The 144,179-nt window shown below is 41.7% G+C and overlaps 2 protein-coding genes and 1 long non-coding RNA gene across 5 annotated transcripts; 2 read left to right on the plus strand and 1 right to left on the minus strand.

Annotated features, from left to right (window-relative positions):
• Positions 1-2,499: 2,499 nt before the first annotated feature.
• NXT2 (nuclear transport factor 2 like export factor 2) lies at positions 2,500-8,233 on the minus strand. Its single transcript, XM_072123881.1, has 4 exons — positions 8,035-8,233; positions 7,433-7,519; positions 5,418-5,562; positions 2,500-2,946 (listed from the first exon to the last, which is right to left on the minus strand). Exons 1-4 carry the CDS (start codon positions 8,044-8,046, stop codon positions 2,765-2,767), a joined length of 426 nt encoding a protein of 141 aa, XP_071979982.1. The 5' UTR covers positions 8,047-8,233; the 3' UTR covers positions 2,500-2,764.
• Positions 8,234-11,626: 3,393 nt separating this feature from the next.
• GUCY2F (guanylate cyclase 2F, retinal) lies at positions 11,627-76,269 on the plus strand. 3 transcript variants are annotated; one of them, XM_072125450.1, is made up of 20 exons: positions 11,628-11,880; positions 19,472-20,312; positions 22,902-23,203; positions 24,333-24,687; positions 31,252-31,336; positions 33,713-33,809; positions 35,219-35,362; positions 37,352-37,432; positions 37,520-37,696; positions 45,787-45,943; positions 47,630-47,779; positions 53,159-53,307; positions 55,637-55,800; positions 60,276-60,468; positions 61,885-62,059; positions 64,573-64,671; positions 64,911-65,005; positions 67,219-67,304; positions 67,410-67,498; positions 75,695-76,269. In XM_072125450.1, exons 2-19 carry the CDS (start codon positions 19,571-19,573, stop codon positions 67,495-67,497), a joined length of 3,339 nt encoding a protein of 1,112 aa, XP_071981551.1. In that variant the 5' UTR covers positions 11,628-11,880; positions 19,472-19,570; the 3' UTR covers position 67,498; positions 75,695-76,269. The 3 variants fall into 3 exon arrangements, with proteins under 3 accessions (XP_071981550.1, XP_071981552.1, XP_071981551.1); XM_072125449.1 differs by lacking the exon at positions 67,410-67,498 and having other exon boundaries at positions 11,627-11,880; XM_072125451.1 differs by lacking the exons at positions 67,219-67,304; positions 67,410-67,498 and having other exon boundaries at positions 11,627-11,880.
• LOC140077872 (uncharacterized) lies at positions 67,505-68,957 on the plus strand. Its single transcript, XR_011849844.1, has 2 exons — positions 67,505-68,269; positions 68,366-68,957. It is a non-coding gene; the product is annotated as an uncharacterized lncRNA (long non-coding RNA).
• Positions 76,270-144,179: the final 67,910 nt, after the last annotated feature.

Genomic DNA, 144,179 nt, shown 5'->3' on the forward strand with positions numbered 1-144,179 from the left:
GAAAGGAGTGGCATCAAATAGTAAAACATTGCATAAATTACATTAAGACGGCTTCTATTCCATAGAGAATATATAAACATTATCATAATAGAAACTTACAAGAACAAGCAGAATCCAAACTTAGGAATAAGTGCTTTCAGTACCTGGCCCAAAGTACACATTGTTCTTGAAGCCCGGATCCTCAGGGTCTGCTCTTTGGAGTGAGAAACGTTAAGCACACTGTGTGCTTATATTAAGTCCATTAAAACCTGGAGAAATGCTTTAAAACTAATACAGAAGAGACGTATACACATCTAAAGAACTCCGAGAGCCTTTAGAAGATTTATAGAGGATAATTTACTTAAAAACTGTAGAACAGGGTAAATATAAAGAGTAAACACAATTACAAACATTTTCTTAAAGGGGAAAGTTCCCATTTGTCTTGGCCATTTGCAGCAGCAGGATACTGTGTTACATGATGCATTGTGGTCCATCATAGCTGAAGCCGATAGAGCAGTGATGGCGAACCTTTTCGAGACCAAGTGCCCAACTGACAACAAAAATCCACTTATTTACTGTGAAGTGCCAGCATGGAATTCAACTTGGAAGTAACTTATTGCTACCTGTTCTTCTACATCTTTCAATCGTATCGGCCCCCTGAGGCCACCAATACAGTTGAAAGAAGGAGGCAAAATACAGATTATCATAGTAGCTTCTCTCCAGGGTCTCTCTGTACAGCAAGAATGGTGGGTCCAGCAGGAAGACCTCCAAAGATAATGCACTTATGTCAAAACCTTCTCACTTTTCCCACAGTTCCAAACAGTTGATAATTTGTCGCATTAAAATAGCGCTGAAAGCAGCATCTCTTAAGTTGCCTGGGACTGCCGGAAGATTTAGTGTTTGGTGAACTCTGTCCTGGGGTGATGGCCTGAGTGCCAGCAGAACAGGTTCCGAGTGCCACCTCTGGCACCAGTGCCATAGGTTCGCCACCACTGCGATAGAGGGATTTTTGCCAGAGTTGTAATTGTATTCAACAAACAATATCAGTTTGTGTAAAATTGTTTGATATAGGGGTGTGTGCACCTTCATCAGGCCCGGCTACAGAACCTCAGCGGGCCCCTGTGCTCCTTACCTCACAAAATTTGCGGCAGAGAAATACCTTCCTACATAGTATAATATCCCCATTAGTGCCCCCCACATTGTGATACCAGCTCTATGTCTAGGCTCGCTGTAGGATGTGAATTACACTTGCTGTACTGTGCAGGCTGCAGAGCCATGTCCTGCTTTCGGAGGCTGCTTTTAATCCACAAATAGTAGCATAACTGAGGTTGGGGTCTCCCACAATATAAAGCTTACACCTGCAGCTAAGTTTGTCAGCTTCTATCATGCCAGCAGTCCGAGTTGTTTTTTCCATGATAAAATACGGAAGTTGCCCTGCATACAGCATATACCTATTACACACGCATATAATATATACTCACATACCTACAGCACATACCTATAACACATGTATACACTCACATGGATGCAGCATATACCTATTACACATGTACATAGTACAGGTTACAGACATTATTACACATAATTAACATCACTCACACACTTATCCCCTGCAAATAATGTATATATCACAGACATTACTCAGATAATAGGCTGTAAACACACAAAGATATAATGTACAGTCACACAAGTATATTTACTCACATCACACACATACAAGTACAGTCACATACTTACCTCTCCTGTAGATAAGCTGTAGGTGGACCTGTGTCTTCCCAGGAGGACATAAGAGCAGATACACAGCTACTAGTGCAGATGTCACAGGGGGCACAGCTCCAGCACCTGGGTCATTGCACTGTTGCCTCCTCACCTCCAGACAGCCAGGTCCTGGTGTCACATTGCAGGCACAGGGGCTGTAACACCTCCTCCAGGCTTATGGGGGCCTTATGCTACCAGGAGGAGCAGAGTACAGGGCACTTCCTGGCAGCTATACAGAAGGCTCGGGCTGGTGGTCGGGGCCTCCATAGTGAAAGGAGGAAGCAGCTAAAGGGAGGTAGCACCATCAGATGGAACATTCCAACACTGCAGCACAGGCACTGCTCTCTGCTGAATGATTACATTCAACTCCCCCGCCTTGAGTGGGCCCTCCCAGCAGGTGTGGGCCCCCGACATTTGCCCGTGTATGCCAGCTGCTGGCGCCGGCCCTGACATTCATACAAGGTATGATGCCCCATGTATTATACAGGAGTGAAAATGACCAACGTGCAAAGTATTTGGGTTACAAGAGATGAGTACACAGTGCATCATTAGTACTTACCTGTAAGTAGTCCTGCACTTTACACCACTCCTTATTCTATACATCTTCCAGACACAGACAAGCAGATGCCTGTGCCTGGATCGTGAAGAGGATGAATGTGACCCGGGATGTGCACCCAAATCTATACATTTGATATTCATTATGTTTCATTTGTTTAACATTATTTACATCTACATAAAATAAGACATCAAGGCCACAGTGGGTTGAAATTGACTCCTCTTGTCAGTTATCTTCATTTATGGAACATAAGTAAATAAATGCACTTACAAAATGTCACACATTAGACAATCCCTGATTTACCTAGAGAAGACCTGAACTATTCACACAATGTACAAATGTTAGGGAGAAAATACAAGCATATAATCAAGTTATTTGATGTAAAAAGAAAAAAAAGAAGAAAACTTCAAGTGTTTGAATCTAGTGTCCATGAAAAATTTCCCCTTCTATATTTCAGTCTCTGTTGGAAGTTTACGAGCTGGCCCAATCCTGAAAACGAAAGCAGTCGCTTGCGATCTTCCATACGCTGTTGGATGGCGTGGTGTGCAGCGTCAGGAGGAAAATTTGATTGAAGTAGTGATGTTTATTGCCTTCAAACTTCACAGATCCATGTGCTACCACCAGCACAGTCTTCTGTCCCTGAGTGGCCATTTCTTCAAAAAATAAAGCAAAAAAAAAAAAAAAAGAAAAATTTTATTTAATGCCTCAAACATCTTAAAAGGGAACCAGTCATTAGGAAGGTCATTTTTGCATGTTACATAGGTTTCAATTGCCTCTGGAATGTTAAATTCAAAAATTCTGTTTGTCGTGAATCTGAATAATTTCATTACTTTTTAATTGTTTCTTTTATATTATCCGGCTACCTGCCAGCGCTGCCTTCTCACCTTCCCTCCCCCAGAAGAGCAATGAGTGAGCAGGAGAGGACAAGGCACGGTCTCATGCCGTTTGAACCGCCTCACCCCCCTGGAATCACCACACGTTGCTGGCAGGGAGCCGGTTGATGTAAAAGAAACAATTAAAAAGTAGTGGATTTATTCAGATTAAAGACAATGGCTTTTTTTTAAATCAACATGTCAGAGGCTATTGCAACCTGTCATTGTGTAAAAATGACCTTCCTGATGACAGGCTCCAGAATATTAACATATTAAGAAAAACCAAAACATTTCCACGGATCTCTTTCTAGGGGGAAATTAAAGTCAAAAGTTAGAATCAGATGTAGGTAGATCTCTGTTTATATCCCAAGGGGGCCAAACTGTAAGGAACTGGTCCGTATTTTTCATGTATTGAAGCTGTCATATGTTCCAATGTGTCTGACGCGAAAGCACACAAAATATGAAGGAACAGCTTTGTTTTTAATTTTCCCAACTTGGGGGGGGGGGGGGGGGGGGGAGAGGGAGTAGTGGGAGTCCCAACAGGAAGGCAATCGGGTCCTTGGCCAATCCTACCCCAGTATATAGCTGCCGCCCCCCCGCGCCCAGTATATAGCCAGCCTGCCGCCCCCCCGCGCCCAGTATATAGCCAGCCTGCCGCCCCCCCGCGCCCAGTATATAGCCAGCCTGCCGCCCCGCCGCGCCCAGTATATAGCCAGCCTGCCGCCCCCAGTATATAGCCAGCCTGCCGCCCCCAGTATATAGCCAGCCTGCCGCCCCCAGTATATAGCCAGCCTGCCGCCCCCAGTATATAGCCAGCCTGCCGCCCCCAGTATATAGCCAGCCTGCCGCCCCCAGTATATAGCCAGCCTGCCGCCCCCAGTATATAGCCAGCCTGCCGCCCCCAGTATATAGCCAGCCTGCCGCCCCCAGTATATAGCCAGCCTGCCGCCCCCAGTATATAGCCAGCCTGCCGCCCCCAGTATATAGCCAGCCTGCCGCCCCCAGTATATAGCCAGCCTGCCGCCCCCAGTATATAGCCAGCCTGCCGCCCCCCAGTATATAGCCAGCCTGCCGCCCCCCAGTATATAGCCAGCCTGCCGCCCCCCAGTATATAGCCAGCCTGCCGCCCCCCAGTATATAGCCAGCCTGCCGCCCCCCAGTATATAGCCAGCCTGCCGCCCCCCAGTATATAGCCAGCCTGCCGCCCCCCAGTATATAGCCAGCCTGCCGCCCCCCAGTATATAGCCAGCCTGCCGCCCCCCAGTATATAGCCAGCCTGCCGCCCCCCAGTATATAGCCAGCCTGCCGCCCCCCAGTATATAGCCAGCCTGCCGCCCCCCAGTATATAGCCAGCCTGCCGCCCCCCAGTATATAGCCAGCCTGCCGCCCCCCAGTATATAGCCAGCCTGCCGCCCCCCAGTATATAGCCAGCCTGCCGCCCCCCAGTATATAGCCAGCCTGCCGCCCCCCAGTATATAGCCAGCCTGCCGCCCCCCAGTATATAGCCAGCCTGCCGCCCCCCAGTATATAGCCAGCCTGCCGCCCCCCAGTATATAGCCAGCCTGCCGCCCCCCAGTATATAGCCAGCCTGCCGCCCCCCAGTATATAGCCAGCCTGCCGCCCCCCAGTATATAGCCAGCCTGCCGCCCCCCGCGCCCAGTATATAGCCAGCCTGCCGCCCCCCCGCGCCCAGTATATAGCCAGCCTGCCGCCCCCCCAAGCCCAGTATATAGCCAGCTTGCCGCCCCCCCCAAGCCCAGTATATAGCCAGCTTGCTGCCCCCCCAAGCCCAGTATATAGCCAGCTTGCTGCCCCCCCCAAGCCCAGTATATAGCCAGCTTGCTGCCCCCCAAGCCCAGTAAATGGCCAGCTTGCTGCCCCCCCCCCAAGCCCAGTAAATGGCCAGCTTGCTGCCCCCCCCCTCCCCAAGCCCAGTAAATGGCCAGCTTGCTGCCCCCCCCCCCCAAGCCCAGTAAATGGCCAGCTTGCTGCCCCCCCAAGCCCAGTAAATGGCCAGCTTGCTGCTGCACTCCCCCCACTTCCCAGTATATAGCCACCTAGGAAAGGTGAGTACTGATTTTATTTTATTTTTGACTTGAGAATATGCGAAGATAGATATATATGCAATTGGAGGTAGACTGCCTTCAATTACGTGACATTACTGGTCATTAGGGTGTCCTCTACTAGGCAAACTACTGAACTGCACAATGGTACTTTGTTGAAGCCCGTTTCTGTGAGGTAACACTACTTACCGTGTACGGGCTGACAATCGAACATGTTCACCGAGAATTCACTTGATGGTAACATTTCAAAAAATTCGATCAGAGCATTCTGTCCAGAAATGGGATTGCCATTCCACACCAGGGTTGCAGTATCCATATACAGTTTTGTGAGTTGCTACAAAGAAAAAGAAAAAATTTACAAAATTTTTTTGCTCCAGTTAAAGCATAGCAAAAGATTCATGAACATAAGGAGATGTTACAACACTTGTAGGGCACATGATTTTTCTGACTTAGAAAGATGAATTAATCCAATACTAAACAACACAGGACCTCATCTTTAACCTGTTAACGGCATCTGCGACTGATATAGGAGACGCTGAGCGTTGTAACTTAGCCTTCAGCATCTGATATATCAGGCACAGAGCTGATATCAGAACAGCGGATATCCAAGTGCAACACCCGTGGTCAGAGTGAGCTTAAACATATTAAACACAATTTATAAGCGGATTTAATATTTACTTTAAAGGAAACCTACCACCACTGATCTACCTATTAAGGTAGATCCGGTGGCAGGTTCCTCTCATGTAGAATTGTATAGCCCTTTTTTTTTTTACAAAGTTTGTAAATTTTAATTCATACAATATTCAAATTTTCTTAAGAGGCTACTGGGGCGTGGAGTAGCCAGAGCTTAGGCTACACGGCGCAGCTACTCAACGCCCTAGTAGCCTCTTGTGTTCTGCCTACCCTGACATCTTCAGCGAGCAGCTGCGCCTACTCGTCTGCGCAGAACCCAGCTTCTCAGACGAGTGCACACAGCTACCAGGATCTGCGCTCTGGGTAGGCAAGAGGCTACTGGGGGGGATGGAGTAGCCACGCCTTATAGCCTCAGCTCCGGCTACTCCACGCCCCAGTAGCCTCTTTAGAAAATTTGAATATTGTGTGAATTACAATTTACAAAAGTTATGGGCCACTAAAGAATTAGCCCTAAAAAGGGCTATGCAAGTCTACATGAGAGGAACCTGCCAACGGATCTACCTTAATAGGTAGATCCGTGGTGGTAGGTTTCCTTTAAGCTGCCAAAATAACAATAATTAGATGTTGGCTCCTCTACTTTTTTATATGAAGAACCCATAGTAGATCCAATATTTTAGCACCTTACTATGTTATTCAAGTTATTGTATCTTATAAATGTTTTTTGTTATGTTATAAATATCTAGTAAATGATAATAAACAAGGGCATCCATGCACCCCAGTCCTTCCAGTCTTTAATGGACTGGCCGTCCATATGGTGCATAAGCATGGTAATAGGTTGTTAAATAGTAGCCCTATACTCAAAATATGCTCTAAAGTTTCCAAATTAAAACCTGAATGTTTTTTTTTTTTTTCATATACTGGTGATTTGACAAGTGTTACTATGAACCATTGTTTCCCAACACTGGATTTTCTAAATGGTCCCTGATCCCAGTTTATAAAGGCATAGGATCAACCAATGGCTGGAGCACATTTCCCCTTGTCCAAAGTACACTGGGAATGTTCTCCAGACAAAAGGTGGGGTATAATCTACACCAATAACTTAATGTATTCACCCAGCATTAAGAAATCAAATAACAGGATATCTGTCCTTTAATGAGACCTTATAGTTGGTGCATAAGTTGAGGCCTGATCACATCTGCTCCAGAACCTGACAGCTATGACCCATTAGGCTTGGTTCACAGTATGTCACAGTATGTTTTTTGTATACGCCAGGAAAGGTCCCCATGTATACACTGAGCATATACATAGAAATATACTGGCAGATAGAGGCATCCTATCTGCACAGTATACATTGTTAACTGTGGAAAGTACATGGCTGAAAGAGGCAGCAAGCTACCCATTTCCATCCTGTTCCCTCCTGCTGAATGACAGAAACGAGGAGGCAACAGGGAACAAGTACAAAATATTACATACATCCCTGGCCTCCGCTAACCATACACTATGGAAGGACAACAATGAGATGTGAATGATGTTCAGTTTCCATAGAGAATATTCTGAAAAATCCAGCTTACCCTTCTCCTCTTGTCAATGGTTTCATAATACAGACTCACAAACTCTTCAGCAGCTCGAGATGCAAGATCCACATCTGTCCGGAAATCCTACAGAACAGTGACAGTAATATTAATAGAGGGACTGGACTAGACATGTGCCCAGTCATGGATTCAGTGCAGCATCGGCATCACTCCGGGGTCCAGGGGCACTATAAGTGATCCTTAGAGGGATAGTTTATCTGAAACACATACCTGCACATAACAGAGATCAAAAATCTTAACTTTATTTGTCTGACAATCCCAACCACAGGCACGACTCATCAGATGAGGTAAGTATGGCTAATCACTAGGGGGTCAAACATGGGCACTGCTGTTCCCATCACTTCTGCAGGACTACCAGAGATACACACGTGCAGTACTGAGCACCTATACAGACCCATGTGTTGCCGTGGTTACAGACTACAAACCCCGCCTAGTCACCCTGTAATCATAGTCCCCAAAACATTATATGAGAGCACCAAAACCCCATAGAAAGTCGGTGTGCCGCCAGCATCCACCGGCTATAACAGTGAGCAATAGCACCGATAGAAGTGAGCACGTGACACGGACCGCCCCATACTCACATTAGAAGCCATGGCTGCAGCTCTCAGAACATTAGTTACTTGTCTAAAACCGGGAAGACACCCTCGCCGCCTTCTTCTTGTTCCGGTGCACCGTAATCTACGTCCCCCGGAAGCCGAGTCTTAGACATATTGGTTCTGCCTTCGTGTTAATTTGTCCTTGTCCTCTAGGTGGGGCTAGCGAGCTATGAGACCAGAGGCTACAGCTGAGCGCCCGGGATTATTATTTCTGTAGGTGTATTTATAGTATGGGGGGCAGGTAAAATAGGTGAACAAAACACCCAATTCCTCCGCCCTATTCACAGGGTGGAGGAAATAGTAAGTTTATGTTTATGACAAGTATGTGTAGGGTATTTTTGTTGGCACAATAGCAGCACCTAAGAACTTTTTGTGTCAGTGTTACTTTGAATGTTGTTGGTATTTTTTTGCATTTTTACAGAAATAGTCTCAATGCACCTAGATCTAACGGCTGTTTCAGACAACAATAGTTGGTTCATGAACATCATAGTGATTTGTGATGCAAGGAGCCCCTTCTTTCCTGCTGCTATCATTATTACAGTGTCGGCGCTGCTATTCTGCAGGGTAGCAGGGACTATTGGATCATATATCACTATCATGCATCTATCAATGTAGCCATATGAGAGCTTGTTAAAAAGACCTCTTTTTAAAAAAAATCCACTGTTGACACGAGTGAATAATTGTTTTTTTTTACAATGCAGTCCGTAGCGGGCAGCGGCAGTGCACGGGGAGAGGAGGAGGAGGTGAGCGCAGCTCACCCCCGCCCTTCTCCATAGGAAGTAATGGCACACGGCGCCGTACTACGGGTAAAAATAGGACAGGTCCTATCTTTTTCCCGGGTACGGAGCGGTACGGTGCCGCACGTGTGCTGATAACGCCGTGCGCCCATTGCCGTCTATGGAGGACGTATATCGGCCGTATATACGTCGGCCGTATATACGTCCTCCATAAGTTAGTGTGAATGTAGCTACATTCTCCTCTCCCCGTGCATTGCCAGACAGAAAAGTGGCGCAAAAGCCTTTAACCCCTTAAGGACAGAGGGTTTTTTCGCTCATTTCTCGCTCTCCACCTTCAAAAATCTATAGCTTTTTCATTTTTACGTGTACAGACCTGTGTGAGGGCTTATTTTGTGCGTAACAAATTTTACTTTCCCGTAATGTTATTTATTTTAACATGCCGTGTACTGCGAAGCTGAAAAAAAATTCCAAATGTGGAAAAATTGAAACGTTCCCACGTTCCACGTTCTTGTGGGCTCAGTTTTTACGACTTTGACTGTGCACTCAAAATAACACCTCAGCTTTATTCTTTGGTTCGGTGCGATCGCGGTGATATCAAATTTATATAGGTTTTATTGTGTTTAAATAGATTTTCAAAAATTAAACAAATGTGTACAAAAAAGAAAAAAATTTTTTTGCCATCTTCTGAAGCTAATAACTTTTTCATACTTTGGTGCACAGAGCTGTGTGAGGTGTCATTTTTTGCAAAATGAGCCGACCTCAACATTGCTACCATTTTTAGGTCTGTGCGCCATTTTGATCATTTTTTATTCTATTTTTTATGTGATGTAAAAAGGTGTAAAAGTCGCATTTCGGACATTTGGGCGCCATTTCCCGCCTTGGAGGTCACCGCCGGCCGTAACCGTTTTTATATTTTGATAGATCGGGCATTTTGGGACACGGCAATACCTAATGGGTCTGTGATTTTTACTGTTTATTATGTTTTATATCAGTTCTAGCGAAAGGGGGGTGATTTGAATTTTTAATATTTTATTATTTTTTTTTATTTTGTAAACTTTTTTTTTTCTTTTTTTTCCCACTATTTCTTAGACCATCTACGGTACATTAACCCTAGATGGTCAGATCGCTCCTACCATATACTGCAATACTTCTGAGCCACTGGCTCATTGTAACGAACCTGCAGATGCCAGATAGCCTCGGGTCAAACGAAGACCTGAGGCTACCATGGCAACCGATTGCCGCCCCCCGATGACGTTGGGGGGCGCGGCGATCGGAATAAAGATTGCAATATGCAACAACCCCCACCTCTGTATGAAGAGGACTCAGCCCGTGAGCCCTCTTCATACATTCCCTATACCTCTGCGCCGTAGAGCTACAGCGTAGAGCGTTAAGGGGTTAATAAATCTGGGCCTGAGGGTCGAAACGTTGCATATATTTGTGATGAATAAAGATTCACTGGACTACTATGGAGGGCTGCTGCTTTTTCCTTTACTGTCTCCTACTAGTGGAGTACAGAAGCAATGACATTGGCTTGCGGAGCGCATTTCTGTTGGACTGTTGGACTGTTCGCCGTTTTGGGAGATTACACAGGTGTTTAATAAGTGTCCACGCTAGGATTTTTGCTCACGCGATCCATTTTTTGTTGCAGCTGCGCTGGCTTCCATGCGTCGCAATTTAGGGGGCGTGCCATCAGACAATCCGACTGTTTCGGACTAAGCGCGCGATTTAACTTTTAAATTATGTCGCAAGCCCAAGCCCTAACATGAACCACTAATAAGATGGTGAACTCTGTTGGACCTGAGCGGTGAAGTGACATATGCAGGATATCGGGTGCACCATCTTAGTGAATTGCGGCACAGTACATTATCGTCGGACAATGCACTTTCTGTGAACTACATGGGGGATATAAGTAAATGTGCCCCATTGTGTGGACAGTGAGCTCCCATTACATCTGCCGGCTGGGACCTGTAATAGGATGTAGCAGGTGTGTGCTGTCAATTTGACATCACTGCTGAACCTTTGTAACGAAAGAGGTAAGTATGAGTGCTATTATTATTATTTTTACATCCTGGAGAGTGTTGGGGGGAGGGGGAATTAAATACTGTACCCCATGCACATATATAACCACAAAAAAAAATCATTGCATGGACAGGCATGTAGATATACGGAGATATATAGGAGATATATGTTTGGTGTACAGTTAGCTAATGTTAGGAGGCTAAAGAACCTGTGATGTCACCCTGGTTATATTACTGCTGCATTCAGCCCTTGGAGGCCACCCGTACCGTACCGTGGGGAACAATTTTTAGCTAAAAGAAGGGTGTCATTTAGTTACTTGGGCTCTATGGGAACCTGCCACTAGCTGTGTTTGTGAAAAATATGGTAAAAGGTTCCCCTTATGAGGCTTATGAGTCCAGAGGACAGTCACACACAATGACTGACAGACTGCTTTACATGAGTGTCTATGTAAGGAGCAGTTTCATCTGAGTGCCATTCCCTTCCTCTCTGAATTTATTAATCAAAAATGAACAGATTACAAATCGTCAACTCTTGTCCTACCAAACTATGAATGTAACAGCATTAGTGATATATTGACCTTATAACACAATGAACCACATAAAAAATTTTTTTTACCTATTTATAATTAATATATGTTTTTAAAACTTTCCAGGTTTTGACCACTGTAGGAAAAAGATGTTCCTAGTTCTAAAGTTTATCCCATTGCAGGTCATATATAGGTCGTTAGTTAACACTGATGGGAGTAGATCAGTTTAAAGGATTTAAGGCGTCATTGCAGTGTAAATCTTAATCCGTGCCTTTGGTCAACATGCTGAACAGTGATTTCAAAGGTTTATGACACATCTCAATTATGTTAACCAAATGCCACTACATTGCTCTGGATGCCTGAGAGCCCTGGGACGACATGCAGAAAATGTAATGGCCTTTGTATTACCATCTCCCTGCATACAGTAATGCTGAGGGAAATCATGGGGACCAGGCCTCTAATCATTTTCAAGATATATTCACATAAACTGTAATGGTGGCTTTACAAATTCTCAGGCTGGCAAATATTAAGCAACCAGGACACACAAAGGTAAGTGCATTTCTTTTTTTATCTAATTACATTCTGCTTTATGAATTTGTGCAATAATAAAGGTTAGTCTCTATGTTTGTTGCTAGAACTAGCTTTAATCGATGGGACATACATTTCAGGATGTTTTTTAGATTAACTTGTGCTTTAATTTTATTTTAAAAGGTAGGTCTGATTTCCTAGAAACTCGAGTAAACCCATAACTTACATGATCAATCAACTAAAATGAAACTATATAAATCATAACAACGTATGAGATGCCATTTTGGATACTCAGAGTACAGCTTCTGTTCATCCTTACACTAGGTATCCAAAGGTTAAAGTGCTAATCAACTAACACCTTAACATTTAGGGGTAAATGCAGATGACCCCAAAATTCCCCTCACTAGAGGTACTTAACCTTTTGGACACTCTGGGACATTCTACAGGTTGCTTAAGGGCAGGGTACATCCCTTGTGGATGTCATATTCTTACCATAACTAAGGGCTTCTATGGAAAGCCACACAAATGAGGATGGTAAACCACAGATGGGGACCACTGCATTCTGGAGTCAGAGAAACCGATATTTTGGATATTTCTTTCCCTATGTAATTAGCTCCCAATATCAAAATTACCTCTCTGGATTTGCCGTAACTGGGACTTGACCAGAATTAACAGTGTTAAAGAAAAGTTTAACCACTAGTGTCTTTGTTATTTGGAGAAGTCTGTATAGTATAGGCATGTATATTTTACTTTATGCAAATAGTGAAACTTTCATGGCAAAATAATGCCAATTAGAAAGTGATATTAGTAGTAGATTGTCTCCATATGCTGTGACATACAATGGAGAACATACAAAGGTTTCACAATAATGTAGAACCTGATGACTATGCTGCACAACATTTAAATAAAGTGCATCAATACAGGACAGGGTATCATTTAGGCTGAATAAATGTAAACAATAAGTTTTGTCATACAGACAGAAAGGAATATGTGTTACATACAGGTGATAGATTAACACCATCAGACAGACTGTTCTGTTTCTAATACTCTAGTATTTAGCAGTATTACATTGCAGATCTAGAGCATGAAGCGTGGGAGGGGATAATAGGTCCTGTAATCTGGTTTAAAAGAATACTTCTTTAGATAAGTCCCTTTATGTATCATGTAATGTTAATATATCCTGATTGCTGCAGATGGAAAACAGATAGAAATTTGTCAAATATACAGTATTCTCAAGGACAAAACCATTAAGGCTGTTTTAAGTATGCATATTCTTAAAAGTTGTAAATTTTAGGTAAATTTACTTTGATGCAGAGTATTTAAGCAGAATGTAATGTACAGTATAGGGTTTGAGATAGGAATCATTTTACTTAAAGGAGAGCAGTAAAAATCGATCCTGTACTACAATCCGGAAATATGGAGCCATATGCATGTTTTTTTCTGCTGTATGGTGCCTTATATGGCTTTTTATTAAACGCTCTGGGACTCTATAACCTCTATAAGTTTCTATATAATAGAGGTTGAGGTATAGAGGTTTTGTTCATTGTTTTGTAGATTTTTACTATTCAATACCTACTTCTGTACAAGTTAGAACTTACCATTTAATTGTTATAACAATTTAATTAATGAGGTCCCATTTGCTGGGACCCCCACCAATCACGAGAGCAAGGGCCCAACTCTTAGTGATTAATATTGTATATAATATTGAAAATAGTAATTTTCGACACTCCTATTCACATTCTATAAGAAAATTGAACGTTTCCATAGTATTGAATAAAGCAGCAGGATGCTGCCACTTCATCAAACAATGACAATGGGACCCCCATTTTCGTGATTGGTTGGGGTCCCTGCAGTCAGACCCCTACCAATCAGATTGAGGATATGTATAACAATCAAACTTGGCATAACTCCTTTAAAAGCAACAGTACAAAGGTTCTGGTGATAACTGGTTATCCCATTAGTTGGACCACCACGAGTCAGATGGGTCTAGACTGTAATAAAATGCTAAGAAGGATCCTTGATTCACAGATTTGGTCCTGTAAATAGTGAAAACAAATACCTATTATGAAAACAATAATGATAAATGTATATATATATATTTAGTTTATGAATGCTTCCATGTGCTAAAATATATGATATTGCAAACAAAACATTAGATCTTGATGTACCTGGGTGCCTAATTACAGTATTTATTTCTCAGTAATCCAGAATGACAATTTTCTGCAACACATTTTAAGGACTTTATTAACATATATCAGTACAAAGTTCAGATATATCAAATTTATAAAAATGTAAACTGTTACCTAAAATTCTATACAGTAATCTACACAGACTGCAAATACATATATATAAACATATATGTTTGTCACATATTGTGTGGCAGGATTTTCCCTTTAAATTGTTACATTGGCAGCCAAGTGATGAGCGTTATAAAATCTCTTGTATATGGAATGTCTGTAGATGCAGCTCTGTGTTGTGCCATGGGCGCTGAGAGCATTCCTCTGGCACAACATCATTGTGCTGAGTCTGGAAAACGTGACCAGGATCTGCCTTTGAAAATGCACCACAGGGTCCCAGTAGTGTCTCTGCATTAACAACGTGAGAGACAGGAATCTTCTACATTGCCCATGAGTTGATAAGGAACATAAATGTTACATAAATAAAATCAAATCATTATGTATAAGACTTTTACTGTGGGCAGGTTGGTTCAGATTAATAATAATAAGAATTCCTTTATTTAAATAGCACGCACAGATTACGCAGCACAGCACAGAGTTGGGGGGCTCACAATCTAATTAATCTACCAGTATGTTTTGGAGTGTGGGAGGAAACCGGACGACACGGAGGAAGCCAACACAAACACTGAGAGAACATACAAACTCTGTGCAGATGTTGACCCTATGACTTGAACCCAGGTCCCCAGCACTGCAAGACTGTAATGCTAACCACTAAGCCACTGTGCTGCCCTTGAAGCACAGAATTAAGAAACTTCCACAATCAACCCCATTTGTGTGTTTTTATCTCTAATGAGTAATTGCCTGAATTAGAATGTTTTAAAAATTACACCTTATTTACTAAATTCATAAAATTGGTTTGAATGTTGGTCAAAGAATACTGGGTTTTCAGACTACCAATGTTTTTTCGCTGATACAATGTTTCCAAGTTTTATGTGTGTCATACATACGGCTAGATCAGTGGTCTCTACTCGTATGCTACTGCGTCACAGTACATGTGACTGAAGCTCCAGACTTCTAGACCACCAAGTACATTCACTAGCTTACTAGCTACATTGGCTAGCTGCTAACTAAACTGCCTATTATCCCTGATACGCTTCGGAATCAGCCCTTGTGGTGTCACCAGGGGCAAGATATTATTAATTATGAGCCGAGACTGTCTCACAACATTGTTATTACACTTTTGTGCAATCTACTGGCATGTTCCAGTGCTGGGATGGCTGTGCCTTATATGTCTGATGCCAGCACTGGCTGTGCCACACCTGGGATTGGCATACTCTTACCTAACTGATTCATATTTATATGTAGAGGTCAGTGAATTGTTTTTGATCATTTTTCTCCTCAATTGTGGAACGCCTCCTCCCTTAGTTGTTCAGTCTCCTTTTATACAGTAAATAATGTTCTCCTAGACGCTGCTTCCTTATTATTTTTTGTCACTATTATCCAAAGTGACAGAGCACAACTAAGAAGAGAACACACAATGGGATTAGGCATGATTAGATCTGACGGTTCATGATAGCCTCAGCTTTAACAACAAGGGGAACTAAAATAGACAGTGCAAAGCAACCTGGGTAATATCTCCCTGTCCTCCCTCCTGCATGGAAATAATTGCAAAACTTTGTCCTTGCTTTTACTGTTTTCCTCTGCTTACATCAATGTCCAATTGAATATTATTAATAGACAGCAGTCACAGCCTTGAAGTGCACTCACTTCTTCTTGTGTTTTGATGGCCTCTGACTCATATGACATCAGTGAAACAATATGTGTCACATGAGATGAAGAGAAAAACATTGCAGCCCAGAAACAGAAAAAAAACTGGTGGTTTTCTATCTGAATACAAGACTGTAAAGATTGGATTCTAGAATTAGTCATTTTAAACCAAATGTGCCCCACTCTCTTTTTTAGGTCCTTATGTCCTAGTTTTTACAAAAAAAAGGCATATGGGCCTGAGGGGCTCTTGGCGTAGCCATAGCTCCTGGGCTCTGTTGAGTGTTAATTATACACACCTCCATGTATAATTACAGTCTGCCTCCTCCCTCCAACAACATCCGGCTCTCGGCAATTCCTGTGCATGCACAGTTCTCTCAGTATTGCTCAGGTGGCTGCTTCTTAGTGAAGCTGTGCAAGTAAATACAGAAGTGGGTTCTCACTCTTGGTGTCATCACCATTTATCTGGCTGAGGAGGGGTCAGGCAAGAAGTCTGCAAGGAAGTCTACATAATTAACAGACAACAGAGCTCAGAGCAGATATTGTGATACCACTTTCCGTATATACTCGAGTATAGGCCAACCCAAGTATATGTTTAAGCACCTAATTTTACCATCAAAAACTGGAAAAACCTATTGACTCGAGTATAAGCCAAGGGTGGGAAATGTATTGGTCACAGCCTCCCAGTATATAGCCAGCCAGCCCCCAGTAGTATATAGCCAGCCTGCCCCCAGTAGTATATAGCCAACCAGCCCCAATGGTATATATCCAGCCAGCTCCCTGTAGTATATAGCCAGCCCCCTGTAGTATATAGCCAGCCCCCCTGTAGTATACAGCCAGCCCCAGTAGTATACAGCCAACCAGCTTTAGGTAGTATATAGACAGCCCCCTTTAGTATATAGCCAGATCTCAGTAGTATAGAGCCAGACAGACCTGTGTAGTATATATCCAACCCCCTTTAGTTTATAGCCTGCCCCATGTAGTATATAGCCAGCCAACCCTGTGTAGTACCCTGTTTCCCCTAAAATTAGACATCCCTCGAAAGTAAAAAGTACAATTTTGTTCAGGCTAAGAAATATAAGGCCTCCCCTGAAAATAAGACCTAGCAGCAGTCATTGAAGCAGCTCCCCCAGAAGATTGTGGGGAAGAATTCATGGAATTAAATCACTCGCTGTGATATCAGCAGCTACCAGGATAAGAAGGGTCATTTATGGGAAGTGCTTTTACTGAACATGAGAGTTTGGGGCCAATGATTCTAATAGAAATGGAGTCACAAGAAATACAGCATAAAATTCAGAGTTGGGAGAGTTATAAAGATGTTAGAGAAGTAGATTTTTTTGTTCAACGATTAATGTAAATTCTTGTTCATGAAAAAATAAGACATCCCCTGAAAATAAGACCTAGTGCCTCTTTGGGAGCAAAAATTAATATAAGGCACTGTTTTATTTTCGGGGAAACAGGATATATAGCCAGCCAGCCCCCTGTAGTATATAGCCAGACCCCTTTAGTATATAGATAGCCCGTGTACTATATAGCCAGTGAACTCACTGTAATATATAGCCAGCCCTGTGTAGTATATAGCCATCCAGCCTCCTGTAGTATATAGCCAGCCCCCTGTAGTATATAGCCAGCCCCAGTAGTATATAGCCAGCCACCCCCCTGTAGTATAGAGCCAGCCTCCCTCCCTGGACAGTGACATCTATTCAGATAATATCACTGACCTTGCATTACATCATTACTGCTAATAGACAATGTCACAGCTTATTTACATCTCTTATCTACACAGACAATGTATAGAAGCATAGAACTCCATAGACTGCATTGACTCTATAGCTGCCAATGGCCACGAGGCCATAATTCACTATACAATGCTACCACTATGTGCAGCTGCCATCTTCCTGCTTACCATGGAAGCCCCATAATCATAGATAGAAAATGATCTACAATTTTGAAAAAATATCACCTGATCTGCTTCCTAGTATTGTCATCTTATACAGAACAAAAAAAGTGAAGCCACAATAGAATTTGTGTTGCTTTTTACTTTCAGCAGTTCACCCAATCAATTTATTAGCTCCTGTCATTTAATTAATTAATATGTAAGATTTTTCAACAAATTTTACTGTTTACTGTTGTAATTGTGTATTGTAAGCCAATCAGGTTTAATAGACTGAAAGCTTTGATTCTTGTGCCGTGTATCCAATATCATAAACCCATAATGCATTAGAGCTTCAGTGACCCGCAGGCCTGAGGTTTCATGTTTGTGTACTACACACATTTACATTTTAATGGAATAATTCTGACTTTAATAAATAGAATTCCACTGTAGACCAAGGAGTCATTGATAGAGAGTGACAGAAATAGGTGAGACATGAAACAAGGGCCTACAGGCCGTCGAGAACTACAGCAGGTTACAGGCATTGAGGCATAATAGGTAATATTTAATCTAGTTGCCCATATTAGGAGGGCAGCAAAACCATATTGAGAGTTTGTAAATTGTATAAAAATGGAGATGTAAAAACTACTGTTCAGGCAATCATATTAGTGAATCATTCAGGAGGGCAAATTTATGCAGGTCTGCCGGTGCTTGACGTACATTTATTTCACAGCAGACTCAGTAAATGGGATAATGTTTCCAATTTCTCTTTTTACAAAGCTGTACAACATATCCCTTATTTTATTTTGACTCCCTGTGTTCTAGTTACTACCATGCCATTAAATGTGACTACATTGAAGACTTATTTTGTTGTATCTACTGGGATCTCAGATGGATAGATGAATGGTATAATATTTAACCCTTTAGATCCATTGGCATCACTTGAAACAGTCGGGCCATAGTGCAAAATAGGTGCCAGGCCCCCAATTGTAATGCATTGTTTATAGTACCAGTCTTATCATATAGGAAAGGCCCCCCCGAAGCTTCTTGGGCCCAGTTGGGACCCCGCTCTCTGCACCCAGTCAAGTTGGGCAGTTCCGACTTCATGATTCTTATGCACTCTGACATGCACTGTGAGGTCAGATGTGTGCCTTTCCTAATTACAAGTTCCAATCAGTATAATTAAACACAGTTGGACACCATTGAAGAAGTAGAACCATGACAGGGAGTATCAGAAGGTACATCCGTCAGACCCCTTGTCTCTACTCCTTATTGACTGAAGCAGATGGCTGCGCATGTCCGTTCTGCTCCAGTCATCTCTATAATAATAATTCTTTATTTATATAGTGCACACAGATTACACAGCACTGCACAAAGCATGACAAACAGGTCCCCATGGGGCTCACAATCTAAACAGCCTACCAGTATGTTTTGTAGTGTGGGAGGAAACTGGAGTACCCAGAGGAAACCCACACAAACACGGAGAGAACATACAAACTCTCTATGGAGCTGACAGAGATTGCAGAGTGCTGCATGTCTCCATCGCTGCCTTCTGTTCCACTCATCTCGGCGACAAGGGGTCTGATGGAGGTGGATAGGGCCTAACTTGTTTTTTGGGAAAACACTCATATCTTACACAACTCCTTCAGAAACTTCATACATGCTTAGTGTAAATGAGGGATTGGATGAATAACTAGAAGTTAAATAATATTTAATGGAAAATGTTTAAACATCTTTTCTGTTTTCTCTGATGGGTTTGCTTTTAATGTGCCTCTAATACTTGCTGTTTTTTTGGCAGGTACACACTGGAGATGCAGTCATAGCCACTTTGTGACCTTTGTGAAGTAAATTTGGAGGTCTCTCTTTATTGGCGAGTACAGATACATGCAGCAGTGCAATGCTACAAGAGCCCTGTTTCTTTCAGAGCTCTGTAATTAAATGTACCAGGTACCCAAAATGGACAGAGAGTGAATACCTTACATTTTCAACTTTTCCATCCAAGGTTCTACTCTGTTGGACAATTTTAGTTATTGTCTGTTTCCCACAGCTGGTAAACTCTCTTCCCTACAAAGTGGGTGTTGTTGGACCGTGGACCTGTGACCCATTGTTTTCCAAAGCCCTTCCACATGTTGCTGCCAAGTTAGCCATTGAACGCATCAACAAAGATGCCACTTTAGATTTGGGACTATCTTTCAACTATGTGATCCTTGATGAAGATTGCCAAACTTCAAAGGCTCTTTCAACGTTCCTTACATACTCTGTGGTTGCATCAGGGTTTGTCGGCCCTTCCAATCCAGGATACTGTGACGCTGCTACTCTTTTAGGAAAAAACTGGAACAAGGCTGTATTTTCTTGGGCTTGCATCAACTTTGAACTGGACAATCTGAAAAGTTACCCCACCTTTGCCAGGACACTACCTTCTCCCACCAGGGTTCTTTTTAATGTAATGAAGTATTTCCAGTGGGCGCATGTGGGGATCATTTCATCCAGTGAAGACATTTGGAAGGACACAGGCAGGAAAGTGGCAAATGCCCTTCGCAGCAATGGATTGCCAGTCGGAATAGTTGTGTCTATGGGAGAGGATGGTAAGAGTACGTGGCAAATTTTGGAGAAAGTCAAGAAGATTGACAACTTACGATGTAAGTTTCCTGATTGATGTGGAACTGACACTTAGACTCCAAACAGACCTCTGGGGTAATGTAAGTGATATAGTGGACAGAAGCAGAATCAGAAAGCTTTGACTACTATACAGAAATATAATGGACAGAGCTTCCTGCTTCAAATTCCATCCACTATAAAGGCAAACTGTATGGGGATGTCTATAAGATTTCCACAGGTAAATGTAAATTAGCACACATTATAGGCTGAAAATCTGCCTATGCAAATTGAACTAAAGTGATGACCTCAGAGTCCTATCAGTTCTATGTTTTAGATTATCTAGTAAAAAGCAGATGACCTTGTTTTGCATAATAGATCTGACGCTTGCTAATCATCATTTATAAAAAACATACTGATATGCTAATTGACAGACTCAAATGAACTGACTTTTCTGGTGGACCCTTCTCCATTCACAATGTCATTATCTTAATACAGTGAAAAAAAATAAAATATTACGGTCAGCATTTCATCCTGGTTCAAAGTAATGCATACATAAAGAGGAACGGAGCAGAAGTGCAGTCAGGAATGCACACAGTGACATCCGTCCTCATTGTGCATGCAGCTTGTGTGCATTTTCTGGTCAGAACAACTTGTTTAAATGGAAATGGGGTTGTTATCTGCATAAACAGAATAGGACAAGGGTGATAACATTATCCAGCATAAATAAGGATTAATTATTTAAATGTCTCCCCAGTGAAATCCTATTTGGATGCGTTTCTTCTGAAGAGTAGGACACGCGTATGTGGGTTATACACATTATGTAATATAAAACTCAAAAATAACAGTATGTGCATTAATCCATTAATCATATGAGTATAAATATGTGGCGGTAATGATATACTTGTACCTGAACACTATGTTATGTACATATTTACTGGAAGTGGTTGTAACAGCTAATATACTGGTCCGTTTATAGAAAACTGGATATTTGCTAAAATAAAGCCTAAAAAATTGTCTAAAGGAGCAGCCATTATTCACCTGTGAAATCCCGTATGCTGCAGCAAATTCTTAGCAGTCTATGTTTACTGTGCAGAATTACTGATAATGTTCTTCTCTACAGGCACAAAGTACTGGTATACAGAGATATATTTTTACATAAAGATACATCAGAAGTATAAAAGACAAAAGGAAAACAACATATACATATTACTATCCTTTTTTTCTTTCATTTACAATTTTTTTAGGTGTTGGCATATAGATAAATCTCTACATACTAGTACAGTGGTGGCGAACCTATGGCACGGGTGCCAGAGGTGGCACTCAGAGCCCTTTTTCTGTGGGCACCCAGATCATCAACCCAACACAGACTTTGCCAGTCAGGACTCAGGGCTTCCTCCTGCGGTCCAATACAGCTCAGGACATGCCATGCTCAGCGCCATTTTAAAGCAACATCCCTTACTGCCAGGGCTACGGGAGCTACAAGAAAATGTGGACAGAGAGATTATTTTTGGAGCTCCTGGTCTGGGAACTTGGATTCTTCCTTTTCCGGGGACTCTGCAAGGAAGCTACAATCCAAATTTCTCCATCATATTTCTATTATATTGGTGAACTCAGGACACCAATACGATTGAAACCTATGATATAGCAGGGGTCAATAGGTTACAGCTTAAACTGTCATGTTGGCACTTTGCAACATATAAGTGGGTTTTGGTTGAAGTTTGGGTACTCTATCTCCAAAAGGTTCGCCATCACTGTACTAGTAGATTGTACCTGTAGAGGAGCACACTACCATTGAGGCTTTCCAATTCACAGAATAGGGGATAACATCCTAATTGGTCAGGATGATCCTACAGCTGGGACCCCCAAGCTGCAACAAGGATTCCGTTCTCACTAATGGGTGGAGTGTCCTGCCTATGGGATGGGATGGAGGTAGCCGAGCACTGTGCTCGATAATCTTGTGTGCTCTCACAGAACTGCCTAAAAAAGAAGAAAAGCTAAAAAAAAATCTTACCTCTAATGTCACTGCCTTAGTCCTAAGTTCATATCACACCAAAGACATGCTTGTCCACCTAATCACTTCTGATTTAACATTTTGACATTATTACAATGTAAAGTAATGGTTAATGTTAAAGGGGTATTCCCATCTGGGCATTTAAATTTCATTAAATTCATTTGCCATCTGTAAACATTTCTTCAATTGGATGTTATTAAAAAAAATGTTCCTGTGTGAAGATAATTTCTTATAAATGTGGCCATGTTCTCCCTTAGAAACGAGATGGCTTCCTCGGATATGACAACCCCACACTCTGGCAGCGGTGACCAGACATGCACTATAGAGTCCTGACAGACCACCAGGATTCAGCAATCATTACCACAGGATGGCTGTAAGACATGCAGTAACTCCTTGTGCAATCACTGCAGCAGAGGTGGCCGTATCCAGGGACACAGTCTGGTTTCTAAGGGACCATAAGACTACATTTATGTTAAATTATCTTCACAGAGGAACATTTTTTTAATGACATCTAATTGAAGAAATGTTTATATATGGCAGATTAATGAATATGGATGTTAATGCCCAGACGAGAATACCCCTTTAAGGTAATTTGTCAATATGTGTCTATCTATTGCAGTGATCATTATGTGCATGCATTCTGTACTTATTGGAGGACAACCACAACGGCAACTTTTGGAGATTGCACATGACATGAAAATGACAGATGGCACCTATGTTTTTATCCCTTATGATACTCTATACTACAGTTTACCATATCATAAGACACCATATGAGATACTGAAGCTAAGCTCCAAGCTCAGGGCTGCCTACGATGCTGTACTCACAATTACGGTGGAGTCTGAGCATAGAAGCTTCAATCAAGCCTTCCAAGAAGCTGTTGACAGCGGGGAGGTTATTTCCAAAGCAAATCCCATGGAGGTAAGTGGAAATGTAGTACGAATTTGGTATATTTCAGGCCCATTTGTTTCAGGCAAATCTTTCAAAATGGCGGCTAACTATGGCTGTCATTCCTTCTACAGTCCATGGAGGGAGGGGGGTGGGTGAGGTAAATAAAAAAAATAAATAACGGGACAAGACAGGAGCTTTTTATAAAAAAAAATTTTTATAAAATATTTTTTTTTAAAAATCTGTGTTTTAGAGGATTACAATGGGTTGTATATCAATTTCCAGGGACTGTCCCCCCAGTAGCCAGCTTATATAAATACATGTAAACCCTTTGTGTAAAAAAAACATTAAAAACTCAAACCATAATCAGTGTGAGTGACCAGCAATGGACAACCTGGCCCTTACACAATTTCATTGTGATCTGCGTAGGAAAGCGTCTGACTTCTGAGACTCCTTCCAATCCTATGAATGATAGGCTAGGGTATTGTGTGTGTGATCTGCTTCCTTCTAAATGGGTTGCGATATAGCAGCACCCCATGATGTTTCAACAGCAGTAGACTTGGTCATTGCCCACCAAAGCTAAGGAGACCAACCTCTGCTTTACTTACATTTGTTAAAGGGTTTGGTCTCTTTACCTCAAGTTTTTGCATTCTGTGGAAGGGGGGGGGGGGGGCAGGATATTATGGGGGATAATTTACCAACATACATCTATTAAAAGTTCTGTTCCACTTTTTTGATCTGTAAAGTGAAGTTGTCTGTCTTTTACCTCATCGGTCTGACATTCCTGTCCATAAAATGGCCGTAGATGGAGGGTCATGTGATCTGTCTATAAACAATCTCCATGCAAGGACCCTAGTCTTGTATTCATGAATACTATCATCAGTTCCTGGCAGGGTGATTGCTTATGGACAGTTAGAGATCACATGTCCCTCCATATGCAGCCATTTTTGGTCTAACTGATGAAGTAAAAGACAGGAGGCTTCACGTTACATGTCAAGAAAGCAGAGCAGAACTATTAATAGATGTATATTGATGAATTACTTAATATCCTGCCTTCCAGACTTACAAACACGCAAAAATATGAGGTAAAGTGGCCAACCCGTTTAACTGTGTTACTTTCATCTATGAAATGATGTTTGATCATATTTCTTTTCTTATTCAGGTGTCTCCCCTATTTGGCACCATATACAATGCAATTTACTTTACTGCACATGCCATGAACAATAGCAGGAGGTACGACAATTGGGTTTCTGGCTCTACTTTAGTCAAGCATTCAAAGAACATACAGTTTTATGGATTTAACCAGTGGATTAGGACAGATCTGAATGGTAATGGATTTACAGACTACGTCATTTTGGACACAGACGTAAAGACCTGTGAACTGTATCGTACATATGTTGTTGATATGGAAACCGATATGGTCAGATACATGGGAAGGCCTATCCATTTTCCAAATGGGGTCTCTCCTAAATCAGACTCTTATTGCTGGTTTGCAAGTGGGAAAATTTGCACTGGCGGTGAGTAAAAAGTTTAAATCTAAATCTAAATATTGCTATGAAACATCTGTATAAAAAGTTTTCTGGCTATTTCTATGGCAAGTAAAAAAAATTGTTTACAAATCTAATGCAGACTTTAATGGTTAAGTATGGTCTTGTTGAATTACTCGTTGCAGGGGTGTAATTTCTGTTTCTATAGTTTTTATTGGTTTTAAAAAAATGAAAGCATACATTCCAGTACAATAGGCTAAGTACATAGTATAGAAAATATGAAGAAACCACTACTATATACAGTAGTTAGGGGACCTGCAACAGGATTTTGTATTGAGACCCAACTCATTTTAATTAGCCCTCTGGGCAAAGTTAGTCACCAATTATATTAATATGATGTGGTGAAATCTAATCCAGCTATTTCAACCTTTTTTTTTATTACTGTTACTTTATGATATGATTTTTATGATAAGATATTCGCCACTCTGCCATTTTTCACACCACTGGTGAGAACATGTAGTAATATTGTAGATTATCAAGCTGATTCATCTGATATACACAATTATCATCAATGTGCGAGAGAAAGTGTAAACTGAAACTGTGTATGCCAGGATTTATGCCAGCATGTCATTATATTGTCCAGAATTGAGAGAACATGTACACAGTCTATGGAAAATATACCCCAAGGGGATATGCACCTCCATTCTAGAGGATACATCCATACACAAAGACTATTGGGCAGATTTACTTACCTGGTCCATTCACGATCCAGCGGCGCATTCTCTGCGGTGGATTTGGGTCCGGCCGGGATTTATTAAGGCAGTTCCTCCGACGTCCACCAGGTGGCGCTGCTGCACTGAAGAGCATCGGAACACGCTCAAGTTCACCGGCCTATTCCTAGTGAAGGTAAATGCAAGACACTTTTTTTGTTTTAAATGCGGCGTTTTTTCCAAATATCTGTGGTTTTTCGCTCGGCCTCATCCCCCCCCCCCCGATTTCCGTTGCGTGCATGCCAGCGCCGATGCCCCACAATACGATCGCGTGCGCCAAAATCCCGGGCAATTCAGGTGAAATCGGCGCAAATCGGAAATATTCGGGTAACACGTCGGGAAAACGCGAATCGGGCCCTTAGTAAATGACCCCCTATGTTCCTGTTCATTCCTCTTGTTATTTTGCTGGGGAGCTCTTTTTTTGAGAACCTTGTTGCAGGTTAGTTTGCCTATAAGGATGCTGTTTTAGGATATGTTTGTTTTTACACTTAAATGGGTATTCCCATTTCAGCAAATAAATGTCATCCTTTCTATAATGAAAAGTTATACATTTTTCCAATATACTTTCTGAATCAACTCCTCATGGTTTTCTAGATCTCTGCTTGGTGTCATTCTATAGAAAGCTTCTATGTTTACTTCCAGTGGATAGAAATCTGACCATGGTCACACAGGTGCACGGCTCGTTATAACACACACCTCTGATTACTCCCTATCATGCTAACGAGCTGTGCACCTGTGTGACCATGGTCAGATTTCTATCCACTGGAAGTAAACATAGAAGCTTTTGTATAGAATTACAGTAAGCAGAGATCTAGAGGAATTGATACAGAAAGTATATTGGAAAAATGTATAATTTTTCATCATGCAAACAATAACATTAATTTGCCGAATTGAGAATAACCCTTTAAAATGTGGGCACAATAAAAAGAAAACACTTTTATACTCACCTTCAACCCGGAGCTCCCTGCATCGGCACTCTTTTTTTTTACATTGGACCCACGTAAAGATCTGATACTGGCTGATTTGGGACCCTGTAGTTGGTTTAGGGTCCCAAATCCATTACAAATCCAGGTTCTCTTAAAATACTAATATGTTTAAACCTTATTTCTCCCAAAATTACATGACAGCATGGAACCTCCCATACATCAAAATCACTATGCAATTATCATTCTGGATCACCTTTCTTGTAATGTGCTGCAGCTTTCTTCTTTTATTCCCCTTTGAACTAAATAAATAAATTGACAACTGTGTCTTACTATTTATTCTAGTCAAGAGGGTATGTTCTAATACAGTTTGATACTGGCAATATTAATTGGACTGTATGGCTAAATTAAAGGGATTGTCCACTTTCAGCAAATAATTGATAATGTTTGTGTCATAAAAAGTTATAGTTTTTTCCAAAATTGGTATCAATATCAGTTTTCTAGATATCTGCTTGCTGGCATTCTATAGAAAGCTTCATTGTATAAATCCCCTGGATAAAATCCTGTACCCGGTCATGTGATGTCTCAGAGGGGCACAGCTCGTTATATATCACACAATTCTAATTATACTCTGTGATTCTAACAAGCTGTGCACCTGTGTGACATCACATGATCAGAGACCATTTTTGACCACAAGAAGTAAATAATGAATCTTTCTACAGAAAGCAAAGCAAGCAGAGATCTAGCAAACAGGAAGGAATTGATACAACAGCATATTAGAAAATTGTAGAACTTCCTTACACAAACAATATCAGTTATCTGCAGAAAGTGGACAACCCCTTTAACACAGCCAATGTCTGACAATTAGCCTGTGTGTTTATTATTTGTGATGCTATATACTGCTACTTATTGCCTGGTATCTGCAATAAACACTTAAAAATTGACATACAGATGATTATTAAATAAAAAAAATAAGTGTAATGATTTTTTTAGTAGTTCCTAAATAATGAAGAGGAATTTTCAGATTTATATAGCTTTTATATTCTCTTGTAAATCTAATTATGTGTGAATATAACAATATTAAAAATGTGTTATTTCCTAAAACCTATTATTTTCATGTATTACCCTGTTCTCACCTGAATCATGTAATCATTCTAGTATACACGAGTGATGGATCAAGCTGAAGAATACTATCATTCAACTGATTTCTTAAGAAGTGGATTGATTGAATGTGTATTCACTTACTAAGGAGCATTGTGTGCTTGTAACTGGATGAGGTTATCATGTAATGCTCACTCATTTTCTTGTCAGTCTTCATAGAAAATTCTCACTTTATCAGCCGAGGAGTGCATCATGTTGTATAAAACCAATGGGATCATTGTAAAAGATCTACCGTCTCATATGAATATACCAAGCTGTATCCATATACTATAATGCAATGTTTCTGGATTAGGTTTTGGTAAATCTGCAGCTATAAAAATATTTTTATTTAGCTCTCTATGCCAAATGAGACTTCAGTGGGCTCTATTTATTGACCCATGTCTTAAATATGTTGAGCAATCCATAGGTTCATAGTACTATTAGGGAACCACTTGGTACTTTAGTCAGAACAGCCTTTGGAAAATCCAATTGTTTTTAGAAAAGTATAAGACTGGGTTCACATATAGTTGTGTCTTATATGGTTCAAGCACTTGTGACATATGTGGTTATGTGGTCTGCATGACTCAAGATGCTATTAATACATGGTTCCTGCATTGTCGTTGTGCCCACATTCTGTACTTCACCTCTGCACCTCCTCCTGCAGTACCAGGTACCCAGTACATACTGTAGTGTTGTAAAGCAACACATCCTTGAAGCCTTCAGCCAGTCAGTATTAGTAGCAATTACAATCCCTGTACTCATCATGTGGCACTGCCTGATGCAAATTACTAAGGTCCCATCATGACTGAGATGAATAAATCTGATGACATTTTTTGCACTTTGGAAACACCCACCAAAGCCCCTCAGGCCTATTAGAATAATCTTAAATGTTTATTTTAGAAGGAAGGAGACCATGCATAACAAATATAAGAAGATTCACACAGTCACAGTGCCTGGATCTATGGGTGTCCCTTTTTTATCATGATGGATTTTGATGGTAGATTTTTGTTATGCAGGGTTAAGGAATCGACAGGCCAGGACAGTGAACCCTTAGACTTAACTCCTTAACACCTATCCCTCTCTAATTGCCTGGCCTATTCAATAGGTAGGCAACTGGTTGACATTTCCTTCATACGACAATGGCAAACAAGCAGACAAGACAATACGAACAGAGAGCTATCAATGTTAAATATGGGTCAAAACAAAGAGAGCAGTGTGGTACAAAATCGGCAGGAAAATGGATAATCAAAGAATCAAGCAAAGAGTCAAAGATACAAGAAGACAGAACAAACACAACAGCTTACTAAGTACAGTAATATAGCAGGCATAAAGCCCCGGCCTGCAAAAACTTATATGAGATACCAAAGCCCCAGTCCAGAAGGTTACAGGATCAGATCTCTGACATCAGACATTGTTGGCAATCAATCAACGCTAGTAGCAAGTTATAGACCAGTATTTAGACTATAAAGGACAGAGTTAAACAAAATGACATTATCAACACATCCTCAGGCAAAGTTGATGTTGGCACATATGTTACAATTTTTCTCTCTTTTATGCTCCTTTATTCTCTTGTAGAGAGCAGTGTATCTGAAGTCAGTCTACAGCATAGAGATAAGAAAAGGAGTTTTACTTTGCCATTTATTTTGTTGCAGCTATGAGGCAGACACAATGGAATCTGGAAAATCTGGAAATATAGCAGCATCACAAAGTATTTTATGTCTTTTTAGCCACAAAAATTATGAGTGGTAGGGGGAATCTTATGAGGAAACATTCTGTTTTTCTTAACTTTAATATTCCATGAAATATAGAAGCAGGAAAAAAAAATTGAAATGCAGTAAAATTGACAAGGCAGTTGCAACATTTTCTTACGGCTTTGTTTTTCCTGCTTTTACTGTGCACTCAAAATGATGCATCCCCATTTATTCTTTGGCTTCAGTATGATAACAGAGATAGTACAGTTGTTATGTCTTAATATCATTAAAATTGTATTCTTTTGAACAAAAAAATTTCTCTATATTGCCATCTGCTAACACTTTTTTAAATACTTTTTAATATTTTTTAATAATGTTTTTGTACTTCGCTGTATAGAGCATGGACATTTCCATTTACACTATTTTGAGAACTGTACAACTTTTTTTGTACCACTTTTATTCAAATTTGTATAAGTGGTGTAATGGTGAAAAAGCACTGATTAGGACTCTTTTTTTTAGTACTACCTTCACCGTTTCGTATCATTATTTTTATATTTTGATAGATCTGGTATTTTGGGGTATTAGGAATACTAACACGTATATATATATATATATATATATATATATATATATATATATATATATATATATTTATAGCTTGAAAAGGCTCTTCCAGGGCCGAAACGTCACTACTGTGATTTGTGATAGAATAAAAGGTCCACATTTGGTTTACACTACAAACGGAGTGCTGCTCATTCTCTTGCATTTATGGTTGGAGGACTTGAGGCCTAGACCTTGAGGCCTGCACCTACATGGTCAACGTGTTGAATGTGCTGCTTGTATTTTCTCATTGTATATATACCACAGTAGTCAATATAGTCATAGTGCCCCTACAGTAGCTAATAAAGTAACAGTAACCCCACAATAGCCAGAACAGTCCCACAGTAGTGAATAAAGCAATAGCCACAGTAGCAAATACATTACCAGTGCCCTACAGTAGTTAATATAGTCATAGTGCCCCCACAGTAGCCAATAGAGTAGCAATGCTTCCGTTTTAGAAAATATAGGAACAGTGTCCCCCGTAATTTCCAATAGTCTAGGGAAAGTGGAGGATTGTTTTTTTTTAAAACAGTCGCAGCTTTCACATCTAGATTCAGGTGATAACCGAGGGAATACTGCAGAAAACTAGACAGTGGCAAACTTTGAAGAGAGACTGTTTTAGGCACAAAAAAGTCACAAATGAGCACTTGCATCATGAAAATTCTCAAAAAAGGCAAGCAAAAAGTTTTATACATGTACTGTGTTCATTACCCCATGTCTTTGGTAATGTATTATTGTTTTGTACAATTGTCTCCTTTTTTTGAAAGGTTTAGTGATATTATGAGATCCTGCCTCAGCAGCTAGCCATAGCAGGGACAGCAGAGAGCTTTATAAAGGGCCTTAATATAACCAATATACCCATATGGCCCCCACAGTAGTCAATATAGTCATAGTGTCCCTACAGTAGCTAATTAAGTAACAGTAACCCCACAATAGCCAGAACAGTCCCACAGTAGTGAATAAAGCAATAGCCACAGTAGCAAATACATTACCAGTGCCCTATAGTAGCTAATATAGTCATAGTGCCCCCACAGTAGCCAATATAGTAGCAATGCTTCCGTTTTAGCAAATATAGGAACAGTGTCCCCCATCTTTTCCAATAGTCACATGGCACCTCTATGGCCAATACTCACAGATTCCATCTTTACCCAATATTCAAAGGACTTCCACTGAAGCCAATAGTTATACCCCCCCCCCCCCCCATGTAGCCATGTAGACAATAAGGGGCGACCCCCCTTCTGTAGCCAGTAACGCCTAACCTCCAACCAATATTTACTTACCTATTCTGGCTCCTGTCTTCTCTATGCTGCTGCAGGATATCGGGATGGACAGGGAGGGAAGTGCGGCAGTACAGTTTTTTTTTTCATTTATAGAGTGTTTTTTTTTTACTTATATTTGAGCTGTTGATATGAATATTAAGTTCAATTAAATAATTCTAATTGTAATATTTTCTGTTTCCTTCTTTCTTAGGTATTGATCCTGCCTTTGCTTTAATGGTGTTCCTTTGCATACTTGTTGCCATCATCACCATAAATGGGCTTGCTTATGTTATAAGGTATTTCAATAGTTTCAGTTCTCCAGTTTGTAGAGAACCTAGATTTGAAGCCAATAACCACTATCTCAGTTCTATACATGCTGAGGATGAGGCAACATGTTATAGAGCAAGAGGAGCTATGCAGACTATTCATAGCACCATATCTGCCAGCTGCATGTTACATGGTAGGAAAGGCGGAGAAGATTGTACATAGTATGCTATGATCAGGCAGCATGGTACTAGGAGCTAGGTGGATCGTATATAGTGCCCTGCTGCAGGTAACATGTTATAGCGCAAACAGATTGTACATGGAGCCTTATCTGAAGGTAGGATGTTACAGAGCAGGAGTTGCTGAATAGATTAACACATAGTGTCATAGATGCAGGCAGCATGTTACAGAAGAGGGTGAGATGACAGATTGTACAGGCAGCATGTTATAGAGCAGGAGGAGCAGAGAGGATTGTACATAGTGTCCTGTCTGAAGGCAGCATATTTTAGAGAAGGAGGAGCTGAGTATATTTTACATAATTTCCTATCTGCATGCAGCATGTTATGAAGCGGAGAAGATTATACATTATGTATGCAGGCAGCATATTATAGCATAGGACAGTGATGGCTAACCTACGGCACTGGTGCCACAGTTGGCACTCAGAGCCCTTTCTATGGGCACTCAGGCCATCACCAGAGAGGACTCTAGGTATCTTCCTGCAGTCCCAGACAGCCCAGGACTTGCTGTGCACAGAGCAATTTTAAAGTGACAGCTGTACCTGGGACTATTTTCTGCTTTATTGGTGTCCTCGGGGTGCTGGTATCAATGAAAACTGTGACAGAGAAGGGAGTATAAATCACAAATTAAATTTCTGTGTTGGCACTCTGCGATAAATAAGCGGGTCTTTGTTGTAGTTTGGGCACTCGGTCTCTAAAAGGTTTGCCATCACTGGCATAGGATGATATGAGAAGAAAATGGGCCAGTATAAACAAAGACACAAGACTAGACGCAAAAAATTACTATACATAAACAATTGTAAAATGTGCCCCATTCAAGACATCACTATCAATAACTTAAACAGTAGATCCTACCAGTACATTAGTTTTGGGGGTGGGTCAACTTTGACATAGGGCTCAGAGACTCCACAACCTATGATAATTTTCGTACCATCTTTGGGGTTCTGATGCTTCACTGGTGCTCACCCTTGTCTCCATTGATCCCCTGGCAATGTCAGTAGCCAAGCTACCCCTCATCAATAAACATTCCTCAAAGTGACCGTCTACAAATTCCTTGTGATAAATGATCACAACTGGTCAGTTTATACTTATAAAGGTGGAAAGGTTAACAATATTCACAAGTCTGTGAACTATGACAAGAAAAAAGGGCAGATATAGTTGTCACGGGTGCCCCAGTGACCCATGTCTCTGGTCGAAGACGCACCCATGCTCCTCTGTGCGCTCCTCCACGCCAGCAGTCTCACTCACCTCTACATGATCCTTTGTTGTAGTTTGGGCACTCGGCCTCTAAAAGGTTCGCCATCACTGCTTTATAGTATATATAGCAATCCCCATATGAAACGTAATTATTGAATGACCGCATTTAGTCATTGATGCATTCTGATAAAAGCATGTAAGGCTGAAAGGATTTTACCAGCACAATACAGTTTTTCTAGGACATTCTCTGTCTAAAATCTACATTCTTGGAAAGCTGATTATGACATTACGTTAGGAAATTGCAATTTATACAATTATGTTAATTCAGCATATTATTTAAAGTGGTTCCAATGGTACATGGTTGCTATAAAAATGGCTAATTTTTATTTATGTGAACTGATTTGTTCCTGTCCTCAGATGAGGTGAAGGGAAGCTTATATGTATTAAAGTACAGTAAAGTTCTGAATATGCAGAATTCTTCTCCTGGCCCACGTGCCATCTTTTTATATAGTCAAAACCATTCAATTAGTGGGTTGGCCACTTATTCTAAACTTTAACAGGTCAATCATATTTATTTCATAAAAAGAGTTTCCACAATCCAGCACGAAATTAAAAAAATCAGCCTTTATTTTTTCATATTATGAAAGATACATTGCAGCACGTTTTGAGTGTGGCCAGTCTTCAAGCATATTAGACTTACCATGTTAAAGATTACCCTTGCGCCGTGAATGGAGGGCGCCATGCAGATATGTGCATGCCCCCACCACTTCAGTGACTGGAGTCAGTGATCCTCTATCCTCCAAAACTTTAATTATATGCAAATGAGTCACTTTTTGCCTGAGATGAGTCAATCATTGACCCTTGTGGTGGTGGGGGGGTTGGCATCTCTTCATATATAAACATCTCACCCTTATATAACCATTACAATCAAACATAGAATGTAATTCAGTATCCTCTATGTTTGTGTTTTTTTAGACGTCGAATAAATAAAATTAAACTCGTTAGAGGCCCAAACAAAATTCTGTTGACGCTGGAAGATGTCACATTCATTAATCCACAAATCAGCATGAAGGTATGTAAAATGTAAGATCTTCACAAATTTATTCATACATTTATCACTGTGTCGAGCCATTCCTGTGTTCTCATACAGATAGGAGCAGTTGCTAAAGTTTCTGGTGACTTAACTCCTTGTTATAGCAAAGTTAACAAGTAAAATATTCTATCTGCTGCTATACTATAACAATTATCCTCTGGACTATTGTTTTCTGAAATAAAAAAAATTGTCTTCTAAAGATAAAGAACATCTACCACCAGGATGGAGGGTTGTAAACCAAACACACTTATATGTTGGTATGTGCCCCCCCCCCTGGTGTGCGTCATATGACGTCCCATGTCCCGCTGACTTGCAGCAAGTGGAGGGGGCCAAGCAGATATTACTTCAAGGGCATAAGAAGCTAAAAGCAGATCCTGCCAGAAGGGGCACACACCAGTATATCAGTGTACTTAGTTTACAATCCTTCATCCTGGTGGTAGATTTAAGTTAAAATTAACTATTTATTTTAATTAAAGTTTAAGTGGTGGCTTATAGGACACTATAGGCTAATAAAACTATTTTCTGGTCCATGAATAAGATGTAACACACTGGTGATTTGTGCTGCATGTTTTTACTGTACAATTTTATGTGGACCTAATAAAGAGGATTTGCTTTATCACTGATTTGTGTTGTGCTGGAAATTATTGCACAAGAAGACAAGTCCTACCCTTGGTGCGCAGAAAAGTTAATCTGAATTACAGTAAGATTTTGCTATAATGACAGACAGTGGGGAATCAATAAAAAGTGGTCTTTATAATGCTGCTTTTTCATGAGGGTGATTCATGAGTTGGTAGATTCCCATTCAGCAGTCCCATAGGATAAAGCAGCAGTGCACCCAGTGACAGCTGCTCCATTCAGATGGGGATATATATTACCCCTGTTTTTGGTACTTGTAAGGGGTTTGATTACTTGATCTTATGTACACTGTATTCCTTATACTTTGGATAGCAGGCTGTTTGAAACTTGGCACAATCCCTTTAGACAGCTCCTCATAAGCAGTCTGTCTCCATCTCATGCTCAGAGCTGCTGTCCGCAGCATCATTTTGACATTATACATATTACAAGGTGAGAGAACTCTATGTACTGGCACCGTCTAGGGCAATTTATTATTAGCGTTCAGCCATTTTAACTTTTGGCCAAGAACATTTTTCAAAATGTCAGTCTGTCTCACATTGTATTGGCTCAGGTGCTTCTATAGCCTTTACTAACAAGATTCTTGTTTTCATAGTTTATTAGATCTTCTTTTCACACTGTTTGTTTTTAGTGTAACAAAGTACACAGATCATTTTGTTCTATGGATTGTTATTATTTTATATGATTTTGATTGTTCTTGTTTTATCGTAATTATTGTTGGTGTCATCTAAGTGTAATATGTGATTCTTTTGCAGAAAATAAGCAATGACGGAAGCCGCACCAGTGACAGTGGACATGCAATGTCAGATAACAGAAGCATGAAGTCCCCGATGAGATCTAGTTCTACTAAGAGTCTCACACCAGCTACCTATGAGAATTCCAACGTTGCAATTTACGAGGTAAGTTTTATTACATAATAGCTCTCTGGATGATGAACATCAAATAGGTTTTTCCTGAATCCACATATCTTGCAGTACACAATATTTAGAATCATCTTACTGCAAAGTTACAGAAATTTCTGCTTCCTATGAGGGTGAATCTTGGGAATGCATCTTGGATACCATCATGGTAGGTGGTAAGAGATGCTGAATTGCATGATAGTTGTCTTCTCTATAGGTAAAAATAATTTAATGAGTAGAAACTATTGAATTACTTGTTTACAATGACAGTGAGAGAAAAGTCATTTTATGTAGTAAAAATTCCAAAGGTGATTTCACACAATAAATCGTTCAGAATTCCACCATCCTCATAGACTGTAAGCTCTTGCGAGCAGGGCCCTCACTTATGTTGTTTCATCAGCATGTAGAACCCGAAGGAGATAATGGAACGTCATTTTATAACCCACTCAGAGGTCAAACATAGGAACTGAATTATTTGTTAACAGTCACGGGTGCTCCCGCGGGTACACCCGTGCTCCGCTCTGTGGCCTGTCCCCGTCCCTCAGCCCAGACTTACTTCTCCGGCTCCTGATGCTGCCTCTGTTCCATCAAGGCCGCACGCTCTAGCTGCTAGGGAGCGTGAGCAATGGCTCGTCCAGACTTAAAGGGCGTCTTCTGGATTGGTTCTGCTAATCCGCCCTCGCCTTTATAATCCGGCACCGCCCTTCACTCCTGGCCGGATCTTCAGCTTTGTTTCAGCATGCTACAAGGAACTTCCAATGTTTCCACACCTCGCTTCCCACAGAGGTTCCTGCTGAAGTAGAAAGCCCATCAGTGTTTCCAGACGCTCCTGTTCTTCCAGCGTTTCCAGACGCCTCCGTGTTTCCCTGTGTTCCTCCAGCGTTTCCAGACTCCTCCGTGTTACATTCCTCCAGCGTTTCAAGACGCCTCTGTGTTTCCTGTCTCCAGTGTTCCCAGACGCTCCTGGTGGCTCCCGTCTTCCAGCGTTCCCAGACGCCTCGAAGCCACCAACTCTCCTCCAAGGACCTCTCCGCTGGGTCCTGTGCCAGCTACTGCCTGCTTGCCTGCCGTGAATTCCAGCTCATCCTTACAAGCGGCTTTCCTGCTGTCATACCAGGCTCAGACTGTGCCCCACATCCTTGTCATCCCTGGCTGCCACCGCGGGCCTAGTCGCACCCGTGGAACGACCTGGTGGCACCCCGCCGCAGCAAGACCATCCCACTGTGCGGTGGGCTCTGGTGAAGACCAGGGTGCCACTTAGACTCCGGTCCCGGGTTGCGGCTAGTACTCTCTGCATCTCCCTAGGTCGTCCAAATGGTCCACTGGTCCACAGATTCCTCTCTGTGGACTCTTCCCATAGAGACTTTCCTCCCGGTTACTCCCAAGTACCTTCTGTTGTCTGTGTGACCGCCACATTTACATTTAAAGTTGCAACACATTTTCAGGCCTGATGAAAGCTCTGGTCTGGATCTGAAACACGTTGCAATTTTTAATGTTAATAAATAATTCAGTTTCTACATTGGACCTCCGAGTGAGTTACAAAGCGCCGTTCTGTTATCTCCTTTGGGTTCTACATGGTTTTTCAACACTGTTGCGGGATTCTGGTCCCTAGTTGAACGTGGTTACCGAGGATCGCCAACTGTATTTCTCCCTCATGCCATTTTAATTCAGGTGAGAGTCCAGAATTATTCACTTATTTTATCTCCTGCATGACTGTATTACACAAGGTTTGCGCTTTGTTCTTGTCTTTCTTGCATTTTCGCTATACTGCTTTTTGGGATACTTTGGCTCTGCCCCAAGCCCCCTATCCCAGGTTTTTTTGGCCTCCTATTGTTCCATATAAGTGTTTATACTCTGTAATGTAGTATGTATGTGGTATTATTTGCATATGTCCCCTATGATTTGTAAAACGCTACAGAATATGATGGTGCTATATAAATTATTATTTACATATATTTTATGCATATTTATGTTTTTATGTCTTTTAAGGGTGATTGGGTATGGATGAAAAAGTTCCCCTCTGGAGATTTTGGAGATATTAAGCCTGGAACAAGTGATGTTTTTGAAATGGTATGATAAATCCTTATAGCAGCATCATTATTTGTGTGTCACTATACTGCATGCTTATTTTACTATTTGGTTTATTGTTATGGACAGATGAAGGATATGCGTCATGAAAATGTCAACCCCTTCCTTGGTTTCTTCCATGACTGTGGGGTTTTCGCTATTGTCACAGAGTTTTGTTCTAGGGGTAGTTTGGAAGATCTCCTCCGAAATGAAGATGTGAAGCTTGACTGGATGTTTAAATCCTCTCTCCTGCTGGATCTGATTAAGGTGAGCAAAGCACCAAAATCAATGCGTAAAAGACTGTAGAGATGTTTACAAGATTCATGAAATCTAACACCTTTAGGTTTATTTGTGATATCAATTACTTGTTTTGCAAATAACCTGTTAAGGCCTCATGCATATGACCAAGTTCTTTTTGCAGGCCGCAAACAGGGAAACGGGTGGGCCGGTGAGCACCACTTACCCCCTAGTTGTCCAGTACCTGACCGTTCAGCAAATCTGGGCAGGAATAGGATCTGCTCTATACTGTGCCTCCCCCATCATAGCGGTGCACAATATACTGTAAGTCAATGGGGCCTGTGAATTATCGGAATTATTTTCCTAATTCCGGAATGCAGCTGATACAGAAATAAACTTTAATTGAAGATTATGCTAATTAATTTCAGAGGCTACTAGGGGTATGTAGTACCCACAGAGCGCTCCAGGGCCGAAGGCTACTTCACGCCCCCATATCCATTTCAGATCTGCCTACCCCTTCATCATTTAGTTATTCTTACCCTCCTCCAGCATAAATCAAGCTCTGCACAAGTACAGTAGCTCCTGTCTCATTGCTGGAGACACACCTGCTGCTCGTGAGCAATGCGCAGTAGCTCGTATACAACTGCCGGCGCATGCACAGTAGCTGATGAGAAGCAGGCGCGTCTTCGGCAGCGGGACAGGAGGCTCTGCACTTGCGATTGAGGAAGGTCGATTGATGTGCGCAAGAATAACTAAATGACAAGAGAGGCAGGTGTACAATGGCTATTGGGTGTGAAGTGGCCCCAGAGCGCTCTGAAATTAATTAGCATAATCGTTAATTTAATTTTATTAAATCAGCAGCTGCATTCTGGAATAAGGAAAAAATAGGATGAAGCTGCTGCATGCATGAGGAATCTTTGCAACGGAAACTACTGTAGAAAGTAGCGTATAAACTCGCGTCAAGAAAAAAACGTACTCACCTTCCGATGCCCCCAGCAGGTCCTCTTCAATCCATCGCGGCTCTTCAAGCATCAGCTCCGCGTTCCTGCGTGGTCCGTCGCAGGCGTTGGCACATACTATGATGTCAGCAGGCAGCTAACGCCACGATGTCTGCGACAGACTGTGGGGGCAGGGCTGCAGGCTATATACTGGGGGGGGGGGCTGGCAGGCTATATACTGGGGTGGCTGGCAGGCTGTGTGCTAGGGGGGGATGGTAGACTATATGCTACAGGGGGCTGGCAGGCTATATGCTATAGGGGGCTGGCAGGCTATATTCTCCTAGGGCTGGCAGGTTACATACTACTGGGCGCTGGCAGGCTATATACTACTGGGGACTGGCAGGCTATATACTAGAGGGGCTGTCAGGCTATATACTACTGGGGGCTGGTAGGCTATATACTAATGGGGGCTGGCAGGCTATATACTACTGGGGATTAACAGGCTATATACTAGAGGAGCTGGCAGGCTATATACTTGAGGGGATGGCAGGCTATATACTGGGGGCAGGGGCTGTCAGGCTATATACTACAGGGGCTGGCAGGCTATACACCGGGAGGCTTTGACCAATGCATTTCCCACCCTTGGCTTATACTCGAGTCAATATGTTTTTCCCGTTTTTTTGTGTTAAAATTAGGCGTCTTGGCTTATACTCAGGTCAGCCTATACTCGAGTATAACGGTAGTTTCCTGATGGTAGATTTCCTTTAAGGACAAGTCATCAATATTTTAAACATATTAATTAACCCAAAGACCACATAACTTTTTCCCCAAAATTATTAGGGTAGTCGGTCTTCCCCAACCTATGATTTTATAAGATGTCTGTTGTGGCCAATTAGTAAAATAAATGTATGTTTTTGAGGTGTTTCAAAAGCTAATGAGATTGCACCTCAAATCAGCAAATTTTCTCAACTAAATTACTTACATGTACAATAAATGCATTGTTTAAGACTAGAGATGAGCGAGCACTAAAATGCTCGGGTGCTCGTTATTCGAGACAAACTTTTCCCGATGCTCGAGTGCTCATCTCGAATAACGAGCCCCACTGAAGTCAATGGGAGACTCGAGCATTTTTCGAGGGGACCAAGGCTCTGCACAGGGAAGCTTGGCCAAGCACCTGGGAACCTCAGAAAAGGATGGAAACACCACGGAAATGGACAGGAAACAGCAGGGGCAGCATGCATGGATGCCTCTAAGGCTGCTTAATCGCACCATTATGCCAAAATTATGGGCAACAGCATGGCCATGACAGAGTGACCGAATGAGGCTAGATAGCATCTAAAACATCCAATAATTGACCCTGACACTATAGGGGACGGCATGCAGAGGCAGCGGCAGCAGCGGCAGGCTAGAGAGTGTCATGGCGACATACCCTAAATGGACTCAGGCTTCAAACCAATGGGTGGCAGAGAGGAACCAAAGGAGGTGAGCAAGAAGCGCTGAAATGATTTCCTATGTGAACAAAAGGTTGACGGTATATTTAGTCGATAACACAGCATGGTGGCGACATAGTGACCAAGTTCCATAACGTATCTGGTGAAACACCCGAAAAATGAGCCTGACACAGCTCGTTTGATAAGGGGACGACATGTGGAGGCAGCCATGGAGACGACTTCCATGATTAAGAGCGACAGTATGGGGCATCCATATTGCGCTGCTATGATTGCAACTTCAGGTCTCCAGCATGGCGGCGACAGATGGGCCGAGTTCCACTATGTATCTGGTGAAACACCTGAAAATTCTGCCTGACACAGCTCGTTTGATAAGGAAACTATGTATGGAGGCAGTGAAGTAGTAGTAGATTAAAGGTGCTGCAGTTAAAACTATGTTAGTTGGATGTTGGGATGGAGCTGGCGCTCCGCTGAAAGGCGAGCGTTCACCTGTCCAAGCCCCTGTCTCTCGGCTCCTCCCCAAACAGCACTTCTAAGAACCTTTTGTATAAGATCAAGTATAGTAGTGTTCTTATAAGTTTGGGTTATGGCGGGTGAGGGGAATGTAAACAGATGCGCAAGAAGCGCTGAAATAATATCGGTAAATGATAAAAGTTTGCCAGTATATTTTGTGGATTACACAGCAGGGTGGCGACAAAGTTAACAAGTTTGATGTGGAAGCCATGAAAACAACCCAAAATTCTGCCTGACGCAGCTCGTTTGATAAGGGGACGATGTATGGAGGCAGTGAACTAGTAGTAGATTAAAGGTGCTGCAGTTAAAACTATGTTAGTTGGATCTTGGGATGGAGCTGGCAGTCCGCTGCCAGGCGAGCTTTCGCCTATCCAAGCCCCTGTCTCTCGGCTACTCCCCAAACAGCACTTCTAAGAACCTTTTGTATAAGATCAAGTGTAGTAGTGTTCTTATAAGTTTGGGTTATGGCGGGTGAGGGGAATGTAAACAGATGCACAAGAAGCGCTGAAATAATAAAATAAATAAAATAAAGTTTGATGTCTAAGCCATGAAAACAACCCAAAATTCTGCCTGACACAGCTCGTTTGCTAAGGGGACGATGTATGGAGGCAGCTATATGGACGACTTTTGGAGGCAGCTATGGAGATGACGTGTAGAGGTAGCAATGGAGACAACGTGTGGAGGCACCTAAAAAGACGACGTGTGGAGGCTGCTATGGAGACAATTTAATTTGGATAGTGCCTGTATGTGGCAGTCCAAAAAAGTTTTCAAACCAGAGGAGCAGGTAGGTGGTCCTCCAGAAAAATTAAATAGATTGAGTGCCTGTATGTGGCACTCCTAAAAATTGTTTAAAACAGAGGACCGGGTAGGTGGCCCTCCAGAAAAATTAAATACATAGAGTACTATAGCTAGAGCCAGTTGGCCCTGGCAAAAAATAGCCAGTTTCCTCTGCTTTAGTGTACAAAGAGGAGGAGAATGAGGAAAATGAGGAGGAGGAGGAGTGCATAAATTTTTCAGGTTAAGCTTCCTTCACCTGGTGGAGAATGGAAATCCTGAGAAATCTAGGCTTTATTCATCTTAATAAGCGGCAGCCTGTCAGCGCTGTCAGTCGACAGGCGTATACGCTTATCGGTGATGATGCCACCAGCTGCGGACAACACGCTAGCGGCAGGGCAGGCAAGAACCTCCAAGGCGTACAGCGCCAGTTCATGCCACATGTCCAGCTTTGAAACCCAGTAGTTGTAGGGAGCCTGCTCGCCTACTCTCCCTCGCTACTTGTCCCGCAGAAGTACGCCCTCTGCCGCTAGCCCTGTCAGAAGGGAAATACTGTTTCAGCTTGTGCATCAGGGCCTGCTGGTATTCATGCATTCTCACACTCCTTTCCTCTCCAGGGATGAGAGTGGAAAGATTTTGCTTGTACCGTGGGTCCAGGAGAGTGAATACCCAGTAATCGGTGCTGGAATAAATTCTTTGAACGCGAGGGTCACGGGATATGCAGCCTAGCATGAAATCTGCCATATGTGCCAGAGTACCAACGCGCAAGAATTCACTCCCCTCACTGGCCTGACTCTCCATTTCCTCCTCCTCCAACTCCTCTTCTTCTGCCCATACACGCTGAACAGTGAAGGACAGAACAATGGTCCCCTCTTCTGTCTCGACAACATTCTCCTCCTCTTCCTCCTCATCCTCCTCCACTTCCTCCGATATGCGCTGAGAAACAGACCTGAGGGTGCTTTGGCTATCAACAAGGGAATCTTCTTCCCCTGTCACTTGTGATGAGGCAAAGCTTCCGACTTCATGCTGACCAGAGAGTTTTTCAACAGGCCAAGCAGCGGGATGGTGAGGCTGATGATGGCGGCATCGCCACTGACCATCTGTGTTGACGCCTCAAAGTTACTCAGCACCTGACATATATCAGATATCCACGTCCACGTCCACCACTGACTACCAGTTCTGGTGGAAGTTGACATCTAGCAGTCTACAATCGCTCTGCGCTGCTGGTAAATTCTGGATAACATGGTTAATGTTGAATTCCACCTCGTGGGCAAATCGCACAACAGTCGGTGAGCGGGCAGTTGGAGGTGGCGCTGCGCTGCCCTGAGAGTGGCAGCATCTCTGCTGGACTTTCTGAAATGCGCACAGATGCGGCACACCTTCGTGAGCAAATCAGACAGATTGGGGATATGTCTTGAGGAACCGCTGAACTATGAGATTAAACACATGGGCCAGGCATGGCACGTGTGTCAGTCTGCCAAGTTGCAGAGCCGCCACCAGGTTACGGCCGTTGTCACACACAACCATGCCTGGCTTTAGGTTCAGCGGCGCCAGACACAGATCAGTCTGCGCCTTGATGCCCTGTAATAGCTCTTGGGCGGTGTGCCTTTTATCACCTAGGCTCAGCAGTTTGAGCACCGCCTGCTGTCGCTTAGCGACGGCACTGCTGCTGTCGCTTAGCGACGGCGCTGCTGCTGTGCCTAGAGCTACCGACTGATGGCGCCATGCCCACGGATGGTAATTCGGAGGTGGAGGAGGGGTGGGAGGAGGAGGAGGCATAGTAGGCCTGAGAGACCTGGACTGAGGTAGGCCCCGCAATCCTCGGCGTCGGCAGTATATGACCAGCCGCAGGGTCAGACTCGGTCCCAGCCTCCACCAAGTTAACCCAACGTGCCGCCAGCGATACACAATGGCCCTGCCCGGCAGCACTCGTCCACGTGTCCGTGGTCAGGCGGACCTTGTCAGAAACGACGTTGTTCAGGGCACGGATGATGTTGTCTGACACGTGCTGGTGAAGGGCTGGGACGGCACATCGGGAAAAGTAGTGGCGGCTGGGGATCAAATACCGAGGGGCGGCCGCCGCCATGAGGTTGCGAAAGGCCTCGGTCTCTACCAGCCTATAGGGCAGCATCTCCAGGCTAAGTAATCTGGAGATGTGGACGTTGAGGGCTTGGGCGTGTGGGTGGGTTGCACTATACTTCCTTTTGCGCTCCAGCGTCTGGGGTATGGAGAGCTGAACGCTGGTGGATGCTGTGGAGGATCGTGGAGGCGAAGATGGGGTTTTCCCACAGGAGGTGTTTGGGCCGGGGTCCTGGGCAGGGGGCTGACTAGCAGATGACACAGGGGAAGGAGCAGTGGTGTGCCCGGCCGGAGGTGAACGGGCTTGGTGCCATTGAGTGAGGTGTTTAGCATTCATATGCCTGCGCATACTGGTGGTAGTTAAGCTAGTAGTGGTGGAACCCCTGCTGATCCTGGTTTGGCACAGGTTGCACACCACATCCGCTGTTTCTTTAAAGAACCTCCAGACTTCTGAAAATCTAGCCCTCGCAACGGGAGCTTGACTACGTGAAACATTTGGCGCTGATGCACCAGCTCTGGCCCTGCCTCTCCGTCTGGCCCCACCACTGCCTCTTCCAACCTGTTCTGGTATAGGACTCGCCTCCGTCTCAGAAGCACTGTGTTCACCCCGCCTATCAACCCAGCTTGGGTCTGTCACCTCATCATCCTCCGATCCCTCAGTCTGCTCCCCCCTCGGACTTCCTGCCCTGACAACAACTTCACCACTGTCTGACAACCGTGTCTCCTCATCGTCCGACACCTCTTTACACACTTCTTCCACTACGTCAATAATGTCATCATCACCCACAGACTGGGAACGGTGGAAAACCTGGGCATCGGAAAATAGCTCAGCAGCAACCGGACAAGTGGTTTGTGACTCTGGGAAGGGTCCAGAAAACAGTTCCTCAGAGTATGCCGGTTCAAATGCCAAATTTTCCTGGGAGGGGGCAGACTGGGGGGAAGGAGGCTGAGGTGGAGGAGCTGGAGGAGTGCTGATTTCGGTGACATGTGTGGACTGCGTGGAAGACTGACTGGTGGACAAATGGCTAGAAGCATTGTCCGCAATCCACGACATCACCTCTTCGCACTGTTCTGGCCTCAACAGTGCTCTACCACGAGTCCCAGTAACTTGAGACATGAACCTAGAGAGTGTAGCTCTGCGGCGTTCCCCTGCTCCCTCATCAGCAGGTGGTGTCTCACCCTGCCCAGGACCACGGCCTCTGACCCCTGCAGTAGTTGGACGCCCACGTCCACGCCCTCGTCCAATACCCCTAGCCCTCGGGTTAAACATTTTCAAAATTAAAGTGTAAACTGTAATTTTTTTTTGTTTTTTGTGTTTTTTTTTTTTAAACAAAACGATGCTATCCTATTGCTATGGCTAGTTTCTAACCTACACTGACAGCACACAACTGGATTTTGTGCTGTGCCTGATGACTTTGAGTTATAAAAAAAAATAAACGTAAAAAAAAATAAATGAGCACACTCTGCCTAATTCAAATCAAACCCCTAATAAATTGTCCCACTTTGGTGTTTGAGATGGATATGTGTGTCACTAAGAGCTAAACACAACGGTCGCAAGTCTCCCTGCAAATTCCTCACAATATGGTCCTAGCTGCACTACTAGTGCCAGCAAGCCCAGCCACAAGCAAACAAAAATAAAATAAAATATAACGCTATTGTAGCCCTAACAAGGGCTGTTGGGTTCTTGTAGACTCACTCCTGCCTAACAGTAAGCTAATATAACACCCTAACGCTATCCCTGCAGCAGCAGCAACTCTCTCCCTAACGGCATCCAGACAGAGAATGATGCGGGCAGCTTGGGCAGGGGCTAGTCTATTACAGGGTCACCTGATCAGGCCAGCCAACCACTGCTATCGACGTGTAAGGATACCACGTCATGCTGGGTGGAGTGCAGAGTCTCCTGGCTTGTGATTGGCTCTGTTTCTGGCCGCCAAAAATCAAAACGGCAGGAGATGCCATTTTCTCGAGCTAGCGAAATACTCGTCCGAGCAACGAGCTGTTTCGAGTACGCTAATGCTCGAATGAGCATCAAGCTCGGACGAGTGTGTTCGCTCATCTCTATTTAAGACACTTCTCAATCCTTTTCTAGCATGCCTGGGCCTTGATTAAGTTACAATTTTAAAATATGAGCCTCATATGTGGCATCTTAACAACCAAAACTACACTGAAACTGCTTAATATTAATGGATTTCAGTGAGGAAACTAGGTTATAACAATTAGTAAGAATTTAATTTATTATTATATTTGACCAACTACTATCCATTTGTTTTTAGTGTTGTGTTGTATTAATAGTAGTGAGGTTTTGAATCATGCCATGTGTATCTATTACAGTAAACCAATGATACATTTGCTTACATGTTTTATGCAGGGCATGAAATATTTGCATCATAGAAAATTTGTTCATGGTCGACTCAAGTCTCGAAACTGTGTTGTAGATGGACGTTTTGTTTTAAAAGTGACCGACTATGGTTACAATGAGGTTTTACAAACTCAAAGGATTGCTCATGAAGAACCTACTGCACTTGGTAAATATACTATAACTAATATACTATATCTATATTCTGTAAAGAAACAGGTTCTTAAAGAGGATGTTTCACCACCTCACACATGGTGTGATTAACATGCCATAATGTAGGGGCTGCTACACAGATTTTTATTTTTTTCCACAGTTACCAAGATATAATTCCTGTTATCTGACCATTATAATCTTCTTCACTGTCAGAGAGAAGTGGAGGAGGGTGGCGTGTGGTATAATAATCTTCTCTGACACTGTCTAATAGAGGCAAGCAGTGTCAGTGAAGCTGCTGTGTACATTCACAATGTGATCTCTCTATGCTCATCTAGAGGCTGTGTCAACTTGTTTCATTTGCATTCCATTAAGATTGCATTTACACCACATTTATGTAAATGCAATGTAATCAGCTTCTCTGCCATTGTCTGCCACTGACAGTGTCAGAAAAGATTATCAGAACACATGCTCCGTCCTCCGCTCCACCACTTCCTTTTTACTGCAGAATGGGGGAATACAGTAATGAAAATTAGCATAAACAACCTGTGCAAGTGTCTGAAAGTGTTATACATGATAAGGTGGTGCAAATTACTAAAATAAGAGCAACATAGTACAGTGACTGTATATTGCAGTGTGGAACAAATAAACATTTCAGGTAGGTATAATATAAGAGGGTTCTCAATATGCAGAGCAAACATTATGCAATCAGCTAGGATATAAATACAGCTAATAGAGTGGGTACACCCAAAGCAAGGAGTGTAAAGCGAGTCCCGGTATGCATTCTAATACCATGTGCATCTCTCTATATCTAGCAGATGGTGGAGCATGTACACAACTTCATTCCTCTTCTTTAGGCCAACCAGTTATAATGCTCAGCTATCTCCAGAAGTCCTATAAGAAATAAATGGATTAGCAGTGTGTATGATCAGCAAGGGGATGGATCAATGCTGCATAGGGGTGTGTTAAGGGTTAACAATCGCAATTGGTACCAGCACCGATTACAGATATTATCAAAATTGCTAGGGAATATTTAGTGATTGTACTGACCACTCGTGTCTCTAAAGAATAATGCTGCTCATCTCAAAAATCCTGCCTGACTAGCACAACTTAAAGGGGTATTCTCATCTGGGAATTAACAATAAATTTTATTCACTTGCCATATACATACATTTCTTAAATTGGATATTATTATAAAAAAAGTTTTCTTGTGTGAAGATAATTTCCTATAAATCTAGTCATATGGTCGCTTAGAAACGGAGGACAGCTGCCCTTGGATGCGACCACTGCTGCTGTTTTGCATATGAGACAAATAATTTTTGCATATGAAATGTCTGAGAGTTAGTGCATGTCCCACAGCCATCGTGTAGTAATGACCGCTGTATCCAGGTGGTCGGGCACATCAAAAGCACGTCCCTGGCGACTGCTGGAGTCTGCTGGTGGTCGTATCCAAGGATGACTGTCTCGTTTCGAAGGGACAACATGGCTACATTTAAGGAAAATTACTGTCACAAAGGCACAATTTTTGTAATAACATGCAATTGAAGAAATGTATATTTATGGAAGATGAATAAAAATGAATGTGAATGTCCAGATGAGAATACCTGTTTAATATACTTTTTTCTTTTCCATTTTATGTAATTCTTTTTTTCATATCAGACATGCTAGTAAATCTTTCATTAGATTTCCAACTCTTATCTTACAGAGTTACTATGGACAGCGCCAGAGCTACTGAGGGATCCACATGAAGCACTCCATGGCACTTTCAATGGAGATGTTTATAGCTTTTCTATCATTATGCAAGAGGTAGTGGTGCGTGGGCCCCCATTTTGTACTTTGGAACAAACTCCTGAAGGTAAACACTTTTTGAATAACATGTTGATGGGGACTAAAGTTTATCATTTCACGTTTGAAGGTTTTATATTGTTAGTCCTTGGTTAACTTTTTATACCGTGCATCCAAAGTTCACTTTAATCTCTTACACACTCGGTTTCTAAGGAATATTAAGCTGCTAACAATACACATGATATAAAATGCAGTGCATTACAATTATGCCTTAAAATGCAGTTTTTTAGTGTATGGTTAATATTTATTGAAAAATATATAAATTCTCTACATAAATACAGTATACAAAATAAAAAAAAATAAAACCTTAAACAACAAAATCTACAATACAAAATGTATATATGATATATAAAAATTAATTTAAAATATCAGTAATATTGCAGTATCAGATCCTATAAAATCAAAGCTTGATTAAAGGCTAAGGAAAGTTCTCAAATTTTAATCCCCTATTTATCTTTACACAATAAAGATCATTTTTAACCCTCTTACTTTACAATTTTACTCTGTTTGATTGCTGTTTAAGTTCCTATAACCGGTCATTGTAAAATTCCAGAGCAGGGACTCTCTAAGCAGACACTTTATGATCCATCTAGTGCTATGAGATACTCTGTGCTGACAATGTGCTTAGATTATGAGGGTACAGGGTTTATCTACACTTTTATTTAGTTTTATAAATCAGCTACTTACGGTTACGTTCCCACCCAGTCGCATAGCACATTTATACAGATTTGTAAAATCACACTCATTTATATACTTACACTCACCGGCCACTTTATTAGGTACACCTGTCCAACTGCTCGTTAACACTTAATTTCTAATCAGCCAATCACATGGCGGCAACTCCGTGCATTTAGGCATGTAGACATGGTCAAGACAATCTCCTGCAGTTCAAAACGAGCATCAGTATGGGGAAGAAAGGGGATTTGAGTGCCTTTGAACATGGCATGGTTGTTGGTGCCAGAAGGGCTGGTCTGAGTATTTCAGAAACTGCTGATCTACTGGGATTTTCACGCACAACCATCTCTAGGGTTTACAGAGAATGGTCCGAAAAAGAAAAAACATCCAGTGAGCGGCAGTTCTGTGGGCGGAAATGCCTTGTTGATGCCAGAGGTCAGAGGAGAATGGGCAGACTGGTTCGAGCTGATAGAAAGGCAATAGTGACTCAAATCGCCACCCGTTACAACCAACGTAGGCAGAAGAGCATCTCTGAATGCACAGTACGTTGAACTTTGAGGCAGATGGGCTACAGCAGCAGAAGACGCTGGGGCACTGGGTGCCACTCCTTTCAGCTAAGAACAGGAAACTGAGGCTACAATTTGCACAAGCTCATGGAAATTGGACAGTAGAAGATTGGAAAAACGTTGCCTGGTCTGATGAGTCTCGATTTCTGCTGCAACATTCAGATAGTAGGGTCAGAATTTGGCGTCAACAACATGAAAGCATGGATCCATCCTGCCTGGTGGTACCTAAGGTAGCATGGTGTACCTAATAAAGTGGCCGGTGAGTGTATATACCTTTACATAAAGTTCTACACTCATACACACATTAATACACTCTCACACAAATCTATAAACTCATACGCACACATTTATGTAGTCATATATATATTTATACACTCATACTATATACTCATACTATACATACATTATATACAAACTCAAAGTATATACACACACAAAATATGTACACATACATTTATACATACGTACAATATATACATATCATTTACACACATTCTGTATAGTACATATACATCATAAACACACATATATGAACATAATATACTTGGAATATATAAACATACACTCACCGGCCACTTTATTAGGTACACCATGATAGTAATGGGTTGGACCCCCTTTTGCCTTCAGAACTGCCTCAATTCTTTGTGGCATAGATTCAACAAGGTGCTGGAAGCATTCCTCAGAGATTTTGGTCCATATTGACATGATGGCATCACACAGTTGCCGCAGATTTGTCGGCTGCACATCCATGATGCGAATCTCCCGTTCCACCACATCCCAAAGATGCTCTATTGGATTGAGATCTGGTGACTGTGGAGGCCATTTGAGTACAGTGAACTCATTGTCATGTTCAAGAAACCAGTCTGAGATGATTCCAGCTTTATGACATGGCGCATTATCCTGCTGAAAGTAGCCATCAGATTTTGGGTACATTGTGGTCATAAAGGGATGGACATGGTCAGCAACAATACTCAGGTAGGCTGTGGCGTTGCAACGATGCTCAATTGGTACCAAGGGGCCCAAAGAGTGCCAAGAAAATATTCCCCACACCATGACACCACCACCACCAGCCTGAACCGTTGATACAAGGCAGGATGGATCCATGCTTTCATGTTGTTGACGCCAAATTTTGACCCTTCCATCCGAACGTTGCAGCAGAAATCGAGACTCGTCAGACCAGGCAACGTTTTTCCAATCTTCTACTGTCCAATTTCGATGAGCTTCTGCAAATTGTTGCCTCAGTTTCCTGTTCTTAGCTGAAAGGAGTGGCACCCGGTGTGGTCTTCTGCTGCTGTAGCCCATCTGCCTCAAAGTTCGACGTACTGTGCGTTCAGAGATGCTCTTCTGCCTACCTTGGTTGTAACGGGTGGCGATTTGAGTCACTGTTGCCTTTCTATTAGCTCGAACCAGTCTGCCCATTCTCCTCTGACCTCAGGCATCAACAAGGCATTTCCGCCCACAGAACTGCCGCTCACTAGATGTTTTTTCTTTTTCGGACCATGCTCTGTAAACCCTAGAGATGGTTGTGCGTGAAAATCCCAGTAGATCAGCAGTTTCTGAAATACTCAGACCAGCCCTTCTGGCACCAACAACCATGCCACGTTCAAAGGCACTCAAATCCCCTTTCTTCCCCATACTGATGCTCGGTTTGAACTGCAGGAGATTGTCTTGACCATGTCTACATGCCTAAATGCACTGAGTTGCCGCCATGTGATTGGCTGATTAGAAATTAAGTGTTAACGAGCAGTTGGACAGGTGTACCTAATAAAGTGGCCGGTGAGTGTATATTTATATATAGATAGATAGATAGATAGATAGATAGATAGACATAAACACTTTACAGTATATATACACTCATACAGCATATACACGCATATAGCATATACACACAGATAGACATACACACTATAAACACACATACACATATATATATATATAGACACATTATATACATACATCAGTGCCTCCTATTGTGTCCCCACAATGGCTGTGCGGCTGTGCGGCTAGGGCTGCTGCTGTTCCAGATGGTGTGGAAGGACACGGTGCGGACTGCTGCTGTGTGTGCATCGTAAGGCAACTCCTGTGCTATCCGGTGCATGATCCGAGCCTCTTCTGCCGCTTCCTGCGAGTCTAGAAGGGACCATTATCTGCCGCTGCCGGGGGCAGCGCGGAGACCAGAGACTGCACGCAGTCACTGACATTTCCTCTACTTCCCCCGAACGATCTGTGCCGGAATGCAGGTGGTGTGACATCATCACACGCTGCCTGGGTCCTCCAGAGCAACAGAACGGTACAGCCAAACAGGGCTGCGCCATTTTGTATATTAACCCCTTAAGGACGGAGGGTTTTCCGGCTCATTTCTCGCTCTCCAACTTCAAAAATCCATAACTTTTTCATTTTTCCGTGTACAGACCTGTGTGAGGGCTTATTTTGTGCGTAACAAATTTTACTTTCCCGTAATGTTATTTATTTTAACATGCCGTGTACTGCGAAGCTGAAAAAAAATTCCAAATGTGGAAAAATTGAAAAAAAAACGCACGTGCGTCACGTTCTTGTGGGCTCAGTTTTTACGACTTTCACTCTTCGCTCCAAATAACACGCCTACTTTATTCTTTGGTTCGGTGCGATCGCGGTGATACCAAATTTATATAGGTTTTATTGTGTTTTAATACATTTTCAAAAATTAAACGAATGTGTACAAAAAAGAAAAAAATTTTTTTGCCATCTTCTGACGCTAATAACTTTTTCATACTTTGGCGCACGGAAATGTGTGAGGGGTCATTTTTTGCGAAATGAGGCGACGTTTTCATTGCTACCATTTTGAGGTCTGTGCGACATTTTGATCATTTTTTATTTCATTTTTTATGTTATGTAAAAAGGTGTAAAAGTCGCATTTCGGACATTTGGGCGCCATTTCCCGCCTCGGAGGTCACCGCCGGCCGTAACCGTTTTTATATTTTGATAGATCGGGCATTTTGGGACGCGGCGATACCTAATATGTCTGTGATTTTTACTGTTTGTTATGTTTTATATCCGTTCTAGGGAAAGGGGGGTGATTTGAACTTTTAATATTTTATTAATTTTTTTTATTTTTTAAACTTTTTTTTTTCTTTTTTTTTTCACTATTTTTTAGACCATCTAGGGTACAATAACCCTAGATGATCAGATCGCTCCTACCATATACTGCAATACTACAGTATTGCAATATATGGCGTTTTTGCAGGTCTTACATTACAATGAGCCACTGGCTCATTGTAACGAACCTGCATAAACCATGTAGCCTCGTGTCAAGAGAAGACCCGAGGCTACCATGGTAACCGATCGCCGCCCCCCGATGACGTTCGGGGGCGTGGCGATCGAAAAAAAGATGGCGGCGCCCGCGCGCCGCCGTCTTTTAAACGCCGCCCGCGACTTTGCGGGCGGCGTTTAGAGGGTTAATAGCCGCGATCGGTGCAAGCACCGACCGCGGTTATTAGCGGTGGGGGTTTTGTGCAAAATGCAAAAACCCCCACCTCTGTATGAAGAGGACTCAGCCCGTGAGCCCTCTTCATACTTCCCTTATACCTCTGCGCCGTAGAGCTACGGCGCAGAGCGTTAAGGGGTTAATCGCGTCTGTGTTCTTAAAGAAACAGATGCAATTAATTTAATGATGGATGATTTGGGCGGCAATGGGCGAATCACCCTCATTTTATTCACCCAAGATGGCGCTCCCATCAGGACTCGGACATCTGCTGCCTGAGGCGAGATTTTCATCTCGCCTAATGGCAGGTCCAGCACATATCAATATACAGTAAATGTTTTGTTGTATAAGAAGACCAATGTGAACACATATTAGATGCTTTATATGGGATAACGTTTTTGTATATTGTACTACATATCTATGAAATATTCTACTATTCATATTTTATATTTTTTAATCCAATTTTTAAAAATTACATAAACCTATATAGCACATAAGGTACAAGATAGCTTCCCTTTAAATGTCACACATAGTACTGTACTTTATCAAGTGGATTAATAAATACCACTACTATCGGAGGTTTGGGGGGTTGGGGATCGTTATGTTTTTGTATTGTTTATAAAAAGCTTTTAAATAATATAGAAATATCTGATTTAATAAAAAATTACCACTACTATGTGCATTTCAGAAATCATCCCAAAGATTAAAAAGCCCCCTCCTTTGTGCCGCCCTGTGGTGTCTCCTGACCATGCTCCTATGGAGTGCATTGTGCTCATGAAACAGTGCTGGAGTGAAGTGCCGGACCGACGTCCTACTTTTGATGAAATATTTGATCAAGTGAGAAATTTATTTCTTTAAAAAATGTACTAGTGACATATTTTTTTGCACAGGACAGGAAATACATTTCTGAGTATTCCGGGAATCAGCATAATTCATATACAAATGGGTCCTTAAAATATAAGCTAATATGCAATTAGTTGTTATTTAAAATTTTGCTCCCCTCAGCATACAGTGTAATGAAGAATTAAAATGCTACTGGCCCTTTGATCAGTCCGTTAATTTCCTTCCTTCCACGCGAAGAAGACACAGGACAGAAGATGGCCGTTGGTCACATGTCCCCATCACATGTCCTAAACCTGCCTGGGCAGGTCATGTGATCACCGCTAAGTTTGGCTGTAGGCGGTTAATTGCGGTACATCCAGTATGGCCACTGTTTTGGTGACGGCAGTTATACATCATTACTATAGTAACACAGCAGGACTGTCTGTTACATCATCACTCGGAGCAGAGCGTAAGAGGGAGGAGGAGTTACTAAGAACTAAAGGATCATGGGACTTGTAGTTTTGAGTGGTGGCCATCTTGGTGATAATTCCACATACTTTAGAGAGGCTATAAAATTTTGTGAATCATAAAATCGAACTATTTAAGCTCCATTTTGTGACTAATGACATTGAGTTTTGTTACATTCATTTATTTATAACATGATGGGTTTTTCTATCAGACGTTCATATTCCCGGAATACCCCTTTCAGGACCCCCTCTAGTAGTATTCCAGACATCACCATCCCATAGTCCCATAAAAGTCCCATAGAAGTGAATGGACCAGGGGCCAAGCATGTGCACCACAGTTCTATCCACATGAAGCACCAATACATGTCCATTCTTATGATAACTGGGGTCAGATCTACAACGATTAGATTTTTTCCTTTAAAAAAATATAATTTTCAAGATCATCGGTGATCATTTCAGTATTGTGTGATAGTAATAATCTGCTATTTGAAATTTGTGCTTGTATTTATTATCAACAGGTAATAAATTCTATATTGTGCTAATATTGAGGTTGCTACCATAAAATCTAATATTGGAGTTCCTAAAACTTTTAATGGGAGAGGAGTTATTATTGTTTATTTTACAGATAGTTTCCCTTTAAATGTCACACATAGTACTGCACTGAATGAGGCACATTTAATAAGGTCCTTGTGCCAGTTTTCTGTCACACTTTTCACGTTCTTTCATGTGCGAACTGCTTGCACAGGTATTTAGGAAATGTCTGAGTCACATGTGTCGCACGTGACCAGGCTGCACTATTCTTCACATGGCACCAATTTTCGTCACTGAAATGGACATTCCTGTGCTCAGTCGGACCATGCGCCACATTTAACATGTCGGAGCAGTGCAGGGAGCACCAGATTCATGAAGAACGTGCACCAGAAATCCTGAATCTGGCGCCCCCTGCACACTACACAGGCAAACTACACCTAGTACAGACTGTGCTGTTTTTAGTAAATGTGCTCCAATATATGTAAATATATTCATTAATTTTTCTATATACCAAGTTTCAACTGAAGGTTAGAGGATTGTGCAGATTTTCACTTTCAGAGTGAACATAAAGGCCCCTTCCACACTTGCGTTGCAGATCACGTCAGAGTTTGATCAGGGTGCGATCAGGGTTTGGTCAGTGAAGAACTGACATTTTGCATCAGAGTTCAATCAGTTTTCAGTCAGAGTTTGTTCAGTGTCTCAGTTTTTCTTGCGCACTTTCAATGCAATTTCAATGCGTTTTTCACGCACAGATAATGGACTGAGCTCCATCTTTTCTATGGCAATTGATGCATGAAAAACGCATTGCACTTGCAAGTGTCTCAGAGTGCAATGCATTTATGATGCGTCTCCATAGACTTGTGTGGTGCGTTTTTCACGTGCGTGACTTGCAAAAGTAGAGCATGTCGAGATTTAAACGCGGGTTAAAAAAACGTGCGTGTGTGCGTGCGTGAAAAAAAATGCAAGTGTGAAAAAGCCCATTGATTACAATGGGCCAGAGTGCAATGCAAGCTCTGCGTGTCAAAAGCATGTGCAGAAAACACGCGTGAAAAACGCAAGTGTGGAAGGGGCCTAAGACATCCACCAACTTTGTAAACTATTATAAAGGTAATATAGCATATTGGAGGTAACTGCAGTCACACCTGGATCTTTCCTTGTTGAGTAACATAAGTCTTATGTAAATGTTAAAAAAGTTTTGAGCTCACTCTTTATAATAAACCCATCCTTCAATCTAATAGTAATACATGCATGACCATACTTTCCCTGTAAAACATATGTGAATAGACCAGATGGAAAGAATTTGTAAAGCCTAATATATTGGTTTTTTTAATCTCTTTAATGTTCAGTTTAAAAATATCAATAAAGGGAAGAAAACAAACATAATTGATTCCATGCTGCGCATGTTGGAACAATACTCAAGCAACCTTGAGGACTTAATACGGGAAAGAACAGAGGAACTAGAGATAGAAAAACAGAAAACAGAAAAGCTCTTAACGCAAATGTTACCTCCGTAAGTAATTGTACAGTGTCTATCACTATGCAGACTTTCTGAATAATGGCCTTACCACATGAAAGGTAATTAATGAATGCGGAAAACAGTCTTTCACTATAAATGCCATTCCCTTCTACTGCGTTACATAATGTATGTGTGTTAATGAAGATATACTTATCTGTGCGTCCAGATAGTTGAATTGTATTCTAAGACGTCAGCCACCATTTGCTTGACATGTAGGTAGGGTATATCCATGTGTTGCAGGACACAGGTTTTGCTGTTATTTGCGCAAAACTGTAGCGTCACAAGCACAACAATAATCATATAACGAAAGTACCTTCATTGTTTTTTTTTTTTGCATGGTATAATTCAGACTTTTGATAGGTCATTTATCTGCCTTATTTTCATGTCTTTTTTTTTCGCTTGTTACATGTTTAGTTTTCTTGGCCTGGCAGGTGCTACTTTTGGTGGTTATTTGAGAGTTTTTGTTGCAAATGTTTCAAATCCACATGGACACAAGCCGCGTGAGGGGTGGACAGGAGAGGAAAACTTTTTGAACATGCATTTTGGGAAATTTTGGACATATGCATTTGATGTTGTGGCCAGCATTTTTTTGCATTCTAGCAACACCCCAGGGAGATGCCGACATATGAGGGAACAATCACATGTGGCGTTTGCAATGTGTGTTTAAATGCATCGCAGAAACGCAAGCGTTTTGCTTCAGTGCTGGTAGTTTAAGCAGCTGTGTTCACAGCCACTTAGTGTCCAGTCACACGTCGTGTTTAACGCATGCGTTTAAAAACGCATTGCAACAGCTGAAGACAGATTTGTCTAATTAAACAGCTGTTAACTATTGCGTTTACAAAACGCAACCATTAACACATTGTTAACACACAAGTTAACATTCTGTTAAAACATGCATTTTTTATGCAATGTTAACGCATGCGTTAAATTAGGCAAATCTCTCTTCAGCTGTTGCAATGCGTTTTTAAACGTGACGTGTGACTGCACCCTAACACTTCTAGCAATGAGGAAAAACGCTTTCAAATCAGCCAAGCGCATGGTAACATGTAAGATGTATACATTTCACAAACATCACAAATGCCACATGTGACCGCATCCTGAACATTTCTAGACCTGGAATGCAAAAAAAATACAAAATTATTAAAAAAAGGTGTGGCCCAAACTTTCACTGTCCAGCAGGTTTATGTGCAAAAATTGTGAACTAATTGTAATTTACATAATAAAACATGGAATACCCTGCCATATACAGTATATTGACCTTGTGTGGCAAGTAGCTGTGGGGCTCTACTTCAATAGTGTACACAATCCTTCCCTGCACCTGCCCTGGACCAGGTACAGATCTGTGCATGAAAAGTCGCAAAAACAGAGAAAAAATGTATACATGAGGCAAATGTCACACAGAACATCTGGAAAATAAAGATACATAAGGCACAGCACAAGGTGCAGACAAAGGAGTGCTTGACGAACGACAGCAAAAGTCTCAGTGAAAAGTCACAAAACAACGGAAAGTCACAAAAATTTAAGAAATAAATAGCAGAAATAAAGATACATGTCCCCAGTGTGTTTCTGTATAAGAAAGCCTAGCTGGTTTCTCAGTATAATGTAAATTTTTATATGCAAACTCATTTAAGATTCCAAATGATCTAATGGGTCATAAAAGGACAGTTGTCTATACTTGTCTACACCTTTGACAAAAATTCTTAAAGGAATACAGTATATTTTCCTGGGCTTTCTGCGCTGTATCCACTGACAGCTAACAGATAAATGAACATGATAATGGGGCTCATTTACTTACCCGGTCCTGTAGCGATCCAGCGGCGCGTTCTCCGACGAGGATTCTGGTCTTCCGGCGATTCACTAAGGTCGTGCGCCTGATGTCCACTAGGTGTCGCTGCTGCTTCGAAGTCCGCCGGAGTTCACCAACCTATTCCTAGTGCATGTGAGTGATTGATTTTGTGACACAATTTGTTGTTTAAATTCCGCAGTTTTTCCGAATCCGTCAGTTCTTCCGACAGCCACATCCCCGATTTCTGTCGTATTAAAGCCGGCGAGATTGCACCGAAATCCGATCACATGCGCCAAAATCCCTGCAGAATTCGGCGCAAAAGTGGAAAAAGTCGGGAAACCCGACGAAAGTGTGGCCCCAATGCAGGGGCAGATTAAGACTGCCACGGGTCCTGGAATGTATTAATATTATAGACCAGTGGTGGCAAACCTATGGCACAGGTGCCAGAGGTGGCACTCAGAGCTCTCTCTATGGGCACCCATGCCATCACCCCAGCGCAGAGTTCGCCGGACAGGACTCAAGGCCACTTGCAGTCCCAGGCAGCCCAGGACCCTAGAAGGAAGCTACAATGATAATCCAAACTTCTTTGCCTTCTTTCTACTGTATTGGTGTCCTCAGGTGCCTGTACAATTTAAACCTCTAACACAGCAGGGAGTCATAAGTTACTGCTTTAATTGTCGCATCCACACTTTGCAAAAAATACCTGGGTTTAGGTTGTAGTTTTGGCACTCAGTGTCTAAAAGGTTTGCCATCACTGTTATAGACCCTAAAAGTCTGCAATATACTTCCTACATATGGTACTAGAATTAAGCTTCTTGGGGAAAGGAGGATGTGTTTGTTCTTCTGCTTTCAATCTGCGGTTTCAGGACCTTTGGAGGACCTTCAATGGGCCTGAAATGGCTCTTGTGTACATGTGTATTGAGAGTAGAAACAGATGTATGAGGATTTCATGGGTGATGGTCCTTTTTGGTATAAAATTTGGTAGTTGGTTTGAGTGTACATGGGCCCCCTAGAAGGCTTGGGCCCGGGGCTTCCGCCCAAACTGCCTGTATTATGGTCCACTGCTGAGGGTCAGTGTGTAGTTCTTGAAGATATCTGCCTGCAAAGTGACATAGTGCTTGTCTCACACCCCAAATAGACTGTTCATGAGTCCATAACATGTTACTACCTTAGAAAAATCGAAATTTGCTATAGTTTCTAAATGTATATTAAGGATTTTGAATCAAGTATTGCATTAGTAAACTATGCCACACAAAATGAATGTACTCATTTTTAATCTATTGTCTGGCTCCACAGGCATTTCCAAAGAGGTAATCAGTATTTGGGTGGTGGGGGTCTGAGACCCTGCACCAATAAACTGTTCTGGCTGCCTTATGGTGGACCTATGCAGTGGATGGAGCCTGAAGCAAAAGGCTCTGTCAATTGTGTAGCATCAGTGCTAGGGCTCTGTTCATATGTATGTGGGTAGGAGCAGAACTGCAGTTTTTACTAAATCAGTGGCTGAAGCATTCTGCTTCTGGCTCCATCCACTACATAGGTTTAGACACTGAAAGGATTTAGGATTTCAGGCTTCCCACTGGTCACATACTGATAAGCTTTTCTGAGGATCGGTCAGTGTTAACAGTACATCTGTGGCCACACAACCCCATTATTATTTTAATAAAGTAAGATTTGTATGCAATTCTGCCCATGTTTGCGGTAGTAAAAACAATGAAAGTGGTATTCCCATTTCGGCAAATGAATGTATTGTGTGCATAAAGAAAAGTTATACAATTTTACAATATGCTTTCTGTATCAATTCCTCATGGTTTTCTAGATCTCTGCTTGCTAGATCTCTGCTTGCTGTTATTCTATAGAAAGCTTCTATGTTTACTTCCAGTGGATAGAAATCTGACTGTGGTCACACAGGTGCGCGGCTCGTTATATCACGCACCTCTGATTACTCCCTATCATGTTAACGAGCTGTGCACCTGTGTGACCATGGTCAGATTTCTGTCCACTGGAAGTAAACATAGAAGCTTTTGTATAGAATTACAGTCACACAAGTGCACACTGGTCACACAGGTGCACAGCTCATTAGTGTCAGTAATCATAGGTGTGTGTTATAATGAGCAGTGCACCTGTGTGACCATGGTCAGATTTCTACACACTGGAGGAAAACATAGAAGCTTTCTATAGAATGACAGAAGAGATCTAGCAAACCATGAGGAATTGACACAGAAACTATATTGGAAAATTGTATTGGAAACTTTTTATTATACAAACAATAACATTCATTTGCTGAAAAGAGAATACCCCTTTAGGCTTTTGCTAGTATGTTTTGTACTATTCATGCTGTTTTTTTTCCAGAGGGTAGATGGATGGTGGACCCCCAGAATAATTTCTGGTGTCCCCAATGAACCTTAGAGCAATACTAACACTGTCCGATGTAATAACTGACCAGTGAAAAAGGATTTTATTTAGATTTTTTTTCTTTGCAAAACTACATACCCTTTATAGTGATATTCATTTACAATTCTGCTTATTTTATAATATATACTGGTATTTCTTTTAGAATTTTGCTTATAAAATTATACATTTTTTATTCATATTATTGCTATTTATGTCACATTCTTCACACTAATAGTATATGAACGTGTTTTTGTATGGTTGTCATATTCTCAACTATCTGCTTCATTTTTAGATCTGTTGCAGAAGCACTAAAGACAGGCTGCACAGTGGAGCCAGAGGGGTTTGATGAAGTTACCTTATACTTCAGTGATATAGTGGGTTTTACAACTATATCAGCAATGAGTGAGCCTATAGAAGTGGTTGACCTCCTTAACGACCTCTATACATTATTTGATGCTGTAATAGGAAACCATGATGTGTATAAGGTGAGTCACTGCTTAATTATAAAATTATATATACTTGTTTCAGAAATGGCAAATGGCAGTGTTGCAGAATTTGTTCCTTAACCGGTTAAGGACCGGGCCCTTTCCTGTTTTATCATTTCCATTTTTCACTCCTCACCTTCAAAAATCTATAACTTTTTTTTATTTTTACACGTAAAGAGCTGTGTGACGGCTTGTTTTCTGCCTAAAAAATTGCACTTCATAGTGATAGTATTGAATATTCCATGCCATGTACTGGGAAGCGGGTAAAAAAATCCAAATGCAGTGAAAATGGTGAAAAAACGCATTTGCGCCATTTTCTTGTGCGCTTGGATATTACGGCTTTCACTGAGCGTCCCAAATGACATGTCTACTTTATTCTTTGGGTTGGTACGATTACGGGGATACCAAATTTGTATAGATTTTATAATGTTTTCATTCATTTACAAAAATTGAAAACCTCCTGTACAAATTTATTTTTTTGATTTTGCCATCTTCTGGAGCTAATTACTTTTTTCTACTTTTATATACTTTTATTTTCAATGATATCATTTTTAGGACTGCACGACCTTTTGCTCACTTTTTATAGATTTTTTTTTATATTTTTCAAAATGGCAGAAAAGTGCCATTTTTGACTTTGGGCACTATATTCCGTTACGGGGTTAAATGCATTGAAAAAACGTTAATATAGTTTGATAGATCGGGAATTTTCGGACGCGGCGATACCTAATGTGTTTATGATTCTTACTGTTTATTTATATTTATGTCAGTTCTAGGGAAAGGGGGGTGATTTGAATTTTTAGGTTTTTTTATCCTAATTTTTTTTAAAAACTTTTTTTATTTTTCTTTTTACTATTTTTCAGACTCCCTAGGGTACTTTAACCCTAGGTTGTCTGATTGATCCTATCATATACTGTCATACTACAGTATGGAAGTATATGGGGATTTTCCTCCTCATTCATTACAATGTGCTATCAGCACATTGTAATGAAGGGGTTAAAATGAAATAGCCTTGGGTCTTCGCAAGACCCGAGGCTACCATGGAGATGGATCGCCGCTCCCCGATGCCGGCAGCAATCGCTGTGATAACCGATCGCAGGTGTTATGGGTAAGTCTTTGCTTTGCCGTGAGCCCTCTCCATGCAGCAGGACCGGACCGCCGCCGCGAATACACGGTGGGTGGTCGTGAACCAGTTAAACTGAGCTTTGATAATATGTAAGGACTACAAGAACCACCATGTACAGTTCATCTCACCTCCTTGGTGTATGAGTCCTGTAGTGGAGGGAGTCAAACTCCCAAAGTTCTAGAACGTGCGCACACAAAGAGAGTTGGACCAGAACTCCTGAGGAGTGCTGGAACAACTTCATCCGTGTGAACATCTAATATGTAATGACTGTTTTCTCTTATTTTTGTTAACAGGTAGAAACGATAGGAGATGCCTACATGGTAGCATCAGGCCTTCCTAAAAGAAATGGAAATAGACATGCAGCAGAAATTGCTAACATGTCTCTAGATATCCTCAGCTCTGTAGGATCTTTCAAAATGAGGCACATGCCTGATGTCCCTGTCAGGATACGTATAGGCCTCCATTCAGGTAAATAATTACTTTCATATAGTCACCAACTTTTACTTTGTATAAATCAGAGCACCACTCCAATCCACCTGAGAATATCTACTTTTGTGTCTCCACTTGACAAAAAAAGGGTGGGTTGTGTGTATATTCTGTACCTTTTCGATTTGGACAAAACTGTTCTTCTTGTTGTTGAAAAGTTGTACAATTCTGTCAAATTTGGGACTGTTAGCAAGTATGCATATAAGTAATTAGACAAGATACCTGGTTCCCTGCATTCTGCCCCAGGTACACCTGTTTCTTAATTCACGTATTCACTTGCTTTGCCCACTGCAATTATTTCAGGGCTCCTACGCTAGTTTTCTGGCATCAGAGCCCTGATATATCTCCCCCTGTCTCTTTATCTGCCCATATCCCCAGTTTCTAGCTCACAATTCTAATGTCGTTTGAAAGATGAGATTAGTATCTTTAACCTGATATCATAAGCATGGCCCTAAGTAAAGGCCTCTAAATGTGACACATCTCAGTCAAAATCATCTCATTTGAATGTGATTTTTTTTTATAGATAAAGGTATGAGATATCACATAAAAGAGGAAATTTTAGAAAGGATACAGGGTTGGCTCCAGGTTTCAGTAGGCCACGGGGCAACAGAGCCTCAGTGGGCCCCAATGAACTCTTGTGGCGGCATTAAAAATTCAAAAACAGTCTCCTGCCCCCTAAAATATTCCCTAGTTAATCATACCAGGCATCTCATGGTTATTTTATATAACCCCCCCATCACACCCTATTGATTTATTAGGTACAGCCCCCCCTCCCCCGATGGATTCCTTATGTACAGCTTTATGTGGGCAGCTCTGGGCCCTTGCACTTGACCAGGTATGCCTAGTGCTGGTTCCGGCCCTGAAAGCTACTTCAGACCCTACCTGTGAGGGCTGGTAGTTGTTTAGTGATGTAAAAGTTGTTTACATTTTCCCTTTGTTTTCTACATTTCATTCATTGAAATTAGTCATATCCCATATAATTGCTATTTAGATTTTTATAACACTTATTAAACTCTATAACCTAAAACCAGAAGACTCTGTTAAATAGCTTGTCCTCACATATCATGATCTTCTTAAAAATATTATTCAACCCTATTTTAGTTATTTTATTCTAGGATAACAACCAATATTTCTATTTCCAAATATATCCACACGTCCATATGCAATAGTTTTATGTAGAGAGCAGGGTTTTTACGGAATTTGATGTATCAAATATCATGTGAATTTGACAATTGTGTAATCTATCAGGTTCATATGAAATCCAATGGAAAAGAAAAATCATATGTTGCCCAACATACTCTCTCTATTAGGCCAGGGACACAAAGTATCATCACTGTGGGATAGTAAGAATTGGCAGCGGCTAATCCACAATGATTTACAGTGACAGTGAATGGGATTTATACAAATCTAATCCACAAACCTGCAGTGTAAATGATGAACATCGGCATACTGTTACAAGAGATAATCACTGCTGAAATGACTCCTAAAGAATTTACTCTGTATGTAAATTAGCCTGAAGGGCCCATCTGGTCGAAGGCTATGTATGCAGCACCGCCGCAGCACTTCTAAACCCTCTCCTCTTGTCTCCTCTGGCTCTCCCTCCCCCACAATCGGCTCATGAAGAAGACGGCTAGAGAGGGGTGGGGGGTGAGCAGGCAGCAGGTGGGTTCAAATCTCCCCCCCCCCCCCCCCCAGAGCCCCCTCCCGGAGCCACCCCCTCCCGGTGACTCTAAATAAGGAGCCAGTGATTGTCTTTTATAAAAGTATGACTGTGTTCAGACCTGTCACCATTTACAAAGCAATGGTGATGCTTTGTAGAGGTTAAATGATGTGGTATAGTTCCATCCTACCACCTGGAAATTTTACCCAAAATCTGCTGGATAAAGCAACTAGAAGAAACCAGCCCTGTGTGTCCCTGGCTTTATAGAGCTATCGCCCTACGAGATTTATTTCTAGAAGTGAATACATCCCACCAGACAGTGCTTCACATTTCTTTAGTAGTTTTTTTTTATTTTGGAAGATAAATGGTATTAATGAAGGTTATGGCCACACATTGCAGGTATCTTTCTCTGACTGACATCCAACTCCCTCTTGTGGTGGCATCAGGGGCAATTCATTTAGACTGGAGTTTTAAACGCCAGTCTTAAAATTCTCTCCACTGGTTTTCTGGCGCACAAATTCCTCCAGTTTGCAACTAAGATCGGATCTGAATTTGCAAAGTTTTTTGCTATAGTCTCTGCTGGATTTCCCTGCCGGGCTGGGAATTCACGCCCTTGCCCACCCTGCTCCTAAACCCTCAAAGGGTCGTGTAGGTCGGAGAAGCCATGAAACTGTCAGGGTGAGGAAGATTTACAGAAAACTGTAAGGGAAGGCATAATGGATATCCCCCATTGTGTGACCGCTGGCAACTGTTGGTAACTTGGGCTTCAGGCACAGTAGTTGGTGCAATGTGTGGCCATTCCCTATAGGTAAGTTAAACCAACTTTCTATTATAGGTCCTGTGGTTGCAGGTGTAGTGGGCCTAACAATGCCAAGGTACTGCCTCTTTGGAGACACAGTGAATACTGCCTCCCGCATGGAATCAACAGGGTTACGTGAGTAAAGAAAGAAATGATTGATGAATATTAAATAGACATCAGTTCTGTCATTCATATGAATGCAACACAGGATTCTTAGGGGCAGAAAATGAGGAGATCTCAGTTTGTTGTTTTGTGTATCTGCATTCATGTCTAACAGTTTGATGAATAGATTTTCTATGTTATCTTTATGTCTAAGTTTTGTTTTTTTTACTTATTCTTCTTTTAATGCAATTAATTCTGAAATTTCTTTCCAGCCTATCGGATCCATGTCAACCAGAGCACTGTCAAAACCCTCAGATCTTTAAATGAGGGATATCTTCTGGAACTGAGAGGAAGGACAGAGCTGAAGGTAAGTGACATGTTTATCAGTATCATACACAATGTTCTCTGGTAGACGTCATAGAAGTTATTTGTTCCAATTACATGCTGAGGTCAGCTCTGGGGACATTTCTAGGAAACAAAGTTAAATTCTTGACATTTCTGTGTACTCTGGACATCCACACGACTGTAATTTACCTAAATGGACAATTTCATTAGAACCCCTATGCCATTATATCTTTTCACACAGTGAATGCAAGTGAATAGATCACCTATCAGTAGTGCTGTATTACAGCTGGCTGTACGTTTAATGTATGTGATGACCTGTGAATAAACCTGTGGGAAATACAGTGGTGATATGTGATTTAAAACTGCAGCAAGTACACACGGAGCACATAAAATCTAAAGTATAGTGCTAGTAGTGGATTACTGCACCTCAATTCCTAATAAAGTGAATATGAGCTTATCTGCAATTCCCATACATGGTCACTGGAATATAGACAAAACCTTTTACTTCAGGGTCCATCCACTGTATAGGTTCCAGAGGCAACCGCAATAGCGTCATTGCAGGGTTCAAGGAACCAGCCCCCCACAATCATATAGTGATGACCTATTCATAGGACAGACCATCAAAATGATAAATGCAGAGGGAGCAAAGCACTAGTATAACCATTTAAGAGCTGGCCAACGTAAAACTATGTCAACCGGTCATTAAGTGTGAAAGGAGAGGTCTCATGGGCTGTGCCCTCTCTATAAAGGGCACATGTCACCATAGTGTCACTACTCACTATATGCAATCCACTGTTCATTAAAGGACATCTACCAGCAGGATGAAGGACTGTATGCAAATGAGCCTGATGGACTGCAGACTTCATAGGTGCTAATGCTAGTCCTTGGATATGTCAGTGTTGGTAACACCGTAAGTTGTGTCCAAAGGTTCAGAAAGGACACCACAGAACCTCCATAAAAAATTATGAAGCTTTATTGAAGATCCATCAAAATGAAAAAACACTACAGGCAGATTACATAAAACAAATCATCCCAAGCGTTTCGGACATTCTGCCTTTACTCATAGCTTCATTTTGAACTTCTATTTGCCAACATTTAAAACCACCAATGTGCAGACCAACACCTGAAACTGACATAATTTTTGATCAATGATCTTCAATAAAGCTACAAAAATTTTTATGGAGGTCCCGTGGATACAACTCGTGACTATAGTGAGTGACCACTGGAGCACTACCACTACTGCACAGGTGAGTCATATCCAACAAGGTGTGGAAATTCACTATCCTACGGTGTGTGAATAGGTCAGTGTTCGTAAGTCTGTGTTTAAACAAGTTTTACTGTGTATGTTTGCCATATTTTTTTTAACAGAGTATGGACATGTGTTTGCGGAAACTGCCTAAAATGTAAGCCAACTATGAATGTTAAAAAGATATATAATTACATATAATGACAAACAAGTCTTTAAAGTCCTCTTAAAGAAGGAAATAGCAAAATCATATTACAATTACATATTTTTTAGAAAACCAGTCATATATAGCGAGCAAATCTACCATCAGATTACTGATGATGGACTGTCCTCACAGGCATGCTTATTACCTTTAGGGGTGGATGCCAACATTTTTCCTTAATTCCTTAATTGCCAAGAAATGAAGTTTATACAAATATGTAAATGAGCCTGAGGCGGTCAGGCTGACGTCACCTGAGCACCTTATGGCACCGTCATCTACTAAATTATGTACGCTCCTGGCCACTTAATATGCACCCCCCTTCCTGTCCGCTCTTTGCAGATAGCTGGTGATGTAAGGAAAGTCTTCTTGCACATGCGTGACATTTGCAGTTAGTCGGGTGACGCCGATGGCTGTCTGCGATGAGCGGGCAATGACGGACAGGCCTCTTTAACAAAGGGAATAGTGAGAGCTAGTTGTTATTTTATTGTGTTAAAAGCAGATGATCCAGAATTTAATATTTGAATAATAATATTTTTTTGGAAATACAAGTACTTACTAAAACAGTCACGTCAGGTTTTTAAACATACAGTACTGGTTGAAAATTGTACTTTTATTTACAATAAAATCCTTTTCCTGAGATACAGTGGACTTGTAATCACTGGATAAGACCAGGTTTTTGTATCTCACTTCGATAGATCGGAGGCTTTAATACAGCCCGACTTTGGTGGAACAGTGGGAGTCCTCCAAAGCCACCTGGTAATTATGTCCTTTGTCTCTTTTGGATAAGGGTAAAGGTATTGAAGAGACATACTGGCTGGTTGGAAAAGAAGGTTTTACAAAACCGTTACCTGTCCCACCAGTGATCAAGTCAGGGTAAGCGGAGACACCATGCGGTCCAGGCGCAGGATATCCTCTTGCTGTCCACCTAACTGTATTTTTGTATTCTTTTTTCCGTCACTATTTTGATATCGTTCACAGGCAAGTGGGTCATGGTTTTCTGCAGGATGAGATAACCGCTTTCAAAAGAAGAAAAGCAGAAAAGCAACTTGCAAGGAAGAATATCTGAGGTAATGTTATGCATGAAAATGTATAACATTACATGCTATATATGTCACCACTTCTCCTGCAATCTAATAGCAACTTCTCTCCTAATTGCATAGCAATAATCAGGAGGTTCTCTATGCACAATTCCTAATGGGACCTTTCTCTAAAGCTGGCCAAACATTAAAGATTTCATGGAGGACCTTTCTGAACTACCCTGTTGCTCTGTGAAAGTTGTTGTATTGTTAATATGGCAAAACGAAAAAAAAAATCTCTACCTTGATTCATAGTTTGATCTGAGCTTTAATTAATGAGATGGAGGTCATCGGCATGAACAACTTAACATGACTGAAAAAGATTCAACATCCATGCAGGAGGGAAAACACAAAAGGCAAAAAGTAGTCTATATCAGCCTTTTTTGGGCCACTTAAGGTCTTTAGTGTATGGCCAGCTTCAGGTTGATTTCTTCTTGTTGGCCAAAAGACATTAATGCCAACCAGACCAGGAAAACCAGGAAAACGTGGAGAGAAAGTTCACATCACTTAAAGCACCAGTCTCTAAAACAAAAATAGACAAATCAAGACAGACCAATAACTCTACCCAATGAGAAAAGAGTCACAAATGAACACATATCCTCATGCCCTTATTTGCCATTTCATCTTCCGAGGAATCAAATATAATCCTTAGAATTAGTAATAACAGTAATAATAATTCTCAATTTTAATGAAGACAGAAGTAACTCATATTTTAGCTCTCCTTGGATGAATCTACTGGTGATCAGAAGACAGCGAATCATGGTATGTTTGATATCCTTTGTGTTTGTCTGAGAAGTTACCCATGAGGAGCTGGTGCTTTAAACTGACTGTCCACCGTGTCTCTTGTTGTTTACTCAGCATTTGCAGATCCGGCTAGCTGAGAAAAGAACAGAGGAGCAGATTCTGGGTCTAAAGATAGTGGACAACCATCAGCAGCATTGAGACTTTTGGCCAATCAAGTTTGTTCTATTGCACTTGTCTATTGGATATAAACCTATTGCACATGCACATTATAAACTAGTGTCAGTGCCTGCTGAATTTACAGTGCCCTCCACATATTCCTTTAAAGTGTTGTCTATGATCCAATTAATTCACACAAAAATGGGACAGATTTCATTTTATAACCAATTAGGTGTTTGTTGGTTTTTCCAAGGATAAAAATTTATAGACTTCAAAGATATTAAGCACTATGTAAAATATTGCAGGCCCGTCCTACAGCAAAACTAAGTAAATTAGGCACAGATTCTCTATGCTTTATATAGTGTTTATATGGACAATAAATGACTAAAGTAAACAGACTAATATCCACTGTATCCATCTATGTTTCATGGCTTCATGCTTATGAAGAAACACAATTAATAAATATTTCAACTCTTCCTGTAATGAAAATGGTGGATATTCATTTCTTTCAGTGCACTACTCGGATGTCTCATTGATTTTTATATTTTTTTTTTAAATGTTCAATAGAGCAGTTTGGAATTTTTACGTTCACTTTTTTTTATGACAATATTACCACCAAGAATTATTTTAGCACATAGTACCAGGTTATCAGTGTTCATAAATGTGTGCAGTGATAAATAATGCTTTTAGGTCATTTTTATCGGATAAAAAGTAAGAGGTCAACACTTTACATTGACAGTAGTGTTCATCACACCAACCTGTTGATCTGCTCTTAAATGTGTTTTCTGTGATCCTTGAAATGGATAATCAGTATCAGATTAGTAGGGGTCCAAATCTAAAATCCCATAACCAGCTATTTGGGGCTGTCTGTTGTGCCAGCTGTTGTGTCTGTTGTGTGGGGTTCTCCAGTCACAGCAAGTTAGGCCCTATCCACAGGCTCCGTGATGGGACCCCCACCGATCTCGAGAACGGGGATTCGTTGTACCTCTGTTGTCACTCGAGATGAAGAGGGTAGCTGGTTGTGAATGCGCCAGATGATCTATTCATCTCTATGGCACTGATGACGATTATGGAGATTGTGGAGATGGTACACCTGTTCTCAAGATCCGTGGGGGTCCCATCACTAATTAGCAAATTTGGCCCTATCCTGTTGATAGGACCTAACTTGATATAACTGGAGAACCCCTTTAAGGGATCCTGAAGCAAGTGACTGCCATTTAAAGAGGACCTGTCACCTGAAATAATCCCTCTAGTAGCAATTAGTAAAGTAAGCAGCTCCCTAGCCCTACCCCAGTAATAGCAGTGTTAAATCGCTAGCCTTATTGAAACATACCTATAAAGCCAGCAAATACTGCAGTACATAGCCCTCCTAAGTTGGACCAAGCTTACAGCGTATTCATGAGGGGATGGTCTGAGGAGGCGGTCACTGCAGCTTGAAGCCTGGCATATGGTGTGGGGGAGAAGCTAAGGAGAGGGGAGCGCCCCCTCATGAATACGCCAGACCGCTGTAAGCTTGGTCCGGCGTTTGGAGGGATATGTACTGCAGTGTTTGATAGCTTATCGGTATGTTCAGATAAAGCCAGTGATTTAACACTGCTATTACTGGGCTAGGGCTAGGAGCTGCTTACTTTATTAAATGCTCCGAGAGGGATTATTTCAGTGACAGGTCCTCTTTAAGTGAATAAGACCTCAGCTTCAATACATTGGCACAGTCATGATGGATGGAGAGTTGTCTGCTTCTATGGCACACCACTTTGTAGTTTTGGTAATTGAGGTTTTTGCAGAAACTCATCATTGGCTTTGTTTAAATAGACCACCACTGTTTTGATATTGATGAGCTATCTTATAAAAATCCCTTTAAAACTGGCCATACACTAAAAGGCGGTCATTATAATATATAATTAACATATTTTTTTGTAAAAATGATCAATTTTAAGAATTCTAAGGAGAAGACTGTGGTGCTATTGCTTGAGGGTTCTGCTGTGCTTCTACATAGTATAGTAAGAGCCAGCACAAGTTATAGAAAGGGGGTGTACTCGCTGCAAGTATACCTCCCAAACACCCCATATATATATATACATGCTCAACTCATGAACAGGTGTTCTGTTTGAGACAGGTGAATAAACCATTGCCAGACAGGCAGGATATCTCCTTTACGAGCTAAGGATCTTACATAATGAAAGCCAACATTGCTAATTGCTTAAACATCTACTGTTTAAAGAGAATCAGGAATCCCCATAGATATAAGATGATCAGTCTACCCCAACTATCAGTCTAGTTAATCGTGATTCTTTCGTGTAAGGGCAGATGTCATTAACAGGTAACTATTAGATTAATTCATTACAAAACTTGATAAGCTACTGCCAAAGTCTCATAGCAAGTTAAATTGTAAAGAGTTATAATTTGGGATAGACAGCAGAACTTAGCAATCTATTAATCATTCTAGGAGTACTTTCATGGGAGTTTAAAAAAGGGCATTTAATTAAGGATTGGCACCAAATTCCTCGTTAATATGTTCAGTTTTGTGAAATATTAATGCAGTTCTCCAAGGGCACATAAATGTATCTGTTTTGGTTCATAATAGGGAAGTTACAGCAGCAATAATTCATGTAGTGTATTTTTCTTATTAAACGCATTATTTCTTCTGTAACGTGTTCTTCCTGAAATCCCTTCCATCTTGTAAAGTTGTGCTTTTTTTTGCAATAGGGAAAAAATGGCAAACTAAGGGGGAAAAATATAATTTACTTTTCTAATGGGCCTGGTAGTGCACTGAAAGCAACATTATAAAGTGTAATACTATACAGGCTCATATAACAGTGTAGACATCTTTCATCAATATATAATTAATACATATAGAATACAGAGAGATAATTATAGGTACAAAACACAGTCTGAATGAGGTCTAAGCCGAAGTCGGGATCAAGCAGAAACCAGTAATTGGCTCAATTCAAGGAAAAGTATATGTGTTTACCGTATATGGATTTATTCTTGGTTTTTAATTTTTAAACAGCCAAAGCTAACTAAAGGAAAATAATGGTCATATTTTTGGTATTTTTTGTTTTAATTTACATGTTTAATTTTTAATTAAATAATTAAGTCATAAACAAGTCCTTTCTTGATTTTGGTTGTTGCGTGCTGTGTGTTGTTATATAGTTTGATATTTTTGTCCCAAGTTGACAGAAACATCTTCCTGCTTAGGCCATGTTTTCTGTATAGTTTAGACCTGATGCCAAAGTAATGATGCTTTGCTTTAAAGAGGTAGTGCATTATATTATATTGGTGGCCATTTCCCAATGAATGGAAGCCACACCTGCAGTTTAACCACTACACATAGTAATCTGCTTCTGAGTTATGTCTTGCCCAATCAGGGTCATCAAAATAAAAAAGTGACATCCCCTTTAATTAAAATTGATGTCAAACTTGGCAGTTCTTTATGACCCTGATAAATTGTTGCGTAAACATTGCCATAAATATTAATGCAAAAAGGAGACAATGAAGTGTGCTATACAGGGCCCAAAGTACAATCTTTATTGGAAACAACATAGCAGAACACAGTCACATGACATATAAAAACAAATAAAAGTACCAATGCACACATATAGATACATATAGGGTGAGCACAGTGGCTTCACCCTATTTAACACCTCCTGTCAATAGAACTGTCATTTTTGGGCCAAAAAGAAATATACGCCAGCAAACCCCTATGATCAAACGCCCTGTGTCATATAGAGTACTGTAAAGAAAATGATGAAAGCCTTGCAAATAACAATGTGACTAAAGAAACAATAGTCAATAGTCAAACCCAACGGTCCTTATCAAGGAGTACAAGATAAATATACAAGTCTCATTTCAGGCTACCAAAGGGTCCACAAAGAGACTGTAATACCTCAGCTAGAAATGCCATGCATCTAATGCCAAGTCCACAAAGGCCAGCAGACATATGTAATCACCTAGACAGGGGTGGAAGGTTCCCCCCGCTTTCCCCATGCTTCTTGTGGCCAATAGCAACTTCCTCAGTAATAGTTGAGGGAGGACGTATGATGAATAAACAACTAATGGTACATCCATGTCACCTAAATATTTGGAAATAGCATGTTGGGCAAATAGACTAACTTCTCAGTTAGATGGGTGTCTCTCCCATACATATACACACACTGTTTATTGTGTATGAAACAGAGACACGCGTTAATCACTGCAAGACACTTCAGGCAGTGGCTTATATTGAAATTCAACATTCCCAATGCTTCTGTTCCCAACATTATCTACCAAAGGAGAATCAGGAATCCTTATTGCTACATGTAAGATAGGTGTCTGTTCCTGCAAAAAGCAGTAGGTTGGAGGGACCTTAATGTGTGAAATTTTATAATAAAAAACAGAGTCAAAACATGGCTACAGCAGCAAGATAAATCTAATAATTTCTGGTATCTACTATGTACATGTTTTATCAATTTTTGTTTACAGAGAAACTGTTGAATATCAATGTTAGTATGGATTGATAATCTAACTGTGTTATTGGCCTAATGGCATAAGAGTATAGGACTACCAGACAAGTGTACTTGTTATAAGTTACAGAGACTTAAAGCGGTTTTCCTACAGGAAATGTCTAAAACTGCAGTCAGGCTAAGGGAGCAGAGAGTGTGCTGCACATGGCCCCTCTCCATTCATCCATTTGGGAGCAGAGCTTATAGTCTTGGCTGTTTTCATCACCGCCATAGAATGAATGGAGTTGGACCCACATCTGTGATTTATCCTGTGGACATGTCAAAAAAAGTCTAGATGGAAAAACCAATTTGATTTTTATGATCTTTATATTATTCTTTCATTCATGTGCTTACCACAGTACTATGGCAAAACATAGGAATTCACATGGGCTCTGTGTGTAGAAACAAGATGTGCTTCAACACTTGCAGGAAATCAACCAGATATTTTAGGTAACTTCAGCACCATGAATGCTCTGCTCCTTTACTTAAAGGACACCTATCACCAGGAATCATCATCATTAAGCTGATGAAAGGTTTCAACAGCCTATGCCAGTGATGGCTAACCTTTTAGAGACCGAGTGCCCAAAATATAACAATGACCCGCTTATTTATCGCAAAATGCCAACACAGAAATTTAATTTGTGATTTATACTCCTTTCTATGTCACAGTTTTCATTGATACCAGCTCCCTGAGGACACCAATAAAGCAGAAAATAGTCCCAGGTAGAGCTGTCACTTTAAAATAGCTTTGTGCACAGCAAGTCCTGGGCTGTCTGGGACTGCAGGAAGATACCTGGAGTCATCTCTGGTGATGGCCTGAGTGCCCACAGAAAGGTCTCTGAGTGCCACCTCTGGCACCAGTGCCATAGGTTCGCCATCACTGGCCTATGCTATGTTGATTTTAAAAATACATTTGTCAGCAATCTGAATCATTGATTTATGTAAATTTAATCCACATTTCCTGCTCCCTGCCAGCAGCGTGTATTGAGTCCTGAGGGGGGCAGAAGCCTGTGTGTGTAAGGCTATATTCAGACTGCCGTTGCCCTCTGTACCAAAGCACGGTAGGCAGACGGCAGAACAGGGAGAGGAGGAGGAGGTGAGCACTGCTCACCCCCGCCCCTCTCCATAGGGATGTATGGCGCAAGGCGCTGTGATACATGAATAGATACGACATGTCCTATCTTTTTCCTGGGTACGGAGCGGTATGTTGCCACACCTGTGCGGCACAGTACTGCTCCCGTAGGGCGCCGTGCACCCATTGCCGCCTATGGGGGTCGTATATCGGCCATATATACGTCCCCCTTGCGGCAGTGTGAATGCAGCATTAGTCTCCCTCATACTCATACAGCTCATACACTGATCCCCACTTCCTGTCAGGTGCAATGAGCAGGCAGGGGAGGGAGGGGGATACGCATGAGGAGACCCAGGCACATACTGGCTACACCTGCCCCTCCCCAGGGACTCACCACATGCTGCTGTCATGGAGCCAGGTAATGTAAAATAAACTATTATAAACTACTGAAATGATTCAGAATGCTGACAGATGCATTATTAAAATCCATATAGCATAGGCTAATGGGACCTGTCACCAGCTAAAAATGACATTTCTGGTTACAGGCTCACTTTAAGGTTATACAAAGTGTGGAGGCTCCAGAGGGCTTTACCAGAGCCCCTCCAGGCTCCAGGATCCGGCTGTTACACACTCCCCCAAACCCCCTGCAGCACACCTCTCTGCTCTTTCAGGTCCCCCCCTCCCTCTGTTAGCATCAATTTGTATAAGCTCTGTGCTGCTGCTTTATTAACACACATTTACATACCCAAATAACTTTTTCTTTATGTCAGGTTTAACATACAGATTCTTTCCTCAGCAGTTAACATAAGCATATTTAGTCAGCAAAACAATTGCTATGCAGACTGAATACAGAACATTGGTAAAGGTCAACTTCAGGGGCTGTTTTTTTAAAATAAAACTATGAAATTTAAACCTTAAACAGGAAATCTACCACCAGGATGAAGGATTGTAAACCAAGCACACTGGTATACTGGTGTGTGCCCCCTCTTGCAGGATATGTTCTTCTTTTAGCTTCTTATGCCTTGGTTTTTTACAAAAAAAGGCTTTTAAAATGATGCAAAAGAGCCTGGGGGCTCCCGACTCCATAGGTGTTAATTGAGCCTGGAGCCCCTAAGGCTCATTCGCATAATTTTTAAAGCCTTGCTTAAAAAACAGGATATTAGAATATAATAGAAGACCATATCCTGCAAGAGGGGGCACACATCAGTATGTCAGGTTACTTGGTTTACAATCCTTCATCCTGGTGGTGGATGTGCTTTAATGTGAACAGAGCCTAAGTGGACAGATTAATGAGAAATTCTTGTTTCAAAACATAAGACCCCATGAAAAGTATAATTGGTGTAGACATCTACAACAGCATTGATACCTTTCTGTCAGATGCAATACAGAGAAAATCTTGTGATGATGTTTATGATTGATTTTATATTATATTCATTTTATGAAAAATGTTGACATGTTGGTTTTCATGGTTGTAAACATTCTATGACAGGGGTGGCAATACTGAATGGCTCAGCCACCCTGTAAACACATACATAAACTATATAAGGTATAGATTTCTGCTCTTATAACTCTCTGACCTTTTTTATGGAGAGGAGCTCTCAAAGCAGAAAGATCTTTGCACAATAGATCAGAATGATGTGATATTTCGGTAGAGCTTAGTATTATTTTCTTGAGTTAGGTGAAACACAGAATGCATATTATTTTTATGTAATTTACTTTGTGATGTATTTGTAGGGAAGACATAGCCTTCCGTGATCTAAAGCGACTCCTGAAGACAGCCGTGAAAAGAATCTCACAGGTCCGGCACATTACAGCTCTCATGACACCTGAAATGGAAAGTGGATAAAATGAAGCTACAGATGGTGACCTTAATCTCAGGGATTAAATCAAGTCTGAATCAGTTAAGAAGGACACCTTTCAGGAGGTCATCCTTAACAGGATTTTCATATTACACCAGATAAACCACCTACAGATGGATCATTGCTATGCAAAAGACAAAATCCTTGCATTTTTCCAATCACCGGTCTATGATCTATGCAAAGTTTTTATATGGCAGGGTCTGTTTTGTCGCATACGGTGTGTTTTGTTGTATTATATGCACCTACAAAACCTGCATGGGATTATCATACTGTGAAATACACGCCTTTCTTTCAGGGAATGGGCTCAATATATAAGCGAAGACCTCTATAACATGTCCATGGTTTTCATATTCAATGTGATTATTTTTATGCATATTTATTTTTTGTCTTCATTACATGCTAGAATGAACACAGACAATATTTTAGGCAATAAAGGGTAGTATGTTAAGATTGTTGTGGATTGTTTTACTCTTCTGCTTTTGTCGCTAAGAATATGAAAATTAGGACTTTAATCTTGTGTATAATTGATTCTTTATTGCAATATGAATATCATTTATGTACTGTGAACATCAAAAGGATATGTTCTTCCTGCACTTGGGCAATATGTACTGGTAGTATCTGACACTATCAGGGAGCCCTATCATTGTTATTAGAGATGAGCGAGCACTAAAATGCTCGGGTGCTCGTTACTCGAGCCGAACATTTCCAGATGCTCGAGTGCTCGTTTCGAGTAACGAGCCCCATTGAAATCAATGGGAGACCCGAGCATTTTTCAGTAAAATTACAAACTAAACGAGCACAGTGAAATAACACAGTGCAGAACAGATTGCAGATGTTCGGGAACATCTGCGATCTGTTCCGGAGACACGCGCGCAGATCGGTGTTCTCCGCAATAGTATTTGAAGAACAATATGTGTGAAGAACAACTTGCAGATGTTTGGCAACATCTGCAAGTTGTTCTTCACACATATTGTTCTTCAAATACTATTGCGGAGAACACCGTTCTGCACGCGTGTCTCCGGGACATCTGCGATCTGCTCCGGAGACACGCGTGCAGAACGGTGTTCTCCGCAATAGTATTTGAAGAACAATATGTGTAGAGAACAACTTGCAGATGTTTCCAAACATCTGTAATGTGTTCTTCACACATATTGTTCTTCAAGTACTATTGCGGAGAACACCGTTCTGCACGCGTGTCTCCGGAACAGATCGCAGATGTTCCCGAACATCTGCAATCTATTCTGCACTGTGTTCTTTCACTGTTTTCTTCAATTAAACGATTAAATTAAATGTTTTAATTGTATTTTTTTACTGTTCTTCACTTCTTTTTTTTTAATTAAATGCTCGTTATCGAGCAGGGCAAATACTCGTCCGAGCAACGAGCCGGTCCGAGTATGCTAATACTCGACCGAGCATACTCGCTCATCACTAATTGTTATGCAAGTTTGTGATTTCAGTTTATTGGGAGATCAGCAAATAATCCAAAGAATTTCTGTATATGACCATGCTCTGGTTGTGGTGGGCACCAGGGCTGTTGCTAGAGGGGTTCTGTCAAAGTATGTGACCTAGGTGCAGTTCAGTCAACGTAGGTAATTTGTGTTGGGTCACATCTGTAGGCAGTGGGGCTCATTTACTAAGGGTCTGCGGACCGCACTATCGTCGGAGTATCCGACGATTTCCGATGTGTGCTGCATTTAGAAGAGCTTTTTGTCACACATGAAATCCAATTTTGGTGCATCGGCGCCGGCTTTCATGCGATACAAATTGGGGGCGTGGCCGTCAATGCGCGGGATTTAACATTCAGAATTGTGTCGCAAGCCATGCACTTACATGCACCGGGAAGAAGAAGGTAAACTCTGTCGGACCTCAGCTGGAAAGCGACACATGCAGGAAATTGAATGCACGATCTTAGTGAATCACGGCAGCTCCGAATCCTCAATGTGCCCCAGTGTATTCAAAATCAAAATGTGGAGAAGCATGGTGCTGGAAAATTGAGACTGAAAGCTAGTCATTTTGGGCTGGTGTTTGACTGGAATCACTGCAGAATACTGACAACAAATAACAGCCACACATCCCAGCTCACATTCAGAAGGAAGACTTGGTCAAAGTTGTCTTGCACTTTAAAAGTTTAGTCCTTGAATTCAGTACTGACCACAAACAGGAAGAGGTGGCATCTAGCAACTTATATGTGACAATCTGCTCCATTATGTGTAGAATTTCAGGCTGACTTTTCATGGCCATGACTTATCACTTCAGAATGTTTTCGACAGATGTCTCCAACACATCTCCACACTGTGCATATAAAGATACCACAGTTGCTTACAGTATCATGCCCTGTAGTGTAATATGATATAGGACGGTTTGGACAGTAACCCAGGGGCCCAAGCCTTCTAGGAGCCCCATGGCCACCCAAACCACCTAACAAATTTTATACTGAGAAGGGCCTTCACCCATTAAATCATTGTACATTTATGAACAGAGGGGGGACGTTGGCGCAAAGTTTGGGGGTCTATGTGAATAAATGGTATGAGATAGGTGTCGCTGCTGGTATAATATGAGCCGCCTGAGCTCATAAAAGTGTACAACGTAATAGAAGAATCATACTGTTAACATTTCAATGAAAATTATGATTATAAGAATTATAATTATTATAAGATTATAAGAATTATAATCACAATTTTCACTGAAATGTTAACAGTATGTTTACACCCATTATTTAATCACAATCTATGTAAATATCTATATTTTTGATAAAAACAGAAGTATAACTTATAGATTGCTTGAATAGACCCCGCAAAGATATTTGCAAATAAATATCAACCAACATCCATATGAATGTTTCACTTACCGCACTTAGAAGATTGAAGGTAGAACAAGTAGGCGAAGCTCTTTTGGAAGTTGATAAATTACGGCAGAGGCAGAGAAGGTTGAACTCTACCCTGAGGAAGAAAGCCTTAGCTCTTGAAAACACGTTCAGTGCATGCTCACCTATGTCCCACAACTCCATCCGTAACTTAGAGTGACGTCACTATTCACTTCCGACTCATCATGGGGTTGAGCCACCGGCCGGGGCTCCCACACTGAATCACTCTGCTCTTGGACTGACTTCAAACTTAGCTCACAGTAAAAGCCATCTACTACATTGGATACCTACTATCCTTGTGGGACTATTCACACCGCGGACAAACTTCCTGAACATCACCATCTCCTCAATTGAAGACTGTTTTTAATCAGGTCAGTTACCCGTTTAGCCAATACATCTCTTCACTTCATATATCACTGTTTGCATCAGTAATCACAGTCAGCACAGGTATATTGCTATTTTGCATTGTACATTTATTAACCGCTCTCAATACACATCTACACAAAAGCCATATCAGGACCTTTAAGGATCCTCCAAAGGTTCTCAAACTGCAGATTGAAAGCAGACAGAAGGGACACATCCTCCATTCCCCAAGAAGCCAGACTTGTAGGGGCTATAATATTCATATGGCCCAGGGCTCATGGCAGGCTTAATCCTTCCCCTAATCTTGCCCTTTGAATAACAACTATGACCCTTAATAATTTATACTAACAATACATCTGACCATACTGTAACCCCCGTTAAAATATTATGATGTGAAATAGCTCCTAATTATAATATTAATTTATTACATAATTGAGTAGATATTATTTTTCACATTAAATAAATATATACACTCTATCCAGTAATATAATATGTAGCCCCCAAATTAATTATAATAAATCCCTATACCTATCTATCTTTCTATCTATCTGTCTTTCTCTGTGTTTTTTGCTCTCTCTGATCCTCTCTCTGTCTCTCTACCTCTATGCATCTTACCTCACACATAGGGTCCACGGACCACATTTCCGCCAGGTTTCCCGCCAATTCCGTTTTGCGCCGCATTTAACAGGGTTTTTTTGCACACGCAATCAGATTTAGGTGCAATAGCGGCGACTTTCATGCAACACAAATAGGGGCCATGGCCGTTGGACAACCCGACTGATTCGGACTAACCGCGGGATTTAAAATTTAAATTGTGTCGCAAGACAATGCACTCACATACACCAGAAGAAGGAGGTGAACTCCGGTGGACCTGAGCGGGGAAGCGACACATGCAGGATCTTGACCGCACGATCTTGTTGAATAGCAGCAGACTTCATCCTCGTCGGACAGCGCACCTTGGGGATCACAATGGGACCGGGTAAGTAAATGCACACTTCAATTGCACAAGTCGATCTGCTCCTTAATCCCTCCTCCTCTCTTCTCTGATTGTGCTACCCCCTTAGCCTCTTCCCTGCTCCCTGATTGAGGAACAATTCAATAGTACACACAGCGCAAGATGCAGTACCAATAAAAAAGTATGTGATAGGTAGATCCTAAGTTGTAGCTGCAGTGAGAGGGGCCCCACACTATAGGGGGAAATGGGAGGGCACCCACAATATGGGGCTTATAAGAGTTGGCCCACAACATGTGGGGTATAATAGTGGGCCCACAATATGGGGGGATATGAAAGAAGGCCCACAATATGGGGGGATATGAGAGGGGGCCGACAATATGGGGGATATGGGAGGGGTCCTACAATGTGGGAGGATATGAGAGGGGGCCCACAGTATGAGGGTATGAGAGGGGGCCCACAGTATGGGGGTATATGAGAAGGTGCCCACAATATGGGAAGATATGAGAAGGGGCCCACCATATGGGTATATGAGAGGGGTCTTGCAATATGGGGGTATGTGTGGGAGACTACAACATAAGGGATAGATGAGAAGGGCCACAATATGAGGAGGAGATGAGAGACCATAATATGAGGGGTAGATAAGGGGTCACAATATGAGGGGGAGATGAGAGGGGCCACAATACAAGGAGGAGAGAAGCTGCAATATGAGGGGGGAATGACAGGCCACAATGTGAGCATAATGTGTGGGGCCGCAATATAAGGGGCAGATGACAGGAGGGTCCACAATAGGAGCTGGCAGAGGCACTGATTGCTTTAAATTGGTCCTACCTAATGCTGGACCTTACGTCCATGTTCTCAAGATTGAATTTTAGTTGCATCTGGAGAATTTCCTGCTTGAATGAATATTCCTCCCAAAATGCAGACGTGTTTAGAATTAAATGCTTGCGCTGGGTAAGGCACGTTACTATTTACCGAGCATAAGCATTTAAGGCTAAACAAATCTGCATTTCAAAAAAGTCTGCATTCAGGGAGAAGATTCTCTAGACCTAAATTGTATTTTAAAACACAATTCAATCGCATCTTGTGCACATGGTCTTAGGCTGCGTTCACATTATATATTTGCATTGTGTTTTAAAACATATATTTAAACACATTGGAAAAAAACACTCCTCAAAATACATCTGTATTTTTACTATCATTAATACTGATGTGTTTTGGGATGTGTTCTGTCTGATGCATTTGTTGTGCCTTTCAGACACAAGGAAAATGCATTCTGTAAACGCGGCCTAAGAACACACAGGTAATATTTCCATGTAGTGGTAGGTGGGCCCACAGAATCTATTTCACTGGTGGGTCCTAGGCCCCACAGTTCGCCTTGAGGAAGTGCATTCCCTGAGTGAAGAGGAATAGAAGGAACCCCCAGAGACTCCCCACATGCTGTGGCAGGGAGCCAGGTAATGTAAAATAATCAATGAAAATGTTTTATTTTTTTTTAAAGCTGTAAACTTTAATGCATAATGGACAACTTTTGCACATCCCTTTTATTAGGTCTCACCACTTATCTAAAAAGTGTCTAAAACCCTTGAAAAATGTGTCACATGGCACTTAATTCTGTCTTTAGCAGTTTAATAAATCTGCCCAAATGAGTCTTGAAATGTTGTGACATTATATTGTTTATTACTTTCATCATGCAAAGGTAAAAAAAAGCTTATTATTCAGGTTATATTACTTATATTAGACCATGGCATCCTCAAAACTGCCTCCAAAAAAAGGTTACATCTTAATTGTGCATTAAAAATACAACTTCGCCAGGGAAAAACAAGCCCTCGATGAAAAAAATTGGATTTTGAACAGTGAGGGTGAAAACAAACATAAAAAGGGCTTGGACTTTTAGGTCCAACACAAGGGTTCCATGCAACAATCATATATTCCACCCGGGTTTCAAAATTCTTAGAATCTTTACCCATTAATATAGGCTATAACTTAAGGGGTATAAGAGGTACTGTCTCCAAATTTTTAAATGTCAGTTCTTGGCCCTCCTGCTATGTTCATACTTGATGCATGTTAAGGATAAAATACCCCCTGGGTTAACAATGGTCTCATTGTTATGTTTTGGGTCTGTGATGGATATAAGAATGCAGTTTCCCTGTTGATAGCAATGTTTCATTGTCAATTCTTAGTCTTTAGTCCTTGGTAATGCCGGAATTTCCCTCCCACCCCATTCTGTAAGAAGAAATCTCTCCACAAGTATTCTCCATTCATGCCATGAAGATTATTTTTCCCACCCACCTCATCCTGTATGAAAGAATGTGCCCACAAAATCATTTTAAATGAAATTTTGAATCTTTCCATTGTAGCACCGGCCACTTTATTAGGTACACCATGCTAGTAACGGGTTGGACCCCCTTTTGCCTTCAGAACTGCCTCAATTCTTCGTGGCATAGATTCAACAAGGTGCTGGAAGCATTCCTCAGAGATTTTGGTCCATATTGACATGATGGCATCACACAGTTGCCGCAGATTTGTCGGCTGCACATCCATGATGCGAATCTCCCGTTCCACCACATCCCAAAGATGCTCTATTGGATTGAGATCTGGTGACTGTGGAGGCCATTTGAGTACAGTGAACTCATTGTCATGTTCAAGAAACCAGTCTGAGATGATTCCAGCTTTATGACATGTCGCATTATCCTGCTGAAAGTAGCCATCAGATGTTGGGTACATTGTGGTCATAAAGGGATGGACATGGTCAGCAACAATACTCAGGTAGGCTGTGGCGTTGCAACGATGCTCAATTGGTACCAAGGGGCCCAAAGAGTGCCAAGAAAATATTCCCCACACCATGACACCACCACCACCAGCCTGAACCGTTGATACAAGGCAGCATGGATCCATGCTTTCATGTGGTTGACGCCAAATTCGGACCCTACCATCCGAATGTCGCAGCAGAAATCGAGACTCATCAGACCAGGCAACGTTTTTCCAATCTTCTACTGTCCAATTTCAATGAGCTTGTGCAAATTGTAGCCTCAGTTTCCTGTTCTTAGCTGAAAGGAGTGACACCCGGTGTGGTCTTCTGCTGTAGCCCATCTGCCTCAAAGTTCGACGTACTGTGCGTTCAGAGATGCTCTTCTGCCTACCTTGGTTGTAACGGGTGGTGATTTGAGTCACTGTTGCCTTTCTATCAGCTCGAACCAGTCTGCCCATTCTCCTCTGACCTCTGGCATCAACAAGGCATTTCCGCCCACAGAACTGCCGCTCACTGGATGTTTTTTCTTTTTCGGACCATTCTCTGTAAACCCTAGAGATGGTTGTGCGTGAAAATCCCAGTAGATCAGCAGTTTCTGAAATACTCAGACCAGCCCTTATGGCACCAACAACCATGCCACGTTCAAAGGCACTCAAATCACCTTTCTTCCCCATACTGATGCTCGGTTTGAACTGCAGGAGATTGTCTTGACCATGTCTACATGCCTAAATGCACTGAGTTGCCGCCATGTGATTGGCTGATTAGAAATTAAGTGTTAACGAGCAGTTGGACAGGTGTACCTAATAAAGTGGCCGGTGAGTGTACATTACATAGGTTTTTGGGAAACCCAAGTTTTTATGTATTAAAGGGATTTCCATGTACGGTAACTGGTTTGTATTTCTTTAAGCACATTATTAATTCTTATTTATGTTAATTGTCGATTACACCAATTTACAGGATTAAAGCCACAGATTAAAGCCACCGTGTTTCCCCATAGATATGACAATGGGGCACATTTACTTACCCATCTGAAAGAGTTCACCGAAAGTGCATTGCCTGTTTATAATGCACTGTGCTGCGATTCACTAAGATCGTGTGCCCCGCTCAGGTCCGACGGAGTTCACCATTTTTTAAGTGGCGCATGTAAGTGCACTGGATTGTGAGACAATTTGAAAGTTAAATCCCGCGCTCAGTCCGAATCAGTCGAATTGTCCGACATCCCCCCCAATTTGTGTCGCATGAAAGCTGCACCAAAAAACAATTGGAGCGACACAATCCCAGTGCAGAAGAGAAAGTGAAAAAACTTCAATCCCAGTGCAGACACCTGGGATTGGCCCCAAACCCTCACGTTTAGCACTTTCCTTCAATGAGTACTTTCTGCGGGTAGCTGACCCATCACAGTCATCACTGTATTACTCTGTATTACTCAATGCAACAGCATCAGTACAGCTGAGAATAAAAGTAGTGCGGCAGGGTTTCTCCCCCGCAAGTCCTGCAGCTTTAAGATGCCAGCCACGGGATGTAGTCAACACTTGGCTTGCATCATGACATCACTGCGCCAGGGCCGGGATGGAATGAAGCAGAAGCCGCTGGAAGGTAAGTGGTTTTGTTTAAAGTAGATTAATAAAAAAAAAAATAAAGGTATATAGTAATATGCAGTAGTAGTCATTACCCCAGCATTAATTTAACAAAAATGATACTGCATTAAAGGGCATCTACCACCAGGATGAAGGGCTGTATGCAAATGAACACCTCAGGCTCATTTGCATACAGCCCTTCATCCTGGTGGTAGATGCCCTTTAACTACCGTACTGATATTTAGCAGTATAAATTTATAACGTATTTTGGGGAGTATTAATCTATTTTCAAGGCACAATATCTATTATTATTATTATTTGATAATAAGCATCAACAAAAAATATAATAAAATATAATTTTAATAAAATCACGGAATACTTTATACAGTATAATAATTATATATAATAATGAATATGATAACTTCACTGTAATGAAGTTTATTAACATCATGTTTTATTATGCCGTTTTTATTATGTGTGTTTTTATTCAGTGAACACATTGGTCCAAATATATTGTTATGTCTCCGCCATTTTTATGTCTAAGTGGGCATGAATAAAAGTGTCTTTGGAGTTTGCACATATATTTATTAAGTGTCTTAATAAGTGTGGCGGAGTTCTTCGGCGTTCCTTTGTCGGCAGAGAAGACTGAGGGTCCCACCCAGCGTTTGACTTTTTTGGGTATTTTGATTGACTCAGAAAATATGACTCTCAGCCTCCCTGCCAATAAATTGGAACGTTTGCGGGGTGACATTGACTTGTGCCTTTTATCCGAAAAAGTGACCTTGCAGCGTTTGCAGTCCGTGCTGGGCCAATTGGCTTTTGCTTGCAGAATTTTTCCCATGGGTAGAGTTTTTGCTAGGAGATTGTCGCTGGCTACAGCCGGTACTTCAAAGCCGTATCACCATATACGCTTGACGGCGGTGTTGAAGGATGATTTGCGGGTCTGGAGGTCCTTTTTGACTGATTATACTGGTGTGTCGGCATTTCTTGAGCATGAGATTGACAACGCTGACTTACAGTTATATACAGACGCAGCAGGATCGGTAGGGTACGGTGCTATTTTTGGTAAGCGGTGGTCAGCGGAACGTTGGCCTCCGCAGTGGTTGGAGAGGGATTTCACAAAGAATTTGACTTTGTTAGAACTCTTTCCGATTGTAGTGGAGGTGGAACTTTGGGGTCATGAGATGGCGAATAAAAGGATTTGTTTTTGGTCGGACAACGAAAGTACGGTCCGGGCCTTGAACGGTCTCACCTCCAGTTCGCTACAGGTTCTAGCTCTGCTTAGGCATTTGGTTCTGCGATGTTTGCAGTTGAATATAGTCTTCAGGGCCAGGCATGTTCCTGGCCAGGTTAATGTGGTTGCTGATGTGTTATCTCGTTTCCAGCTGCAGCGGTTCAGGGATTTCCACCCCCTGGCGGACCCGGAGGGGTCCCCCTGCCCCCCCTTCCTGTGGGACCTGGTGGTGAACTGTTGACACCGTTGATCCAATCATCATTGGCGGAGAGCACCTGGAACAGCCATGGTAAGGCGTGGGGCGAGTGGTACAGTTTGCTGACAGAGGAACGAGGGGATCGGGTAATAGTAGCTAAGGCCAATACACTGCGCTACCTGGCTTGTCTACGTTCGCAGGGTTTGTCGATCACTGCAGTTAAAAAGCGCTTGGCGGGGGTTTCCTTTGTTTTTAAACTGTGGGGTATTCTGGATGTTACTAAAGATGTCCAGTTTCTTTTGCTGCTGCGGGGCTGGGGCAAGGAGCCGATTCGCAGGGATTCCCGTAGACCTATTTCTTTTGCTTTGCTGCAACGCTTATGCACGGTTGTGGTGGACGTATGCTCTTCACCTTTTAAGGTTTTATTGCTTCAGTGCAGTTTTGCGCTGGCTTTCTTTTGCGCCTTACGAGTTAGCGAGTTAGTGGCTGCTTCTGGCCGTGCGCAGGCTAGCCTGGGGGAGGGAGATGTCCTCTTAGTCGGGGAGTTTGTTAAGGTGTTTATTAAACGTTCCAAGACAGATGTCTATGGCTCGGGTTGTTGGTTGTCGGTCGGAAAAGTGGGTGGCCCATTTTGTCCGGTTCAGTTACTGAGTAGTTTTATTGTGCAGCGCCCCAAATCTCAAGCGCCCCCCTGACCAAGTTTCAATTTACTTCACTGTTTAGGAAAGCTTTGTCCCTGGCGGGTGTCCCGGCAGCGGAGTTTGGGACCCATTCATTCCGGATAGGCGCTGCGACGACGGCGGACGCTGCTGGGCTTTCAGATGGGGATATCATGCGCATTGGCAGATGGAAATCTGATTGTTTCAGGCGTTATGTTCGCCCGAATTTGTTGTTGGACTAATTGTTTTTTTTCTTTTTAGGTTTCCCACGGCCTAGGGTTTGGCTGGTCGGCCACTCTTATATATATTGGGCGGCTCGGCGGGCTGCAGTTTGGCCGGGAGGTTTAAACCTGGGTTTTACCAATGCGGACCTTTCTTGGAGGGGAATCAAGGGCCTGAAATGGCTTCAAGTCATGCCTGAGGTGGTGGCGATCAGCAAGTCTTCCCTGGGTCCGGCGGTTCTTGTGGTGCATGCCGGAGGAAACGATATGTGTTCAACACGTCTGGCCGAGTTGATTTCAGTTATGAAGTCGGACTTTGAACATTTCACGGCCTTCTTCACGGACATGATTGTGGTGTGGTCGGAGATCGTGCCACGAGGAATCTGGAATGGTGCCCGTAACCCCGACTCCATCGAAAGGGCGCGGCGTATGTTGAATATGAGGGTTGCATGTTTCGTTAGGTCCAGATGTGGTGTTGTGGTTCGGCACCGGCAGTTGGAAGGCGATAACGCAGGCCTCATGAGGGAGGATGGTGTTCACCTTAATGATATCGGCCTGGATATCTTTCTTTCTGGGTTGCAGAACGCCATTGAGAGGGCCTTATTCCTCTTGTGTGGGGGTCGGAGCACAGTGTAGGGTTACACTGTTCTCCTAGTGGCCTGTGGTGGAATCTTGACCCTCTCGGCTGGTAGTTAAATCACCTGACGGAACAACTAGTACATGCCCCCGCGAAGGCGGGGCCAGGCATGCGAGGTGAAGTTTAGGGAAAGGGTCTGGGTTACTCCCACAGGTCGCTTATTGTTATTGTAAATAATAAAGCTGTGGCCGACCCCCAGTTTTTTATCCCAAAATTGTGTTGTGTTTTGGTTTTGGAAGGGGGAACGGGGTGCAATTGTTGTGGGTAAATCATTAATACGGTCAGTCTGCTCAGCCCACAGGCTGTCTAAGCGGGGGGCTGCAGGACTGACCGTGCTCTTCCCTTTTAAGGGGCACAGTCCCTCCTGCTTCCCCCCTCCCTCATCCTCCCTGCTGGTCTTCTGTTGGTGGCCAGCAAGTTCTGCAGGCCACTTGGGGGCAGCGGTCCAGGCTATTTATTCTTGAGCGCGGAGCTAGCCCAGCCTCTTTTGGACTGCTCCGCGCTCAAGAGATACCACCCACCCTACCTTTGTTATTATTGTATATTATTGGCTTGTTAATATTTTATTCTTTACTGTTTGTTATGCGTTGTTCATGTTGTTGTTGGTAGTCACAGCTTGGCCTGTGGTGGAATCTTGACCCTCTCGGCTGGTAGTAAAATCACCTGACGGAACAACTAGGACATGCCCACGCGGAGGCGGGGCCAGGCATCCGAGGTGAAGTTTAGGGAAAGGGTCTGGGTTCCTCCCACAGGTCGCTTATTGTTATTGTTATTGTAAATAATAAAGCTGTGGCCGACCCCCAGTTTTTTATCCCAAAATTGTGTTGTGTTTTGGTTTTGGAAGGGGGAGTGGGTTGCAATTGTTGTGGGTAAATCATTAATACGGTCAGTCAGCTCATCACCTGTAAGTTCCTAGATGCCATTTTTACCTATGTCTTACTTTAGTCATTCAGTAATTGTGTATTGGTATGTCATATGCTACACAATGGTAATTTCTATTTTGCGCTGTGTTCGAGAAGAAGGGGGGGGGGGAGGGGCTAGACATCCAGACACTATACATCACCACTTTTGGTTTTCATTATTTTCATCCACTATGGCCACTATGTAGGAGAAAAATGGAAATCAAATACTTATGTTAAAGGGCACCTACCACCCCGATTCTACTTATAAAGGTAGAAGGGGTGGTAGGTGGATGGATGGGACGTGAGGATAGCCCTCTTTTGGGCTAATCCTCACTTCCCGGGTGTCTTTTACAAAACTTTATTACATCTATATGCAAATTTTTTTATACGGCTACTGGGGCGTGGAGTAGCCGGACATGAGGCTACTAGTCGCGGCTACTCCACGCCCCAGTAGCCGCGTTACTCCACCTACCAGATAATCTTCGTCCGGGTCCCCTGCGTTCCGCGCGGCCGCGGCTCCGGGGCCAGAACTACTGCGCATGCGCAGTAGCCGGGGGACTCGGACGAGGGCGCACAGTTCCTGGTACCAGATTTCCTGGTAGGCGGAGTGGAAGCATTTCCATTCACCATCATTAACGAAAGAAGTACATGAATTGAGGGTGGGGGGGGGGCGCATAGAAATATTGCTCTGTGGCCCAGAGGATTCTAGTTACGCCACTGGCCTTATATTTTTAAGCTTGAAAAAAATTTTACAAGGTTTTATTTATTTTTGGGGGTGTCTTATTTTCAGAGAAACAGGCTAGATCAGTGTTAAAGTTGTTTTCCCCTCGTTGCTCCATCAGTTCAATGGAGCAGATCGCCGTGCATGACCGTTCTGCTCCATTAATCTCTATGGAGCTGATGGAGATCGGTGAACTCCCATTTTTTCTTCTACATGCTTTGGAGATCTGTGAGCGCGCCACTTATTAACTTCCGTCAGCTCCATAGAGATTAATGGAACAGAACGGTCATGCGCAGCCATCTGCTCCATTAATCTGACAGAGCGAAGAGAAGTCAGACGGAGGTATGTGGGACCCCATCGGACCCCTCGTTTTCGTGACCTGTGGGAGTCTCAGCATTGAGACCCCCACTGATCAGAAAGTTAGGCCTATCTTGTGGTCATGGGAAAACCCCTTTAAGGAGGTTTTACACAATTGGCTCTCATCCATTTCCACAGCATGGGGGAAAAGTGTATGTCGCTGGGGTATCAGATAGTCTGTGAATTGAGTAGTGGTCGCTTGCACACCATTGCTCCATTTATATAGGCTGCTTGGTGGCTATTAACCCCTTAAGGACGCAGGGTTTTTCGGCTCATTTCTCGCTCTCCAACTTCAAAAATCCATAACTTTTTTATTTTTACGTTTACAGACCTGTGTGAGGGCTTATTCTGTGCGTAACAAATTTTACTTTCCCGTAATGTTATTTATTTTAACATGCCGTGTACTGCGAAGCTGAAAAAAAATTCCAAATGTGGAAAAATTGAAAAAAAACCCAGCACGTTCTTGTGGGCTCGGTTTTTACAACTTTCACTCTTCGCTCCAAATAACATGCCTACTTTATTCTTTGGTTCGGTGCGATCGCGGTGATACCAAATTTATATAGGTTTTATTGTGTTTTAATAAATTTTCAAAAATTAAACGAATGTGTACAAAAAAGAAAAAAATTTTTTTGCCATCTTCTGACGCTAATAACTTTTTCATACTTTGGTGCACGGAGATGTGTGAGGTGTCATTTTTTGCGAAATGAGGCGACATTTTCATTGCTACCATTTTGAGGTCTGTGCGACATTGTTATCATTTTTTATTTCATTTTTTATGTTATGTAAAAAGGTGTAAAAGTCGCATTTCGGACATTTGGGCGCCATTTCCCGCCTCGTAGGTCACCGCCGGCCGTAACCGTTTTTATATTTTGATAGATTGGGCATTTTGGGACGCGGCGATACCTAATATGTTTGTGATTTTTACTGTTTATTATGTTTTATATCCGTTCTAGGGAAAGGGGGGTGATTTGAATTTTTAATATTTTATTAATTTTTTTTTATTTTTTAAACTTTTTTTTTCACTATTTTTTAGACATTAACCCTAGATAGTCAGATTGCTCCTACCATATACTGCAATACTTCTGTATTGCAATATATGGCATTTTTGCAGCACATTCATTACAATGAGCCACTGGCTCATTGTAACGAATCTGCAGAAGCCATGTAGCCTCGTGTCAAAAGAAGACCCGAGGCTACCATGGCAACCGATCGCCGCCCCCCGATGACGTTCGGGGGCACGGCGATCTCATTTTTTAAACGCCGCCGGCGGCAATCACATGGTTAATAGCAAGCACCGACCGTGGTTATTAGCGGTGGGGGTTTTCTGCAAAATGCAAAACCCCCCACCTTTGTATGAAGAGGACTCAGCCCGTGAGCCCTCTTCATACATCCCTTATACCTCTGCGCCGTAGAGCTACGGCGCAGAGCGTTAAGGGGTTAAAGGACATTCATGACCGATCCACAATGCTGATGTTTGATCAGTGAAAATCCTACTGCTGGGGAACCCAGAGATCACAGGAATTGGGTCCCTAAGCATATTATTTAATTCATACCGCATAACCCCTCCTCTGTGCATCTATCAAATCTACCCATACTCGGAACTCAATGGCACCTCTCTATCATGAATGCATATGCAACATCCCCCACCGGGACTTGAACTTTTTCGGGTGGCTGGAGGAAGCTGGGTTCCTGCTTACCATAGTGGCTGGCAATGCGTCCCGGTGGGCAGCAGTGATCACGGGCTTGATATCAGGAGTGGAGGCCTCGTCCACAGCCTAGCAATTCTCCAGCAGGTGGTGTTTGCAAGAAAATGGAGGGAGAAGCTGACAGAGTAGGTTTCTCCCTTGGGCAACCCCAATGTGTAGATAGGAATTCCTGGTGATGGAGGATGGGGAGCCCGTGATGGTGAACAGCCTAATCCAGGCTCATTGGTGCAGAATAACAGTTCTTGTAAGCAACCTAAGCATCAGAAGACTTCAGGTAGTTAGAGAAAGCTGGTTGGAGCAGGTCTACAGGAAGGTGGTTGCTCACAGCCTGTTAAAGTATCTTCAGGCTGGGGAGTGGTTGTGTAGGAACAGGGTCCTGATGTGGACCTCTGTTCTGGGCTTAGTATCTTATGACCTCTGCTTCCTGGGCTTAGACAGACTTCTCTCACTTCTCACTATAGACTGACCCGGCAACTCTGACAATGTGCTCCCACCCACAAGGAGTTTTATAAACTCTCCTTGTGAGGTAGTAAGCACTTTGTCTAACATAAGTATCAATCACTACCCAAAGCAATGGACAGGATACCTTAGGCTTTGGGGTAGTTATATTCAAACCTCACAACTTTTGTCCAGGCAGAAGACAGACAAAAGATGTGCTGCCTAAATTTTCTTTTGCCCTAAGTCCTGCTTTTGCCCTGCCCCTACTCCAACCCCCCACACTATTTAATTCCCTCCATCTGCCCCTCACATTGTGGCCATGACAGTTTGGGGGAATACGCATGGCATGACGCATGTTCAAACCAGGTGACTAGCATCTAAAGATGTTTTGGTTTTAATCTGCCATATGTCTCTATCTGGACGTGGCTTGACTAAGGCGGTGGTCAGTACCAATTCACGTGCAGACAATTGTCTCACATTTACTTTGCTCCACCATGCACACTTTTGCTCTTCATCTCATGCTGCATGCCTCTAGTTGCTGCTCTGCCTGGTCTCTCTCTTTTTCTCAAATACTTAACCTCATCCAAAGCCAGTCAGCAGAAACGCCAAAAAAACAGGCGCACAAAGCCAGACCCAGGATCTGGGTCCATTTTCAGGGAAATCTCGCCAAGTTGTTTTTTTTAACCTGGCCCACATGAGCCACTATATGCTACAGATCCTGTGCACTAACACTCAACAGTGCCGAATACAGGGTAGCATCCTCCATTCCAATACTAAAGCATGAGAATAAAATGAGGGATTACAAGCACACTTTGGTGCAGGATCTGGTGGAGTCCCTATCTGACATGGAGAGCTCAGTAGTAGCATGAGAAGGAGGAAAAAGTCACCAACACAGCAGGAGTTCCAGCAGCACTTCAGGATGGAGAGTGAGCATGGCCACAATATGTAATGCCATGTTCACTTCTACTCAACCTCCACCACCATCATATGGGGCATATACTGTATACTGTAGTACCGGGAGGCAGAATCTGCTGGTACTTAAGGATGGGTCCTCCTTTTTCAATTTTTGGTGGGAAAATGTACAGAACTTTCTGTCTATGCCCTACAGGTGCTACCCTGCCCTGTGGCCAGTGTGCTGTCAAGAGCACGTGTTCAGCACTGCTGGGAGTGTCATCACCGACAAGAGGATCCACCTCTCTACATCGAAGGTTGACAACAACAATTTTCAGTAAGATGAACCAGTCATGGATTCAACTTAACCTGGTTTTGCCAGCATCTGAATAGGTTCCACATCTCAGAAACTTCAAATGTAATTTTTTTTGTATATTCCAAATTCCGGAACTTCAACTTAAAATTTTTCAATTTCAGATTTCTGCAACTTCAATTTAACATTTTTTAATTTCTGAATTTCTAGAATTTTTTAAATTCCACATCCCAGAACTTTAGCTTTAAAATTTGACTTTCAATATTCCTGGATATTCAATTTCAATTTTTTGAATTCCGGATTCCCAGAAATTGAACTTTTGCTGTTTTATATTCCTGGAACTTGAACATGAAATTTTGACTATACATATTCCCAGAACATGAACTGAAAATTTTGACAATCAGTATTCCCAGAACTTGAACTTTTGACAATCTTTATTCCTGGAACTTGAAATTTTAACAATCTGCAATACCAAAAAGTAGTGAGGAAGATTGTCTGTTTTTTCTGTTTAAACTTAAATCCACTTAAATCCTGTACGTAAAAAAACTGGGTCTTAAAGGAAACCTACCATTTCAGATTGTCGGTGTAAGCTGTAAACACCGAGCACCAGCTCAGGGTGAGCTGGTGCCGGTGCTTAGTTTCGTTAGTGTTATAAACCGCGGTATCGCGGTTTTAACACTTTTTAAACTTTATAGCAGAAGCCGCTTCGGCGCTGCGCGCGAACGTGCGCGCGCAACGCCTGCAGCATTTCCTATGTAGGCGCGCGCACGATCGTGCGCACGCAGCGCCGAAGCAGTTTCTGCTATAAAGTTTAAAAAGTGTTAAAACCGCGATACCGCGGTTTATATCACTAACGAAACTAAGCACCGGCACCAGCTCACCCTGAGCTGGTGCTCGGTGTTTACAGCTTACACCGACGATCTGAAATGGTAGGTTTCCTTTAACACCCTGAGCGCCTTTAACCACTACAACATTATTTTAAATGAATTTTTTAATTATTTCTTTATTTCATTTTCTTAATGTTATGTTATTATTTTAAGTACCATATATACCGTACTTGAGTATAAGCCGACCCGAATACAAGCTGAGGCACCTAATTTTACCATGATAAATTGGGAAAACATATTCACTCGAGTATAAGCTTAAGGTGGGAAATGCATTGGTCACAGCCTCCCCCACTAATGAAATGCAAGGTGCATTATGCATCCTGACTCAAGTATAAGCCAAGTGGGGCTTTTTCATCACAATAATTGAGCTGAAAAACCTATGTATATATGGTACTTTCTGTGGCCCATTTTGCTATGGGTAACTGCCCAATGGGGTTTGTGTTCAAATTTTTCCTATATCAAATTTTTCCCTATATTCCGATGAACTTGCTGAACCAGAATTTCAACCAACTGCCCATTTCTACAAGCTTCTTATACATCCTTGAACTGGCACAGCACATTCCTTACTGCCCAATGGGGTTTGTGATGGTGATGTGTGATGTATTAGTATGTTACACGTTGGCTACAGGTGTATGGAGTGGGTTCACAAGTCCTCTCCATACAAGTTGAATGTTTGCTGCATAGTAGTGCTAGCAGCTTTGCCGCCGGCAGTAAAAAGCCGCCATATTGGCTTAGATCATCACTCCCTGTGACATCATTGGGGAGCGGTGATCTGTTACCATGAAAGCCTTGGGTATTACAAAGACCCAAGGCTTTCTTGTTTTAGTATATCTATTACAATCTAGTAAGCTATTTGCACATTGTAATAGATGTGGTGGAAAATCTGCATATACTGTATTATGGCAGTATAGGGTACGATCAATTAGACAACCTAGGGTTAAAGTACCCTAGGGGGGTCTGAAAAATAATAAAAAATAAAAATACATTTTAAAAAATCATAAATATTCAAATCACCCCCTTTCCCTAGAACTGATATGAAAATAAACAAACAGTAAAAATCATAACCACGACTGCGGCTGACATCACAGTTGTGTGCCGGCTGGGCCGTGAGCACTAAGCTGTTGCGGACCTGCAGCCGGCATGACAGCAGAAAAGGCGCTGCCCACGGAGCTGTCGCGGACCTGCAGCAGGAAGATGTAGAGAGGCTGCCCAGGCGAATGGTGAATGGAATGGTGAGTAGTCTATTTTTTTTTGTATACCTGAGTATAAGCCGAGAGGGGAATTTTCAGCACAAAAATTGTGCTCCAAAACTCGGGTTACACTCAAGGATATACGGTATATTTCTAGGAGTCGCAAGACTCAGGTCAGGTCAATTTTATACCCTAAGTGTCCTAGTAGTTTAGTGGGGTAGAATCTGGTGACTATCTGGAGTCCCTTTAAGGCCAAAACTTTTCTTCAAGGACTTGTTTTAGATTTCGGGTTTACAACCTATAACAATATAACTAAGAGTAGAATCCAATTATGGAAATGGAATTTCTCTACAAATTCTGCTTGAAGGTTCAATAGTGTATTTGCTTTTAAGGCTAAGAATTTTTGTGAGCCTCTGAACTCAGCAATATTCCAGAGACCACAAGAGGTAAATATGTCTGTTATTATCAGGGAGATATTTCCATAGAAGGAAAGGGCTTTCCATTTATAACACAAAGAAAAGCCTTTACCACTAGATAATACAGATCACGGGTTGACTTGGAAACCGTTGATCTCACTATCAAAACATGCTGGTTGTGAAATATCTGTTATGGAAACACTACTATGTTCCTTCCTCCTCCACTTAAAGTACAGATCTGTAGTAAACAAATGTGAGAGAATGGAGTGGGAGACATTGGCCGCTACTTAAATTCCGACCACCAGCAAAGCACATCTGTGTTAATTTCTCATTACCACCTGCACAATGGGCGAGCCTAGGGGCAAGAAAACATGTTATTCATTTAATAATGTGTTAGAGAGACTAATAATCATGATGAAGTAGAGAAAATGACAGCTTGGGGATCTACAGTTTTTGCACGTGATCAGATTGTTGAGAAAATACTACTACAGCATGAGAAAAGACATGCATTTGTAATAAAAATAAATGCATATGTGTGAATGTAAACTAATAAGGATGACAGAATTCCCTCAGCATATACTGTGTTTCTATATCCTGTAAATTATTTTTACAGGAATTTTTTTTTTTTCAAACTACATATCTTGGCACTACACTAGACTATGGGGGGGATTCACCATGGCTTGAACTGACGGACAAGCCATAAAATAGTCATAATTCTTGGCACATGTCCAGGAATTGTGACTATTTCCCCCCTTACTCCACCTCCACGCCAAGTGGGCTGGGAAGGGCATGGAGTGGTCTATATCATGGCGCACAGTGGGCCAGAAATTACCTATACCAGCGCATTAGCTATAGCCTGAACCAGTTCCTGCCGCAGGTCATAGCTTGTCCTGGTTTAGGAGTAATCCAGGGGGAACATCAAGAGCTGGTGCTTGTTCTTAATAAATTCCCCCCCGGAAGAACCTGGAGGTGTTTTCCTTCTGACTAGTACTAAGAAACCTTTGAGACACTAGGCTCCATGCACAGCTATCTATGAGCATCGTAGAATAAACATATACAGTTTTAAGATATAATCCTGATGCCCAAATAGACATTGAACATTCATTTTATTGCAATAGGGTATTTTATGTTCCCTTAAACAAATTAATGTGCTTTGTTTTTCAGATATTGGCCAACATTTACTATGTGCAGTTTCATGGCGGTGCAAGATTCATGGTTTGTGACACCCATTCTGCATAAATCTGGCACCCTCTGCACTGCTCTGACGATTAACAAGGGGCGTGCGACACATTTCTGTCAGACTTTGCATGATAAATGTGGATTGATAGATTGTGTCGAGTGCACTGGAAATTTGTCTCAGACACTTTATAAATACATGTGCAAGCAGTTTGCACTAAAAAGAAAGTGCAGAGTGCAGAAAACTGGCACAGGGGCGCACCAGGATATACTGCTGCTACGGGGTTGTATGGAGATAATACAGCTGATACCCGTCTGTAACCTTCACAGTCAGCGCTGGCACCAATCATGGCAGTTGACCTGTTTAATTAACCGCAGCACCTAAAAGAGCTGAGCGCTACCAATGTGATGTCCCCGGAGGGCGCCGATCAGTTGGCATGGTAGCCTACAGTCACATAGAGATTTGTAGGCTTGCAATGTATAGGGATCTCTAATGCTGCTGATGGCAGGCTATTAAAGATTAGCAGTCAAATAACTATATACTGCAATACAGTAGTATTGCAGTACATAGTATGAGTAATCAGACCCTCCAGGGTCAAAATACCCTAGAGGGTCTCAAATAATAGTAAAAGAAAAAAGTAAAACAATGTAAAAAAGTAAAAGTGTAAATCACCCCCCCCCCTTTCCCTAGAACACTTATAAACAGTAAAAATCATAAACATGTTAGGTATTGCCACGTCCAAAAATGTTTGTTCTTACAAAATATAAAAAAAAAAAAATCACGACCGTGGACACTGTAACGGAAAATGTCTGAATCACCACTTTTTCGCCATTTTTCCGTCCATGTATATTGGAATAAAAAAATGATCAAACTGTCATATAATTCCCAAATTAATATAAATTAAAATGTCAGCGCATACCTGAAAAAATGACACCTTACTTAGGTCTGTACTCCAAAGTCAAAAAGTTATTGGTCTCAGCGTTTCGCAAAATGGCAAATTTATTTGTATAAAAGATTAAAAATGTTTTAAAATATACTAAAACCTAATAAAACCTATATAAATTTTAATTCCGTAAAAACAGAACCCACAAGAAAATGCTGTAAATGTGTGTTTTTTGTCAATTTTACAGCACTTTTTACCCAGCTTTCCAAAACATTGCATGATATATTAAATGGCACCACTAATAACGGAAAAATAAAAAAGTTATCGCTTTTGGAATGAGGGGAGTAAAAAATTGAAACGCAAAAGGGCTGAGTGCCGTAAGGGACGTCTACAACCAGGATGAAGGATCATAAACCAAGCACAGCTTCTTTTAGCTCCTTATTGTTGTAAAAACGAGCCTGAGGGGCTTTTGCCTCAATTAACAGCTATGTAGCAGGATTCCCTAATTTGCATAATTCTTTAAGTCAAAATAAATCTTTTTTTAAATCAAAGGTATAAGAAGTTAATTCATAAAGGTTAGTTTCTGGTTATGAGCACACACATCTTATTCTTATATAACCTGACACTGTGTGACTAGTCAGACGTATGGTATGTAATTTATAGAGAATGAAAATGTTCTCTCTAAATTGATGACTCAGGGCTACTCCTGAGGGCATCCTGAGTGGCCCTTTTACCCTAATTGTATCAGGCCAAAGAATAATACTGAATGGGCACCTTTGCAGTACACTAGTGAATTAGGGTGAATTAGGGTGAAATCTTTAAAAGCTCCCAAGATCTTTCTTGAGGATTACCAAATAGAGAACTTATCTACCAACCCTTTTGAAACCCAAAATGCCTTTGACGTCAAACACATTCTCAGGACAACCAGTATCCACCACAACAACCTCAAAAGAAACATTGTATGGAGAGTGGAAGAAAGATAGACAGTGGAAGATTGGATAAATCTGCTTTGAAACTTTAAAAGGACAAAGAGTAACTTGTAAGTTGGCATCTTCAGATATTCCGGGTGGACACCTAGACATTGGCACGTTTACTTACCCGTCCCGTTACGTCCGCTGATCTGGAATGTCCGACGAGGATTCACTTGCAGCATGTCGCTTCCCTGCTCAGGTCCGCCGGAGTTCACCATCTTCTTCCCGGTGTATGTGAGTGCTGATCTTGCGACACAATTTGAATTGTAAATTCCGCTGTTTGTCTGAATCATTCGGGTTGTCTGATAGCCACACCCCCTGATTTTCGCATGCAAGCCGGTGCCGATGTGCCAAAATCCGATCACATGCACCAAAAACCCCTGCGCAACTCAGGGCAAATTTTCGGGAAACCTGACGGAAATGCGTCCGACGGACCCTTAGTAAATGTGCCCCATTGTCTCCAAAGAAAAGTGACTTATGTCTACAATCTACATTTTTCATCATGTGTGATAAAGATTGTTTCTGAGAGATGTGAAGAAAATCATTGGAGTAAAAACCTGAGGATGTTATCCATAAACAATATAAACGGAGGAACCAGTAGACTCCTCCAAAGTAATTATTTCCACAAAATTTGTCACATGGTAACATAATGGCTGGTTGAAAATTAATGATGTATATACTTCTCCATGGTCTGGTTTATGTGATATTACTATCCATTGTATCGTGAGCACAGTTGAACAGACCAACTTCACATGCAACTAGAGCGAAAGGGGAACAAGTCCCAGAAGAAGGTGGAACAGGCAAAAACCCGGGTTTGGCAGCAAAGCTCTAGGCGTTTTGATTTTATGCTCTTTGTGAATATATAGAATAGAATAAAATCACATTTTATGATCTAGACTATGGGTAAATGTTATTTCACCTCTTAACATTCTTAACAACAACTGGTCTTTGCTTAGAAATGCAGGAGGAGCCCAGTGTAAACAGCGTCCAGAATCCAATTGTGGTGGTACAGGCTGGGTTGACGCTAGATTAAAAGATCTGGAGCCCATGTCAGGGATCTTTTGGCTTGTGGCTCGGATCAGCAGGACCCGTTGTCATCCCTGTCTGCACCATTGGGACGTAGAGTTCTGAATGGGAGAACAGAGCAGTCAGCAGGACTACAGGAGACTACAGTGCCAGGAGCTGGAGACATGAGGTGGCCATGTCACCTTGACCCTGTCCGCAAGAAGAGGAAGGGAAGACCAAGGTGAGTATAGTTTTTTTTTTATTATTCAGTGTGAGGGGGAGGCACATTGAGGGGGCTGTGGGGGACATTACAGGGGGGCTGTGAGCAGATTGCTGGGGGCTGTGTGGGGGACATTACTGGAGCACATTTCTGGGGGCATTGGGGAATATTACAGAGGACTGTGGACAAATTAATGGGGGCTGAGGACACATTACTGGAGGCTATGTGGGGGACATTACTGGTGCTGTGGAGGAGATTACTGGGGGCAGATTATTGGAGGCTGTATGGACATTACAGGGGGCTGTGTGGGGGACATTATTGGGGGTTGTGGAGGACAATACGGGGGGGGACAATACTAGGGGTACATTACTGGGGGCTGTGGACACATTACTGGGGGCTGTGGGAAGATTACTGGGGGCTGTATGGACATTACAGGGGGGATTTTACTGTGGGCTGTGGAGAACATTGCTGTGGGCTATGGAGAACATTACTACTGCTGCATGGACATTACAGGGGGCTGTGTGAGGGACATTACTGGGAACTGTGAAGGATATTACTGGGGTGACATTACTGGGGGCTTTGGGCAGATTACTGTAGGCTGTGGAGGATATTACTGGGGCTGTAGAGGACTGTAGAGGGGCTGTGAACACACTACTGAAAGCTGTGGGCACATTATTAGGGGCTATGGGCACATTACTGGGGTTTGTGGGTGACATTACTGAGGGCTGTGGGCACATTATTGGGGACTGTGGAGAACATTACCGGGTGCTTTGGGGACATTATTGGGGCTGGGGGGGACATTTCTTAGTGTAGGTATTATGGGGGGGGCAGTAATTGTGATATTTTGTGTTTCTAGTATGTTCAGGAGGACTATGTATGCATTTCTATAAGGCTGCCTTTAGAAACACAAGGCAAACCCCAGTGACCGATGCTTGGCCTGATTACATACGTTTCCATAGAAATGCATGGGAAAGGGCATATATAAGGTATGTGCGAAGCCCCCTTTCCAAAAGTTTTGATGTATTTCTTCCTGCACACCACTTTTGCTGTAACGGGACTGGGAGCAGGGCTTTACTATGGTCTCATCAGAGAACACGTTCAGATTTGCTAAAAGGCCAGAGCCTCTTAGTATATCTGGCATGCAGAGCACTATCCGTGTAAAAATTAAGACGTTAAGGTGTTTAAAACGCCAGTTGTTATAAGTTCCCCCCAAATGAGTTCTGTTCCAAAGAAATTCGGGTGCTTAAACAGCTTAAGCTCTGAATGACTGCTGACACAAGAAACTAGGCAGACCTCACAAAGTCTATTCTGATAAAGTATATTCCAATTTGGTACATTTGGGAAAATGTGCTATTTCAGTAAAAATGTAAATGCTAAGAACCCGCCTGCTCAGGGTTGTCCATGTCATGACTCCCAATGTTTCTTTCACAACTGCTTTTACTGAACCTGTACAGAGACACCAAGAAAGTTAACCAGAAAAACATGCCCAGCCTCATCATTGTTTGTGGCATTGTACAAAGTGGTGCAAAATGAGCCACTATAGAATACAAGTAGTCAACTTACCAACAGTTTAATGACCTAACAAAATAGGTCAAAGCTTTGCGAGTATCAATTCACTATTACAGATAAGATGCTCAGATTCATAGTATGTTTCTTAAATAACCTGTTAATTTATGGAAGTCTGAGTAGCAACGGAAGTGTGATTGCTCATGGGGCACATTTACTAATGTTGAGTGGAATTGCAGACAAGTCTAAACATGTGACAGATAGGACTCCATTGTTTCTTATGCATCTGGTTAACCATAATTTTCTAAGGAGCAGAAAGAGCATGTTATTTAGTATTGGCATCAAATTCTGCAAATATAACAGGAGGAAGTGACAGCCATCCATGGCCCATTCAGAGGCCTTTACATTGTGGACAGGGCATAAGAATACTTAGTGCAAAATCCCCTTTAAAGTACTTGTTATTTAATATGGTTTTAGTGTGCTTGTTAAAGATTACATTGTGGTCAAACCATTCAGGCTACATACACTGGCTCCTTCTCTGCTTACATGGCTGAACACACTAAAACCTTTCTCTGTTATATTTGTACAATGTAAACTAAGATATTTAGAATACATAGGGTTGCCATATATATCACAGACTAAATGTAATGTCAGCCACTTTATAGAATAGGAAGGATTGTTAAATGAAAATTTTTGAATGAAAAAACATAAGAATATTGCTAGGCAAACACAGCCCAACAGGTGGCGCAAAAGCTGCAGGTACTGTACCTTGCCCTGGTTTTGTAACCTCCATTGACTTTTCTTTCTGGCTTCATTGATTTTATTTTGTAGAAGAGCCTGACATAAACCGACTATCACACTTTTCTCCTGGGGTCAAACATCTCTGTAATGATTGCTCATCTCTGTAGAGGAAAGGTTAGAAGAACTGGAAAAGTCAAATCTATTTAGTTTTATGGCATAAATAGCAAAGGTACAACATAATAACCACTCACACAATACATTAGTCCTGTGTATAACAAAACAGGCTTTTCTTGGAATTCAGTTTATTTTAGCAAATGTACTTGCAGTATTATATTAGAATAAAATGATTTACAAAGTATGGAGGCTTATTCTAGTGGTGGGTACAATAAAAGAACCTCCAAAACAATTGAACGTGGGCTAAATGAATTGAGGGCTGTACGGAAATTGTAACTTGTAATTGTCAGGGGGTTAGGGTTCACGCTTAGTTCACACTTAGAGGGTAACAGTGCTTTTCTTTAACGAACCTATACAGGCGCATTGTCTTGGGATTGTTATCACAAAGCACATTGTTATCTGAGTCTTTTATAGCAAAGACCTGGGAGAAAGAAACACTTAAAGGGGTTTTCCCACCAAGCAAGCTAGACCCTATCCTTTGGACTAACTAGCTGATCGGTGGGGGTCTCAGTGATGAGACTCCCACAGATCACGAGAACAGCGTGATCCGATAGGGTCTAAGGTACCTCCGTCAGACGCCTCGTCAAAGGATGAATGGAGCAGACGGCAGTGCATGTCCGTTCTGCTCCATACTTCTCTATGGAGCTGACGGAGATTGCCGAGCGCATAGAGATGAATGGAGCAGAACAGACATTCACGGCCATCTGCTCCATTCATCTGGAGGAGCAACAAGAGATCCGATGGAGGTACCTCGGACACCGTCGGACCCCCTATTCTCGTGATCTGTGGGGCTCTCATTACTGGTTAGGCCCTGATCTGCCTATCCTGTGAATATGGTCTTACTTGCTTGGTAGGTAGACCCCTTTAAGGGGACATGTATATTAACTTTGGCTTTATCCTCCTTGGTTTTTTTCCTTTTACTACTTTTCTTCTGGTCAGATCTGTCTACATGTGGCATTAGGCTCTAAGCATTATTTTGGCGACTTTTATTAAAAAAAAAAAAAAAAAAGTAGCAATTTCCACAATTGAGTGATAATCCAGGGAACACTGCAGAAAACTCTCCAGGTAGGTTGTCTTATGCACAAGTCGCAAAAGTACACAAGTGCCCCAAAAAGTAGCAAAAAAAGAAGAAAAAGATAAGAAAAACAAAGGTACATGTGCTCCTTAGGGTTGAAAATGCATTAAAGTGCCAGGCCTCCACTGGACATAGGGGGATTATGGGCAGCAAATGTGGCAGGGAAGTTGCAACTACCGGTAGTAGTTTTAAAATTTTAATTGTAGCTGCCAAGGTTCCAAGTGCCAGACACTACTTCCTGTCTCCTTCCAGCCAATCACAGAGTGCAGCAGTCACCGTTACACAAGTCACATCGTTCTAGTCCCTTTGTTACAAACAGGACATCAGGAGAGTTTTTTGCATCTTCTTTCAACTACATTTTTGTTGTACTTTTTACCAATGAATTTAAAGACATGTCCATTAAGGATACTTACACCGAGGCTATCACATTTAAACATACAGTACAGCTTTACATGTCACACAAAATGTCCTGTAAACTGCATCCAACTGAAGGTATTTTTGGGTAAGATAATCAGTTCCTCTCCATTGCACTCAACATCCTTGGGTGGACTTGCTTTTATCCAGCAGGACAGATTTACATAACTTTTTTCTGGTTGAGCCTTCAATGAATGTTAAAGAGAACCTGACATGCAAATTAACCCACCCAAAATAAAGGGTTGATTTTAACTATCATTATTAAAACTATGCTTGTAAAAGCATTGGCGTTATCCATAAACGGTTCCTATGCATGGCTGCGATGTTACAAAAATCAGTTTGTAGGCTTATATGAAAATTTATCATGCAGGACTCACTTAGTGTGATGTGAGTCCTGCATAGTAAATATTACTAGAATAGTTTGTTCCTGATTGACAAACTATGATATTCTGCTGTATGGAGAGCTCTGTTATTATTGGGCACTTAAAGTCATGTGACCAGGATAACATCATATAACATCCGGTTACATCCGCAACACCTACCTCATGTATGTATCTGATCACATGAAATCAAAGCATCCTCAACTGAGGATGGGAAGAAGTAGAATTCCATGGAGCACAGGGAGAAGTAGAATTCCATGGAGCATGGGGAGAAGTAGAATTCCATGGAGCATGGGGAGAAGTAGAATTCCATTAAGAATGGGGAGGAGTAGAAGTGCATGGATGATTCTGTGATTTCATGTGATCAGATATATGTAAGGTGTACAGTTTCCTAATATTAGGAGGCTCAAGGATCTGTGATGACATGAGGCATGGGACATGGAATGGAGTAGATTGGAGGGCCAGCCAAGCAGGACAAGCCTTCTGATGCCAGGGAATATAACATAAAGTTGATTTATGTGGACATAACGGAAACAATTATTAGTTAAAGAAAGGTCAGTTAGTTAATAGTGCTCTTTAGGAACCTGTCACTTTCTGTATATGTGACAGGTTCTCTTTAGGGTCTGCTTAAGGCAAACTCAATTACATCACGGGCCACTCAATGGTTGCATTTAAAGGACCAAATGAACCAATAGAAATGTAACTTGTTCATCACAATAATTTCTAAATTCTCCTCTTTCCCAATGCATTTACACCAAATGAACCTCCCCTCCACTAGTGGAGAATAGGGAGGGTGCCATCTGATGTGTACAGTCTACAGACTATGTATTAGGGATTGGAGAAGAAGCTCTAAAGAAGCTGGCCATGGCTATTTTGGTGCTGCATAAAAAATATTTGATTTTGGGTTTTACAATACTGTGGTCAGATCTGTTGTGGTCAGACCTAATGCTGTTGGACATTGATGTTTTTAATACACATAATTGGTGTGGACATGTATGTTTTTGTTGTGAGCTGTTTTTAAAGGACTTAAAAAGCTATGTTTTAGGAATGACTAAGGCTGCTGACCTCAGGTTTTTACAAGCTGCAGACCACATGGGCCACATGAAATAATGGGGTGGCGGGCTGGATTCAGGCCATGGGCCTTGTGTTTGACATATGTTCTATGGTGTTTCAACTGGTAGAGGTCCTATAAGTGGAAGCATCACCTATCTGTCTATTCTTCAAAGGGGATCACTACTTTTTTGTTTATGAGAAGAAGGTTTGCACACATGATGCTGGTTATCGTAGCATTGGAGTTGAAGATACGACTGAGCATGTACGGCCTTCAGGGTTATCTGTGCCATAGAGTTTCCAGATATAATGTGTACATAATGTCATTTCTCATCTTCATGTACTTTTCTCCATATAACAACCTGCACCCAAAGTTCTGGAGCAGTTTCCTGGGAATGTCTGCCGTATGTGTAAGATGTGCAGGTGTGGCTGCGTTTACACGGAATATGAAAGGGCCTGGAGCTGACGTGGAGTGTAATTAAGGGCACATTAGAGGATTTCTCCAACTTGTTTACAGACACTGACAGCATTTCCCAATTGAAAGCGTTTCATTATCCAGACGTATCACTTGTTTTCCTGGGCTGTTGTTCTTTTGTCAGTGGGCGTTCTCATGCACACCTCAATGAAAATATGTCTTATGATTCCCGCTTGGCGTCTAATTATCTCCACAAATGTGTCTCCGGCATTATGAAACAAAACAGGATACCAGGAATCTAGCATCACTCATTGCATTTACTCATCTAAATGTTTGGACGTTAAGTGATTGCCAGTCATTACAGGACTTCAGTCAGCAAGATTTTATATGTATGAATTTGTGAAATACGTGGAAATAAATTGCAAGAGTTTTCTAAGCAATGAAGGTCCGTTATCAAAATTTGCATTAGGGCCCAATGTCTATCAGAATCTTTTTTACTGATGCCAGAGTAGAAGACTCTTATATGCAGATTAAGCCTAAAATGGCCCCTTTAAAGATCTGAGACAAAATGTTCAGAAAGTCACCTCTCCCTGTTCCTGTTCTTGCCTTTACTCCTGGGTGCTGCCTAGTTACACCCATAAGAGTCACATTGGTAGAGCTTGGCAGCTGGTCCCTATAGCTCCCAGCATTGGATTTTACTGTGCAGCCACCTACTGTTTGAAATTAAGGAGAATTACAGAAACTTCTCCTACCTCCACCCCTGAATCTCTTATGACACATTGGGTTCATGTGTTATAAATCAACAATACCTTGTAAACCCCTTATCATACATTTATAGCATGACCATTACCTAAAGTATTATATAGATCCTACAGTGATATAAGAGGTTTATGGGACTAAGAAAAGGGTAGTCTTTTTTTAGACACAGCAGCACTTACACACGGACGTATACTGTGCCTGGAACTGGGTGCAGCATACGTTTGGCTGGAGAAGTGGAGGGGGGAGAGCTCCTTACCAGTTCCCTTTCCATAGGGAGGCGTGCTGCTGGGCCTTCTTACACAAAACATTGAGCATGCTCTATCTTTTTTTCAGGGATGGCACAGTAAAGTGACACACATGTGTGCTTACTGTACCATGCCATGCACTCCTATGGTGGCCGTATGCTATCTCTGTTCATACACCAAGAATACAGCCCTGACATACAGTTGTGGGCACAGTACCCAACTTAAATGATTGCAAGCTGCAGCAGCAGTTATATCCTGTGGACAAGAGTGTCACTGTTCCTCGTGCAAGTTTTTGAGGAGCCAAAAAAGTGAATTCACAAAGAATACATTTATGTATACATTTAAATCAACCCTGTTACAGTCTACTCTGCTATATCTGTCTTTCAATAACACTGGTCTAACACTACCATAACACATACTCAACCCTGTTGCGCCACTAACCAAACCAGCTTCATCACTGCATGTCCACAGCTCCACTAATATAAATGACACTACAGTGTCATTTCAGCAGCACTACTCATCTATAATGCAGATTACTGACGTACTAAAAAACCTGCAGTATGCAGATGGTCAAGGAAGCAGTCTATGGAATAAGAAACTTCCTCAAAAGTCCTGCTGACAGGAAGGTTTGTTGTTATTAAATAAACGTTTGTTGTTTCCAAAAGTTGCTAGTCTAAATTCTGTACAGCAGCAGCTTACACTTCAGAGCTGTTTTTCAGTAACTAGAGACCAAGACCTAATAAATATCAAGTTCTCTAATATCCTCTGACATACAGACGGCCCCTACTTTTAAACACCCGACTTACAGACAACCCCTAGTTACAAACTGGATGAGATAATTTACTGCACTTTAGCCCCAGGCTACAATGATCAGCTGTAACAGTTATCCACGGTTTCTGCAATTAGGCTTTATTGTTAATACTGGTTCTTATGACAACCATACATTTTTAAAATCCAATTCTCAAAAAAATTTTGGTTGTGGTTACAATTATAAAATATACAGTTCCTACGTACATACAAATTCAACTTAAGAACAAACCTACATAACGTATTCTGAATATTACCTCTCCAAGCATTTCAATACAAGGATATATAGTCTAGAATTTTAAAGATCTTGTAAAATCCATAGAAGGAAGGTTGATAGGAATAATTTCCTGTATGAACATCCTTGACATAATGTTCAGTTGTTTTAAAACATGATTTCATTGAAACATATTAAATTGCCAAACACTCTGGGAACATGTTAATGATGAGCACTTAGAAGGGAGTGGATCGTCAGATCAGTCTCTGCGTATTACATCTGCTTTTCCAGATAACACTTCAATTAGACGCATGCCATTAATAAGCATTTGTTAAAGTCTATTTGATTTATGTTATTTTTATACTGTCACAAGTTTATGAAGCTGGTAAACTGCTCCTTATCCCCCTAATACATTTCTCACTTTTAGAGAGTAATTCTTTTTACATCCTATTCACCCAGTTCTCAGTGTCTTTTGTGCAGCTCTTATTCTTGTAACCTACCACATCATCTTACTACCATTTTAACCCTTTCAGACAAATCAAAGTGTTTATAGCACCAACAGAAACACATTGGGGCAGATCTACTTACCCGGTCCTGTCACGATCCCGTGGTGCGTTGTCCGGCGATTCACTAAGATCGTGCACCCGAGTCCGCCAGAGTTCACCTTCTTCTTCCCAGTGCTTGTAAGTGCGTGTCTTGCGACACAGTTATAAATGTTAGATCCTGCGCGTTGTCCGAATCCGTCGGGTTGTCCGACCGCCCACCCCCGATCTGTGCAAGCCGGCACGATGCACCAAAATCTGATCGTGTACGCCAAAATCCCAGGACAATTCGGCGCAAAACAGAAATCATCGTGAAACCCGATGAAAATGCGCTCCGTGGACCCTTAGTAAATGAGCCCCATTGATGTGCTTTTGATTGAGTTATTCTACAATTCTGAACTAAGACTAATTCTAAACCTTACCTCCACACCAACTTAGTGCCCAGGTCAAGTGTTTTTTTAATCAATGCCTTCTACAAGCTGTAGATTTTTATTTTTCTGTCACTGTAGCTTTGACGCAATGTAGTTTGTAATAGCACAATTTTTGAGTTTCACATGTCCTACTGATGAACTTTTATTAATCTGCTGTTTTTTCCAAATACAAATGTTCTATATTTATTGTGGACCTTAAATGAAATAAAACTTGTTTCTATGGGTCTCTGCGCATAGTTAAAGGACACCTGACATCAGGTCTGTGTCACTTGTCCTGTCACTACTACCTGTTGGAGCAGCTCACAAGGATCCCATCCCAGCCTTTATCTAGTTATTTCATACATTATTCATTGTAAAATCACATATTTTTTATCATGTAAATGAGGCTGGTCACATGGTCAGAGGCAGTGATGTCACCCCTGTTACCCCTCCCCTCTCCTCCCCCTGCTCATGTCTGTGTGTAATGTATAGTAAAGCATGGCTAGTGTTAGTGCTGTACCTGCTGACATGCTGCATCCTCCTAATATACAGGTGAGAGACACAGACATCAGCTACACATGAATCTGACATGTTCTGCTGTGACATGGCTGCCTGGAGCTGCTGTATCTCTCCTATACACACACACATGCACACACAGGCTGCAGGGGGCGTGGCCACCAGCACCAGGAAGCACATCATTATACAGCCTCACATCATTATACAGGCTGTCAGTCATGCACTGGAGGTGTGGCTGTGCCTCCCACTCATGAATAAGGTGGACAGCTTGAATATGCTAATGCTTCATTGGACATTTCACAGGTCATTTGCATACAGCTTTAGGACCTCATTGCTTAGGTTTACGGGCATGTAGAGGGACAATGAAGGGATAGAGGCAATGCTCTCTAATGACAGTTTATGAAAATATATTTAGTTTAGGGGGTTATTTTGCATGACGGGTTCTCTTTAAAAAATAATAACAAAAAGACCTATATTTGCATTTTGAATCCCCCTAACATCTCTGAGAAAATAGAGGGTCACCTATATAAACAGATGGAGCGGGCTTCACAGGAGGGGACCAAAGTGATAATGGGAGACTTTAACTATCCAAATATAAATTGGGGTCAGGTCTCTTCTTCATCTGTGAAGGGGAAACATTTTATCAACTTTCTGCAGGATAATTATGGTGCAGCTTGTAGAAGATCCCACAAGAGGTGACGCATTGTTGGACCTTGTGATTTCTAACAATGAGGAGATTGTCCAAAATGTCAATGTCCAGGAACCCATTGGGAACAGCGATCATAATATAATTATTTTCCTCTTAAACTTTAAAAAGCAGAAACAGTTGGGAAAATCGAAAACTTTGAATTTTAAGAGGGTTAATTTCCAAAAATTCAGGGCTGCACTAGAGGGTTTAGACAGGGATCAGATTCTGTCAAACGATGATACTAATGTTAAATGGGAGAAATTCAAATCTATCCATTATACTTCTAAATTTATTCCAATAGGTAACAAGTATAGACGGCGTGGCTTACAGCTACAGTTAAAAGGGCAATTAATGAGAAAAAGAGGGCATTTAGAAAATATAAATCTGACGGGTCACCTGAGGCTTTCAATACTTACAAAAAAATTACCAAAATCTGTAAAAAGGAAATGAAATCATCCAAAATACAAAATGAAAGACAGGTGGCTAAAGATAGCAAAACAAATCCCAAGAAATTTTTTAAGTATATCAATGCAAAAAAAATGGGTCAGGTTGAACCCCATTATTCTGAAAATGGGGCATCGGTGACTGGAGACCAAGAGAAGGCGGAGATACTTAATAGGTTTTTTAGCTCCGTTTATACGATAGAAGAAAGAACTTCTGACTTGGGTGGTGCCAGTGCGGGTCATGGACCCTGTAATATACTAGACTGGCTGAATGTAGACATGATCCAATCTAAGCTCAATAAAATCAATGTGTACATGGCTCCTGGGCCAGATGGGTTACACCCCATAGTTCTTAAAGAACTCAGTTCTGTCATTGCTGTACCGCTGTCTAACATCTTCAGGGATTCCGTAATGTCTGGTGTGGTGCCAAGTGACTGGTGCAAGGCAAATGTGGTACCAATATATAAAAAGGGCTCTAGAACTTCGCCAGGCAATTACAGGCCTGTAAACTTAACTTCCATTGTGGGGAAAATACTGGAAGGGTTAGTAAAAGACTATATACTGGAGTATGCAACATCAAATAGTATAATAAGTGACAGGCAGCATGGGTTTACTAAGAATAGAAGTTGTCAAACTAACCTTATCTGCTTCTATGAAGAGGTGAGCAGGTGCCTGGATGGAGGAGCAGCTGTGGATATTGTGTTCTTGGACTTTGCAAAGGCATTTGACACTGTCCCTCATAGACGCCTGATGGGTAAAATTAGGGCTATTGGTTTGGCAGAAATCATTTGCAATTGGATTGAAAACTGGCTGAAGGATCGTATCCAGAGAGTTGTGGTCAATGATTCCTACTCGGAATGGTCACCAGTTATGAGTGGTGTACCCCAGGGTTCTGTGCTTGGCCCACTACTATTTAATATATTTATTAATGATATAGAGGTAGGAATTAATAGTACTGTGTCTATTTTTGCAGATGACACCAAACTGTGTAGTGTAATACAGTCTATGGAGGATGTTCATAGGCTGCAGGGTGACTTGGACAAACTGAATGTTTGGTCATCCACTTGGCAAATGAGGTTTAATGTGGATAAATGTAAGGTTATGCACCTGGGGGCCAATAATCCAAAGGCAAAATATGTCCTTGGGAGAGTAAATCTTGGAGAGTCCCTTGTTGAGAAGGACCTGGGAGTACTAGTAGATCAGAAATTGAATAACAGCATGCAATGTCAATCAGCTGCCTCTAAAGCTAGTAGGATCTTGTCATGTATCAAAAGTGGTATGGACTCTCGTGATAGGGATGTAATATTACCACTATACAAGGCATTGGTTCGGCCTCACCTGGAATATGCTGTCCAGTTCTGGGCACCGGTCCATAAAAAGGATGCCCTGGAGCTGGAGAGGGTTCAACGTAGAGCCACAAAATTGATAAGCGGTATGGAGGGTCTTAGTTATGAGGAAAGATTAAAACAACTAGATTTATTTAGTCTGGAAAAGAGACGACTACGAGGGGACATGATTAATTTATTTAAATATATGAATGGTCCATACAAAAAATATGGTGGTAAATTGTTTCAGATTAAATCAAATCAAAAGACAAGGGGGCACTGTCTCCGTTTGGAGAAATCAAGGTTTAATCACTGGAGGTGACAGGGCTTTTTTTACTATGAGAACTGTCAATCTGTGGAATAGCCTGCCTCAGGCGCTGGTCACAGCAGGGACAGCGGAGAGCTTCAAGAAGGGTCTAGATGCCTTTTTACACTTAAATAACATTAATGGTTATGTTATATAGAATTGTTTCCCCTAAATCCCTTCCTCACCCAATCCCTTCCCTTCCTTGGTTGAACTTGATGGACAAGTGTCTTTTTTCAACCGTATAAATTATGATACTATGATACCTTCTAGATGCCATAACTTTTGAAATATTTTGTCAATGTTTCTGTGTGAGGGCTTATTTTTGTGTAAAGACTTTGCACACACTGGGGGATCAAAAAGCTTTTTTATTGCATTTAATATAATTTTTTGGTTTTATGGGTGATTAATAAAAAATGTTCAATTTGGGTATCATTTTTCCTTTAATTTTTTTTATTTTTTTAGTTGTACTGGATAAATACTATTATAATTTTCTACTCTGTGTTTTTTAAAGGCCCGGAATATTTTAGTGTTCTTGTTTTTTTTTGTTTTTTTTTACTTTATTATTTGTCTTTACATAAAACTGTATAATTTTTTTTTATATTTTTTAAATTACTATACTATTACTATTACTATACTAAGTTACAAACGGACCTCTGGATGTTGGTAATTTACTGTACTTTACCCTAAGGCTACAATGATCAGCTATAACAGTTATCACAGGTGTCTGCAATTAAGCTGTATTGTTAATCCTGGTTCTTATGACAATCCAACATTTTTAAAATCCAATTGTCACAGAGATCAAAATTCGTCTGGGGTTACAATTATAAAATATACAGTTTCGACTTACATACAAATTCAACTTAAGAACAAACCAACAGAACCTATCTTGTACGTAACCAGGGGACTGCCTGTATTACTCATTTGATTTCTTGAATAAGTGAACAAGAGAAGCTATTCATGAGAAGAATTCAACATAGTCAGAAGATTTAGGGTCAGATCCCGGGACAACCAAAATTGTAAACACCAGGATGCATAGAGACAGGTTGGAATTATATCTGTGAAATGTTCTATTTTGCTATTAACAGTGAATTAGAGAACGGGACTTATTTACAAAGGGTTCGTGGCCGCACTTTCGTTGTTTTTTCCGTCATTTTCAGGATATGCACCGCTGGGACAGGTATTTAACTGGGGATTGTGCCGCATGCGATCGTATTTTGGCGCATTGAGGCTTTCATGCGACAGAAATCAGGGGAAGTGCCGTTGGACAATCTGACTAATTCGGACTGAGCGCAGGATTTAACTTTCAAATTGTGTCGCAAGATCAAGCACTTACGTATACTGGGAAGAAGAAGGTGGACTCCGGTGGACCTGAGAGGGGAAGCGACACATGCAGGATATTTGGCGCACGATCTTAGTGAATCGCTGCACAGTGCATGATCGTCGGACAATGCACTTTCGTGAACTCCTCAGGAACTGGTAAGTAAATGTGCACCAATGTGTTATTTTGTTATCCTGAGTATATTTAAGAATCTTGTATTCGTGGGAGTACGCCTTTTAGGTATTTCAGGCAATTTTGGAGCAAATAACAACAGAATTCTTTAATTCTATATCACTAGTATATATTCTCCAGGTTATTCAGCTGAGATCAGGCAAAGTTCATTTACAACATCAGAAGAACAGAATCCTGGGCAGTAGGGAAAGAAGATATGTCATCACTGTCAGAGACATGTCAGGTCAAATTCCAAGATTATAGAAGAGAAGGAATCTTTAGCAGAGCAGATCCTTTTGGGAAAAAATTACTTTTAAAAACCAAGAAAAAGCTGTAGGATCCCAGGAGTGTAGCTGTGTGTTGTAGAATACAGGTGATAGTTTATTGACAGGGTCCAGGGTGCAGATCATGGAAAATATTTATATCTAAATTTTTACGAGGTGCTTTGTACTCAATTTTACTTTATACTAGGGAAAACTGATGGAAATCATAAATGCACATACCATAATTTTTTGGGAATAGATTTAATACATCCACTATAGGGGGCATTTATTATGGCCTTTCAAGCAGAAAACTGCCAGTGTTTTTTTTTTCTCCCTTTCTGTGCCTCTTACGCCAAAATTTATGAAGTGTCGGTGCCACAATATTGGTGTTTTCCGACACTCACGACTTGCTCTATTTTGGGGTTCAAAATTGTGACACGACTTGTGAATCCAACAACTTGTGCCTGTATTTTATCGACTCGATTTGTGGCACAAAAAGAGCATCTAAAAGCTGGTATAGGGAGTTCTAAACTTTTTAGTCTGTGCGCCAGTTAATTAATCTATTGCATCACAAACTTACATCCCACTGAAAAATATAGCACGGTTCCCGCGCCACCCTGCCCCAAAATTAATAAATGCAAACATCCAAGAGAAAATCCAGCACAGATTTACGGGGGATGCGTTTAAAAGTCCAGTTTCTTTATTTCCACGTTGTTAAAAGTTTACAGGGCAAATATATACATCAGCACACTGACACTGTAGCACAGACCTGTCTGTGCTACAGTCTCCGTGTGCTGATGCATATATTTGCCCTTTAAACTTTTAACTTTTAACGATGTGGAAATAAAGAAACTGGACTTTTAAACGCATCCCCCGTAAATCTGGATTTTCTCTTGGATGTTCGCTGGAATAAATGACCCTCTTTGTGTTTTCAACCATGGAAAAACAAGAAAGGAAAGTGTCTCATATAGTCTCCTTGGCAGAGAATACCGTTGCTGTCCCTTCTTTAGACTATTAGATACATCTTCTATTTCTTATGGATAAACGCTAGTAACAATCTCGGTGCCAAAGGACAAAGGACTACTCACATTTTCTCCCAATATGGAGGCAGTGGCAAATTTGAAAGGAAACATAAGGTACCATTCCATGTACTGGTGATACATGATAAGGACATAGCTTTCAGAAGAGGGACGAATGGTAATTCTATTGTTTATTTCACAAATGATGTTCTCTCCCAATTCCCATTAGATTATACATGAGAATAACATAATGGTTTAATAGTATCATTGAAAACAGTGACAGGTCTGAGCAAACATTAGCATGTGTTACCATAATGGTCTCTTCTGTTGCTAAGGTAATATAGGCAGCAGGTCCAAAGTCTCCACAAGTGTTCCTGATAAATGCAACTAATAAAGCTGTTGTTTGCATTTACAGTCATTGTACCGGTGGCAGGATGTAAACACTTCACATGTTATCAAGGGTACAGCGGGGAAGAGCAATGGGTCTTGTTTTCTGAATTTGCTCTGCTGTAAAGGGGACAGAGTTCGAGGCCATATGCTTTGAGATGAAAGTACATTTCAGGCATCATACACACACACTGTGACAGACCTGATACAAAGTGAAGGCTACAATTTGGTTGTCCAATGACCCTCTACTGCTTTTATTTTCGGCAACATTAATGGATAAATCAAGACCAGGCCCATGTGTTATACACACTTCAGATGGATGCAGAATACATGTTGGACATAGCACACATTTGGACATACACAGGGTTAGGATTAAAATTTTTAACGACAGACTACTTTGGGAGCGAGTAATCCGTTGTGTAGTGCGGCGCAAGAGAAAAATGATACCTAGTTTAATCAACAATTCCAATATTTAAAATACACTTTATATTAATATACTCTTTAAATCAACCTGTTTATATCTAAAATTATTAAATTAACATATTAACTATATTGACATATACAAAATATGCTTTATTTCCATTGATCTGAAATGTAGAACACTTACAACACCAGAACCAAGTTTAATAAAGCACCAAGAGCCAAGATCATACCATAAATGCAGCCTCATAACCAAGTTCTATACATATATACCACCAGAACCAAGCCCAATACTTACAGTAATTATAGCATGTGAACCAAGTTTGTACATATTTATAGTGCCAGATCCAAATTCAGTACATTAAAACAGCACCAGAACTGTGATCATAAGAAAGTGTGCAGAATTGTGAGCTCATGTGTAATGCCAGCACTTGCTGCATGTCTGCAAGTTCACACAATGGGGCACATTTACTAAGGGTCCGCAGACCGTGATTCTGTCGGGTTTCCCGAATATTTCCTTTTTGCGCTGAATTGCCCTGGGTTTTTGGCACCCGCGATCAGATTGTGGCGCATCGGCACCGGCTTGCATGAGACACAAATCGGAAGGCGTGCTGTCGGACAATCCGACTGATTCGGACAAACCGCGGAATTTAAAAATGAAATTGTGTCGCAAGATCAAGCACTCACATACACCAGGAAGAAGAAGGTGAACTCCAGCGGACCTCAGCGTGGGAAGAGACTCATGCAGGAAATTGAACGCACGATCTTAGTGAATCGCGGCACACCCGAATCCTTGTCGAACAACTCACAACGTGGATTGCGACGGGACGGGTAAGTAAATGTGCCCCACTATGTCAGCCGCTTGCTGACATAATTGGCTGTGCGCCAGCCGTGCTCATGAACCTGTCACTGACCTGGAGCCAGCGCACATAAAAAGAAGGGGACCTGCCCGGGGTGGGGGAAGGTGAATACCCAGTTTATTTTTTTTTTTTATATACCTGAGTATAAGTTGAGTGGGGATTTTTCAGCAAAAAAAATAATTGCGCTGTAAAACTCAGCCTTCTTTATATTTGTCCAATTTACTGAAGAAAAACAGAAATAAAGAAAATTGCATTTGTTTTAGCATCTCCATTTTTTCAGAGGCTTAACTTTAGTATTTTTTGATTGACAGAGCTGGTTGTGGGCTTGTTTTAAGCAGGACAAGTTGTTCTTTTCAGTTCCACCATTTTGGTGCTTGTAACTTTTTTTGATCACTTTTCAGCAGGTCCAATGCACGTTGATACCAAAAATGTGATTTTTTTTGGTGATTTTGTGTTTTTTGTGCTTTATTAGATATGTATAGGGGATGGTGGGGTTTAGGGGACTTTTGGTTTATTTATTTAATATTATTTTAAGAACCTTTATTGTTCTGCAACCCATTTTTTTGAACAAGTGATCCACTGATCGCTTGTTGAAGCTCATAATGAGCAAACACAGTGGAAGCAGAGCCCGGCTTCCAGAAAATATTGCACAGCCTTGGGGCACTTGCTGGAATCCGGGGCTGCCATTGGGGGTGGAGGGGTCCGATCCAAATTGTGTATGGTATGCGGCATTTCCATCATGCCACACTAATACGGTGGGCATTGGGAACAGGTTTGGGACCTATACCTCCCATCTATAATTAATATTTATTCACTCCCCACAAACAATTAACTTTTCATGTGGCCCCTTTACTTATGCCTATTTTGTGGTGCCTGTGCCCTCTTTTTGTAACCTAATTGTAGCAACCTCTCTATCCCATCTCAATTTAAGGATAGTTTATATGAAAAGTAACTTTCACTGCTTTTATCCATAAACACTCTATACAGACAATGTAAAAGTACACTTTTTCCAAGTAAACCAAATCACCCTTCCTCCTCTAAACCTGTTATTTTATGGTCTTTCTGTGAGGCTTGGTATTGTCGTAATAGCTTACCTATTTGTTTGTAATAGACTTTATCATTCAGTAGAGTCACAATTTTCACATATACTTTCAACATTCTTCAGTACATCAAAGAAGAAGCCAATGTTACGAGGTGAAACATGTCAACAGGTATGACTAATACTGGCAACAATGGCAAAAATCCTTCTAGAATGCAGTCCCTATGTGTACGTGGTAGATAGTAAAAAGCGTTGTTTGTGCCAAGTAATGCACAGTCCTACTTCTAGAGAAGTATTGCTAGGGAAATAACATTTTCTAATATAAAGGTCACAATGAACAGGATCTTGATAAATTGACCTTGACAGAAGCACATTGAGAGAATGGAAAACAGCAAGCCATGACACAAGCTAACAAAAGCTTAGTATACAAGAGGTTAGACCAAAACACATGTCCATAAAAACAAATCCCACCAACCCACAACACAACTACTTAGTATAGGGATTTGTGTCTCTGCTAAACCAGTATACAGTTCTGTCTTTAACATTCAGGCTGATGATACTTATATATGAATATATCAATAGTTTTGACATACAAAGCTGCAGACAGTGTTGGATATTTGTCCTGGAGATCTGTGTAACCGTATCTTTGCGTGTGTGTTATTTGTATCAGCAGGACTGTAATAAAAATCCATTTATATTCCAGGATTGCAGCTTTACTTGATGCAGTGGTGTCACTGAACACATCACAGGCCCCTCCCTATGCTCTCAGAAATAGCAGTAGCAGGCTTCTCGTTAGACATTACAGTATAGGGGAGGGTCTGTGGAGCAGTTTAATGCAGTATTCTGAGTACAGAGGAGTTGAAGAGACTTCCCTAGTGTTTCAAGTTAAGGTACAATCCTGGAATAAAAATGCATTTTTTCAGTCCAGCTGCTACAAACAATATACACAAATATATGGTAACAAAAAAGAGAAAAATTAGAGAATGATTGCTGGGAAGAATAGTTGCAGGTCCCAAACCAGGAAGAATTAGCCAATAAAAAATGCAGTGGCACTGGATTGCCTTCACTCCAAAAATGACTTACATACCCAAATTTTAAAAAGTAAATATTTTATTGGTATAAATTAAAAACTAACTGTGATCACATTAAAAAGACAAGAAAAAACAAAACAAAGAAAAGCAGGTGACGTGTTTCAGACTATGTAATAGCATCATTATTCATGCCTAACAGTATGAGGGAGTCAGATGCCATACAGTATATGTAGATAAATCCCAAGCTGAGTACAGCAAGAAGGTGTGTGACGACAGGAGGAGCGCGTTCGATCATGTGATCCAGATAAATGGAATGGTAGAAAATCAATCATATGACCCAGAGAAAGAAAGAAGATCATCAATCAGTGACAGGAAAGGAAAGAAAACAAGAGGGAGAACACAACAGACTCTTTATTAGAAAAACACAATACCTTGTTTATCATTTAGATAATATTCTCCACGTACTGGATGAGGAACATGCTCAATGGTAGTCACTGGCATGTAACAAGTAGACCCCGAGTGGGCGTCCCTGAGGTGCTTACATATACCTGACACTTTGACTAGAGTAATACTGCTGGCTCCTGTAACATGTTTACAGGCAGAGCACCCAGTATACTGAAGATGACAACAAGTACACTGTATCATGTATCATGTGTGGATTCACAATTCATATGTGTCTTGATCTTGTAACTATTTTGAGTCAACTTAAAAGAAAATGTCGTAGTCTGGTGCATTGAACAGCATAAATTACATTTAGGTTATTGTTTTCTTGTGACAGAAATGTGTTGGGAGAAAGAACAAAGAACAAAGGGTGGGAGGATGCGTGGAAACAGTCGAGATACCAAATTTGAGGATGTCATGACAAAGTATAGGTAAGTATTTTGTGACAATACTGACAACCTCTTTGTATTGGACACTAAACTGAGTGCTAAACACAGGCTTAGATACATGGGCCCACATTTATTAAAGCTTCTGCGCCAGTTTTTGATAAATGTGGGTCATTATGAATGTTCCTGAGGGGATACTGGCTTCAAAGTTTGGAATCAGCTCCCAGTGCTGCCTGTTTCTATCTGTGTGACCTTAGCCACTTTAAATAGCCCCATTGCCCCTTTTTCTAAACCTATTCTCCAGTACATTTTTTTTGATAAGAGGTGTAAGTAGAACACAATGGGGGTCATTTACTAAGGGCCTGAATCGCTTTTTTCGTCGGGTTACCCGAACATTACCGTTTTGCACCGATTTTCTCTGAATTGCCCCAGGTTTTTGACGCACGCGATCGGATTGTGGCGCATCGGCGCCGGCATGCACGCTACGGTGGCTGAGTGAGTAGCACTTCTGCCTTGCAGCACTGGGGTCCTGGGTTCGAATCCCACCCAGGTCAACATCTGCAAAGAGTTTGTATGTTCTCTCCGTGTTTGCGTGGGTTTCCTCCGGGTACTCCGGTTTCCTCCCACACTTCAAAACATACTGTTAGGTTGTTTAGATTGTGAGCCCCATGGGGACAGGGACCAATTTGACATGCTTGTGCAGCGCTGCGTAATCTGTGTGCGCTATATAAATAGAGAATTATTATTATTATTATTATTTAGATGTCCTTTAATGTTTTCTTGTACAGTTATCTAGCAGTGACCAAACTACATAAACTTTCAGTTCTTAAATGTTACACAACATACAGAAAAAAAATAACATGTTATGTTATGATATGACATATTTAAGCTTTGGGGTGACAGAGAAATTGGCAACATAAATAGTGGTGCAAGAACTCCAACTGGTTGTATATTGTTTAACTATAATAGTGTCCATGTTAACCCCCCCCCGTAGTAGTTAAAATGCTAAAAAAAAATAATTATATTCCCTTTTCCTCTCCTGCTCAAGAAATCAGCTCCCAGTACTGCCAGTCTCTATCTGTGATGTAACTTAATCAACATATGACTTCTACAGCCCATTGGTGGCTAAAGTGGCCATGGGCCGTTACTGTGACATCACCAGTTTGTATACTTCTTAATCCTGTTATGGAGCACTGGTGAGTGGACTCAGGGGCCTAACTATGAGAGGCTGGGCCCCATAGAAGACTTCTGATTGGGCCCCGGCTTAAAAATATGCATATGTATATACAGTACTCATACACATCACATATGCACACACACAGTGCCACACAGACATACAGCAAATACACACAAACAGTATATACACACACCATACACCACATACACATACAGTATATGCACATCCCACATACATACACATTTAAGTCATATGCATATTATGCTTTACAAGTGCAGAATAACATGTATATAATGGTGCACATCCTCCCGGTTGGATGACGGGGCCCTCTGACACTGGTAAATTGTATAACTTTTCATCCTACAAGCAATGACATTTATTTGCTGCAAAGGGAGCACCCCTTTTGTTATGGTACTACTGGGAAATGTACAATAAAATTATCACTTATCAAATAGCAAACTAATGCCTTTACAACAACGTTGGATGACTGTTACAATCAAAATCATACTAACTCACACATAAGATGTCTTATATTAGGAATGTCCTTTAGCAACCAATCAGAGCTCAGAGCTAATATTTATGACCTGCAGCAAAATAGAAGCTGAGCTGTGATTGGATTTTTGCATTAAAGTCACTGAGACTCCTCCTGCAGACCAAGAAGATCAGGAGGGAGGAGGTGTTTATTTTTTAATAATACAGTACAGGGGAAGGGCAAATTTGAGGAGACTTTGGATTGGGGGCATTATTTATCAGAGGAATTAGTAAGGGTGGGAGGCATTATATAGTGTGTGAGTATTACAAGGTGAAGTGCTTCTTTCAGCTGGAATTATTAGGAAGGGGCCATTAATGGGGTGCATTAAGTCTAGGGCTGTTTAAGGGGGCATTATTAGGTGGGGGAACAACAAAGGGCAATAAGTGGTGTGGGGGCCAGATTGAGTGGGTATTATTAAAGGGGTATTCTCATGTTAAAGATATGTCACAAATAACTGGCAGGTGCAGGACTGAAATCAGGGGTCATCTGACCACCTTTGTGCGGCCAGGCCAAAATGTAGAGTCTGTTTCCTCTGCTATCTTCATCACACTCATAGACTTAAATGGAGAGTGGCCACACACGGAAGTAATATTCGGCATTCTGCCCGGCTGCAGATGCTGCTTCCACCTTTCATGTATTAATGACATATTCTGTGGTTATGTCATAAATATTATTCATAAATAAATAATAATAAATATTATTACTGTGGGGGCCATAATGACCCCAATGTCACTGGATTTAATAGGTAGGGATTTCCCCGGTCTTTCTGTAGCTGTATATGATAAGAACTTCTGTTTTTGGTGCAAATGCATGTTGGGGGGTTTTGTATAAGTGTGGACACAACAGATAATTCAATACATATGCATTGAGGCCTGTGCCCCAGACTCTAGCAACGCCCCATCTGATATAATCTTCTAAGTCAGGAATCAACTTTTTCTGATCTGTGAAAAGTGTTAAAAACATCAGGTATGGGGCAACTGTGCAGTTGCAATCCATAGATACTTGTGGGCTTCCTTAAGAGGCAGAGTTTCCTCTTTTTCCTCTTTCACAATTACATTGTTTATCTACAAGTTGTCAATAATGCGGAACAGATGAACTTAATGGAGCAAAAGATATCTACAAAACCAGTGGCCAAGACAACATTTTTATTGAAAAAAGAAAATAAATAAAATGTAATCTAAAAATGCAAAATATCATCCATCTTCCATTACTGCTATAGATCTGGAATCTGGAATAAGAAACAATCTTGCAGACATTTCACGTATCTGTAAGGAAATGGACTCAATGAAGAGATGTTGTGCTGGGATCAAAATACAGCAATTCGATCTGATATTATGAGAGAGATGCATAAAAAGTGTTGGTGAATAGACCAGTGCTGAGTCAGACACCACAGTCTTATTCTGTGCCAGATAAATCATGTTGTGTGATGTATTTGGAGTAGTTTAGAACTGTGGAGTCGTCTTTAGATCAGCTATTAGTTGGTCTAGTTTACGTCTGAATTTTTTTGACGCCCAGTCTGAATTTGCCACGGGGTTAGGTAAAACCCCCTTCTCTGGAGGCCATGCCCCCCTTTTTGGCAAGCCCTCAATAAATGTGACACACAATAAATGTGGCGCACAGAGAAATAACTCTGGAATACAAAGGTTGATGAATATCCCCCCATATGTGTTTTGTATTAATATTCAAGAACGCTAGAAGTTTTTATTGAAAGTAAATAGTCCACAAAATCCAATTATCTGGTTATCATCAATGTTCAATAGAAGGCATTTATTAAAATGAGTGTGTTCGGTATAAAACATCCCATATTGCAGATTTTAATAGTCATAATATTCCCAACGCCCAAGTGTAGATTTTAGCTATAATCTCCGCCAGTTTTGTGGTGGAGAATATAGTAAATAAGGCGGGCCAGGACCTTCAAACCCCTGCCGAAACTGGGGCTACATACTTGACTTATGCCAAAGAAGGCATAGTATATCTGCCCCAATGTGTCAGAGGTTTACTGTAAATTACCAAAGTTTCTGTAGATCAATGAGTCGGTCTCAGGGGTTAGGCGGAGCTTCCACCACGGAGCTCAAGACACACACATATTTGATTTTTCACTAAAGAAGGGTTCGGTGAATGTGCATATGAAACTGGTGGGTTCGGTACCTCAGACAAGGTTAAGTACCACTGCTGTAGATTAAGAAAATTACCCATTACATTAGTAAAAAAAAGATGACCATATATATTAGATTAATATTGCAGATTTTAGGGAGACTGGTAGACTAGCTAATACTTCTAGTGCTGCACTGGGTTTTCTAGGGAGCAGCTTATGGAAGACAGAAAAGTTAGGTTGTTAGATTTCAACAATATTCTCAATATTTTTGCTGTAGGGTGGAAGAGGGTAGAGATAGTTTATGGATGGTGGGGGTTAAGGCCAGTTTATTTCTCCACTTTCCTTCTACTGTATTGGTTTTCAAAGGATGCTGAGAACTTTGAAATATTTGGCAGAACAGGAAGCAATAAGTTACTGCTTAAATTGCCATGTTAGCACTTTGGAAAAACGATCTCTCCAATTTGAGTATCTGTTAGGTTCTCCCATTGATCCACAAAGAGATTCAGAGCGGTTTGTTCCAACGATATATTTATTTTAAAACCTATGTATCAAAACAATAAAATAACAAGACGCGTTTCGAAACCGAACTGGATTCTTCATCAGTTGTATAACATAACCTCTGTTTGTGTACTGTATTTAAAGAGGGGTTTTTTGGTACATGAAATTTCCGGCCCAACGATAACCGAGCAGTGTTTTCTTCATTGATTACCGAGAGTTTGATGTAACCTTATGTTGAAATACACCGGTTGTCACAGAAATAATAATATACACATGAGAAGTACATATCACTATATGAGAGTATATATATATATATATATATATATATATATATATATATGTATACATAGGTGACGTAAATAAAGCTCCTAATTTTACCACAAAAAAACTGGGAAAGCCGAGGGTGGGAAATGCATTGGTCACAGCCCCCCCCCCAAGTATATAGTCAGCAGCCCCCCAGTAATATACAGCCAGCCCCCTGTAGTATATAGCCTGCCAGCACCCTGTAGTATATAGCCACCCCCTGTAGTATATAGCCACCAGCCCCTGTAGTATATAGCTGCCACCTCCTGTAGTATATAGCCAGCCAGCCCCCTGTAGTATATAGCCAGCCAGCCCCCCAGTATATAGCCTGCCAGTCTCTGCCCCCATTACATAACCAGCCACCTCCTGTCCCAGTATATAGCCTGCCACCCCCTGCCCCAGTATATAGCCTGCCAGCCCCTGCCCCAGAATATAGCCTGCCAGCCAGGCAGCGGTGGCGGCTGACATCAGAGCCTGTGACGTTGCATGGACCTGTCGCTGACCGACAGATCACACAGAAGACCTGCGGGGGCGCCTGAAAGGTGAGTTTTGATTTTTTTACTCGACTATAAGCCGAGTTTGGGTTTTTCAGCATATTTTTTGTCGGCTTATACTCAAGTATATACGGTACTTGCATTGATTTTAATGTGCTGTCCATCCTATGAATCAGCTCTTACAGAGGTTATCAGTTTTTCATTACCACCTATGGAAATTCTCCACATACAATTTTCTTATAATTTATCACAAAGGAGAAATATAACATAATAATTCTACAAGTCTTATCTGAAGGTATAAGAACATTCTTATTTCATGTACACATGATATCTGGGAGGGGGACTCTGCTCTGTTCAAATTCATTACTTGTTCTGGTTTCCTGTCCAAACCTTGACCCTGCTTTGCTACACGAGCTTTGATGTTTTTGTTGCACAGTTTGTGAAAAACACAAGTTAACATGAGGGAACTAGTTCCTTTTAGTCACGTTGCTGCTGAATTCCAGGTTACTAGAAGCCTTTTGAAATTGATTGTAGCCCTAAAGGCATTTTCTTAGGAACATCTTGTTGTGAACAATACTTCCGGGGAATTTTCACTTTCCTAATAAACAAAGCTAGAGCACAGAAAATTCTTTCTCTCCAGCACTTTAACACTTAGTACGCCTACTGTTCAAAGCATGAGTGTGTCACAGGCATTTGGACAAAGAACAAAAAAACGGATGACCTCTCACAACTTTCCTGAATTGTTACAAAGGCTATATAATTATGTTTTGGAAATATGTCCTACAAAAATTAGCATTATTTTTTCATGCTTTAAATGTGGTTCAGACAATGTCACGTAGGGGACAAACAACATAAAGGGTAGGAGAACATCCAATGGGAAAGTAGACAACAAACAATCAGATCATAAATAAGATATTATTTCATCCAGGTATGTTGCCAAAATAGCATTTTTACTTTTACCATACCGTTGGTATTTTGATTTGGTTAGGTATTGGTCCTGGAGATCTTTGTAACCATACATTTGTGTCTTTTGTTAGTGGCAGCAGGACTGTGGAAAGTGTATTTCTGTTTCAGGATTGCAGCTGAACTTGAAGCATGGGACGATCATCCTCAAACTGCATAGTTCTTTGATCCCTGCATTGAAAATTCTTCCCAACCTGCTACAACCCTTACTCAGAGTGCTGTGTTCAGTAAAGACATCTCACACAGAAGACCAACTCAATAGACCAAGTCCAATTACAATCCTGGAATATAAATGCATTTTTCACAGTCCTGTTGCTATTAACAACATAGCTTCCCTATAAAGTCTGTGGTCTTTTACTGATCATAAAGCTCAGGGGTGGATTAAGACTGCCATGGGCCCTGGGCTGTATGAATATTATTACCTTACAAGTCTGGAACTCACTTTCTACATGTGGTACTAGAATCAGCTTCTTGGGGAATTGAGGATGTGTCCTTTCTACCTGCTTTCAATCTGCTGTTTCAGGACCTTTGAAGGACCTTCAAAGGTCCTAAAATGGCACTTGTGTACATGTGTAATGAGAGCAGGAGCAGATCTACAAGGATTTCATGGATGATGGGCCTTCTCAGTATAAAACTTGGAGGGTGGTTTGAGTGGCCATGTGCTTCCTAAAAGTTTTGGCGACAGCGCTACTGCCCAAACCACCTGTCCACTACTGATTAGGTTGAATGTCAAGGTTGGTATATGTTGAGTGGATTAACTAAGTTCACTTACAGGAGTGTGCCAAGTCCAGTTACAATCTTTGAATAAAAATGTATAGCTTTATACTAACAATCCGACTACTAACAATACACACAAGCTCTCCAGGGCTCATACCTAACACTGTCTGCAGATGTGTAAGATTAAAACTCCAGACCCAATTTTTTTTAATTTGTGTTATCCAAAAATATACTGATAGGTTAATTAATTCAGTATAAGGAAATGAAGTTTTAAAATTTCTATTGTTTAATACAGGAATAGAGATCATGATACATTCTTTAAAAGCCCCAAATTGGCCTTCAAAATGTTAATTTGCTATAATTAGGACTTGTGTGATTCAGTATACAGGCAGTCAGGGCCATTTCCAGGATTTAGTGAGCCCCTGGGTGACAGAGCCTTAGTTGGCCCTTCGTGGGTCCCCCTCCAGTAGCCACACTGCGCCCCTACCCAGCATAGTCACACTGCCCACCCTCCCCCTGTGGACACACTGCCCCCCCTCCTCCCCTTGTGGACACGCTGCCCCCCTCACCCTTTGGTCACAATGCCCACCCTCCACCCCATGTAGACACACTAATCCCCCTCCTCTCCCTGTGGACACACTGCCCCCCCTTGTAGACACACTGCCCCTCCCCCTGTAGACGCACTGCCCCCCCTCCTCACCCTGTAGACACACTACCCTCCTTCTCTGTAGACACGCTGCCCCCCCTCCTTGTAGACACACTCCCCCCCACCTGTAGACACACTGCCCCCCTCCCCCTGAGGACACACTGCCCCCCCTTCCCCTCCCCATGTGGACTTACTGCCCCACTCCCCCTCTAGCTACACTGCCTCCCCTCCAGCTACACTGGCCCCCTCCCCCTCCAGCTACACTGCGCCTCTCCCGCTACACTGCCCCTTACACTTGAAAGAAAAATAACTCACCTTTTCTCATTCCCCCGTAGCAGCGCATGCAGCTGCCTTCTTTCTTCGGCATGTTCCCGCTGTACGCGCCGACTCTGGAGTTGGCACACGTGATCTGATGACGTCATGATGTGCACTGGCTTCAGAGCCTTCGCATACAGTGCAGAGCACCACTTCGGGGGAACGAAGAAAGGTGAGCTTTGGATTCCACTTCTATGCTGCGCCCTGACAAGCGCAGCATAGAAGCAGAAAAGTTATCAAGCCGGAAGGTGATCATTTGTACCAGTGTCTTGAAGCAACACTGGTACAATTGACCCGGTGGCCTGATTGGGCCCCTGCAGCACCCCGGGCCCTAGCACTTGCCCTGGTTGGGCGGGTGCTGGCGTCGGGCCTGCAGGCAGTCCCCGGGTTACGTACAAGGTTCTGTAGGTTTGTTCTTAAGTCGAATTTGTATGTAAGTCGAAACTGCATGTTTTATAATTGTAACCACAGCTAATTTTTGTGGTCTCTGTGACAATTAGATTTTAAAAATGTTGAATTGTCATCAGAACCAGGATTAATAATAAATCTTAATTGTAGACACCTGTGATAGCTCTTACAGCTGATCATTGTAGACTTGGACTAAAGTACAGTAAATTACCAACATCCAGAGGTCCGTTTGTAACTAGAGGCCGTCTGTAAGTCAGGTGTTCTTAAGTAGGGGACCGCCTGTATTATAATGTATGTTTTGCTTCTTCATTGTTAACTGTACCAAGATCTCTTCAAATATTTCAGATTATAAAATTGCTAGTTCTATTCTGATTGGATTCTAGAGCAAAAGACATTCTAGACGTATATTTACCCAGTCCAGTAGGTTTCACATAACTATAATTCTATTATTGTGGCGAAAGAATTGCCAAGCACTTTAGGCTCCAATTACAAAGGAATAATTATAAAATTTTCTGGTATTACATAGTCTCGTATATGACTGTGATTTCTATACTAAGACCTGTTTTCTAACAATAGAAAGCTGTTAAAATATCTGATAATCTTAAAATACATAGATTTCAAGTTGCATTCATTTTGTCTTTCGCCTTAAACAAAAGGATAAAAGCACAGCTAGTTACACTGGTGCATGGCAGCCTGAGTGACATTAATAGCCCCATGTATAATGTCACATAGTCTAATGAACATCGGCTTTATGGGCTACTACAGTGAAATTATTAGTGGCTGAAATATAGCAGCTGTAAAAGTCTATCATTGCATGTTGTTACCGGTTCTCATGAATTAATCCATAGGATGTGATAACTATCGGAAACGAACAGTATTTTCCTTTCTTTATTATTTGTATAGCTCTGACAAGGGTTTTCATTTTTCCAAAATCATGTTAGCTTGTATCAGCTCATTGTAGCTTATTGCACAAAACCACTATCCCTTAAATGTGTTTATCTCTGCCACATCACATCCCTGCCAATTCAATAGCAATGGCCAATTCTTAAGATCAATCACATATTAAAATGTTGTATGTCCCCCTTAAATACCAATAATTATCATAATCCTAATAACTGAGGTGAGAGAATCCTGCATATAATTTAGTCCAGAGAAGTAGATGGAGAAGTGAAATTATAAATGGGGGGTAATAAATACTTAATGGATCCAGCTGCTAAACAAATCAAGTGCAACTTACTATGGTGGTAAGTGCCACCATGGTAATGGATCATGTGTAAAATAAAAATAAGGGAGTGTCCCCTGAGCTTTATAATCCTTTGGCAGCATGTTGTAGAGGAACATATGGTGATTCCTAACATACCTTTACCAATATCATTTATTATGCCCAATTATTCCCAATTAAATCTGCAAGCGAATGAGGAAGTTGGCGTCCTCTCAGCACTCAGGACACTGCTATTCCTGCCTCTACACCCCCTCTCACAGTGCTGATCCCTGCTTCTTGCCATGACATCTGATGGAAAGGTTAGTAGTCCATAAAGTAGTAGCAGTGCTGAGGACATGCCCTGGTTACACCCACTGCCTCATTAGCATACAGATTAAAATGGTAATTTCTTATAAATATTGGGGGTTATTTATATGATATGCCGGGAAGTCTATGCACTCTGCCTCTGACTATGCACACTATGGGGCACATTTACTTACCCGGCCCATTCGCGATCCAGCGGCGCGTTCTCTGCACAGGATTCGGGTCCGGCTGGGATTTAAGATGGTAGTTCCTCCGCCGTCCACCAGGTGGCGCTGCAGCGCCGAAAATAATCTTAACGCCCCGGAATGCACCATCCCATAGAAGGTGAAGGTGAGCGCTCCCCAAGCGACACATTTTCGGTTTTTAAATGCGGCGGTTTTTCCGAATACGTCGGGTTTTCGTTCGGCCACGCCCCCCCGATTTCTGTCGCGCGCATGCCGGCCCCGATGCGCCACAATCCGATCGCGTGCGCCAAAAACCCGGGGCAATTCATGTACAAGCGGCGCAAATCGGAAATATTCGGGTAACACGTCGGGAAAACGCGAATCGGGCCCTTAGTAAATGACCCCCTATGACGTCACACGGCGGCTACACATCCGCATTATAGTATGTGCATGCGGGCAGAGCGCATAGACGTGCCTCTGCCCTCTATGCAAGGAAGAGAAGAGGAGAAGAAGTCGGTGGTAAGTATAGCGTTTTTTTTCCTCCTTTGTATAAATTCTTTGGCCACAGCCCTGGACGGGGTGGGGATTGCTGGTTTAGGACACTTAAGACTAAAAATCCTACTCTGCACATATTAATATAGTATTGTATATTAGACAGCTAATGCATGTAATTCTTTCATAAAATCAAGCCATGTTAAATCAGTTAATCAGTTGCCTTTTCCATAAAACATTCTACTCAAACAATCGTCTCCTTAGAATTAAACAATACCACCATTAATAATAGTAAGCCGACAAACGTGACGACTGTTCCAGGACATTCATTTTCCTCCTTAAAATTCAACAACTTCCTTTTCTGTGACTTTTTTTCCCACTTTGAGCAATGAGCAGCGCAGAACAATACAACACAATTACTTCCTTCCTTTGCTACTGTGTATCTGCTTGGATCCATTCCATCCCAGTCTCAAAATAAACAAACTCTGTTTCTCTGACAGCCCCTGGTAGAACGAAAATCACCAAGAGGCGTCAGGAACAAGCGGCTTTTGCAGCTTCCACAGTAGACTTATTGTTAATGGTGAAACGCTCCTAGAATGCAGATGTAGCTATGTCCATACTGTCTGTCATTGTAAAGTCCAGAGATGACATAAGACTTGGTGGTATAACCAAACAATTACAATTTCTGCAAAATTCTGAATAATTGAACATTTTGTGTTTTCACTTTACCTATATTTCTATATCCATGTTCAATGTTATAAGCATGTAGTTAAAATATTCCAGTATTCAGAGTTTATATGGTCTTTCTCCTCACCATTAACAATAATTTAGAGACAAAACAACAGATAATAAAAGGATAAAAATAATCTGGAGAGTTTATATAATACTTATCGTATATACTTGCGTATAAATCGACCCAAATATGAGCCGAGGCCCCTAATTTTAACACAAAAAACTGGTAAAACCTGTTGACTTGAATATAAGATGAGAGTGTGAAATGCATTGGTCACAGCCTCCCAGTATATAGCCAGCAGCCCCCAGTATATAGCCAGCCCCTTCCCCCTAGTATAAAGCCAGTAGCCCCCTTGTAAATAGCCAGTGCCTGTCCCCTTGTATATAGCCAGCAGCTCCCTGCCCCCTTGTACATAGTCAGCCAGTGCCCCCTTGTATACAGCCAGTGTTTGCCCCAAGTATATAGCCAGTGCCTGCCCCCAGTATATAGCCAGTGCCTGCCCCCCAGTATATAGCCAGTGCCTGCCCCCCAGTATATAGCCAGTGCCATTAGATAGATAGGTGGGTACATTTTCATTGACTCGATTATAAGTTGAAAAACTAAGCTTATACTCGAGTATATATGGTATTTTGAAAAGTAAGAAAAAAGAAGATATCTACTGCCATTGGAGACACTCACATTGGCAACACTGATGCTTTTAGTCCTACTGTAAAGTGCCAGGACCCATGGCAGAAAGTCAATGAACCCTATAATAGTCAATAGGATCTAGCCAGCACTGTTGTAATTCCATATGTCAAGTATCTAGTAATTGTCATGGGTGGTCCCGTGGTCCTGCTCCTGAGACCAGGCGATTCTGGTCCCAGGTGTCGGCCAGTACCACCTCCCGCGGTGGTCCAGAGGATCCACTGATCCCAAATCCTGACAGTAAGATCCGGCCATGGATCCCGCCAAGGTTCCGCTTCCTGGTCGGCCCGATCTTGCCACCATCGTGGTCCATCAATTAAGTCAGATTGCCGCTCAACGCGAACAGCTGGGACAAGTCACCACCATGCTGCAACAGCTGCTAGCCGCTCAGCATCAGCAACAGGTTCCTGAGACTGCTCCTGCGACTTCTGCCACCCTGGCCTTATTTCCTGCTGATGAACCTAGGCTACGGCTGTCTATGCCCAGCAAGTTTGACGTAGATCCCAAGCTGTGCAGGGCCTTTATAACCCAGTGCTCCCTGCATATAGAACTCATGCCTTTCCAATTTGTCACAGAGCGATCAAAGGTGGCGTTCATCGTTAGCCTCCTCTCTGGGAAAGCCCTGGCCTGGGCTAGCCTTCTGTGGGACAGAGGCAACCCGATCATGGCTACTCTCACAGCATTTCTGGCGGAGTTCCAATCCATGTTTGAAGAACCTGCACAGGATTCCTCTGCTGAGACTGCGCTGTTGAATCTGCGCCAGGGGAACTCTGGGAGACTATGCTGTCCAGTTCTGTACCTGGGCCTTGGAACTCTCCTGGAACGATGCGGCTCTGTCCGCAGCTTTCAAAAGGGACTCTCCTCTCACGTTAAGGATGCTCTGGCTGCTCATGATCTGCCGTCTACCCTGAGTGGTCTCATCACCCTAGCCACCCTGATTGCCTCGAGCAACCCTATGTCCGTCCACGACGCTTTCCTCGGCTGGCTCCTACTTTCCAAAAGCCGCTCCAGCCTCCGGTTGTTCCATCTGCAGAGGAGCCTATGGAGGTGGACAGAGCCAGACTCCCTTCCCAGGAGCGTTTTAGAAAACGTCAGGGAAATCTCTGCCTTTATTGTGCAAGTCCTGAGCACTTCCTTAGGTCTTGTCCTATCAGTCCCCAGCGTCTGGGAAACGCCAGCACCTAGGGTTCTTGGGAGAAGTGTCCCTAGGTGTAAGCAAAGATTCTCCACGCCTGATGACTCTGGTTCTGCAGGGAACTTCGTGGATGCCGCTCTAGTCTCTCGGCATCACATCCCCATGGTTTGCCTCGCCCCGTGGTTCGCCTTTGGTCATCACTTTTGTCAGTGGTCAAATCCTCTCTGACCCGGTACAGTACGGCACCAAACCCCTTTCCTTGTAGATCGGTGTGCTGCACAAGGAGAGACTGTCTTTTTATTTATTTCCACAATCCACATTCTCCACGACCTCCTGTGGGGTCTACCATGACTTCAGCTATATGCACCTGTTCTTAACTGGAAGACGGGGGAGATCCTTTGGAGAGGTCCTGATTGCCTGTCTTGCTGTGTGGTGATACCTCATCCAGTGCCAGTCTCGGTTTCTTCTGTGGCTCCCAAGCCTCAGGAGGGTCTTTCTGCTTGCTATCAGGCTTTTGAACGTCTTCTTGATGAAGTAGGCCGAGACTTTGCCGCCTCACCGTCCCAACGACTGTCCTGTGGATCTGGTGCCGGGTTCGTCTCCTCCTCCGGATGGTGCAGACTTTTTATTTGTGACCAAAAGGGACGGGTCACTCCGTCCATGCATTGACTAACGCAGTCTTAACAAGGTCACAATTAAGAACCGCTATACATTGTTGTTGATCACAGAGCTGTTTGACCATCTTTGTGGAGCCAAGATCTTCTCCAAATTGGTTTTTTGGGGGCCTACAACCTCATTTGTATTCACCAGGGAGATGAGTGGAAGACCACTTTTAATACCCGTGGTGGACACTTCGAGTACCTTGTGATGCTGTTTGGACTCTGTAATGCACCTGCCATCTTCCAGGAATTTGTTAAAGGGCACCTACCACCACAAATCTACCTATAAAGGTAGATCGGGTGGTAGGTGAATCAATGGGACGTGAGGATAGCCCTTTTAAGGGCTAATCCTCACGTCCCCGCACTGTTTTATAAACTTTTATTACATCAATATGTTAATTTACTTATGCGGCTACCGGGGCGTGGAGTAGCCGCATATGAGATTACACGAGGCGGCTACTCCACGCCCCGGTAGCCACATTACCCCTCCTACTCACCATGTTCGGCGCGCAGCTGCTCGTAGCTGCGCGCCCTCGTCCGCCGATCCTGCCGTCTGCGCATGCGCAGAACAGCAGGCCCGCGCCTGCGCAGCCCCGGCTTCAGAGCAGTGACCGCGCAGGCGCGGGCCTGCTGTTCTGCGCATGCGCAGACGTCAGGATCGGCGGACGAGGGCGCGCAGCTACGAGCAGCTGCGCGCCGAACATGGTGAGTAGGAGGGGTAATGTGGCTACCGGGGCGTGGAGTAGCCGCCTCGTGTAATCTCATATGCGGCTACTCCACGCCCCGGTAGCCGCATAAGTAAATTAACATATTGATGTAATAAAAGTTTATAAAACAGTGCGGGGACGTGAGGATTAGCCCTTAAAAGGGCTATCCTCACGTCCCATTGATTCACCTACCACCCGATCTACCTTTATAGGTAGATTTGTGGTGGTAGGTTTCCTTTAATGTCATCTTTAGAGACTTGCTTTTTGTCTGTGTTGTGGTCTATTTGGACGATATTCTGGTATTGTCTCTGGACCAATCGCCTTTACGCCAAACTTGAGAAGTGCCAATTCACCGGAGTCTTCCATTTCTCGGGACAGAGGTCTCCAGATGGATCCTGCCAAGCTGTCTGAGGTTCTTCAGTGGCCCTGTCCTGTAGGACTAAGCGCTATACAGTGGTTTCTGGGCTTCACAAATTACTACCGGCGGTTCATCCCGCACTTCTCCTCTCTGATGTCTCCTATTGTGGTGCAACATATCTTTTTTTCTGTAAAACCAATTTTTTATACAAAAACTCTTTGGCAGTGTATGTACTAAGCTCTGTGGGGACTGGGGGAGTGCTAAAAATGGGTCTCCTGGTGACAGGTTCCCTTTAAAGTCTATGTTTGCTTCAGCTCTAGTTCTGGTGCGTCCCGACACAGAGAGACCTTTCCATCTGGAAGTGGATGTCTCCTCAGTAGGGTCCGGTGCGGTGCTCAAGCAGAAGGGTCCCAAAGGCCAAAACCCTCACCTGTGGATTTTTCTCCAAGACTTTCTCCTCCGCAAAGAGGAATTATTCTATAGAAGATCAAGAATTGCTGGAGATTAAGTTTGCCTTAGAAGAGTGGTGTTACCTCCTGGAGGGAGCTCGGTTTCCGGTCTGCATTTACACGGACCACAAGAATCTCCTCTATATCCAGACTGCTCAGCGACTCAATCCACGACAAGCTCGTCGGTAACTATTTCTGTTAGGCTGAGAAGAACATCAAGGCTGACGCCCTCTCTCGTGCCAAGGATGTCATTGGGGAAAAAACGGCCCCTTGGCATGTCATCCCTCCTGAGCGACTGGTACTACAACTACCTCCTGGCAAGACCTACGTACAACCTGCTCTATGGAGGAAGATTCTGACTTGGGGATATTGTTCTTGTGTGGCTGGGCATCCTTGGGTGCAACGTCTGCCACCCTCATTTCCCGATTCTACTGGCAGCCAGATCTAGCCTAGGATGTTCGGGACATCAGTCCCCTTTCACAGTGCAGAATTGGGCTGTCAAACATACAGCATGATCCTGCTGATGGCATTGTGTGAAGGAGCGCACACTGCCATGAGGATAGACAAAGTTCCTCACTGCTCAAGTCAGCGGCCGCTGTAGAAGATCATGTTACCAGAACCAAGATTACTACATATATAGGGTACCAGAAGAAATATTACTACATAGATATGTTACTAGAACCAAGGTTCCTAAATAGATACATTACCAGTACAAAGCCTACTACACAGAAATTGCACCACAACCAAGCTTACTACCTAACAGGGTCAAAACCAAGCTTACTACAAGTATACAGTATCAGACAAAGTTCGATAGATAGGATTATAGTGCACTAAATTTATTCTGGATTATAAAAATTAGACTGTTTCCATGTAGCTTCCCTTCATAGGAGAAGATAACTGAGAGCCACAGCACACAGGAAATGGTGCAGAACTCATGAGTAATACACGCATTTGCTGCATTTATTAACCCCATTTTTCAAATCTGTCCTGTCTCACTATAAGTGGTTATATTCTTTTAAATAGGGGGCAGTATTATAGTAGTTATATTCTTGTACATAGGGGGCAGTATTATAGAAGTTATATTCCTGTACATAGGGCACAGTATTATAGTAGTTATATTCTTGTACATAGGGGGCAGTATTATAGTAGTTATATTCTTGTACATAGGGGGCAGTATTATAGAAGTTATATTCCTGTACATAGGGCACAGTATTATAGTAGTTATATTCTTGTACATAGGGGGCAGTATTATAGTAGTTATATCCTTGTACATAGGGGGCAGTATTATAGCAGTTATATTCCTGTACATAGGGCACAGTATTATAGTAGTTATATTCCTGTACATAGGGGGCAGTATTATAGTAGTTATATTCTTGTACATAGGGGGCAGTATTATAGCAGTTATATTCCTGTACATAGGGCACAGTATTATAGTAGTTATATTCTTGTAAATGATTTGTGGTCACCGCAACATGAGAAATTGCGGGGTCACAGCATTTGAAAGGTTGAGAACCACTGATCTAGAGGCCACGATCACACACATTCTGCTAATATTCATTGCATTTACATTGCAAGTATTTGTTTGTAAAGGCAGGCTAACAATTACAAATATAGTAAATGTGAAGATCAGATCTAAATAGATCATCCTTGAAATTAACCCCTTAATGACCGCCCTATCGGGATTCTACGGCGGTCATTAAGGGTACTTCTTCTGATGCGACGCCTTTCTACGGCGGCGCATCAGAAGAAGTTTTCGGGACACCGGGTCTCGCTGGTGCCGGTGTCGGGCTGTGATATCACAGCCCAGACCCGGCACTAACACCCGGGATCGGAAAAACTCCGATCCCGGGTGTTTAACCCCTTGCACGCCGCGGTCAAGCATGACCGCGGCGTGCAAGTGTGTCCCCCGTGGATCGGACCCCCCCGGTGTGCTTACCGGGGGATCCGATCCCTCCTGCCGCTGCCCCGGGTTCCGACGAGTGACCCGGGGCTGTCGGCTCCTCTTCTCACCGGGTCCTGCCTTCCTGGCAGGACCCGGCTGTAAGTAACTGAGCATGCGCAGCATGCTCAGTTACTTTCACTATACACTGCAATACAAGTGTATTGCAGTGTAAAGGCTTGAATAAGCGATCGGATGATCGCTTATTCAAGCCAAGAAGTAGAAAATTTAAAAAAGTAAAAAAAAAAAAATTAAATCTTTTTATAATATAATTAAATAAATAAATAAAATAAAAGTCCCATAATCTCCCCAGTAACACATAAAATGCAAATAAAGTATATAAAACACAAAACACGTACATATTTGGTATCACCGCGTCCCTATTAATCTGTACAATAAATCTAAATCAATATTGAACCCGCTCGGTGAACTACGTAAAAAAAAAACTCGAAAAACTTCCCATAATATACAATTTTTCATCAAACACCATCACAAAAAATGTTCTAAAAAGTGATCAAAAAAAGTTACGGTACCTAATATGATACGACTGAAAAGAAAAACTGTTTTCGCAAAAAAAAAGCCCTCAACCAGATCTGACAACAGAAAAATACAGAATTTATGGCCCTGAAAATTTGTCAATAGTAAAAACAATGCGATTTTCTCCAATATTGGTTTTGCTCAGGAAAATTGAGCAAAATAAGAAAAACTATATAAATGAGGTATCACCGCGTCCGTATTAATCTGTACAATAAATCTAAATCAATATTGAACCCGCTCGGTGAACTACGTAAAAAAAAAACTCGAAAAACTTCCCATAATATACAATTTTTCATCAAACACCATCACAAAAAATGTTCTAAAAAGTGATCAAAAAAAGTTACGGTACCTAATATGATACGACTGAAAAGAACAACTGTTTTCGCAAAAAATAAGCCCTCAACCAGATCTGACAACAGAAAAATACAGAAGTTATGGCCCTGAAAAGTTGTCAATAGTAAAAACAATGCGATTTTCTCCAATATTGGTTTTGCTCAGGAAAATTGAGCAAAATAAGAAAAACTATATAAATGAGGTATCACCGCAATCGTAGTGAACCAGAGAATAAAGATAAAATATTATTTTTACGTTACGGTGAGCGGGGGGGGGGGGGGCAAAATGCTCACAATCCAAAATAAAAATTGATGATTTTGTTTGTGTCCTTCTTGAAATAGTTAATAAAATCTCATGAATAAGCTTTAGACTCCCAAAATAAATTATTTATACATTGTATCTCATCCCATAAAAAATAAGCCCTCATATGATCGCATTACCAAAAAAAATAAAAATTTATAGGTCGTACAATGTGACAATACAAATCTGCTGTGGACGGCGCCTCCATTCATTCTATGCTCGCCCGTGCGCCCGTACAGCAGTTTACCACCACATATGTGGTATCAGTACACTCGGGAGGAATTGGGCATCAAGCGTTGCAGTGCGTTTCATCATTTAATTTATTCTGAAAATGTCAGTTTTGGCCTAAATGAATGTATTTCCAAAAAAATTCCATAGTTTCTAAATCGCAGGTCCATATTTTTTAACCCATGTGAAACACTTAAAGGGTTAATGGACTTAATAGAAGTTGTTTTACATATGTTGAGGGGTGAACTTTCTATAGTGGGGTAATTTATGAGGTTTTACTATTATTTAGGCCTCTCAAAGTCACTTGAAAGCTGAGTTGTCCCTCAAAATGTGAGTTATGGCAATTTTCATGAAAATAAGAAAAATCGCACCTAAAGTTCTGCACCTCATAACATCCTAGAAAAATGACCGGAAGCATAAAATATCATCCCAACATAAAGCAGATATTCTGTAAATGTTAATTATCAAACTTTTTGGGTAGTTTTACTTCCTGTCTGGAAACCAGAACATTTCAAACTTGGAAAATGAAGAATTTTTACAAACTTTTGCCAAATTTTCACTTTTTTTCAGAACGAAACGCAAAACTTATCACTTAAATTTTATAACTAACATGAAGTACAATGTGTCACGAGAAAACATTCTCAAAATCACCAGGATATGTTAAAGCGTTCCGAAGTTATAACCAATTATCGTGAGACATGTCAGATTTGAAAAATCGAGTCTGGTCAGTGAGCTGAAAACTAGTGTCGGTGATAAGGGGTTAAAGGGTTCACCTGTGTTGATTTATATGGACTCAATATTACTATATTTATCAAACAGATAGATGGTGGGATCATTTACACATCCTTTAAATCAAACTCTTGCTCCAAAAAAAAAAAAATTGCAATAGTAAATCCACCGTTGCACACCCACAAACAATGATACATTTGTTGCCCTGGGAACATTTGCAAGAATGACGTTCAAACACCTTTGCGATTAAGTTAGGCAAAAAAATTGCAATTGACACATATTGCTCAAATTTGTGCACAAAAATTAAACAACATAGAACAGGTTTACAATGATAAATATCTCCCCTGTTACATATATATATATATATATATATATATATATATATATATATATATATATATGTATACAACAAATTGCGCAGCACACCAGGTCAAGTGAAAAAGTATTCCTTTGGTTTATTCCATATTCAATAACAACAGCGACGTTTCGGCTACAAGTAGCCTTCTTCAGTAGCTTGAAAAAGGCTACTTGTAGCCGAAACGTCGCTGTTGTTATTGAATATGGAATAAAGCAATTTCCGTTTGTATATCGCTGAAGGACTCAAGGCCCAGTCTTATGAAGCTTGCACCCACCAACAGACCCATTGGGGCAGATTTATCAAGCTGTCTGAAAGTCAGAATATTTCTAGTTGCCATGGCAACCAATCTCAGCTCCACTTTAAAATATTCATGAGCAATGGTAAATTGAAAACTGAGCTGTGATTAGTTGCCATGGGCAACTAGAAATATTCTGACTTTCAGACATCTTGATAAATCCACCCCATTGAATGTGCTGCTTGGACTTTCTATACATATATATATACTGTATATAGCATATATATATATGCTATGTAAACTGAATGTACACACAATGTGAACGCAAACACGTTGGGAAAGCAAATGGGATACTACCGCAAAGGCAATTTAAATGCAAATATGATTTAAAAGTGATCAGAATGCAGGCGCAATGTAATCTTACATCACATTTGCGTTAGCATTTATGTGGCGTTTGAATTGACATGGCACTTGCGTGGTGTTTCGGTGACTCTTGTTTTTACGTGGTGTTTACATTGTGTTTAAGTGACACTTGAGTTTATGTGGCAGTTATGTTTACGCTTACGATGCGCTTGCATCTTATTTACGCGTCGCTGCCGTTTATGTGACGCTTGCGTGTCGTTTGCTTCACATTTAAGTGGCGTTTGCGTTCCATTTGCGTTACGTGGCATATACTTTTCATTTATTTGGTGCTTGCACCACATTACCATTTATGTTTACCTGGTGTTTGCGTTATGTTTACATGATGTTTGAGTTGCATTTGCATTTACATGGCTTTTGTGTGGCGCATGCGTTTACATGGCATTTACACTGTGTTTTCGTAACATTTGCATTTACATGGCATTAGTGCTTTATTAGTAGTACCAACTAATTCTTACTTCTATACCTTACCTTATCTCACTTTTATCTCATTATAACCTTACAATCTCAGTATAACTTTACTGCTACCTTCTTACTCGCCTTATTGAGGCTGGGTTTCCACAGTCTCATATTAGTGTCCTTTTTTATGCATTTCCTCCGAAATTGCTGAAAGGTCATGTTGTTCATAAAATTGCTGTTGGTACAACAGCAGAGAACCAAAGATCTAAAAACTTTTTCCTTTCATAGTTGTAATAATGTGCATGCAAACTCTTGTACCAATAACTCATTATACCTTATGACTATCTCATTATTCCCTCACCTCTACATCATTTGTACTTTACTACTTATTATTATCCCAGTGCTATGTCTTCATTTCCTCAGTTCAACTTCTTTATTATCTCAGTACTATAAAATTATTACCTCAGTATGTCATTATGACCATTTCCAATACAAGTCCAGATAACAAATCAGCAGTGAGGAACTCAACAGGAACCAGTAACAAATTGCTTCTGGCTAAGCGATCTTTTACATTGGCGTTGTTTTTTATGTCCGTGGTCCAGTGATTTCCACGGATGCCTCTTAAAGTCATTGATTTCTATGGATGCTTTCACACTGGCTGCTATATTCACTGATCGGTTGTCTGTGGAAAAAATTATAAATCTGGCTTATTTTTTTCACAGATGTGGATCACAAATGTCTATGGGTCCACAGAAAACTCATGGCTAAAACTGGCTAAAAAAACCAGGTGTGATGTTTTCAAAGTAAGGATAAACCTTCATTTTTATTTATTTATTTTTTTGGAGACAGGGAGACAAAATGTAAGAAAAACAGAGACAAAATGACAGATATGCAATGGAAGCTGAGCACCGACACCAATGTGAAACTACCCTTAGGAACACAGTTACCTCCAAATAAGGAGATGCTTGGCGGTAGCTGTGTGATGTCATAGGGACACTAATCCAGATTTATTGAAAAAATACATTTCAGAATGACCTCATTGAATCATAATTTGCAAATTACAACGTGTAGATTGACTAGCTCCACCCAGGGCCGGTTTTAGACAAAGTCAGACTCTGGGCAAAACAAAAAGTGAGGCCCCAAAATTAAACTAGTTTATGAACAGTCACATTCAGTAAAAGGCTGCAGGAATCTGTATTATGGGACTGTAGGAGAAGCAGTGGTGTAACTAGAAGCTGATGGGCCCCAGTGCAAAGTCTGTGCCAGGCTCCCCGACTATAATATATGGTTTATAGTAATAGTCTTCTCATATGGGAAAGTGACACCATAAGGGCCCCCTAAACCTCTTGGGCCCAGGTGTGATCGCAACCTCTGCACCCCCTAAAGTTACGCCCCTGAGGAGAAGTTAATAGGAGATAGACAGATGAATATGATAGATAGATTTATAGATAGATATAAGAGATAGAAGATCAATTGATCAATGGATAGATAATAGATAGGAATTAGATGTAATACAGATGAGATAAGTGGACAGAAGATATATAGATAAATAGATAGACAAAAAGCTTTTTCATTGTCTCTAGACAAAAAGCTAGATAGATAAATGGTTAGATAGACAGATATATAGATATGAAATAGACAAATTATAGGAGATAGATAACTAGACAGATAGATGATAGATAGATATATAGACAGGAAATAGATAATAAGCATCTCCATCCAGGAATTCAACCAAGGGGTATTAAAAGCTAAATACATCCTCTGATGAAAAAAGTCCACATGCAAGGGGGCCCCTTTAGGACAGAGGGGGTCCTGGACAAATGCCCAGTTTGCCGTCCCCAAACACTGACCCTGGCTCCACCATAGCGACAAACTTCAGTCTCAGTCTAAATTTTAGTCTCAGATTTCTGTTTCCGATTGTCTAAAAAGAACTTGTGGCCTGTGGTTTGCCCATGAAAGAAAGTACTCCAATTTTAGTTTTCAAATGGTTTTCTATTAAAGCAAGCAAAATATTAATCTCTAAAATACCTCACAGCTGCAATTTGTATGTAAAAGTGGTATTATATAGGTATATAGATTTTAATAGTTATTCTTCAATAGTACAGCAATTAACATAATAAAATAAGTAGTAATCCACAAAATACACATAACAGATACTACCACACATAACAATTAGACAAAGGGAAAAGGAGTAAGGGATGGGGAAGATGGAGGCCTGCGGTTCACAACTGTCTAAATTTGCTTATTCTATAAAGAGGTGGCAACAATGCCAGTTACGGAGATAATTGTAACGCTCCATTCAAGGTCGGGAGGCTGAGAACAAGACCTACAATTGCCAAATATTATTATAGTGCTCTTGTCAGATCTGCTGGAAGGGACGACGCGTCTGCTGGTCCTTCTACCCTCCATGCTGACAATGCTAGCGGTCCTCCCCGAGTTTCTGCACGTCTCCGCGCTGGCTCTGCCCCCGGTCCGCAGCGAGTTAACCCTGCTGCATCTAGGGCATCTAGGACGCGTGCGCTTTAGGGAAATTAAAGCTGTCTGTCTTCTGAATCAGCCTGGATTCCTGCTCCTATAGGATTCTGGGGCGGATCTCAGGCTGCAAAAATTGGACCTGGACCTTCCAGCTGTGCCAGTGTTTGTCCTTCTGGAACTTACAGCGTAGCTGGATTCCTGGTCTCCTGTAGCATTGTTTGCTTCACCATGATATTGTGTTCACCAGTTAGGTTACGCTCCCTTGTCTAGTGGTTTGACCTTGATGTACCCTCTGGTGTGACCCGGCAGTTTTGCTTACCCTTCTATGTTCAATGTCATCTTTAGTTCTCTTTCCTCGTGTCTTCTTTGGTTTCTTATGCTGTCTTGAACCCTGCTTGTTTCATCCTTGTTCGTCCAGTTTTTTTCCCTCTGGCTGAATACTGTCCTAACGCCCACACTGCAGTTTTTCTGTCCATATCACCTCACTGCGGCTGACAGACCTATTTGGGTTCCTCTCACCTCCCCGGGCCTTACCGGGTAGTTAGGAGGTTCCTTCGGCAGAGGCTCTATACCTTCAAGGGGGTTTCTGCCTTGGTAGGGTCTAGTTGGTAGCGCAGGGTTAGTTTGCCCTCTTGCTCCGTTCTGTCCTTGAAGGTCCTAGTGCCTAGTGAATTTTAGCTACAACAGCAAGAAACTTGTATAAAACAGTGAGTTCTATTATTCACTCAGTAAGGTTTGTCCCCCAATAAAGTTCTCACATTTTAACCCCCTGGTGATATTTACACAATAAAGATACTTTGAAACCCCCTTACTTTACAAGTTTACCCAGTTTTATTGCTGTTTTAACTCCTATAACTCAGTGATGGTCATTGTAAAATTCCAGACTCTCTAAGCAGACACTTCATGATTCCTCTGTGTTGTGACATGTTGTGTACTGACAATGTGCTTAGATTATCAGGGTACTGGGTTTATCTACACTTTTATTTAGCTTATGAACATTCTACTAGCATCTGACTCATAGAAAAAGATAGCTGAGGCAGATCAGAGATGATGAGATCCATTAGATGGATATAAGACACAATGACACATTAAAGCTCCTCTTACTCACCTACAACAAACACAGAGTCAACTATGCTATATGCCTCCCTCCTGGATAAAGACCGTATCTGTCTGTAGCTAATAGAGTAAGTCTCTGCACACTACTTGCTGCCAGCAAGTTCCTGTTTCTGAGCTGGTCTTGTAATGCAGGGGAGAGGGGCAGGATGCAGAGAGCACTGCAGCCGTACAGACAAGAGAAGCTATTCATGAAAATTAGTGATGGGAAGTCTGGCTAAGTCTGGATCATTAGGCTCCGCTCACAATAAAAAGCCGGCTCTTCTGGCTCCTGAACAGCTCCCTATGTAATTACATAGAGGGTCATTTTCAGGCAGCCAGTCACCCATCCCCACTCTACTTGGGTGGGCTAAATGAGCTGTCAGCTCTCAGGGCTTAGCTGACTCCTCTCATTCGCTTGACCCATCACTAATGAGATGAATCTGACCATAGTCAGAAGTAATAGATGCTATATATGATTTTATTGCTACTGAGCCCATGATCAATTTGTTGTTGATGTTTGCTAAATCTGTCCACCAATTCAAAAGCTATGGCCCCTGGAACTGTATTCCTTAGTAAGCTCTTGCTTGCCAAATTGATTAAGGGCACAGCAACAGTAAAATCATGCTTGTCATTCAGCATTTTGTTCTTGGTGATGGAGCCTCTTTATAGCAATGGGACCTGTTGGGCGCTGCTGGTGTCTATTGTGTCCCAGATCAGACAGAGGGTAATAAATGAAAGAGACAGCACTTATTTTGGACTAATCCTGGGCACTATGAGAAGGTTGCAATAACACAAAAACAAGGCCATTAAACTTTTGTCACTTTGCACCTTTTTAGAGCTGACTGTGGTGTCTTTTGCTTGTTTAACAGTTTACAACCAGACTTGGTTATGTTTTAACTTTTCAGGTATTCTTAGAGCATACAGATTCGGGAACTAGTCAACCTGTGCCTTGTTATTTGCCTCACTAACGTGCAGAGTGCACCCGATTTGTGAAGACTAGAGCATGGTCTTCGTGAATCTGGTGACCCTACGTGTGCCCAAAGTGCGAGAACTGAGTGCACCAGTTATTTTTCTGGTGCACTCAGTTTAACGGGTGTGCGACCACAATTATGTTGGACTTCTGTGATGCACGGTGTGAATATGCACAGGAACGTAAACTTTATGTGCTCAGTATTGTGTTGCTGTGTGCACAGTGCAGCGGTGACACAATACTGCCGGAAACACTCCATATACAGGCAGTCCCCGGGTTACATACAAGATAGGGTCTGTAGGTTTGTTCTTAAGTTGAATTTGTATGTAAGTCGGAACTGTATATTTTATCATTGTAAACCCAGCCAGAACTTTTTTTGGTCTCTGTGACAATTGGATTTGAAAAATGTTG

This window comes from Engystomops pustulosus, chromosome 9 (assembly GCF_040894005.1).
Source record: "Engystomops pustulosus chromosome 9, aEngPut4.maternal, whole genome shotgun sequence".
Taxonomy (NCBI): Eukaryota; Metazoa; Chordata; class Amphibia; order Anura; family Leptodactylidae; genus Engystomops; species Engystomops pustulosus.

Bases quoted from the DNA above. Each gene is read 5' to 3' on its own strand.
- NXT2 (XM_072123881.1), bottom strand. The intron at 5,563-7,432 runs GTAAGCTGGATT...TTTTCTTTGTAG, and splicing joins CCATTGACAAGAGGAGAAGG to CAACTCACAAAACTGTATAT. The intron at 2,947-5,417 runs GTAAGTAGTGTT...TATTTTTTGAAG, and splicing joins CGATTGTCAGCCCGTACACG to AAATGGCCACTCAGGGACAG.
- GUCY2F (XM_072125449.1), top strand. From the start codon at position 19,571: ATGCTACAAGAGCCCTGTTTCTTTCAGAGCTCTGTAATTAAATGTACC. The intron at 23,204-24,332 runs GTAAGTGGAAAT...TTTCTTATTCAG, and splicing joins CCAAAGCAAATCCCATGGAG to GTGTCTCCCCTATTTGGCAC. The intron at 24,688-31,251 runs GTGAGTAAAAAG...CTTCTTTCTTAG, and splicing joins TGGGAAAATTTGCACTGGCG to GTATTGATCCTGCCTTTGCT.